Below are 144,179 nucleotides of genomic sequence, written 5' to 3'. Positions count from 1 at the left end.
TACACATTTATATAAATTTTTTTAGTTAAACCCAAATCTTAATGCCTTATACCATTTTTAGGCTCTTATTAAAATAAAAAAGATAACACTAAATCCCACAACAAAACGATTTGAAAATGAAGAAATCTTATTCCCTTTTTCTATTGGGTTTCCTTTCCGTTAACCAATATAATAGTCATTTTATTTAAAACGTAAACTATATTATTTTAAAAGATAATTTTTGTTTAAAAAAATCGTAAAAATGCTCTAAAAGTAATGAAAAACAAACTTTACGTTTACACAACAAATACAATATTATACCAGCAGAGGAAACGATGATAGTGTTGTAGAAGAAAATGAATTTAATATTATGGCGAAAAAAAGATTATTTAACTTTTTAAACATTATCATTTTATTAATTAATGTGTTTTACATTAAATTAATTTGTAAGATAGAACCAAAAAATAATTCTTTTTATTTTCACAGTTAGAGTCCACAAAAAGAAATTTAAATAATCCAATACCTTCTCAATCCATCAATTTTTGCCGGCTAAAAAATCGGCTAAACCAAGTTTTATCCGAAAACTATCACTTTGGCTTTGGGGTGATAGCAGCTCAAATTTGGAAATAACTAATATAATTTAAAACTCCTCAAGGTTAATGGATTTTCTCCGGCAGGCGCCTAGAGATTGAGCCTAATCAAAAGCCAATACCCAACTATAAAGGCAAATGAAGGCAATTCTTATTGTAATTTGTCACTGATTGCATTTTCCAAATCTAAAACTTTTTCAAGACCTTTTCAGAAATTCCTTTGTTATTTATGATACTTATTTTATCCAAATACGTCTGATATTTGTTGTAGACATGTAAATTTTTGTTATAATGTTTTCAAGAGAAAGGAGATTAATTTTTATAATATTCATATTATGATTGTACTTTATTTTAATTTAAAGGTGAATTGGATGTTAAAATGAATGATTATAAAATTTGAATAATTGTTGGATAAAAAAAAAGGATATAAAAGATTGTTATACAAAATTATTATTAACTTTTTATTTTCCGCTTATAATTTTCCGAATTATTAACTTTTTCTTATATTTTTTTACTTTCTTTTTTAATTTTTCTCTTATAATTTTTTACTTTTATTTGATAATTAGTATTTATAGTTTATGTGAATAAAACTTTAAAATCTTGAAATGTTTAAATTTTGTTTTTAATTATACTAATTTGTTTCTTCCTTTTATTTTAGATTTTCTCAACTACAACAATACTAATTCTGAAAAATATGAAACCATTAAATAGTTTTTAATTAGTGCATTTTATTGCCTTAATTTATTTGATAAATGCTTTAAAGGGGGAAAAATTATTAGTAAAATAAGAAAAAAAAATCAAAATTGGCATCAGGCCAGAACGGAAAAAGTTTTAAGTATCTGGTGTGCGTTAATATTTAATGCCACTTGATTCTTCAATCAATTTTGACAACCACAAAAAGATATTCGTTATAAGCCAAATAAAAACTATGATATACACCTTAAGCGTGTAGTCAGCCAAACTTCTGTCAACTCTTAAACTTATATCAATAATTAGTGCTAATTTACTACTATTTAGCGTTTCAACCTGTTTGTTAGATAATGAAAAATATTATTTTCAAAATAAGAAGAAATTGTCAAGTTGGCATCATGGCGGAACGAAAATGATAGCAGCGCAGAATATCTGGGTCTGCCAATATGTGATGCCTGATTAGTATACTTGCAAATTTATTAATTAGTTTTCCAGTCAAATAGAAACGAGTTATATGCGAAATAAAAAGCATCAACCTTAGGCTGAGTCTTTAAATATCGAATTTTAAATTTCGATTCAAAAATTAATTATGTTTAAATAAAATAAGGCTCCTTTTCCCCGATTCAAAATATTCTCAAGTCTTATTAGATCTTTATAGATATTATTTTTTCTTTTCGGTTTATTTAACAGATATAGAAATAAAATGATTAAAATCTCATTGAATCGAGTTGTATTTTAAAAAATTTGAAATGAATCTGATTCCCATATTAAGAGGCAGTCCTAAGCATGAAATTTGCCAAACTTTAGAAAGCACTTATTTTAAAGCTTAGATTATTATAATATAACCCTGGTTTCCCCCATAAATATTTGGGAAATTTGCTTCATTATTTTTTTATAGCCCATCAATATTATATAAATAATATAAACTCCGGTCTCTACTCTTTATAATATCTAATCTTTTGAATATAATCTCTCGATGAATAGACTCTTGAGTATGGGTATTTTGTATTTTAAGGGCTTGTAAAATAATATTACTGATTGTTTTGTGACAGGATTGACCTCTGCGAAAATATTTACAGTGGAGCGGATTAGCCTTTGTTTCGGTAATTTAGTTTGAGTCAAAACAGATTATGTTACTGCTGCTTAGACGGGGAGTGGTATAAATTTTAAATTGGTTGAGAGATAAAACATTAAGTTAAAGCTAAAAATGGCTTCAATCCGTTTTGGCTTTGAAATGAATTTAGTTAAGTTGATGAGTTATGAGGGCAGCAGTAATATTTAGAGGGTTTTTATGGGTGAAATTCCTTCAAAAAGATGTACAAATTTTTAAAGAGTTCGAAAAAGTTACATTTAAAAAAAAAGGTGTATAATTAAATTTTTTTATATTAAACTTGATTTAGATTCCTTGTTTGGGTTCCCTGGATTGACAGTGTGTTAAACTGGAATATACCAGTGAAGGTTTTTGAATGTATTTTACAAATAAACAACTTATTACTGGAAATGTACAAACCAACCGGTTTTTAAATTATTCACTTCATTATTTAAATTGCTTTTTAGATTATTTGCAAAGAAGTTGATGATACCTATTTGAAGCCACAGGCTCAACGCATACAATTGAAAACAGGATAATTATAGGGCAATTTGTTTGGAGTCTCCAAACCTTATTAAAAATCCTAAATTCTGGCAAAAATACAGAATATATCATCCGAAAGCGTGTTCAGTACCAAATTCATGCCTTTTTATGGGAAGGAAGATGGTCAGGACAGATTGAGAATAGGGGAAGGAACTTTAATTTAGTCTGAGAAAGGAATTTGGTATGGATTAGCTACAAACAAATATCTCCAAGTTTATAAGGAAAACAATTTTAAAAAATATCATTAAAAAAGCATTGCAATTTATGCATTTTAAATTTATCGCCACCTTTATGTGCTAATATAGAAATATAAGAAAATAGTTTGAAACTATATGCATGAAATTGAAATATTACAGGATTTATCAATAAAAGGGGAAGCAAATAATATACTCGAATTAAATAATTAATGCAAAAAGATTGATCCATAACCTTTAATTTTTATGTTCATAATTTACTTATTCATAACTTAAACCAATTTAAATGGAATAATATATTCTCAACATTTTAATAAAAATGTATTAACTTAAAAATAATATATTCAATATAAACAAATTTTAAAAAATTGCATAAATAGGTCATATCAAAGATGGGAAAATATTTGTTTCAACTTAACCAAACTGATTTTAATTATTTGATAATTTATATGGTGTACAGTTCAGAAATAAATGACATTCGACCACATTAGCCATTATAAGGGAGTGGGGGTATTAAAATTTTTGAATTTATATTTCAGATTTTAATCCGTTTCCTTATCATATAAAGTGGAAATCCTTTCCCATCCATAGTCCAGAGATTCTTACACCCCCTAAGCCAATGAACATTTACCCCTACCCCCTTGCCCTCTCTTATTCCTACTCCTTCTTACTCCTACCCACTCCCACCTAAATTAAAATACTAGCAACACAATGAGGTAATTTATACAAAATTTCAAAATAAGCAAAAAAATGAAATTCAAAACAAAATTAACAAAAATGGCAATCCAAATTAGCAAAAAAAAATAATTAAAATGCAAATATAAACTATCCACTACCCTCCCTCCAATTTTTTTATCAAATGGCAATGCATTTTTATTTCAATGGCGATCTTACATCATATACCCCTTTCCCCTGGTAAAAGTACCTGCCTCCTTCTCAGATACAAAATGTTAAATATTTACTCTATAATCAGTGATATATTATTTACGTGGAATTTATTTGAATTAAAAATTGATTCCTCTTTTCTATATTATTTGGGAGGCTAACTGTTTTTATAATTTTTAAGATTACTCAATCTCAATAAAAAAATAATTCTGATACTATAATAAATAACATGCATTATAAATAGGGAGACCGGGGTAAAATTTTCATCATAAAATTTTTAAACAAAACAGAACAAATATATATTTTATATAGATAAATCCCTTATCTATAAAAAAATATAGTACAACTTTCTACCTATAATACCAAGAGCTATTAATTATGTGTAGTACGCCATTTTCGCTATTTCACCATATTCTCAGAGTAAAATGGCTAAGTCAAAAAGTGATTAAATCGAACCTTATTTTATTGTTTTATTGAACAAAATATTTCAATTTTGACATCCATTCCTCTCTTAAAAATTAATTAATCAATAAATATGGGAATGTAAAATTTTTACCAAAAATAGCCCATTTTGAGTGTTCTTGTTTCCATTTTAGGCATAGCCGTACATTTCATTTGCGTCTTTTAAAATTTTATTCTAAATAACACAAACTATCGTTTCTTTTTGCTCAAAAATAGCTTTTTATATGGTGTAGAAGTTAATATTTAAAATTATCTTTTAGAGATTTAATCAGATGGAATATTTTAACAATTTTACCTATAACTACTTTACCCCAAGTGTTATATATATATTAAGTTATTGCATGACTTCTAGTTTAGTTATAAACTTTCGATAAATTTTATTTTATAGCTATGACTTTAAGGAAATATTTGCAGATTTTTAAATTATTAGGCTTATGCTAAAAGCAAAATAAACTATAGGGTAGTTATTATAATTTTTTGGTAAAAAACGGTTTTTTGGTATAATATGTCAAACAGGAAATTTTTTCAAAAGATGAACATAGGAAAGAAATCAGATATAAAAATATATCTTCACAATTTAATTTAAGGTCTTTATACTCATAGGTAGTTAAAAATATATTCATGTTAACATTGTTACCTAGTTGATCGCTTTACCCCGGTCTCCCCTATAATTATTATTAGAGGTGGGTGCTGGCCGTGAAATTACGCGTGAAATGATGGGTCACGGTCTGAATGTGAATAAATTTTAAATTAATAGGAGTGACTAGGCATGACGGGCTTTCCCAAAATCCGTGCCAGGCGTGATTGGGTGTAATAAATTTCCCGTGAATCATTAAAATTTTAATTTTTAAACTGTTTTTTATGAATATAAATTTACAATTTTATTATTATTTTCTAATTTAATTTAATTCTTAAACGGAATAATTTTTGAAAACAAAATCATTACATTTTATAAATAACATTTTTCCCCGTCTTATAAAATTTCAAAGCCTCTCAACTCTTCGTTCAGCAATAGAAATCTGTAATAAATTTAATTTAAATATGTTTTATTTTCATTTATACTTACTATATACTGATCATTTGTACTCAAATTATAATCAATCAAAATTAAACATCTTAATAACTTATTGTTTAAATTTTCTCATATTTACCTATAAATCTAAAAGATAATTGATGCATTTACCTTACATGTACTGTTTAAAATGTAATGAATATAAGTTCATTCAAAAATATGAAAGGATACCATGTTCATGTCATATACTAAATATAATGCTTTATATTTTTGATAATTACTTACTTGATAATAGCTTTAAGTATAAATGGTGTAAAAAAGATAATGCAATATTTAAGAATTCTGTGCAACAAACATCATGCTAAGCCATTCAATTGAGCAAGATATAATAACGAGATGGAACTCTGTATATACAACAAAGTTTCTTAAAATCGTATGAGGAAATACAAGCATACCAGCTTAACAAACAAGAATTAAATAGATTAGCACCATTGATGTAAATATCATACACACCATAGATATTTTTTTACTATTCAAAGAATGTTCAGGTAATGAGCAGACTCTCATCCCACTATAAATAAAATTTATTTATGAAAACATAAATTAATAAAATTTTAACAACCTAATTAGAATCCTAAGTAACAGAACAATATCTCTTTTAAAGGAAAAATTTATTATGCAGCCACTACATATGGTAGCTTAATTCTAAATTCAAATTTATTTCAAAAGTCTTAAGTATTTAACGGACAATGAAAAGGCAGATATATATATATATATAAAACTTTAAAAATGCTAAATGATTTAGAAATCAACAATATGCATAAGACAATGCCAACGATCTTGAACTTTTCTAATTTAGCCTGCACATATAAAAAATCTCATATTTTAAATGAAACATTTAGAGAATTTCTAGATTATTCTGATGAGGCGACAACATCTATAAATTGCGAGGATAAACTTAAAAGATTCATCGTTCATAAATTAAATAACAATGAGAATATTTTGAAGTCTTTTTTGGGAAAATTTGCTAATAAAGTTTATTAGCTCCAGCAAATTCAGTTTCCAATAAAAGATGATTATTTAGCTGATCGCTTATAAGAGGTAAGATGGACATAATTAAAATAAAAATATATGGATATTCTTCTTTTTTTAAATAAAAATTTTGATTGTTATTATTAAAGAAATAAAAAATTATGATAGATTAAATTCAAAAAAGCGTAAAATTAGCAATAAAGTTTTGAGAAATTTAGAAAAAAAATTAAACAGTAAATTTTTCAGGCATGACTGTCGTGAACAAAATATTGTTTTTCGTGAGTAGGCGGGTAGGATTGTTTTTAGCAGCAAGCGTAAAAGGGCATAAATTTTTTTGGCAATCGTGAGCAGCCGTGAATAAAAAATTAGGCCCCGGCATATCTCTAATTATAATCTTAAAGATATGTGAATTATATTATTATAAAAAAATATATAAATTATAATAAAATTTATGAACAAGAAAACAATCATGAATGGATGATAAAGATATCAGAGACCTACAGGCCCAGAGCCTAGTATATAATTATATAATTTTTAGAGGCCTGAAACCAGTATCTCAGCAAGTATCTAATAAAAAATTATTACTTGTGATTCTCCAATTTTATTTTTGAAAATCGGATCAATATTCATGCAGTATATGCGGCAATCATTTTCCCCAATAAGGCCATTTCCAAGACTTTTTTCAAAGGAAATTTTCTAGGCATGCTTCCAGCCAATTTATTATTTATTTCCAAACAAGTGATAAAAATTTGTAGAATTATTTTTTTGCATAACAAAATATATTTAAAAAACTCTCCTGCAATTTCTCATAGATGCCATTTATTCGTCAATAAAAAAAACAAATGAGTTTAATTTTATTAACGATTATTTAGGGGCAAATTTATATTTTGAAAAAAACTAAATTACCAAATTATTTTTTTGGGTAGAATAAATAAAAAATTAGCTGAAAACATGACTAAAAAATCGTTTTGAAAAAACGTTCTGTCCAGAAATGACCTGAAACATATAAAAACTCTTACATCCGTTACAATTGGACAGGTATAAGCTCATTCTTTGTTAAAATTTAAAAAAAAATTATTATAGTTTTTCAAATGATAGATAATATAATAGATGAATATATTTTTATATTTATGACTTGTACTAGTAGTTATTGACGTAATAAGCTTATTTCACCTCATTCTATAAGTTGTTATAAATATTATTCTATTTTACAAGTGGATGTTTTCAAATAGAAAAAATTGTTAGAATTTGATAGTTTACATTCAGGCCAGTAGCCGGATGTTAGGTGGAGGAGGAGGGAGCTGTTTATTTATTTGGAGACTAATTTTTTGAAGGGGAAAGGGCTTATTTCTTTCCAGCCACTAGAAACATATTTGGAGGCCATGTTTGGGCGGTCAAAAATTTTCTTAGGGTAGCCCAGTTCCTGCCCCATCGCTTAGAGGTTATTCATAACTCTCAAAATAATAGTTAGTCACGCACACTTTTGGTGCTAAATTTAATTTAATATTTATTTTTTTAAAAATTAGATCCCAAAAGGACATATGGCAAAAAATGAGATACTAATCTAAGACTAATATATATTTTTAGTCATAAATACAAAAAATTATGTTTAATTTTAAAAAGAGTAACAAAATTATTTCTATTTTAACAAAGAAATTTATCATTTTAAAAAAAATTTTGCAATATAATTCAAAAAGTTCACCTAAGATAATGCACTTAATAAATAAAGTTTTCTATCTTAAATTATATCTAATTTTATTTATTATAAAATACTTTGTTTTAAACTTAAAAAAAGTTAAAAAATTAATCATGCGAATTGAATGTTCCCCATGGAAAAAAAGTTATTTGAGGTGACATTATATTAAATAAAGATATATAGTTAAGGTTACTTAATTATTCGTATTATTTTAATGTTTATAAATAAAATGAAATCCATCCATCAGTTATTATAGCTTTAAATAATTCATCAAACGATAATATACATATTTTTTAAATTTATATTAATCGCCTAATATGCGATAAAAAAAATTGATTTTTAAACTATACGTGTCATAAATATATTAAATACTATGATAAAATTAAAACAAATCAATTATTATTTGATTTTATTTGAAAATAATATAAACAATATAATTAACAGGTATAACCTGAAAATAATCTTAAAACCATGTTAGAGGAACAAATACATTGCCAAAGTTCCAATGATAAAGTTAACCAAAGGTTATCAAATGAGAATATAGAAAATGGTTCCAAAATTATCAACAAAGAAGAAAATAAAATTTTGTTCAATGATACTTTAAGGACTTTAACGAATGGCAAAATTGATAAATCTCATTTAGACGTTAATTATCAAAATGGATTGAAAAATGGGTATAATGATGTAGGTAAGTTTGAAATCAGATTTGATGAAAACAATAGTTCTTTATTAGATCAGAACCTGGTTTTTCATAAACATGGACAAAAGCGATCAGGAATAAATTCATTGTGGAGGAATGAAAATAATTTCGGAAATACTAAGCTACATGCTAATTTAAATAATGGAGATCCTCATATAAATTACACCTCAAAATATGAGACCGAAAATGCAGAAAATAATAGTTCATTCGAGACGATTTCTTTAAAAGAAACTTATAGAAACCGATTAGAAAATGGTAATATCGATTGGATATTCGAAGATGAAGATAAATGTAAATTGACTATCGATAAGGAAGAAGTGACATCTTGCCCATCTAATTCTGTAAGTATAGATCACGAATTCTCTAATTCCAACAATAATGATGATATTAGGTTGATTGATATTGGACGAAATGTAAAACATGAAAATTTTAAAAATAATAATATAAAGTACGATATGGATCTGAAGAGCAAAATTAAAAATGAGGAAATGGTTAATAATCAAAGTAAACAAGCAATTATCCATAATTATAGCATTGATAATATGAACTCATCCATATTAATTGATGATCAAACTATCACCACCAAAACTAAAAATAATCCTATTAATATAGAGCCTAACACCATGACGGATAATAACTCTTCGCTTTTTACAAATCATAAAATGAGCCATAAAAGACATGAAGTAAGGGATAAAATGTACGGCGTCTATTTTAAACAGCCTAATAAAATTAAAAACAATGTGTTAATTAACATGGATAATCATAACGAAATCGAGGGAGAAAATTATCAAAAAATATTACACCAAGCTCGGTTTAAGGAACTTGAATATCCTCAAGAAAATTATTTTTCAAATACTCTGCAATGTCAGCGTCATGATCTCGATTCTAGATATTATCCAAATAGAAATCATAGACACAGAAATTCTTACTTGCCAGAATTAGATCGTTATCAAAGAAATAATATACATACACCATTTCAATCTGCCAGCTCAAAAAATTGCTATAACCCGGCTCTTTATATTCCTAATATTTATAAAAATGCACATTACCCCAGTTATTTTGAAGATAGATTCAACTCAGTAGCTGAGAGAGATTCTCATCCGATTGATGATATGAAATATAATTGCAATATAACCAATCATTTTTCAAATTATTTGAGAGACGGTTATTATACTGAAAAAATAAATCGTCCTAAATTTATGGATTCAGCACCTAAATACGTTTGGAACAAAGTGCCAATCTATTATGATGATATTTATCAAGAAGATAAAATTAAATGCGGCTACCAAGATGCAGTCAAAAATATAAAAATAAATCATCATAAAAATGCGTCATCAAAAGAGGTTTTTTACAACCAGCCGGAATATGTGTGTGCCAGGAGTCAAAGTAGTGAGCAAAAGGAGTTTGATTGTATAAAGAATTTAAATAAAACTAATGATGTTAGTGAGAAAGACAGTGATAATATTCCAATCGCAATAAAATCAATATATAAAGAAAATGAAAATATAGAGCCAGATTATCCTAAATTTACTACGCAATTTAATGAAATATCGTCAACATCAATCATTGAAAATAGTTCAACTAGAATTTTTATCGATATACAAAATTCAAAAAATCAAGAAATTCATTCTTGCATTAGTAATTTCAATGGGACCCTCCACCCCCAACACTTATCAAAAACGATCCCTCATTTATTAAACGACGAAATTTATTATCAGGGACAAAGAATATATAATAATGAATTTTATAATTTGAGGCATTCCCAAATCTACGATCGAAGTAATAAATGGGCTTTAGTACCATACGATGATCGTGGGATCGCTACCTCCTACAATATTTTGGATCCGATAAGATCTTATTATCCATACATATCCTCACATATGACCCTAATAAATGTACCAATTGTAACGCGAGGATGCAATTGTGAAAACATATACAGGGAACAGATCTGTCGCCATTTTATTGGTCATATACAAATCCCAGCACAGTTAGTTATAGGGAAATTAGGATGTATAAAGAATGTTCGACAAAATCAACTTTATGAATACTATTATTATCCCAATGATGATGACAATAATATGGTCAGGGTACCGAATAAATTTATATCCATTGGCAAACATAAACGTAACCAGTATAAAGGCTTGAAAAATAGATGTTCTCTCAGATTGCATGAATCAGTTATCATGCCCAACGATACCTCAGTTAATAATAATACTAAATTTCTGCAATCAAATGGTGATTCTGAATTTATGAGGATGAAAGTCCCATATGAAATAAATAACCAGCAGTCAAGCCCCACTAATACTCTTCCTAAAAGCAACTCTCTATTCTTAGATTTTCAAGAACCAATTGCCAAATCTATAAGTCACTACTCGGGACATTATCCGCTACCATTAATTCCATCCACTCAAAAATATGAATCTTACTCCCCTCAGTTTATAAGCTTAGATTCTATATATGCTAATGATGATTACTATGATAAATGTCCAAAATCGCATAAAAATTCTGTTTTAAAAAACAAAAAGGGATTCAAAAGTGGGATTAATTGTCACTCTTGGTGCAGCGGGTTGTTTATATCGCTTTGGATTGTTATAGCTATCATGACAATTGGTGCTATACTAGCAGGCTTGTTGGTTGCTCTCTATTAATAATTATTGGGTTTGATGTGAGCTTGAGAAGAAATTCAAAATAATTAAATTAAAATAATATGTGTTTTATAAGTTAATTAATGGTACGAATATTTTAGGAATTATAAGACTATATTTTATTTAGAATATTTAAAAATGGAAGGAATTTAATTTTTTTGAATATAAACTAATTTAACATTTTGTTTGTATATTTTTATTTTACTTTTGAAAACGAATCGTTTAATAAAATGATTTGGAAAACAAAATATATATATTTTACATCCAAACAAAAGTTCTAATAAAACATGGAGCACATATACTATATGAAGTATAATATGTAATAAGTCCAACTAGACAAATTATGAAAATTCATTTGATGATATAATTGTACATGGCAAAACCATTATCAATACACTTATTCATCAACATATTGTTAAACAAACAATTTAAAAAACTGTATTTCGATTTTAGTCTTAAGATAATATTTTAGGTTTTTAAGAGTTGTTAATTTTTCCTAAATCTTTATCGGAAGGCAAGACCGTTGGGTATGGTGTGACAAAAAGATTGGTATTTAAATTGAAACAAAAATTAGTCAAAATTTTTAGTGATGGTTTGTTGTAAGCATATCACGATATAAAAGACCGCGCCATTTATAGAGTATGTCTATTTGAAAAATTCCACCTTAAACGTTATACTAGCACACCATATCTCACGAAACCTTGGTTTAGAAATTCAAAATAATAATCTTAAATATTTATTAAGTTTTATCAGGGATTGAATCAGCTTCGTATAGGTTTCGAATTAAATATAAATGACAAATTAACATAATTTATGATAAATAATTTAAATGATTCTCTAATAATGGCAGAAATCTTCCAAAATATTTTAAATTTGTAGTCATCATTTTTTTTGGTTAAAATAAAAACGTATCTCTCATTAAGTTATCAGTTTGATTGCTCTTATCTCTGAGTCTAATATTACATTCATTACAACAAAAAGAAATGAATTCAATAAGGATATGCATTGTATTATTTTTTTAAAAAATGTCATTTAAACTTACATACATTTTGATAATTTTCCAAATGGGCAATCATATTCAAACATATCCATAACATTCTAATTCTGGATAAAATATAACAAAACACAGAAAGAATAAAGTGTTCTAAATTTTAAATATATCAATAGAAAGGCTTAAAAGCTTTGAAAAAAATGCATTATTTATATGTTTTAACTTTGTAATCTAAAACTAATTAATAAATATATTAAAAATGCATCGGAGTTCTTTAAAAAAGGAAAAACTAAGGTAAACTAATTTTATATTTTACTAAATAAATTCCAGCGTCCTAGAACTCGCTGAAAAAAATTTAAGGACCTCATTTTGATAAATAATTCTTAGTATCGTTGTTCAATGGAATAGTAAATCTAATAATCTTAAGTTAAATTGGTAACTTTCGCATTAGGTAAAATTTTCATTATGGTAATACTTTTATATTAATATCTAAAAGAAAATTTGCTTTCATTTCTTTTAAATTGATAAAACCTCTTCATTAATTTCCTAATTCTATAATAAAAAATCTAACTTTCTCTATTTAAAAAAGTGCGTGTAAAAATCTTAAAAATCTACGAATAAATTTTATAATCAAATTTTTACGAAAAATATTTGTTACAAATTATATTTTTAAAAAAATAATAAAAAACGGGATGCTTCCAAGTGACACTATGATCGTATGCAATCGGGATTGACCTTTTCTAATTTTAATTGCAAAAGCGTATTTAGTATTAGTATTTATTTTAATAAACAATTGCCTTATCTTAGCGTTTGAGGGTAAAAAATCAATTATTATATTTGTTTTCAATTTCGCGTATAATCCATCATTTGTATCACACTTTCTAAAGATGCCACACGTCTTTTGATTAGTTTTTAATTTGCAGCTACTAAATTATAAGAGTTTCTTATCCACAGAGGTACATAGATTCTCATAGAGTGTTGTTAAACTGCTAAATTTAGTCGACTAAAACATGACTCAAGTCGAGTTTTTTGTCGAAAAATTGACTCCACCCCGAGGGACCGAATTATTCTACCTGAACTAGTCGATTAATTTGGTCAACCAATTTAATCGACCACTTATATGAGTCATACTTTTATCATCACTTTGGTTTTTAAGAATATAAGGGATTCTGTAAAAAAAAAATTGTAAGATTTTTATTTTTTATACCCAAAATAAAAATTTGAAGGATAGCAGTGGCGTAGCCAAGATGTTATCATTGGGAGGGGGGGTTTCAAATTGGGGGGGGGGGGACTTCGCCCCCCAAACCTCACATTTTTTTGAACACTTAATTGCTTATATTTTTGGATTTGTTAAAATTGTTTTATATTTTCATATAACAAAATTTTAGGGTATTTTATTATACATTCCTTTATTTAATCATGTATATATTTTTATTAATTAAAATATTTTCAAAATGTTGATATTTTATATAATACAGATTTTAATATTAAAAATTATAATGTATAAAGACTCTATTTAAAAAAAAGTAATTTTTTACAATTATATAAAATATGTGTAATTCTTTGTAAATAATGGTATTTAAAAAAATATGATGATATTATCTTATAAATAATAATTGTTTTACAAAAAAAAATTGATTATATATTAAAACCAGAGTTGTTAAAATAAAAATGTAGTATCTGTATCTGTATCTAGATAGATTTTTTAGAAAGGTATCTGTATCTGTATCTAGAATTTTTTAGAGGTATCTGTATCTGTTTTTAGATACTTTTTAAGATACATTTTATATACCCCTTTTTTTATTATAAATAAAAATATTTGACTGTAAAATTTATTTTATTTCATATGAGCTTATGAAATAAATAAATATATATATATATTATATATTAATATTTATTAATACTATAATAAAGAATTATATATACATAAAATATTAAAACTTATATATAAAAAATATATATAAATATTCATTAATTTAAATATTATGTGAGAGTTTATCAGTAAACCATACAAATTTTAATATTACAATATGGAAATGGTAAATTAATAAATTAAAAATATTTAATAATTCTAGGTTTATTGTGACCTTATTTGAAGATGATAATATTATAGCAACCATGCTCCACCCTTTTTTTAAACTTGATTGGACATGATTGCAAATGGAAGAAAAGCTTAATAAAAGAAAACAATTGATACAAAGATTAGCTGGTGAATTATCAAAGTCATCAACTGACTGCAAGCAAATAACCTGCCAAAAAAAAAAATTTAATTTCAAATTTTTTTCAGTACCCTACAGCATATATAATTTCTAATAATGATTTAAATTTTGATAATCAACAAATTTTAAATAATTTTTTCAAAAATGAATGTAGAGATTTTAGCATTTTTAAAGAATACCCTGATATAAAATTGTTATTTATTAAATATAACACTACAATTCCTTCAAGCGCCCCTGTGGAAAGACTATTTAGTGTTGCTAAAAATGTCTTTAAAGATAAACGAGGATACCTAAATGATCAAAATTTTGAAAATATTTTATTACTGAAATCTAATAATTATTTATAATTATTTAATCATATATTTTCATATATTATATTAAAATCATTATTTTAGTTATATTCTGATAAATGTTATATCGCGTCAATAAATTTTTTAGCTCATTTGAATTTTCACAATATAATATTAATTTAGGTTTATGCAAACCTATAAGAGCATAATAAAAAATGTATCCGTATCTTGATAACTTTTTAGACGCTGTATCTGTATCTAGATAACTTTTGAGACTATGTATCTGTATCTGTATCTAGATCCATTTAAAAAGTATCTTTTAACAACTCTGATTAAAACTAATAAAATTTTATTGCTATTTTTTGATTTGAATTTAAAAAGAGAGATCTACTTTTCTCTAAGATTTTGCTAATTCATCTAGAATCAAATTTTTATCTAAAATAATCTCCTTATAAATATTCAATAGGGCTAATCCATTTAAACCTTTTTCACCGGTTGTGTTTCTTAAATAGGTTTTTAACCTTTTTAAAGTTGAAAAAGACATTTCATTAGTGCAGGTACTAATTGGCAAGGTAGCTAAAATAATTAATAAAGTTTTGATATTATGCAGGGAATCTAAAATGCAATTACACATGGAAAGGGCCTGCAGAGCATTTTTTGGTCTCAAAGAATACCCTATTCTGTCAAGATTTTTATACCAAAATTCGACATCACAAAGTAACTTATCATATGAACCTACTAAATCATCAGCATAAAATTCTGAGATTTTTTTTAATATCCTCTCGTGTTTCAAGTGTAATCAACAGTTTAGACTCAACCGGCAAAAGAAAATAAAAGCTTTTTAAAATATAATTATGACTAATAAATCTTTCTTTTAATTGAAATAAAAATGTATCAATAAGGGGAATAAAAATGTTTATTTTGTAAAAATCCTCAATCGTAGATGCATCAATATTTGATCGATTGGATTGTCTAGAGACTACTCTAGGTTTAAAAATTTCAATTCCAAACATATTAGCAATCTCCTTTACTTTTTCATATATTTCATGAAATTTTTCATCCACATTCTTTCTGATATTTGTTAATATTTCAACAATATCCTTTGCTCTATTCATAATCTCCCTTAAATCCAAATCAATTTTTTGTAGCATTTTGCTAAAATCATATGTATAATTAAGTAAAAAATAAACACATTGAATTGAAATTGGCTTAATAATAGCCTGCAAAAGATTCGGCATCTGCTGAATCTTTTTCCTTGCTTGATATATAAAATTCTAGTGCTGCAAAGACAGCATCATATAGTTCAATAAAGAGTTTCACCGACTCTTGTCTTTCGATGAATCTGGTCGGACAAAATCTTTTTAGTTTTTTTTTTGATTTTTTGAGTCAATATCATGATACGTTTGAATAAATAACTCCCTTTTTTGGGTGGTGTGAAATAGCTGCAAACCAAAAATAAATATAAAAATAATCAAATGTGTATATCTATTATTATTTATAATAAATTTAAAACATAAAAATCAAGCGTTTGTTATGAATTTATTAAATTAAAATTAAAAATTAAAAAAAATATTTTTCATGGGGGGGGGGGGGGGTATTTGAACCCCCCCTATGCCTATGCCACTGAAGGATAAGTAATTTTGTTTAGATATTTCGTTTATTTTATTATTTTTATTTCTTGTACCTTTAAACTCTTTGCTCTATCTTGATTTTTAATAATTTTCATATTTTTCTAATCTAATAACTTTTTTAATATTGTTTATCAAATGGATTAAGGTTTAAACTAAAATGTAATGCCTAAGCTTTAGAATCAGTACTTTAAAAAGTTATGCAAGCCTCATGATCAGATTGGGAAAGAAAGTTCAAGGAGCCTAAATTTTACTTGCACATTTTTATATTGTTTATTGAGTCTTATATTGTATACAAATTCCCTTTATTTTTATTTATAATTTTTACATATACATAAATAATATAATGTTAAATATTATATAATATAAAAGAAAATACTAATTTAATATATATTCTCTCTTGCCTTAGCTTAATTTCCACTTTAATAATAATAATTTACAGAAATTATCAAGAATTTCACTTATTTCAATTTTCTCTACTAATCCACGTTCAACTGCCATCATTAAAAAGACTCCTACCTAAATTATTCTGGCCAATATTGGCGAGTAGTCTGTTTTTAATGATTTAGTTTACCGATTTTGTTCACAACTCATTTATGTAAAAGATAGTATAAGAAAATATTCTTATTCAATATATAAGTTGATTTATGCAGATGTATGCTTGCTTGCACTTTGTCTGCATTTAGCTAGCGATTTCCACTACAAATTTCCAAATCCTTGAATTTATTTTTTCTCTACGCTCTGTTACTGATATGTCATAAATATTATGAAAAATAAAATCAATTGCCACAAATTGTGTAAAATGAAATTAGTTTTTTTCGTAGTTTCTCATTATCTACTTTCACTAACAAAACAGAGCCTTTTCAATTATTCCTTCTTTGCTATCAACAACCATCTATTGATAAAAATATTAGGCATCCGTTATAGGATGTTGATTTTTTTAAAATCTTTCTATAAAACTGGTTACAATATCCTATCAATAATATTATTGAATACCTCAATTCGGTGATTTGAAGGGCATTCTTTGGACATACATCCTCAAGTTTTTTACGGCTCATTCTATAGAATAGTATTTCCAGTTCTATAAAAAAATAAGCCAAGTTTTTATTGACAATAATTGTCATATTGATAGCTTTCATATTATTAAAAGGAAATCTCTGGAACTTACAGAAGATTTACCATTTTCAACAGTTTTTCCCATGATTAGGCTAAATATCTTGTTTGTAAGCATTTATTTTTTCATAGAACCCATTTATTTCTAAAAGATTTAAGCCAATATTTAAATTAGCATATTTTATTTAATATAGCTTCAGATTTTAAAGTTGTTTTTGATTCAAAAAAATTGTTCCAATATATGTAATGTAAGATATTTATATTAGTTGGTATTAGGGCATTCTTGACATTAATCAAAAATGCCTTCTCACGCGCCCACTATACCGTTTTACTAATTTTTTGAATTTTTTAGTTTTTTTAACCTTTAACCTGGTAATACTTTCTTGTCTATATCTCGTTACTTTAATAATTCATTCTATAAAAAAGTGGCAAGACTGATAAGTGTGATTCTTCGCCTCAGGATTATTCCATGCATCACAAACGCATAAATTGAGAATAACACTGGCTTAATTTGAGCCTGCAAACAAACATTCACTTCGCATATTTGCTGCTCCGTCAAAGATTCTCCAATTATATTCTTTCTAAAAAGAACAAATAATATCTATAATAAGAATAAATCATCATTCAAAAATATTTCGAATCGGGGAAATAGAAACTATGTATATAAACGTAAATGATTTTTGAATCGCAATTCAAAATCGATATTTAAGACTCAGCCTAAAGCGTGCCTGTTTATTGACTTGAAAAAGTGATGAATGTAAGTACTTAGTCATTACATATAGGTTCACTCAGATATTCAGGGCTTCTATAATTTCTCTTTTAACATGATGATCTTGGCAATAAAAATTTCCACAATAATGCGTTTCTTTAGACTATCTACCAAACGGGTTGAATAAACAAAATCTACTAAATACGCACCAATTGATAATATAAATTTCAGAGTTAATGCTTCCATTTGGTTGACTTCACTCATAAGGCCATCTCAAGGCAGAACATTTTTTCAAAGCGGTTTCTGAGGCATGTTTAAAGCATTTTTCAAACAAAGGATAATGATTTGTATTTTTTGTAATATAATATTTTTAAAAAACCTTATGGACCTCGGGTCTGCCAAATGCCTTAATCGTTAATAAAAAATACATGATTTTAATTTTGATAAACAATTAAATGGCGCCTAAACCGAAATACCAGCAAATTATTTTCTAATTATATTATATATATATAAATTACTTCCGTAAATTATTATTCTTTGTTTGCTGGAAGCATGCCTCAAAAATTGAAAAAACCTTTTATCTGCAAATAGACTAAGGCGCGATATCATTTTTATATGACTTGTGATTCGGTTACTTTATTTGTGAATGACAAAATTGATTAGAATTAATAGGTATAATAATAACGCAAACAAGATTTACAACTTCTATATTCTCCTTTTTGACAAGATCCTAATTTATTAATTTCCTAATTTTGAGAATTTTTTTATTATTTTATCAAATATTTTTTTTTACCTTAAACATTTACCAAACAAAATAAAACATAAAATACATTAATAGGTTTAGTATAATTCTTCGAATTGGTGTTTGCAAATACTTGGGCCATTTTACGCTAAACATCATAGTTTTTATTTTTTTTATAACTATTTCTTTTTTATGGTTCATATATGATTAAGGAATTTTTTCCCATTCTACTATTGTACCAATTTTGAAGAAATCTTATTTTATAAATACTTTTTTCATAATGTCAAATAAACGTAAATAATATACGGTCGGCTTAATTTAGTTACTTAATTGTTTTTAGTATAGGCTAAAATGTTTATGAACGAGGACCCCCTTATTTTTGTTTATTTTAAAAATTTGGTAACCTTTTTATTTTTAGTATTTTATTCTCATTATTTGGTTTTTTGTTTATTGTTTTTTTCGTTTTTAAAAAATATTTTTTCTTTTTTTTTTCTTTTTTCTTTTTTTAAAAAAATATTTTCTTTTGCTTTTTTGAGCGACCTGCAGAGGTACCAATATTCATATTCGCTCCAGTACGTATTTTTTTTAAAAAAAGGCACGGCAAAAAACTACCTAGACCTCGAGATTTGGTTAAAATAGGGTAAAACCTTATTGCCATCTATATGTAAAATTTTGAAGTTTCGATATTTTTTTAAACTAAAATTTAGATTTAGCCGTTTTTAAAAATCGGTTAATCAAGGTTTTTGACAACACTTATTTTCTAATAAAGCATTTTTAAACAAATAAGTAAATATAAAAATAATAAATAACAAAACTACCCTCTACCCCTCTAAGGACAAAGGGGGTTTAATCCTCTTAAAAAATTACACACACACACCCCCCCCCCCTCCCCCTGAGAATTTTACTGAAGGATATCTTGTATCTTTCCCGCGATTGCCTTGAGATTTTTACTGACGTGCATATTATTCCCACTCTGAATCGTGGACCCGGTATATTATTTAGTAAACGTTAGATAAATTTGATCTGTTACCAGATAACAGATTATCGTCTCTATATCATTAACATTTGAGACGTTTTATTCTTGTTCCTTTTAAAAATTTTAATTCCGGGCCTGTCATATTTACCGGTATAGGGTTGCTTTTACTCCGCTTCGGCAATCTGCTTAAATTTATGTTGAGATTTAAATAACTAATTTACTAATTGGTTTTTAAATGCATAATTAAGAGTATTAGATTTCAAATATTGAAATTAAATTAAATTTTTTTAATTCGCTATAGGTCTCACATTACCAAAACATTATCAGATATTAACCAAGACTACAATAATTATTTAAAATTGACCGCAAAATTAGCTTCTAATCTAAAAGGATCTAACAGTAATCCAGATGCTTATAAGTTACAAGATGCAATTAGAGAAATAAGCAACTATATAGAACGTTTAAATGAATTGAAACAAACCTATGTCAAATACTTGAAGAAACCCAAAGAAATGAGTCCTGCATATCAATTCAGAAATGATTTAAAAATGGGATTAAATGTTGAAAATCTTGATAATTTAATAAGAAATATGGAAAAAATTATGTTATCTTAATTAAATAAAATCTTGATAATGATATATGATATTCCAATAATTTTTAACTGATTAATTAGTATAATTTAATTTTTTTCTAAATATGACTTGGCCCGGCCCTTTTTGTAGAAATATTACTTATTTTCCCCGACACATTTGTAATTTTTAAAGCCCGATCCGGATTTTAAAATGCTCCGGACCTGGCGGGGTTACAGGTCGGGCTAGATTTAATAGCCTAGTTTGATGGCATGCCTGGATTTCTGGAATCAATATCATAAAAAAAATCTTCTTGATGAATTTTCGAACCCTGCATATAACCTATTTTTTCAAGTCCAGCCTGTCCTTCCTTCCTACCCCTCGATTATTATTTTCTATTTATAAGATCCAAATTTTATTTATATTTTTATTTTCATAATAGGCCCGAACCCGATAAGATCCGGAAAAAATTTATAGTGACATATTGGACATAAAAGGTATGATTTTTTAAGAAAGTGGAAATAGTAAAGGATTTGAGTGTTTTGTGAAAAATAAATATGTAAAATTAAATGAAACAAAATTTTGACGAGGTCCTAGTCCGGTCAAAATAAATATTTTACAGCAAGATTATCCCAACCGCATTTCAGAGAATGTGTTAGACAGCTCCATGCAAGGCTCTAATTTTCCGATAATGATAAAAAATTACTTGATATTTGCAAATAAGAGTAAGGTAATATTAAAAATTTAAGAAATTTGGGAGAATGAACCCGATTTCATATTTCTTTATAAATTTTATAATACCGTTTCAAAAGACAAAGGGTTAAATATTGATTAATCATTTAAACGAGACAATGAAAAAAACTAAGAATAATTACGACTTCAATTAATAATTGGTTTTTAAACTGAAAAATAAAAGCCAAGTTATTAATTGGCTAAAATTTAAACTTCCATAAAAATTCGAAAAATCTTATCAGCACTGATATGGTAGTTAAATAAATAGAAAAAAAATGACAATCGAATTAAAATTTATTTAAAATACTATTAAATATTTCCATAATTTTTTTTCTTAATTAAATAGGTAATTAATATTCACAGAACAGGAAACAATCATTCTCTTTCTTTACAATAATAATTACAAATCCAACCAATATATTTCTTATAATCAATATTATAGAGATCTCGATTATTCTTGACAAAACTATTACTTTGATCGAGAAAATAGTGCCGTTAAAAAAAGTAACTAAGTTATTTTTTGGGTCATTCTGAAAAAATAATAAGGTCTTACGTTTATATTATGTATTTTTAGAGTAAGTTGAGATTTATTTCTTAGTATGAAAAAAAATTACCTATTTTATTTTTTCATTTTATAATATATAAATGTATATAATATACTTTTATTTAATTATTCGAGGAATATATGTCAAAATATTTATAATTTCATCATAAAAAAAAATTAAAAGAAACCATTTAGGGTTATAAATTAAAAACAAAAACTATTAAATCATAAATGAATTTTCAATTTCAAATACTCGCGTAATTTAAAAAATATTATATTAATAAAAAAACATTAAAACATATATAAAAAAAAATATATATATAAATAATTCCACTATAATAGTATAAATATCCGAAATAAATAAAGAAAGAATAAAGTAAGAAGCAAGAAGAGAATTAAAAGTAAAAAAGAGTATAGAATAGCTTTTTGGAAAGAAAACTGCCATTGAAGCTAATGTGATTCGCTATAAAGATGGCTTTGGCCATTTATTGGAGGGAAAACTGCTTTTGAGGTTCTTCTGTGAGTTTACAGATTTGTAAGCCTAGAATATTAAAGAATGTTAAGGCAAGTTTACTAAAGGTGGTCAATATGATAGGTATGAAAAAATATTAGTTCAAAATTTATTTTAAGATTTCATACTGTTCTTTGTGGTCCTGGATGTTAAAGGCATGGTTGAAGGGGGTGAGGGGGTAATTATATGAATAGCTCCTACTGCAACTGGGTTCTCTTCCATGCAATTTGAGTGATCCCATCATGACGTTACTGATTTGGAAAGACCGGAAGTTCTAGTTTACGGTATTTGAGCTGATTTAAAAGCTCGTTAAATGATGGAGTTAGGTTGTGTATGCCTGATAAATCGGCTATTGCATGAACGACGATGTAAATTATGTTTTCCCAACATATCTACGGATGAGTTATAACCTGAGCACGTATTGGGATGGGTAGTCGGGCAGTTAAGGCGAATACCGATGGATTGGTAAGTTCGTTATTGGAAAGAGTAATTGTAGAAGGCTATGAGAAACTCATGTCTAGTACTATTGAACAGGAAGAGAATAGAGTGCATTCAGAAATTGCTAGCTAGATAAGAGAGTTTTAACGCAGCGGGCTGCTACAAGCTAATCTTAATCCTTCTGTCTATGTGTTGTGAAAATCAACATTGATTCGGGTTTTCAACAAATTTATGGGCTTCAATAAAGGAAGAGTATTTTTTAGAGGCATGAGCATTGGTTATTTGCTTTGATAGGCTGCTCGATATAAAAAATATTAATGCAAGGTCGAATGGAAATCTGATGCCCAATCCACCAAATTTGGTTGTGTGGAAGGCTTGGCCCAATCAGTTTCGTTAAATTAACTATTTTTCAGTTAGATCATTTATTTCGTCTTCGTATATCTTTAGTGGAAGAGGGTATTTGAAAATCGGAGTGCATAGAGAATCCTAGAAATAAAATCTTTTAGCAAGAAAAATGATTTTAAATGATAAAAGAAGAGTGAAGATGCCTTCCAATTTGAGAATGATTTCAAGGGTGGAGTGAAGGATTATATCACCTTATGTCTTTTAAAGGGGATCCCAGGTATGTTAGTTTATCCATGAATTTAAAGTCAATAATTTAGGTTTGCGCGGATTGAGCGAGAGTCCCATGAAAGTTATCATTTCGCGAATTATGTTAATTGCTTTGTCGGTTACAAACTTGGGACTGATCAAAATTCCATTATCAATGTACCAGGTGTGAAGCGTTATGATACATGATAAATCAATAGATTTGTTATTAATTCAGAGACTAAAGAGTAAGGATCCGAAGAGAGTACATTAGACACAAAAAAGATAATTTTATTTTACGAAGGCAGATATTGACTATATTATATATTTTGTTCATTATATATTTTAGAACATTAAAATATTTATGACACTTGCGCTTAAAAGTGAAGTTTTTTATTAAATTATAGGGTGGTCATAAAACATATTTTAAAAAAATCGGTATTAAATCTTAATGAATGTTTTAACAGCTTCAATTTAAATTCATTTAAATAAACTTATGGGTACTTTAAAAAAATATTCTAATTTTTATTTGAGTAGGTGTCTATTTGCCTCTATTTTTCATGCTAATGACAATGAGCCAAGATAATGATAATGGAAGTTATTTGTTATTTTAATAATCTGTCCTATATTTTTGTTTATTATAAAATATGAGTATAAAATTTATTCAATTTGATAATGATTTCTGAATAAATTATAATTTTTCTAAAAAATTTGGAAGGAAGACAAATATATTTTTTTATTTCGTTTTTTTATCTTTTTATATCTACTACAAAATAAATATAAAATTGATTAATAAATATAAATAATCTAAAAATAACAAATTTTATAAAGAATAATTGCGTAAAATAATCAAAAAAGTATTCATCACCACAATTGAATGACTTTACAATTTAATATAAAAATAAACGACCCACACAACAATGAGATTGTGGAATTTATAAGGTACTGTTTAATACGTTTCTATAGAACCTAAATAAATGATTCTGAGACCCCCGGGATAGTACCATATTATGCAGGCATCTACTTCCCCTAAGAGGGTGACCCATATTAAAACTATTTCCATTTTAATAGGTACCATGAGCAATATTACTGCCTGGGCAAACGAGCAAATCTAGTTCATAAAAACCGTATCATCGTCCAATTATTGATCTACCTCTACAAAGAATATTAATAGATATTTGTTTATATTTCATTATTTATATATTTTTCTTCACCAAGGATTATCATATTTGGGCTTCTCTCCAATCATAATCAGATTCTCTAAAAGTTAAGCCAAATGATATATTAAATAGTATCGAGCTTACAAAAATATTTTGTATAAAACACTAATTTATTTTAGAAAAATTATTATAGATTTAAAGTATTTAAACCTTTATTTTGTAGAATAGGATGCAAAATATTATCTAAAATGCCATTTTTAACATATTTAAAGTTAGGATCAATTCGAGCGTTTGCATGTTAATTTAATTATTATATCTTTTTTATCAGTGGCATCACTAGAGGGGGGAAATCAGGGGCTCGAGCCCCCTGAAAAATTTGAATAGCCCCCTGAAGCAAAAAATTTTTTTTAATGGTTCCTTAATATCCCCTTGAACTAAAAATAAATTTTTTTGATTGCCCCCTGAATGATTTCTATTATAATTCCCTTAAGTAATATATAGATTTAATTTTATTATTTAGAAATTAATAAGACTATTTAAATTTTTATTAAATTAATACTATTTTAATTATTAGATTAGATTAATACATATAAATTATATTTTTACTATGTCAGCTTGAAATCAAATTCTGTATTAAAAAATATAACATCAATAACTCGCTAAATATTAATTTAGCTTTAACAGTTGAAGTTTATTTGACTTTTATTATTTAAATTATTATATAACCCTAATTAAATAAATATAATCATATATTATTTCAAAATTAACAAATTTAATATTGTAATTATCCGAGTTCAAAATGACTAATCAACTGTATATTTATTTTAAAATTTAGTTATCATAACTATTCCTAAAAGTATTTTAAAGATCCAAATAAGTATAAGAGATTACTTTATAAAAAGTAAATAAATAGAGATATAGTTTATAATCCTCTATTATATACAGTTGGTTATAAAATATTAGATAAAATGCCACATTTATAGACGTATTTGACAACTATATAATATATTACAGTTAATATTATAATAAATTTTACAAATAAATGGTTTTGATAATAAATATAGTTACAATTTGCATTCAAGATTTAATGCCATCTATTTAAATATGAACAATTTTAAAAATTAAACATTTTATTATTCATCCTGCAATAGATGTAATAAATTTGATATCTTTTCTTCTCTTTTTTTGCGTGTTTTTAGGAAAGCTATTTTTTCTTTTTCGAAAAACAGTTTTGAGTTAAATTTTTAATACAAGTATATTTTTGATATTATTACAAACTACTATTATTTTAAGATATAATATACCAAGGTGGTGCGACAATATATAAAATCTTAATTGTTTCATCATATCATTCTGGTCCTTATTATAGTTAGAAAAGATTTCATTTCTAATAGTGTTGTTAAACGGCTTGTATTGAGCCAATATTTAAAAAAGGCTAACTCAATATTTCATCTAGAATAATATTCGCAAGACCTGAAGATTTTGTTTGTAGAAGGAACAAAGGTTTATACATCTATTAGCGAAATCTCGGGGCTTAGGCAATATTTTTTCTGGCTAAAATATTGAGTTAACCGTTTTAAAAAATCGGCTCAAAACGAGCCGTTTAACAACACTAATATCTAATATGGCATCGCCGTGTAAATAACTCAGGCTTCAATATATTTGCATAATTATTTCCTCCAAAGATTTTTAGTGTTTTTATTTTATCAATTTATCCAACATAAAAAATTTTGATATTAGTTTACATCGTGAGTGTCATGGCTATTACTGCATATTAACCAGCATCTGTTATTTGTGTTGCTATGTAATTTAATATTATTACTACAACGGCTGAGAGCATATGATTGCATATTTTAGATAAACAATAATGGCCAACTGTGTAGTCGTTTATATATCATTAAAAATGGAAGATAACCTTTTAGAAATTTAATATCTCACAATAAATCAGGGGCGTCGCTAGCCTTTACAATCTCAGGGGGCTAAACTAAAAAAAAATTTATGATTGAGTGGGGGGCGCCGGGTTTTATATTAATATATTATACTTTTTTAAAATTAGTTAACTCTGAACAATTATTCTGATTTTCATATTTTGTCATTTATTATATTATGCATACAAAGTAAACTGGCATATAAAAAACCACATAATGCAATAATATAATTCTTAGCAACTTACATTGACAAAATGTTATCAAACTAGTATAACTCTATATTACCATTTTAGACAATGTTTTATACAATAAACTAATAAGGAAACATTTTATTACCTTTACCAAATCAACAATTTTTGAAGAAAAGAGTATAAACGACCAATCCAAATCATAAAACTATATGGTGGTTAGAGCTTCCTAGATGACATGATGGAAGCTAGATTAGTAATCGAGAAAATTATAGTGAGATATTAAATTTCTAAAAGATTATCTTCCATTTTAAATGATATATAAACGCTACACAGTTGACCACTATTGTTTATCTAAAATATGCAATCATATTCTCTCAGCCGTTGTTGTAATAATCTTAAGTTACATAGTAACACAAATAATATACACTGGTTAATTTGCAGTAATAGCCATGACACTCACGATGTATTATATCAGAATTTATTATGTTGGATAAATTGATAAAATAAAAACACTAAAAATTTTGAAAGAAATAATTATGCAAATATATTGCAGCCTGGAGTTATTTACACACAGCAATGCCCAGGCGCGTACGCAGGAATTTGGTCTGGGGGGGGGGGGGGGATAATAAATTTTTTTAAGAAATATTATTGTTTTTTAAAAATATCAAGCATAAATTTATTAGGACTAATAACTATTTCTAATACACAATTTAAATTAATGTGAATTATAAAAAAATTATATGTAAAGAATCACTTAAATGACCCAAAATAGAAATTTGAATTTTTTGAACCTTTACACAAAAAGTTTCTTAGGAATAATTGCATTTTGTATGTTATAAATTTACAATGTAAAATCCAATCTTCGTTGTGATTGAGCTAATTTTTCAATTATCTCATCCTTGCTTGTCGTCAAATGCCTATGAATATTCAAAAGATCCAAATCTTTCAATCTACTTTCAGATGTTGTACTTCTTGGTATGTTTTTCCGAGATCTGCAGGCCCGGCCCCCAGGCCGGACATTATTTTAATTTTTTTAAATATACCCGGGCCGGGCAGGGCCCGAATTTTTTTTAAAAAACACCCAAGCCGGGTCTGATTTTTTTAAAAAAAAACACCCAATCCGGGCTGTATTAAAACAGCCTATATTTGAAATCGTTATTATTAGCTATAAAAATCAAAAATAAATATAATTTATTTTAAAAAAATCCGGGCCGGGCCTAAAATTTTTTTAAAAAAGCCGAATCGGGCCTAAATATTTTTTTTTAAAAAGCCGGGCCGGGCCTGAAATTTTTTTAAAAAAACCTAGGCCAGGCCGTAAAAAATCTTTAAAAAAAATCCGGGCCGTGCTCTGCAAATGGTACTTCTCCAGGCCTCTGTTATTCTTCCTAAAAAAGATAATGTTCTCTCATTAGTTTACTAATGGGAAGAGTTTATGCCCTTTTAATACATTGGGAATTTAATCTAAAATGTGTTTAAAATAATGCAGAGCACCCACAACATTTTTTGGGACTATATTAACCATAGTTAATCTTATAAACATAGTTATTCAGCTAGTAAGGCATCATAAGATACTTTAACATATACATAATAAAAATCTAACAAATATTTTTTTTTCTATCACCATGAAAAAGGTTGGGAAGGCTTTTGTGGAAGTTATTTGCAGATTAGTAAGTGCTGCATGATGAATTAAAAATTCATTTATTTGGGTTATAAATGTATCTGATTTAAGATATACTCTTCTACTGATCCTATATTAATGTTTTAACGATGAGCTTGCCTTGCTACAAGTCGAGGGAGACAAATATTAAACACGTATAGCTCTGCTTTTGACTCAACAATAAAATATAAAATATGAAATTCTTCATCAATATTAGCCCTAATTTCCTTGAGTTCTGATAAAATGCTCTCCGCTATTCTCATTTTAATCAAGTATGTCATGTTTTTGAAAAGTAATACTTAAAATAATTGTATAATTATTAAATAATACATTCTAATGAGAAATAAAATTTGGAATAAGCATTGTATCCAATAATTTTCTTGCTTCTGAGGAAATATTTCTTTCAGGCCATTGTGATATTTCAGTAATAGCAAATAATTGGCTCTTCTAACTCCTTAAGCTGTTACTGCTTGATGGCAGAGACTCTATCTAGTTGGACTTGCAATTTCTTTTTCCCTGTTGGGCAAGAAGTTTCAGAAATAATTATTATTTGACTAGAAATTTGAAAATGGTAGATAAATATTAGGCCACTAAAAATTTGAAAATAATAAGTAAATATTACGCCGGAAAACTTAAAATCGAATTTAATTGATAAAATAGCTTAGTAGATAAATGCGATAAAAAATGTAATTAAATATATATTTAATATGACGAATAAATATTAACAAATATAAATTAATATAAACAATAATATTTTTGAAAAATATATCCGGCATCTGCATTTTTTGGCTTTGGGGGGGAGGGGGGTTTGTCCCCCTGCCCCCTCCCGCTGCGTAATGACAATGCCATATTAGAAATGAAACATTTTCTAACTATAAAATAAGGACCAGAAAGATATGATGAAACAATTAAGATTTTATATATTATCGATATTATATCTTAAAATAATAGTATTTTGTAATAATATCAAAAATATACTTGTATTAAAAATTTAATTCATAACTGTTTTTCAAAAAAGAAAAAAATAGAAAAGAGAAGAAATGATATAAAATTTATTACATCTATTGCAGGATAAATAATTAAATGTCTAATTTTTAAAATTATTCATAACTAAATAGATGGCGTTAAATACTTGAATGCATATTGCTACTATATTCAAAACCATTTATTAGTAAAATTTATTATAATATTAACTGTAATATATTAAATAGTTGTCAAATACGTCTATAAAAGTGACATTTTATCTAATATTTTATAACCAACTGTATATAATAGAGGATTATAAACTATATCTCTATTTATTTACTTTTTATAAAGTAAGCTCTTATACTTATTTGGATCTTTAAAATATTTTTAGGAATAGTTATGATAATTAAATTTTAAAATAAATATACAGTTGATTAGTCATTTTGAACTCGGATAATTACAATATTAAATTTGTTAATTTTGAAATAATATATGATTATATTTAGGGTTATATAATAATTTATATAATAGTCAAATAAACTTCAACTGTTAAAGCTAAATTAATATTTAGCGAGTTATTGATATTATATTTTTTAATATAGAATTTGATTGCAAGCTGACATAGTAAAAATATAATTTATATGTATTTATCTAATCTAATAATTAAAATAGTATTCATTTAATAAAAATTTAAATAGTCTTATTAATTTCTAAATCTATATATTACTTAATGGAATTATAAAAGAATCATTCAGGGAGCTATCAAAAAATTTTTTTTTTAGTTCAAGGGGATATTAAGGAGCCATTAAAAAAAAAATTTTTGCTTCAAGGGGTTCTTCAAATTTTTCAGGGGGCTCGAGCCCCTGCGCCCCCCTTCTGCCTTAGCGACGCCACTGATATATATTTACGATTAATATAATAGGTGTTGTTTAACTTCCTAATGTATTATGTACACACCCATCCATTAACGTGTAATTATATATCGCCATTTGTAATTAAGTTGCACCTTATGGTTAAATTATACTGAATAAAATGTCAATGAAAACTGATACTTATTGTGAATGAATTATAAAAATAAATAAATGTAAATAATGGTTCTACCTTCGTTAAAGTGGCGACGATGAGGATTCTAATATTCTAATTAAAAAAAGTAAGAAAATAGTTATTAATTTTATAAATTATGCCTCAGTCCAAAAATACTAGTATAATTGATAAGTTAGAAAAATATCAAATTAATGGGTCTATACAACGTTGGTTCCAATTTTGGGACACAACATTAAGACTAAAGAACTGGACACCGACCGATCAAGAAAATAAGGACCTGTTCATGGTGAGTTTTGGCGCTGAGAGCATTGACATTCTCGAACAATATTTATTTCCTGAAACCATTCTAACGACTAAATTTGATAAGATAAGGAGTGTCTCGCTACATATTTTTGAGAAGAATAAAACCATTTTCGGTAGTAGATTAGACTTCATAAGATTAATTAGGAAGGAGATGATAACGAGATTAAAGAAGTGGTTTGCTACCTTTGGGGTACCTAAAAGCATTATAAAGGATAATGGACCTCAATTTATTTCAATAGAATTTAAGGGATTTTGTGAAGAAAACAACATTTGCCATATTCGCTCAACGCCGTACCACCCAAAGAAAAATGGGCAGGCGGAACGAACCATTCGAACCTTAAAAGGGAAATATTATGCCAGTCAAGAATCAATTAATGACCCGCAAGAGGCGATGACTCAAACGGTAGCAGCATATAGGCTGGAAGAACATAGTTCGACGGGTAGGTCACCAGCGAAGATTATGTTCTGTCGTCAAATAAGAACTAATCTAGACTGGGCAAGACCAGAGGTAGGAAAGGAGATTGATAAAGCCAATGATAAACAAAATCAAGAACGTGATACACATTCCAATTTTAGGGAATTTGACGTTGGTCAGCATGTGTGTGTAAGGAATGAAACCACTAAGGGTTGGAGAGAAGGGGTGATTCAGGATAGAAAGGGATTATATTCCTACGTAGTCAAAACCCCAGATCGTGTAATACAAAAACATGCTGACCAGCTAAGGGACCGTTTGATATCAGATACGACTGAGTGCGTGATCGCTGACAGCTATCAGAGAGAGTGTGAGACCCCAAGGCGAAAGCAGACACATAAGCTCCCGAAACGAATGATTGAAGAGATATCGACATCTCTCAATTAACGTAGAGGGAAATGTAGTAAAGATGTAATCTATTGTAATATTTTATCATATTATATATTATATTTGCCAGTTAGATATGATTATATATATATATTTGTTGTTTAACTTCCTAATATATTATGTACACACCCATCCATTAACGTATAATTATATATCGCCATTTGTAATTAAGTTGCACCTTATGGTTAAATTATACTGAATAAAATGTCAATGAAAACTGATACTTATTGTAAATGAATTATAGAAATAAATAAATGTAAATAATGGTTCTACCTTCGTTAAAGTTTTTAAAAACCATTATCAATTGAGGCATATGTATGAATTAATTAATCTTTTTTATCACTTGTAATTCTTTAGACGCAAATTTTTTTATATCAGCAATCGAAAATATTTTATACTGTAATAAATAGATCTTGTATTAAAAAATATTATTTTTAGAAATGTCTTGTGTTGTTTTAATTATTTATATGCAGTTTATTTTGTATGCATAATATAATAAATGACAAAAGTTAACAAATTTTAAAAAAGTAAAATATATTAATATAAAACCCGGCCGAAGGCCCGCAAATTGGGGAGTATGGGGGGGGGTGAAGACCCTCATAATTTTTTTTTAGTTTAGCCCCCTGAGATTGTAAAGGCTAGCGACGCTCCTGCTAACTATAGATGTCATTTTATAACTAATCACATGTAGTAACATTTAAAAATAATATATAGGAACATAAAATCGCAAGCTGCCTTGCCCGGATTTAAAATTTGTAAAATTTTAAGCCTCTGGAAGGGCTTGCAGCTATGTTTTAGATAATTTAAAAATAAAACACTACTATAATTTAAAATTATAAAAAAAATAAGTAAAAATATTTCTCTAGATCTCCAGTTAGCGATTTTCCCTAGAATTAAAAAATAGATTGTCACCTGCCCGAAATAAACTAATATGGAGCTGATTAGAGGGATTATATAATGTTGCTTAGGAAATAATATTTATCTCGTTTAGTGTTTTAAACCTATGAAAGCCAATTTTCATGGGATTTGATCTGGAAAATATGTCTATAAAGGCGGTAGAGACTCATACAATAGGTAACCTTTTATTTAAAATGGATAAGGGTTATTCCATGTGATATCTGCCAACAAATGTGTTAAATGCCCTAGGAAATTTTATGAATAATAAAAAATCTAAAAATTATTTTATCTGTAAGATTTTTATTGATGTTTGTTATTTTATTTATTGTATTTCGCAATTTAAAATAAATCACATAAAAGTATTGAGTGAAGTCCTAATAATAAAGTTAAATGGCAATAAAGGGTACTTGTATCATTTTATTTTATTATGGTCATTTCAATTTATATTATATATTAATGGGAATTTTTAAAATTTTAATATATATAATTGAATATTAAAAATAAATTTTTATTAAAATAGAAAAAAAGATTTAAGATATTCGATTTCTAATTCATAAAAATAAAACGAAACATTTTGCTTATAGCTGGCAGAAATACTTGGAAATCTATTTGACAAATCTCGATGCTTACAAAATATTATTTTAGCTAAGATCTTAATCGAGCCGTTTTGAAAAATTTACCCAAATTGAGTCTTTTAACAAGACTATGGTAAGGCAACTTTAATAAAATAATCTTATTTTTATCTTGTAGTTGTTTTTAAAATGGGTGAAAAATGTTGATTTTTACATATTTTATAATACTATGGTCTATTGCTACTAAAATTTAAATATGCAATATTTTATTTGCTCGTTCCTTTAAAAGCAAATCAGGTCCATTAGACGCAGACCTAATGCATTCGATAATTAAATATTTCGATTTTTTTAATAAATTCACTTGATATTAATATTCTCCCTTATGCATATTGGTCCCTTTTTCAATTATAGAAAATAGGATCAGAGATTACTGTAATAAAATTTGTAATACATTCCACTCTTATATTTTCTGCCCATCATTAATAAGGGTCAAATTTCTATTTTTATCTTAGCCTTCATGACTATATTTTAATTCTTTTATATTTACTGTTTAACAAATTTTTACTGAGTAAATATCTTGTGAGAATTTTAAATGCTGTTTTTAAAGATTGAAATAATTTCTTCCAAATGGCATTATGGAAAATGGAAAATTTAACTTAAAAATGGCTGTTGGGATTATCAATATATTTCATAATCATTCAGAAATTTAAATCATTATTAGTTGGATTAAAATTAGAAGATAAAGTTGACCTACCATATCCTATATCCCTTTAATCTTTAATCCTACTCCTTATCTTATTTCAGTAAATATTAAAAAAATATCTTTCCCAAGTATATTACTAGAGTTGAGCTATTATAATATTATCGAAGATGAACGTACATATAAAAAATAATGATGATTATAAACAAAGAGGAAAAATATTTTTTTTAAATATGATAAAAATCCTTATTATCTGATTAAAAGCTTTAAATAAAAATTGGGGAAACTTAGGGGGGTGTTGAACTATATTACATCCTTAGAAGAGATTAGTGGAAACTTATATACAAAAAAGTCTGAGTCTCTAATAGCAAATGAAAACCCAGCTGAATCTAGAAGAATAAAAAATTCTAATTAGTAGAGATATTTATAGAAAAATCTAATCTTAAAGTAAGCAGAAAGAAATTTAAAAAAATATCCTTTATTTAATATTAAACAAATAAATTTATTAGTTTGTGAAGATAAATAAATTTTATAAAGGCGGTATATAAAAGAATAATTATTTATTATACATATTGTAAATGTAAATATATATAAATTGATTTCTATTAGTGAATTTAAATATTAACTTGAAAGATAAATATTAAAGATAAATGACTGCAAAGATGATTCTCAAATGAGCTTTTTCATTCATTCATTACCACGCCAGAAATTGCACGAAGTGCAATTTCATCACCCACCAGGAGTTGAAGCGTGCATAATGTATTTTCACTAGTATATAGATCCCATACATGATGTCTACCCGTTTTATTATAGTGGACGGTACCACTATGTAGCCAGTTAGCAAAGTGAAGAAGGAAGAAGTACAATAATGGTGATGTATTAGTTCCGTTACCGGCAGAATAGTGTTAAGGAAAAAAAAATAATGTCATATAATAATGTACCTGCATCCTTAAGTGGTATTTAGTGAGGCAACAAAAAATAATAACCCTTATATCTTGGTAAGTATTGAGAGTTTATGTTAGGTTTGCATGAAGAGTCTCTTCCTTGTTTGTTGTTCGGTGTGCCAAATATCGTATGTCCTGTAGATCTTGTATGTGCTGTGCCAATGATATTTGGGTTCGTCCGAGTTATTGCGTTATTATTATAACCAGTGTACCTTCTCATTGTCCATTATACAACTAATAGTCTCGTAATTGTTATCGTTATCGTCGCCGATATCGTGTGTCCAGAAAAGAAAGGTCGTGGGTTAATAAAGGAAGTTAAGTTATGTTGTTGTTGTTCAGGTTATTATCATTATCAGACATTACATAATTCTATTTATTGCAAGAAAGTAAAGGAGAAGAACGGTTTCAATATTAATTTAGGCCATATTTTAACATGTATTGTAAATGTTCTTTTAGGTGTTTCTTGTTTTTGCTGAGTGCCATGAAATCTGCAAACGAGAGGTTAATCAGGTCCATATCTTTCAAACATTTCGCCAACCAATAGTATTTAGGAGTTTTCTACCTACCGTCAGGGCACCATTTCAAGGACGAGAATATCATATTGAGTGTCTTAAGCTATGGCCTAGTAATTATAGTCTCCTCAAGGGTATGAGACGATTGATTGGTAGGATGTCGCGTATTTGATGTGTTGTATGGGTAATACGTTTTGGTGATTCTTTTTTTGAGTCCTGCCAAGTCTCCAGGCCGTAGGTAAAAATGGGTACAATTAGGGACTTGAAGAGTCTTATTTTTAAATTAGTTGATATTTGGTTGGATGACCATAATTTCGACAGTTAAAATATTTTGATTTCCTATTTAATAATATTTTTAATGCCTGACTTGGAACGTCTGTCTTTAATGTTATTTTTTTCTTTCATTTATGGAATGAAAATTTCTCGCCTGATATTTCGGTTTTTCACAAATGTAAAACTTTTTGATTATAAATTTTTACAACATCAACGCTTAGTTTTTAATCGAACAATAATATCTACACAAATTCAATTCACAGCCGAGTAATTATATTTTTTATTTTGAAGAAATAATTTTAAACAGATTAACAATACACTTTATTTTGCCTAATGGAAACAAAGTTTCAGGCAAGGCAAAAGAAGGTGATACTCTATTAGATGTTGTCTTAAATAATAATCTGGATTTTGATGGATTTGGTTTTTATTTAATTATCATAAGACTTATTTTAACTTAATAAGGTGCTTGCGAAGGAACCCTATCTTGCTCAACATGTCATCTTATATTTACACAAAAGGATTTTAATAATCTGCCACAAAAATCGACACCAGAAGAACTAGACATGTTAGATTTAGCTTATGAATTAACAGAAACGTATTTTCATTCTGATACATTGTTTTTGAAATTAATTTTTAAATATACAAATAACTTATATCATTTTGTGTAATCCATAATTTTTAACATTATATATTTGGTCATGACAATAATTAAGACTTAGGAATGATATAGTTTTTATATTATTAAAATCATTTTATTTGTTTTTTAAATGTGTTTTCAAGCTCAAGATTGGGTTGCCAGATAAACTTAACCAAAGAAATGGATGGATTAATTGTGCAATTGCCTAAATCAGTTTTAGATAATCGATTATCTTAAATAGATATTGCATAGCTAGTAAAATATTGGTTAAATGTGATTTTTAAAATTATTATATTAAATATATGCTTTAATTATATATAAAAATTATATTATACTTCTTTGTTATTTCCAAGAAAATTAATTTTTTATAGCAAATTTATTCTAAGATAGTTATATTTTATTTTTTAAATTGATATCCTATTGATACCATTATGTGATACTTATAATACATTTGATTTATATATTACCAGCTTTATATTATATTTTTTTTATTAAGACAAAAATATTAGCTAAAATAAATGATACCGTTAAAAGATCTCAATGGCCTTAGAGAAAATTTAACTCTATTTCAAATCTTTTATTTAAAAGAAAATGCTTAAAAAATAAAAATTCTTTTTCTATAAATTATTCATTTATACACTCGATAGATGTACAAAATTTTTTTCTTTATTTTTAAATATACAGGTATAAAAAAAATGATGATGAAAATTGACATCATTAAGCATAGTTTAATACAAAAATCTTTTATGGAAATCTCTAAAAACAATTTCTATATTGGTTAAAACATAAATATATATTACATTTTACACATTTTGTTCTGTAGTATCCATTTACATACATTTTCCCTCATTTCGCAGGCATCCAGCCAATGACCAATGTTGTCATATCAGATATAGGCATCATTATAGAAGAACTTTTTTTAATTATCATTTCATTCAAGGTTTACCGATTTTCTTTTACAAAATTTCCCTGCTGATAACAATGCATTAACAATATGTTTTAAATTGAATAAGTTACATAAATTTATTCTTTTTTTAATGTTTGCCGCCTATACATATGATATAAATTCACCACACACATATCAATGAAATGAAAAATGATTCTAAAAGTGAACCTTTTTCCTTTAATATCTACTCGATAACACTCAACTAGCATATCATGTAAATCTACTCCCCACATACTTTCATTAGATATTTTTAATATTTAGTAATTTCAAACTTTCTTATTTAGATTTTAAATCTTTTTACTTTTTTATTGAATTTCCCCTTTATTATTTTAATGAATTTCCTTTTTATTTCCAAAAGAAAGATACAAGATTTTCTATAATCAATTTAAAAAATTATCATTATGTAAATCATGATAAACAAAAATAATAAAAAAAATCTAATTTTCACAAAATTTAATAAATTAGAACAATAAATTTTACAAAAAGAAAAAAAAATTAATAATAATTTCCCTTTTTGGGGGTTTTTATATTTTTTAAAATAAATATAAATTTATTAATAACCAAATAAAAATATATTATTTACGATAATTATGATTCAATAAAATAAATATAAATTTATTAATAACCAAATAAAAATATATTATTTACGATAATTATGACTCAATAAAATAATATTATTTTTACAATGATGCCTCAATTAAATAATATTCATTTTTACAATGATGACTCAATAAAATTATATTAATTTTTACAACAATGCCTCAATAAAATTATATTATTAATTTTTATAACGATGACTCAATAAAATAATATTAATAACCTTTATGATTTAAAAAAAAATAAATACACATAACAAACCACCACTAATTGAAAACCAAACGTCTCACTTTAACATCACCCCCGGTATAATTATTGTCCTATAGCCCAGACTGTCTGACCCACCACATATTCACATTTATTATCCTCCGAATCCACTTCTTAAGTTGTCGCTAGTGGCGTAGCTAGGAATTTTCCTTAGAGGGGGTCCATACATATAAAAGTTGGGGGCTTCGCCCCCCAGACCCCTTTTAACGGGCCTTCGGCCCTTTTGCCCGGCCTTCGGTCGGGTTTATCTTACAAATCATAATCATATCTTCGATAATATATAATAAATATATTTTTTAAATGCATCAATAATATGTTATTATAATTTAGTAGATTATTCTTAATGACTTTATAATAATACTATTCAGAATAATTTCAATAGTAATATAATATCCTTCCACAAACATCAAAACCAGAAAAATATAATTCATATAAAATCACTTTTAGGTCTTTTGAACGTATAATCTAAAAAAATTTTTGCTCTGGGAGGGGTCCAAACCCGAAAACCACCCCCGTAGCTACGCCACTGGTTGTCGCTTATCTCAAGAAACTGAATATGAGTTCTACGGACCAAGAATTTATTCACCTGGGACAATTCTTCCCCCTGTCGGTGATTATTATAATAGGCCACTGCTATCCAAATCTCCCCACCGCCATATTTTGACTTTCTCATCCAACTCTTAATAACCGCTTCCATTCTTTCCGCTTGACCGTTCGAGCTTGGGTGGTACGGAGGGGCTAATATATGTCTCATCCCAGTTTCAGCACATTTTCGCTACTCCAAATATGGTTCACAGGTTTTTCAACGTTTAACCACTACTTGTGCCGTTAATCCTCTCACTTCCTCATACTCTACCCACTTCGAATAAGCGTCCACCACGAGTATATATATTTTATTCTTAAAATCAAAGAAGTCGAAATGTACATCTCCCATGGTTGCGTAATTTTAGGCCATCACTTTTCTTATCCTTACGAGGCATGCTGTCCAATGCATTACACATTTCACAACTTTTACAAATATTTTCTTTGTCTTTATTCATGCCGGGCCACCACACATACTCACGCCCCCATTGTTTCATTCGTTCAATACCTTGATGCCCAGCATGGATCATAGATAACATCAGGGATTCGAACCCGGGTTTTTGGAGAAAAAATCTGAACCCAAACCGAACCTGAACCCTCTTTATAAAATTTTCAAAGCCCCGATCCGAACCCAGGAATTTTACTTGAACCTGAGTTTAACCGGGCTCAATGTATTGTTTATTTAAATCATGTATTAAGATAATTGTAAATACAAATAGTAATAATTTAATTGAAATTTTATAATATTTACAAATTTCTAATTAAGTTAAGTGTTAAAAATTTTTAAACAACTTAATTCATTTACGCCATTTTAAAATTTTTTAAATTTATTTTCAAAGATTTCTATTGGAGTGTTAATAAATTTTAAACAATTAAATTCATTTACGCCATTTATTTTTAATTTTCAACTAATTCTCAAAGATTATTAATTAGAAGAAAATAAAAGTGAACAAGTCAAAGTAAAAATTATATTTCCCTGAACCGAACCCACCTATTTTTTTTAACTATATTTATTTTTAAATTTTATTATACCTATTTCTAAAAATATTTTCAAGGTCTAAATAAGTATAAGAGATTTCTTTATAAAAAGTAAGTAGACATATAGTTTATAATCCTCTAATATATATAATTGATTATAAAATATTAGCTAAAATGTCACTTCAGACGTATTTGACGGTTATATAATATATTACAGTTAATATTTTAATAAATTTTACTAATAAATACTTCTGATAATAAATATAAGTAACAATTTGCATTCATTATTTAAAAATATTATTAAAAATGAAACATCTTATTATTCATCCCAGAATAGATGTAATAATAGATATCTTCTCTTTTTTTGCCGATTATGCTTTCGCGATAATACATTCCTGATTATACATTTGCGCTAATGCATTTGCCATAATACAGTCGCAATAATTCATTCGCTATAATATTTTCGCGATAATGCTTTCACGGTATGCGATAATGCATTCGCGATCATTCACTATAATATCGCGATAACACTTTCGCGGTATTACATTCGCGCTAATACATTCTCTATAATATTTTTGCTGTATTATATTTGCAATAATGCATTCGTGATAATGCATTCACGATAATACGCTTCGCGGAATTGGCATGTTACCATAACAATTTGCATTTAATTCTTTAACGCCATCTATTTAATTTTAATAAATAAATATTATTAAAAATTACATCTTATTATTCATCCCACAATGGATGTAATCCTTTTCCTTCTCTTTTTATATGTTTTTAGGAAAGCTATCTTTTTTTTTGAAAAGCAGTTTTGAGTTAAATTTATAATACCAGTATATTTTTTATTAGTGATCTGCATCGGGCCTAATTTTTCAAGCCCGCCCCGAACCCGAGATTTTTTTAAAAAAAATTTACCAGCCCGGCTAGTTATTTAAATATAAAAATTAATTTTTATAATTATCAAAATAAAAGACATATGTTATATGTCGTTTAGTTTCAATAAATAAAATCAAATATTTTTATTTTACATAAAAAATACAATATAAAATTGATAAATTAAGATATATTTAAAAATTTTCAAAGTTCGACCCGACCAGAATTTTTTTAAAAAATATTAGGCCCGGCCCGAACCCGATTATTTTAAATAGAATTAGGCCCGAGCCCGGCCCGAATGGGCTTCGGGTCTGTTACGGGCCGGACCTAACTTTGCAGATCTCTATTTTTGATATTATTACAAACTACGATTATTTTAAATATAATATACCAATTAGAGGTGGTGCGACAATATTATAAACAATTTTAATTGCTTTCATCATATCACTCTGGTTCTTATTTTATAATTACAAAATGTTTCATTTCTAATATGGCAGCCTTGCCATGTAAATAACTCAAGGCTTCAATATATTTGCATAATTTCTTCTAATAGTTTTCTTGTTTTATCAATTTATCTAACACAATGAATTCTAATATAAGTTAAGGGTGTCATGGCTATGAATGCAAATTAACCAGCATCTATTTGTGTGGCCACGTAATTTAAGATTATTACGATAGCTGCTGAGAGCATATTTTAGATAAGCAATAATGGTCAACTGTGAAGTCGTTTATATATCATTAAAAATGAAAGATATTCTTTTTTTCTCGATTACTTATCTAGCTTCCATCATGTCATCTAAGAGGAAGCTCTAGCCATCATATAGTTTTATGATTTTGATTGGTCGTTTATATTCTCTTCTTCAAGAATTGTTAATTTGGTTAGGCCTATAAATTATCCTTAATGATCCATTCTATATAGCATTGTGTAAAATGGTAACAGAGATTATATTAGTTTCATGATTAGAGTTGCCAGGTCAAAATTTTCAAATTGAGGGAGAAATTTGGTATTATGCGGGAGAAATATGAAAATTGCGGTAGAAATATAAAAATTGCTAAAAATTTTTCTTTATAAATACAAAGACGGTAACTTGTGACTTGGTATGGGGGTAAAATAACATCTTGATTTAATAAAATAATTAATTTATAAAAAAAACCAACGATCTTTTTTAAATATAAAAGAATGTAAACAAGATAAAATTTTATTTAAAAAAACGATTTTAATTTTACAATTAAAAATATATTTTATGCGAATGTCCCGCAAAACAACCGCAATTGGAAATCTATCATGTGTGTGTATAACATTATAGGGATTTAATTATCACGTTTAAATACATAATAAGGTACTCCAAAAATAAGAAATAATACAGATGCAACTACAGTTGCGTCAATTGTAAACACTTATCTTGTAGTACAACATTCACAGAGATACTTATCAACACGATGTTAGTAGAATATTTTTCCCATAATATTTAATCAATGTTTTAGGACCTAAATCCAGGAGGTCAATTCTTGACGATTTGAAAAATGAGAATACATATGTAATTCTAACAGATGTATCTAATAAGGAATATTTCCCTTGATCCTCCGCTATTTCAACAAAATTAAGGTCGTTTCAATATAACTATTAAATTTTTTCCCCTTAAATAGTGAAAAATCCTAAGATATAGCTAACCATATAATGGTAAATATAGCAGATTCGAGATTATCAATAAATTGCATGTCAGCTTTCTGATCTGATAATGCCTCAATGAATTTGGTAAAAACAGAGTGTATTTACAGAATTGAGTCAGCACAATTTTGGTCGCGATATGTTCCTAATACCCGCCATCGATCGAATTGTAAAATTTTATAAACCTTTAAAAAAATATTTCTTAAATAAAGATTATAAAAGCTGTCCTAACATTTTGTAAATTATTTTCAATAATGAATGGCAGAGGTATATTTAGGAATGATTCCACATGTAGGAAATCTACTACATGCTGTTAATGTGTAATTGCAATCAGAAGAATCTTAACAAAGATTCACAAAATTATGCTGCAGACGTGTTCATCTTTACAGTTAAAAATTAACAATAAATTTTATGGCGCCATTGCTAAACTTAATTATATTTTATTTGAAATTTAAATAATAGAACTAAATGTTTACCGTCGTTATTGAGATATTTATAAAATTCCTGGCATGATATATTACATATTTGCTCGGCCTCTAATGTTATTAAAGCAATCCGATTTCTCTCCTTTTTCCAGGCAATCCTCATCAGGCTAAAAATGCGCTCGGATGAGGCATTAGAATGAGGTAAGGATAAGACATACTCGCATATTTTTTCCAAGCATGGGGATTTATCGTTATTACGAAAAAATTCTACCCATTTATCCTTTGTTTTTAAACCATCTAACTAAGTATTTTGGCGAATCATAAAAAATAGAGAGAATTACAATCTCCTCAACCAAGAAATCAATGTCTTTCGGTATTTTTAATATATTTATTAGATTATAAAAACCATCAATTAATGGTTTCTGTTCCAAGGTCATAATATTTATACATTTGTAATATTAAAATCAAATTTTGAATGTAAATATTCTAAAATTGTCTTAATAAAAATATCAGCTTCATTTAAAAATGTATTAACTAGAGTATTATTTGAACATTTTAATATAATATTTTTAGCAATAGCGCCATAAAATTTATTATCAGTTTTTAACTGTAGAGATGAACAGAGCTGTACCATGATTTTGTGAATCTTTTTTAATAAAGAATATTCTGATTGCAACTGAATATTAACTGCATGAAGTAGATTTCCTACATGTGAAACGAATCCCAAATATGCTTCTGCCATTTCATACTCGAAAAATTTTCAGCATTTAAAATATTTATTTAAGAAGTATTTTTTTATAGTTTGTAAAATTTTAAAATTCTATCGATGGCAGGTATTAATGACAACCACCTGATAGGTATAGATAAATTTCGGAGCTTAGAGATGTCATCCCGGTCACCGACAGGCTTGGACAGCCGGGCCAACTCTTTTAATTCATTAACTCTTTTAGTTGATGAACTAAATTCGTTAAAACATTTCATCACAATTATTTCGACATCAACAGATAGTAGGGAAGACCAGGGCTAGTCGGCGCAAGGGGCTTGTCGGTTCAAAGTATTTTATTTTAAAACCAGTAAAGATTAAAATTTAGTTCTAAAATAGAAATCTATAATATCCATAATTGGGGATGAGAATAATTTATAATATTTAGCTATTTAAATTTTTATCCGTTATGACATGTTTTTGACGTAAAAATTATAATATTTTCACTTAATATTATTAGGTTGTATTAAAAAATTAAAAGTTAAACATGATGAACATTATATGAAAGTTAAATATATATTTTAATATCTGGGAAAGTTTCAGATTGATATATAATGCTTAAATATATGTTAAGATCAAATTAGTAATATTACCACCATGGAGGTTAGTATAATCGTGGCTAGTCGGCGCAATCAGTCAATTTTTATTATATTATTATGGTACCCAAATATATATGCAAAATTCAAAATAGTAAAATTTTTACTAAAAAAAGATTATGAAGAAACTATATGGTAATTATGGCTCATAAATCATAATCTTACCCCAAATATTTGATCATTAGTGCATGTTTTAAATGTTTTTAAAGTAAAAATGTAGAAAAGGGTTTTTAATTTTGAGGCAATTCTTTTTTTGACACTCTCATTACAAAAATTCTTAATTCTTAATTATTTTTTATTATTTATAATTAATTTAAGATCAAATTATTAATATAAAAATTTTAGGGATTTAGTTTGATAGAGGTGAACTATGTTCCACCCAACCACTCGCTTATTTATTTCCACCTTACTACTCAAGGGCTAAATAATATCATTTATTTAATTTTAATATAGTTGTGGTCTCATCCCTAAAATAAAAGGTTGAAGAGTTGTGACCAAAGCGAAGCTTCCTTATCCTAAATGCTGTCCCAGATTAGTATGTTCAAAATAAATAAGAGAATCTATGAAAATTATCGAAATTTAAATTTTGAATTACATTATCAAAATTTAAATGTTGAATTACATTATCTTATGTTTATAATTTATTGGTCGTGTAAAATAAATAATAACTTGTAATGTTTCAAGCCCTGACCAAATAAAATTTTAATTTGATGCCAGAATTTATAGTAATATAATATAGTGCGCAATTTGAAGCCTTAAAATTTACAATTTATAAATCAGTAATACAATTATGTTCCACATCTTTCAAAAAATCAGGCCTAATTTAAATTTTTTGAATTCCGGCCCATCGAAAGTAAAAAAATTGTGGGCTATATTTTTTTATCATCTTCTACTAGACCCTGCATCATTGTTTTTTTAAGTAATCTGATCCGAGATTTTTTTTTAATTTGCTTGTCTGATCGATCTTACTTTTTTTCGCAGGTGTGGGTCTGAGTTTGATTAGGAAAAAAATTAAGGTAGTTATAAAATATTTTTGAATTATTTATTATAATAAATAAATAATATATTTAAAACATAAGATTTCTAAAAAATTAGAAAAACAAAGCAATTCTAATTCATACCACCTGAGTGCGTGAATAATATTTATCCAATTCGAATATGGGTCTCCTAGATGTGCATTTGTAGACATGCGATTTGATTTTATTTTTGTATTTTTATTTGCTATTAGATATTAAGTTTAATTTGCTTTACAATATATTTTACAGCGCTGGGCTGGAATTGGTTTGCCCGAACTGGTTATTCAATTTTTGCAATATCTTGAACGGGTTGTTAATTACATTTTAAATATATAAATCGGACCTCTTCGCAAATTTTCATAAAATATAAATCTGATATGCGCCAGTTTAAGTAAATATGCAACAAAACATATTATTTTGATTATGACACTAGCTCAGGTCTAGAATGTCTATAGTTATTCAAATTTTGGGGCTCGAGCCACTGACTCCCCCTAGGTAGTGTTTGCAAAGGTCCGGTCCGGTCTTATCAGACTTATCGGTCCTAGGGACGGTCCCGTCCAACAACACAGTCCCACGGTCCTGTTCGGTCCGACTGAAGACCGATTTAAGAATATAAAAGTTTACTATAAATTGCTTTATAGTTAATGTGTATGTACATGAACATATAAAATATGATTATTTAATGCCTAACACTTTATAATATCTAATTCATCGTTTACTTTTTATATTCTTCCGTTTCATTAAATTCAATATTCATAGTTTACTTTTTATAAAAGTATATAAAAATATTTATTTATTTATTGATAATTATTATTTAAGGAAATATCCCTGAGGGAGAGAATAGCCAGGGATAGGCTCATGGGAACTGGGTCATCAGAGGAGATAGCTCAGATAGAGGATATAACTGAAATTCAATGTTATTTATCTGATATTTTATGTCCTGTTAATTCCAATATACTAGATTTGTGGGAAGGGAATCAATATCGATTTCCAGTTCTATCAAAAATAGCAATGGACTATCTCCCCCAGCAGGCTACATCAGTAACATGTGAAAGGATATTTTCTAAAGCTAATGATAAAATAACTAAAAAACGCAATAGAATGAATCCAAAGATGGTTCAATCTATGATGGCACTTGAATCATGGATAAAAAATGGAATCATTTTTGATTTTTTAGAAAATAATTAAATTATTTATATACAATTTATTTTATAACCAAATATTAATATCAAAAAAATTAATTAAATATGTAAATCATATTAATATTGATATAATTTATATTAAATAAATTTGTATTTTAATATTCTTTTGATTAGGCCTTTGTGTATAATATAATGATATAATTGAAATATTAATAGGGAGTTTAATTATTCATTTTTAATAAATTTAAATGCAGAATAAAACTTTTGTAGCTTTATAGAAATTTTTTTTTAGATGGGACCGGACCGCCTGGACCGGACCGACGGTCCCACGGTCCGGTCTCATTTGACTTATCGGTCCGGTCCCATTTTAGAAAAGAAAGACCGGACTGGACCGTTGCAAACACTACCCCTAGGGATGCTATTATATAAATTAGAGAACCTTTTCAACTTAAGAATGTTGAAAACCATTTATGAGATAGTACATCTGAATTTCTGCTTAATGGGTTATCCTTCATAGATATAAGTTACTATGACCAATAAAATTCTTGATGAATCAGCAAACTACCAAATAAAATTGAAATAACATTATAATTGCAGAATTTATTAAATTTTTTATATAATTTTATATTTAATGAATTTTGTTAATAGCATACTTTTTTAAAATTATTTTCTAATCTATATTATGTATGTGCACTGCTAGTAGTATAATCAATAAGAAAAATTATTGAATATATTGCTTGAGGATTTTCTACATGAAGGCATGGCCTTTTTTAAAGAATAGCACAAATTCAAATTTTAGAAATAGTAGTATAATCAATAAAAATAATTATTGAATTGATTGTTTGAAGATTTTCATGAAGACAGACTAGTTTTAAAGAATAGCACAAAATCGGATGTTTGTATGTATTTTATATATTACCATTTTGTAATTATTTACTTGTGAAGGATATTTGTCGTGTTAATCAATGCTCAACAGATTCCAAAAATTAAATTATATGAATGATTATTTCTTATATTCTAAATTATATAAATAATTATTTTAAATTATTCAACCCAAGCGGGTCTACCGTATACATTTATAAATTCAAGATGCCATAAAAGAAATTATGGGTGAAAAAATTAGCACACAATTTTTAAATTATTTGCCCATTAAAGAGCAATCTTACAAAAAAAGGGCTTATTTTATATAAATATTATTATATTTGTGGTGTAATCATTTTATTTTTATAATTTTATTCCTTTCGTTTTTAGCAAAAACAAAATGGTGGAAATTTATATGATATCATATTATAAGGAAAAAGGTATATAATTTATTTATAAATTATTATTATATTATATGGTCCAAACATATCAAAATAAAACAAAACCTATTACAGATAATATCAGTGACTAAGCGTCAAGTTTAGTATTAGGGAATAAATTATATACATTTTTATATTTATTAGTCAAACCATATAAAAAAATTATGATTTATTAATAATCGGAATTTATCTTTGTTTATGAATCTAATTTCGATTGATATTTTGCACATCATATCTAATATGTTTTCAAATCAATTTTTACAAAATGTTCTTAGTAAATGAATTAGCGACTGCAAATGAGCCGTTGATCTTCATGCCATGTAACTGCCTTCGAAAAGTTATTCATATCTGAAAATTCTTTAACGTTCCAAACATATTTTTCTTTTGAAAATAATAGGCATCCCATATAGAGAAATTAGAAAATTCACATCCAATGAGCTACTGATATTTTTTATATTTATCGATCGAAAAATTATGAATACAGATTTGATTTATTTTTTCAAGTTTTGTTAAATTGGTTCTGGTCTTCCTCTTTAATTAATCTCTTCATTTTCTTGACCGAAGTGTATTTTTTAATAAATTTTCAACAATACAATTGCAATTATTAGAAGAAAATATTTTAAAAAATTTTTATACTTTTATTTATTAAAAAATAAGCATTTTATTATTTGCTTCCCCATTCCTTAAAAAGATAAGAAAATTTACAAGGGAAGCAATGCTTCTCTTGCTTCTAAGTTTGTATAGAATTCAATATATATTCGTTTTAACATTTGTGTTAATATTATTTTGATTATCGAATGCATGTATATAATTAATTATATTAAAATACATTAAGTCAGGGACATTAACTTCATGAAGGTGAATCCCCCCCCCTCCCTACCGATTATAGCAAATTTTCTTTCAGACATGTGACATGTAAATGTCTTAAAATACCCTAATCTGATATGTGACGGTTAACATCTATATTTTCTTTTGTATAATACATTGCACACGGTATTATTTATTTTATATAATTTTAAAATTTTATCAGCAAGAGATTAAAAATCATTATGTAAATAAATTTGCTTTAAGTAACATTATCAATAATTTGTATCTTAAGTAAAGTTTTTATTTCACGATATTTATATAATTTTTACTTTATAATTTGATTGTCAATTTTATTTATCAATTAAAGTAAAAAGAATCCCTTTTTGCAGGGTTGAGTTATTCAAAAATATAACAGATTTCAAGAGATAAGATAGGATTTAATTATTTTTATGAAAATCTATTTTTTAAAAGATACATTGTCACTTTATAAGTCATTATCAATATTGATATTATTACAAATAATAACATGCTATAGTTATTTTTTCCAAAATCAAAATAAGGCATGAGATAGCTACCCTTTTTTAAAAAAATATCTAAAATATTGCAGTCTCAATTATATTTTTGTTATAATTGAGTAGGTATTTCTCAAAATTTTTATCTATAGGAACATTTTTATCCCTCAAAACATTCTTCATAAAAATAGTGTTTTGGCAGAAGATTGCATGGGATAGAGATATTATATTATATGAAAAGGGTTTTAAAAGAGAAAACTCTTTAAGCATAGTAAGGTCTGATGATATCTAAATATTAAATATATTATCAATATTATTTATATGAAGATCTAAGTTAGAAATATTAAAAATTTTCTTATTTTTTTTTAATGCTCTTTGTTTTGCTTCCCTTAATAAAATAATATAAATTTTAAATCTTATTCATGATTACAAATAAGATGAAATGTTGATTTTTAGTTTTAAATAAATGCGAAAGAAGTTATAATGAATTATATTCATCTTAAAGAGTCAAATGATTTCCATTTAAATACACAATATAAACAATAAATGAATGTAATATAGTAATTAAATAGTGCATAATTTAGCTATAATTACTTTTTTAAAAAAGTGGCACTATTAATTACATATTTTATTGTTACTTAAAAATGTATGTGATGCTCTATTTTAGCAGTAGAGGCCATTATTGGTATTTTTGGATGCTTTCAGTTTTAACTGGTACTAGTGGCCAGTATTAAAAAATAATCATTTTAAATTAAAAATATTATTTGCCTAAATTAAGCTTCAGATTTATAAAAAAAAAGATCTACAAATTTCTAAACTGGTAAGAAAGAAAAAAGATTTGTTATTTTTTTTTCTATATCTTTTTTTACTTTTATAAATTTCATAAATTATTAATAAAAATTATAATATTTTCTTTTATACTAATAAATAGAACATTTGAAAATTTATTTTTGGTATTGTTATTAGCAAAGGGGATTTTGGTGCATCTCGATATTTTTTTATATAAATTAATTGATTAAATTAATATTTATCTTATGTTTTATTATTTCAGGCCAGATTTGAAATGCTCTTCAAATAAAAATATATTCTAAGTTTTTTTTTATCTGAAAACATTTTAAAAAATCTTTAAGAAGAATTTTTGATCAAATTTTACCTAATTTTTTTTAATATAAGTTGTGATTTTTATGTATTCTAAATCTTTAATGCTGAAATCTTGCTTAAAATTTTGGAAAAAGATTTTCAAACTGCCAAACTTATAGGACAAAAATTTTCTTAGAAAAAAAAATATGTTCTCAAATAATTTGCCAAAACACATACAACCAGCTTTAAAAATTGTTTATAAAATATTGATTATTGATTTGAACCATTAATATAATCACTCACAAAAAACTTAATTCTTCCTAGTTTGTTATAATAAATTACCACATATCTATCATTATAAATATGATGATTCCATGACAAATCAACATGAGCTTCTACCTGACCCCCTCAGATTTTTCTAAAATTTTTACTAGTTTGCATATATTATAACTAAGAGAAAAAAAATTCTATCCTTTAACTCTGAACAGCAGCTGAGATAGCCTCTAAAGGCCAAAAAGGGGCATTTTGGACAAAATTCACCCTCATCAATTTTAGATATCTTTGAATATAATGTTGATTATTGTTAAAAAAATTTAGATGTCAAAAACCTGGAAATAGGAAACCAGAAATGATTAAAATTAAATCGCCATTTTTTTTCTCTAAATTTTTTTTAAATATACCTATAGGATTAATTAATAAATATGCAAAATTTTATGTTGGGTCTAGCACTTAGTCAAATGCAAAAATTCTTAATAAATATTTGATAAATCATTAATAATATATTTAAACCAAAAGCATTATATATTTAATTATTTTAAAGAGGGAAGGGGGGGGGGATGTAATATTTACTTTGTTCCTAAAATTCTCAATTTTTTCTTTTTTTTTAAACAATAGGTTATAATCATTCAATTTAGATGAACATGTTTTAAATCATGGATGTGAACCCGGACCCTGAACCCTCGTGTCGTATTTTGGCTGAACCCGAACCCGGACCCTTTTTAAAAGTGGAGGGTCCAAGGGTTCTAGGTGTCATAAAATCAAATTTTATTGACTTTTTTTGTGGAATCATTTATTTTATCTTCGCGTTTTTCTTTCAATTTTCTTCCGGGATTTCCATTTTATTTAGAGATTGATATCATAAATTATTTTCCTGTGTAATAATATTTTATTATGTAAATTTATTAATATGCTATGTTATAGAAATGTTGATTATTTTGAAAGTGAATTATTTTGTAGTACAGGTAATAATATTTTAATTTAAATGATAATGCACAACACGTTGGTGTATGATGCTAGAACGATTATTAAGTTTGAAAGATTTCTGTAAGGATTTTATTATAGGAGCATGTGAGTAATTTTGTCGGAAGATGATTGGTGCCAAATAAAGAACCTTACTAGTGTATTAGTTTCTTTAAAAATAACAATATTAAAATTACAATCAAAACAATTATGTTTATTTGATTTTAAAGAATATGGATTAGATGTTAATTAGATTTAGAAAAATTTACAGTCCTTTTTATACGAAATATTAAAAAACATAAAAATTCGAGAGCAACAATATTTGCAAAATAGTGTTTATACGCTTCTATATATTAAGACCCTCGATATCAAGTTTTATTTAGTATTGAGCAACAACAAATGGCTAAAGACTATCTTAAGGATTTATGGCATACGCAAAACTCCATTATTTACAATATATTCGAGGCTACGACAATACCTACCAGTTGTAGTGATAATAGTAATAATGATAACAACATTGATGATCTTGAAATTTTACTTTAGAAAGAGAAAAAAAAATCAAATTATCATCAGATAAAGGAGGATCAAAAAATGTCTATTACATATTTAATAGTAAAGTTCTTAGAAGTTAGTAGAATAAATAAGGATATAAATATTTTAAAATTCTGGGAAGAAAATTCTTCAATATATCCAGAATTATATATCTTATCTAGATTCTTCATGGCTGTGCCGGCTACACAAATACAATAATTATATAAAGATAACTATCTATTTTATAAGGGTAGAACGTGAATTTTCATCTTTGAAATCTATATTCTACTTTACGTGGAAATCTCAAGGACGATATTTTAGAAGATATTATGATTGTGCGAGAATAAAATATACAAAATATAAATTATTTCATTTTTAAATTTTTCATTTGTAAATTATGAATAAGTATATATTGAAGTATAATAATTAATGAATTTTAAAAAAAAATCTTATTTTGAGTCATTATTTTTATGTTCCCTGAACCCGAACCCTGGACCCGGTCCTTTCAAATTTTATTCCTAAACCCGGACCTGGATTCATTTTTTTTGTCGAAGGGTTCACATCCCTGTTTTAAATATAATAACAATGTAATATCATAAACAATTAAAAAATAATTTGAAGCTACACATTAAATTGAAAAAAATCAGATATTGACGGTTTTACTAAATTTTTGGACCCTAAAAATAAGAAAATTTTTCTACGACTGAATTCATGGCAACAGCGTCCACATAGCAGAAAATTTGATGTAGACAAACCCCCTTGTAAAATGCACCCCTATCCTCCTAAAATAATTCCGCAATCTATGACCGAGATATTCACCAAACCACGATGCTATAGTGATACTAATAAAAAGAATCTTATAATAAGCTACTATTAATCTCACAACAAAATTTTATTTACATCCTTTCAGGCCTATTTAGGCTAGAAAAACAATTAAATCTCTAATTCTTTCTAATAATCAATAAGCAATTGAAAAGCTGTTTGGGCCATTCCATGGGATTGATCATTGAATGAGAAGAAAATATATTGAAATCTTGGATGTTTGCTAATTATTAAATAAAGAATAGTTAAAATTTGTTAACCTATCGAAAATCTTATTTTTAATAATATTGTCAAAATTTTAAATGATTTATTATATTCTTACTGAAATTAATCATATGTTAACCTCTATACTTCATGTGAAATTTTAATATATTATGGTAAAATAATTAATAAGATGGCTTAAAATTAGTGCTGTGAAGTAACGTCAAAAGTAACGCCGTTACTAACGACGTTACTTTTTTGATGAAAAGGAACGCCATTTGTTACCTTCATCTAAAGGTAATGAGTAACGGTAACGCGTTTCTATTTTTGAGTAACGGTAACGCAAAACGTTACTTTACTCGTTATTTGATATTTTTTCTTAAAAAATATCAATAAAAAGTAAAACATATTTTATTGTATTATAAAATTACTTTTATTTATTTTTTAATTCTTAATATTAATAATTTAAGCCGAGTTTTAATTCATATCAACCACTTCCAACTTTTTTTTCTAAATTCTCGTTGTTAAATTATCAGTCGAAATTAATATTCAATCAAAATTCAGAGTAAATATAATGATATTATTAATTAATTTATATTTTATTTTAAAAGAATATTAGGTCCATAGGACTTACTTCTTCAGATGAAGAAGATTTAACCCTTCCCTGGCCCCAATTTGATAAAGAAAGAACAGGCTTGATTCCTTTATTCAACACACACACTAGAATATTTTCAGATAATGATAAAAAAATTTTTGATGAGGAAATGAATGAAGATCTCTGTGAAGATGATCTTTCAAGCTTTTTTCAAAATAAAAATATTTCCTTAAATATTTTTAATAAATTCCCCGAATTGAAATGTTGTTTATTAAATATAACACCACTCTCCCATCCTCTGTGCCAGTACTAAGCGCTCATGTTTATCTGATCAAAATTTTGAAAATCAATTGTTAAAAATAAATAAAAAATTGTTACATAAAGATGTTATCTTATAATATATTATTTTTGTATAATTTTATTCATATTATAATTATTTATGAAAATTTTATTATAAAAAGATCTTATCTTATATGTTCTTTTTGTATAGTTTTATTTTATTATATATTGTCCGAAATAAATAAATATTTTTTTGCATTATATATAACATTTAATTTTTTTAAGTAACGAGTAGCCCGTTACTTTTTTGAGAAGTCGGTAACGCGTGTTCCTTTTGTAAAACGAGTAACGGTAACGCGTTCCATTTTTCAGATATAACGAGTAACGGTAACGCGTTTCTTTTTTGTAGTAACGTTTACAGCACTACTTAAAATTTAAAACGAAAAAAATTCATAGTTTTTTATTAATTGTTAATATACAGATCAATAGTATCAATTATTGAATTTTAAAAGAATATAAATCAAGTTAAAAACTACCCCCCCCCCCCCCCCCCCCCCCCGACCCCCAAAAAAATAAAAATAAAATAATTCCTACTCTCTCAAAAAAAATATCTGCCCCAAAAAATCTATACCTACAGCTCAAAATGCCAATACATTTTGGAAACATTTGTCTCCTACCTACCCCGGCCATGTAGACACTTCATGGCTCATAGCAGGAAAATTGGTCAAGGAAAAAGGTGTTTTATCCAATCTAAATATATGAAGGCTGGGAGTGTTTTTAATAGTGTTTTTCGAGACTCATTATTTTTCGCACAAAGGCCCTATATCTCGGGGACCAGGTGTGCATGCTAGCTAAAATAAAAGGCTTTCTCTTTTTTTTAACCTATCATAATAATTCCAGAAATATGTCATAATTTTAAAAGAGGTTGGCTGAATCATGATCAATTTGACATGGAATTTCCCACATTGACAAAACCAATTAATGCTATTTAAAAAAATATGCACTATCTCTTTCGTAAGATTGTTACATTTTCTAAAAAAAATAGCATGCTACAACTATCGCTACTTTTTAGATATATATAAATTTATAATAAAATATTGAGGCCTTATATGTAACTGTAATATATTGCTAGACTTGGCAAAAATCCTAATTTTTTAAAATTTAAATTGCCATTTAGAACAAATAATGCTAATATCTCAACTAAGGTCATAACTATATCCTTTTGTTTAAAGGGGCACTTCGTAGTGGGGGGCGGCACATTTTTTATAAACGCTAACATAATTAGGTTCATTATTTTTAAAATAGGATTCGTTAATATGTAGCTTAGAATTTAATAAATCAAATAAAAAGTTTAAAATATTGTTTTAAATCATTTATTTTTTAAAAATCGGGCAGATTTTAAATCTACCAACCATAATATATTCTGATTTATTATATATAGTTAATTATATAAAATTTTAAATATAAATAATATTACGAAATAAAATGTTTTGAGAAACTCGGAACTAGTGCATTTTTTTTAACATTCCGTTCAACTTCTTTAAAATAAAAAATGGTCCATTCCATTCCATAACATTTTCATTAATATTAATAATCTCGCGTTCTGGAGATCATAACTTTCTCAATATTCCATATCTATCATTAGTAATGTTTTCCAAAATCTAGCTTTCCCATTTTTCTAAATCTGACATATTCCAAACCCCGATTTTAATTAATCGATTTTGTATTTGCTTTTGAAAGGACTCAAAGTTTTCACTTAGCCAATAATTTTTCTCTATAGACATTAGAGTAATGCCCAACCCGGTTAGGTAACGTCTGATGGGCCCGGCTGGGCAAAAAGTAGAGATGCCCTACACGTTAATAGAGAATAGAAAAGAATTTATTCTAAAGCCTAATTTTGTTAAAAAATATTTTTTATTTTGAAATGACGTGCTATTATGATTATTTATTCATAAAAACGATTTCCCTTTCCTAAATTTCATGTTTATTGCTTTAATAACAAAATCATGAAACCGAGATCCTCATCATTATTGTTTATTTTTCTATATGATATACTCCTGGATTTTAAAAACCAGACCGGGCAACCATAATAAAAAAATTGGAAATCGGACCGGGTACAAATTTGGATGCCGGGCAAAAATTAAATCCTAACCGGGTCGGGCCTGAAAATTTTGCTTTGCAGACCTCTAATTAGCATCCCGATGAACTAATAAACCTCTCGACATGATGTATATATTTTTTCTTATAGATAATAATATTTTAGATGCATATATTCGCGTTACTGCTCAACTATAGATGCTCCAATATAATGTCTGATTAGTACTTTTATTAATTCATCAATCAGTTTTTCTAGTTCAATGGATAATTCATTTTTAAGCGAAGTAAAAAAAACCATAGCGGCAAGCCTTAGGCTGATTCTTATATATCATATTTTAAATTGCCATTCTAAAATCAATTACGCCTTAATACATTAGTTTCATTTTTCTCGATTTAAGATATTATTGAATCTTATGTTTCTACAATATTTATAGATATTATTGGTCCTTTTATGTTTAATAGATATAAAAGTAAGATAATTAAAATGGAATTACGATTTATATTTTCAGCAATCTTAAGCATAAAGTTTTTGCCATATTTTGAAAGCACTAATTCTAGGAAAAACAAAAATATGAATGGATTGAAAGGATCAACTACATCAGCCTTAGTAAAATTCGAAATTTAAATTGTGCTCTTGTATTTCTCCAAGAGATATATTTTTGATTATAAGTTTTATTTATACAAATTTTTATTGTTTATTATTTTTGCCTTTTTTAATTTTTTTTATATAAATTTTATGTTATTATAATAAACAGGATCTAATTTTGACGGAAAATAAAACTTGGCTTTCTAAATAATATCTATTACATTATTATTGTTTTTATTTTTTATATCATTATCCTATGTAATTGTTTTAAAAGAATTGAGAATCATCTGAATCAAATCATAAGGGTTTAGTAAAGTTAAAAATACTCTATAGATTATTAAAAGTTTCAATAATATAATTAAGTTTTCATTGTATTTGCTTAAATTTTTTTGATTTGCTAAATTTTTTTTTTACCGAAACCCTATATAAATTTGTTTAACATCAACGAACATAATTTATTTAAAGCTTCGTGTTATAACAATCAAGTAATTAGACGTGTTATCTATTTTTATTTTAATTTAAATTATTTTATTTATTACAACTTAACGATAATGACGTAATAACAACTTTTAGTTATGGCCTTCGCCTTGAATAAAAAATAGTTTACTTTGTTTAAAAATACGAATTTGTCCGATTTCGACGTAAATTGATTTCTTTATTTTTTTTAAAGTATTATATCCTGCTGATATAATTTGGCAAAAAAATTTTATTAACTAATTTAATTATTAAGCTTATTAAATTTAAAAGATATTTGTTTAAAATAATATATTTGTTGGTAAAATTTTTGAAACTTGAAACGCTACTCCCAAATAATTTTTAAATTTTATATTCTCACTATTATTTATATTCTAAATCTGCAGTTATATCATCACCGTGATATGCTAGCTACCCGAATCAATAGAGATCAACTCGTTTCATTGACACAATCAGTTATGATGAATGATATTGACCCTGAATCATTAACAAAAGATAACCAAAAATCCCAGGAATCACTTATTTCTATATATGATTTGGATCATCTTCCCAGTAAACGCCAAATATGGGAAGAATCTGAACACCAAAATATCTCTACTTTTCAAAAATCTCCAAAGAATAATTTTTATAACGATGCTTTACATATCCTTAAAAATACATCTCCAAATCCCCAGTCTAGCGATTTTTATAACCAATTAACGGAATCACTTAAAACTGGATATGATAAATCGAAGTCCGAATTAAGGCACATCATAATTGACGGAAGTAACGTCGCTATGAAGTAAATCATTTTATAAATTATTGCATAGATAAGGTAAGAAAAGAAATAAATTAAGCAAAAAATATTTTTGCATCAAATAATATTTTTTAACCTATATTTATTACTTATTATACACATAATAGTCACGGCAACAAAAGAGTATTCTCATGTAAAGGTATCGAGATATGCGTAAATTGGTTTACTTGCAGGGGTCATAAAGACGTTACTGTATTTGTTCCTCAGTGGAGGACAGAAGTTTCTAAAGATGAGACCTCGATACGAAGTTTTTTTTTACTGAACTTATATTTAAAATACTAGGTTAATTATAATTTTATAGTATATTTTATTTATAAATAAGCTTAAAGGCCTACGCTCAGAGGCGGATTGGTCATAAGACCAAGTGGGCATTTTGCCTACGAGGCCGCGAGAAAATGTCGATTTTTGAGGCTGATCAGAAAAAAGAGGGCAATATTATATTTTTTTATCATATAAGTTATGACTTTTCATATTCATATATTTTTAAGATTTGTTTTACTATATCTCTTTTTTATAGATCATACTATTATAAGTTTTTTTTATCATTTAAAATAAAACAATCCGTATACGTTTAAATAAAATTTTGATAATTTACATTTTTAATTCCTTATTAAAATAGAATTTAATTGGCTTTAAAATAATAAATGAGAAGAACGACAGATTTGCAATAATATCCATGTAGCAGGACATATATTTGATTGAGATATTATGTAACAATGTATCCTACAAAGGATCAAACCACCATGGAAATTTTGAAAATTTAAATCATGTGAATAGGATGATAAGAATTATGTTAAAAATGATAAAAATATAGAGACTACTTAAGAAGGTTATTTTTAAGAGGAAACCTAGAAAAGAACTGAAACATTCCGATAAATCAAAATTCAAGGGAAGAGGTTCTCTAATAACTGTTGTCAAAGGCAACCGTTTATAAAATAATTAATGCTATGCAGGTAAAATTAGATTTAAGTTTTTAAAAAAGGAAATAAGTAACTAATGAACAAATATATAGTAAACAAGACATCGCTCATTAGATGAATCAAATAAATGAATGGACGCTCCATCCTTGCAAATAATTTATCTGTCCAAAGTAAGCCGTCAATGCGCCAAAAAATAGGAGAAACAAAATAGTGGGCACATGGAGCCTTAAAGTTATATGGCGAAGTCTCGATTAAATGGGCTATAGATAATTAATAATAAATCGTTTGAGGCGAGAACCTCATTGAGAATTGCAAATTCAAAAAAAATTTTGAGAAAATTTGAAATAATTGAGCAGTTCTTGTTATAATCTCAGACTAAAAAAGTTATTTTATCAGTTTGAAAAATGATTGAGGGTGCCAATCATTCAAAATATAGTTATAAATATAACTACAATTTTGAATGAAAAGGATTAAAATATAGCATCTACAAATAAAAAGAAATATTAAGAAGTAAAAAGTCGAAAAAGGAGGTTGTATAGAGATGAAACGTCCTAAGATCCGATGGACATCTATAACTGTTGAAGTATTTCGTTCTATAATTGATCAAATTGTTTGACAGAAAGATTTTCTGCGAATAAAGAGCTTATAAAGAATTTGCAATATGGGTATCGAAGCATATAAATAAAATAAATATCAAAGGTGTATTTAAAACCTTGAAGAAAATATAAATGTATCCAGTGACAAATTACGATCTTTATTTGCCCGTATTTATAAAAATTAAATAGTCAGGTTAAATGAAAATACTGACGATATAATTTATGAGATTGAGATGTCTAAATGAAATAATACAAGATAATAATAACCTTATATGTTTGAGACTCTTTTACCCTATAATATGCACCCCAGGATTGTAAAAATAATATTTATTCTAGGAGTTATATAAGGATATTTTAAGTTTCATATATTTTATTAAGTCTAGTGATTAAAATATTGGTAATTTCTTACAAATTCAAATATAAATTAATGATAAAATATGTTACCATCAATATGTTTTTCCAGAAATTGTTATTTTTTCAACTTTAAATCTATAAAATTATTAAGGAGAAATTGAGGCAATCCTATATCTTCACAATTTATCATTTGAAATCAATATGCAGAATTAATATTCAATAATCGAATAAATATGTATTCGCTGCAATTTTATTTTAGCCTTCCTCGGCTCCCTTATTTTCATTGGCAAATTTAATAGATACAAACAAGAGACTAAAATTATTTTTTATTTAAAAATTAGTCCATTGCCGAATGCTTAAAATGATAATCCTTGATTGTTATTAATAAATTAGACAATAAGACATTAATTAACTAGTTTACATCAATAATTTAATATACAGCCTTTTTTGGACTTTACAAAGGATCAATAAAATTCATTAGGCATTTTCCCATTTATCATTTATTTTTTTAAATGTAACGAAAAGCTTTTTGTAACCGTTAAATCTTCTAAATAAAGGTATCGTTAAGTTTTTCAAATTACGTGACCAACCCTAGATCAGCGTCAAAGAGTCTCACAGACATATAAAGCATTGATTACACGTTTGTTATTGCACACTTGGTAGGATTATTATTATCTTATGTTATTTCATTTAGTTAGATTCCTCACTCATAATTATATCGTCAATATTTTTATTTAACCTATTTAATTTTTGTAAATATACATCTAAATTTTCTTCTAGGTCATTTTAAATATTAGAGATAAGTCCGATTTGCGGACGTCTCATTATTATACAACCTCTTTGTTTGAGATTTTATTTTTTTAAATTTCTCTTTATTTATAGATGCTATATAACTGTTTTTAATTAGCAATCTTTTCATGAATTGGGGAAAAAAAAATTTTAATATTTTTTTTTGATGCTTAGAACCCTTGAATCCTCCAATTTAAAAAATGATCCGAGTTTGGGTTAAGCAAAATACGAGGGTGTTCACATTCCTGGTTATCGTCTCATAATTTTTTTTTTTCTTTTAGGACATTTCCAAACGTTTTTTCAAGGCGATTTTTGAGGCATGTTTTCAGCTAATATTTTATTTATTTTCAAACGAAGGATAATATTGTCGAATTAATTTTTTTATATAATATAATATTTTTAAAAACGTAACCTCCGGATTTCAGACGCCATTTAATCTTTATTAAAGTGAAATTCATGGTCAGGACAGGACACCCTCTAATCCAAAGATGTTTACACATATGTATAATGTAAAAAATATTTAATTATATAGGTTAATTATTAAATTTGTCAAAATATATTTTATAATTATAAATATTATATTTTCCTTGTTAATATATATTTTTTAAACATTCCTCCTTATAATAATTTATTCTTATATTTTGTACTTCTCTCGCATGGGGTTATCTTCAACTGATAAATCTGAGTATAAATCAAGCTTTAAATAAATCACAAATATTTCAATATTCGATAATTTAAATCTGGAATGAATTGAGAGCAACTATATTCAAAAATCGAGGACTATTTTAAATATCAATCATGGACAGAAATGTCCAGGTCAAAAAGACTGGACAAAATCCAAATTTTCAAAAAAAATTAATTTTAATGGTTTCTCCTTAATTATCAATTATTGACTTGTTATTAATATAGATTCAATATTTTCAATATTTTAACTAATTTAGCCTTTAATTTAAAACTAATTATTTAACATTAATAAAAGGCAAAAATAACTAATTTCTGTACTTTTAATCCCCATTATCTCAAGTAATATAATTGCTAATGAGCTAAAATTTCTTTTTTGATATAACTATAACATATAATGTGCCTACAGATTTTTTTTTATCGAAATTGAAAGGGGTAAGCCGATAATCTCGATTTTCTTGCTTTTTTGACTTGGAATGACATTATACTGTTTTTAAATTGGCTTGAAATTTATCAAAAAATTATATCTTATACGTAGTATTATATAAAAAAAATTAGATCAGGAGATATTGTATCGATTAGAAAATGAGAAAAAATTAGTCTTCACTCCATCCCGAAAAGTGTTAGTCTTTGACGATGTGAATTCTGAATCAAACTTCTCGGAAGATATGCCAGAGCCAGATGATTGCAAAAAGTCGAATACTAAGCCCAAATACAAAAGAATCATTTGTTACGATGATAGGTACATTTTTGCTATAAATAATAAATTAATAATATAAAGGTATGAAAGAGTTGTGCAATACGGCGTTTTGTATCTTGTACTCTATCTTTTCACATTTTTGATGAGATACTTATATCTGTAGATACTATGTTTCAAGAATTTTTTTTCATTTCCTTGATATAAGATACAGATACTTTTTTATTTTTAAAATTTATTATTTGACTTTTAATATTTTTTTTCCGTCTATTCTTCAGTAATTTTATTGTTTTACTTTCCTTTTTGTTTAAAATTTTTTTTTTATGTTTATGTTTCTTTTTTTAAAATTACATTTATATAAATGATATAATAAGATTATTTTATTATAGTCGTCAAAATATCATGTTTTTGTTAGTGTTTTAGATAATTTAACAAAATTTTGGATATGGATATCATTTATTTTAAATTATCTTTCTACTTGTTGAAATATTTAACATATATATATGCATGGTATTTTTTTATGTATTTCTGTTAGTTGGTATATACTACATCTACAAAAATATGAATCGAATATTTGCATTATTCTTTTCGAATCGAATAATTATGGGTCATTCTACGTAAAATCAATCACGGTTCGGTTGACACATGTGAAAATTCGTATATAAACTAAGATTCTAATCTATACTTGGGAATAATTTTGCCCTCCTAGCTTTTATACCTTTGGAGATATCTACTAAAGTCAAAGCATGTAAAACTAAAATTGCCTTTTTTGCGAGTGTATGTATATATTAATTTAATGATTGATTAAAAATACCCAATAAATCTAGTATCAAAATAAAGAATATACTTTTTTTTAGAAAATTAAATTAAAAAATTATTTTTATAAATATCTACACATCTTATTTCCAGAATAAAATTTAAAATATCATAAAGAAAATTGGGTAAACCCGATTTTATAAAACTTTAGATAAACATTACTATCACCATTCTATATGTGTATAAAAAAAATTAGATGGGCTCTAAATGATTTGTTTACCAAAATCGATGAAAACTAATAAAAAATGAAAAAATATATTTATACTATATATGGCGTTTAATTTTGATTAGCATAATATTCTAATAATGTCTTTATTTGATTATTTTTATATATCTATAACGTTCCTATCCAACAGAAGAGCTACTTTTATACTATGTATATTTTTCATTTTAATAGTTTTTATCGAATTTGCTTATGAAATCGTATAGGCACCACTAAAATATTTTTCTACTCAGATGGAATGGTAATAGTAATGTTTATCGGTTTTACCCATTTTTAATTCTTAAGATTTTAAATTTTATTCTGGGAATAAAAGGTCTAAAATTTTTGAATAATTACTTTTACTTTCTAATGATAAAACATATTCTTTATTTTGATATTAGATTGTTATATACTATGATAGCCCGTCAAGAATGACGGGGAATTAGAATTTTCTCCTTATGGATAAATAATAAATTTTACCATCAAATGACGATGGATGAATCAGAATAGTCAAATGAGAGGAATAGATTATCCATATTCATTCTTCCAAGATTTCTATAAATTTTTAGAGAAAAGGACAAATATATTATGGAAAATATGGAATAAAAAAAAATGATTTGTTAGTTATGATATTTATCAATTCTTTTAACAAATTTTCCACATTCAGATGCAATGGTTTTTGCTCTCTAACTTCTTATTCTACATTCATCTCAAAGAATCATTTAAATGCTTTTAAAATCTTCCTAGATACTCCTTTAAAAAAAGACCTGCCATCATAGATTCGAATCAATTATGGGGGCAAACCTGATTATCTCATAAACACTGTGATGGTATCCACCTCATTGCGATGAGCTATTTAGAAGATTATTAGCAAAAATAATTGCCATGGGGTCAAGACCCAGGGTTTTAATTTATTAAGTTTATATATCATTTAGGATTTGGTGTTAAAGGAGAAGGCAAAATAGCTTCACATGCCATTTGTATTATATCCAAAGATCCCCCTCCTAACCTGGCTATTATCAAAGTAGACTTTAAAAATGCTTTCAATAGTAAATTTCGTGAACATTTCATAAATTGTTTTTATACCAAATTTCCTGTTTATTCAAAATAGCTCCTTTATTCAGCCCACATGTCATATATTCTGACGAAAGGATTCAGAAGGGGGCACACGTTTTACCTTAATTCATTATCAAAATACGGTAAATTTCTGATTCACACCTCATATATGCTTATTCCTGATTTATTCATCATTAAAATACGGTAAATTTCTGATTCACTCTCATATAGGCTTATTTCTGATTTATCCAACATCAAATTAAGGAGAATACTAATTCATTGTCATTCTTGTGGGACATCAGCTAGTAATCATATAAATACAAATATTTATTAGATTGTAAGAATGGATCTTTCCTGAAGGTTTTTTTATTAACAATGGAAGCCACAAAGCACTCCTCATATGGATCCATTCTTCAAGATGATCTTTATTATAAGAAATATATATTTTGATATAGGTACAGGGGTTATGCCTTATTTTAATTTTTTAAATATACCCGGGGTGGGCCTAAAAATTTTAAAGATACCCAGGTCGGGCTGTATATTTTACATAGCCATTATTATCTATAAAAATTGAAAAAAAATCCAGACCGGGCCATGGCAAAAATTATTTTAAAACAAAATTCAGGGCGGGCTGTGCAAATGGTACCTACAGGTCTGATATATCTTTTACCTTTAATATAAATATATAATCGAAACATATAAATTTTTATTATATTAATTACATAAAATCTGTAAACTGTATTTTTGTGCTCAATAAAAATATATTCCTAAATGAATTTTTATACATTCATTTGCAATTTAAAACCTAAAAAAATTATTCTTGCTAGATTAAAGTTTTTTTTACCTAACTTAAATCCGCCTATTCTATGGATAAACTGAAAAATATTGGGTTGGTGATTGGGAGGGTTAAAAAATATCTTTAAAACAATGGGTAGGTGAATTTGAAATATATTTCAGGCAAACAACTGACTTCTATTTATTATTAGATATTATTTTGTATTTCATAATTTATAAGTTTAAGTAAAAAACATTAAAATAATACATAAAGAGCCAAATCAACCAATGTAGTAATTTTTAAACATTGGATAGGTAAGTTAAACAAAATTATTATATAAATGAGCAGGCAGGTGCATCACAACTTGCCCATTAAAGATCTCTAGTTAGGATGACATCGAAACAGCAGATCATAATGGATTTTACCTCTACCAAAGAATCCATTTATAAGTGATATGCGTCTGCCACTTTTAATTTCCCATGCATTTACCACCAGAGGTCTGCAAATGACAACATTTTCAGGCCCAATGGGAATTTAGTTAATGCCCATCCCAATGGACGGAACCACCAAGTTGGATTAAGAAAATAAAAAACCAAGTTGGATTAAGAAAAAAAAATGATGTTTGCTGGATTCGAACCCAAGGCCATCAGATTTGTAAGCGACGCGCTTGCCGATTAGACCACAGGCGTTTTTCAAAATTCATGATTTTTTAAATATATATTATAAATTATGACACTATGAGTGTGACACGGCTTTTATAAATATTATAGATATTTGTGTAAATCAATCATTAATTTAATAATTAAAGGCACTTGCAAAAAAGGCATTTTTTTTAATACTTTGACCTTAAATATTTTCAAAAGTATAAAAGCTAGCAGGCTAAAATTTTGCCCAATTATAGATTACAAGAACCTTAGGGGCCATTCCACATCAAATCGATCACGATTCGGCCGACCCCTTTTAAAATTGTTAAAAATTTCTGGAATAATTTAGATAGTTAAGAAAATGAGAAAGCCGTTTATTTTAGCTCGCTAGCACATTTGGTTCCCGAGATATAAGGACTCAAAGGTGCAAAAAAGAGCCACTTTGGAATCTGTAAAATTTTTTAAAATGCTTATATCTCAAAAACTATTTATAGTAAGATAATATAGAATATATCAAATTGTAGGTAAAAAAAATCTCTAAAGAGCTATCAAAAAACAATAAATATTGGCGCCAATTTTAGCCTTTAACCTCCGGTTTATATTTTGCTTTACCAGTGTTTTTAAGCAAAAAAAGGAGTTTGTTTTCGAATATTTTTTTTTGCTTTTTATTTAGACACCTTTGCTAAATATATATACGATAACAAAACCTTGGCAACGCTATCGACTCTAAAAATTGATGAAAAATAGATGGCGCTTTATGAAATTACAGATTATGGTTAACATTTTGCTGCTAACTTATCAATAACCGGATATTTTCACCTTTTATACTAAAATATTTTGAATTTCTATTAAATATACTAATTAAACTGAGGAGCAGAGTGGGCAAATGCCCATTAGACACTTACTAATGTAACAAATTTCCAATAATAAATATCTTTCATATAATTTTTTAATTTTTAAGATATCTAGAATTTCATCGAATTTTTCATCTGATGAAGATAATGATTTAATTTTAGTCGTTAAAACTTTTTTTTACTCTAGATATTTTTTTCTTCGAATATTTCTTTTCCCATAAGCGTTTTCTTTTAATGAGAGATTCCCCATTTGATTGTAGGGATATATTAATATTATCAATAGCCTCTTGATTAATTATATGAGGGGGAGAATCAATATCTACATTGTCATTTGAAGTTTAAGGAATGTTTGCTAATTTTTGTCGGCATGAAAAGCATATTAATATATCTAAATTGAATGGTAAATTTTTTTGGGTCATCCAGGGTAGAATCTTTCTTAGATTCTCGCGATAATAAGCATGTCTCTGTAGATTAAATGGGTTGCAACATTTTAATATTTGGTACGCCCATCTGTGATATAGAATAAAATTTTAATTGATCTGCACATAGAATATATGTTTTTGCACTCTCCAAATCCATAATGTTATTGGTGGACAGACGATAAAATAATAAGTGCAGACGGGTTGAATTATTTAAAATTAATGAACGGACAAGTTAAAAATATTACGCAGAAAGAGAGATCGTTTTAAACAGTTTATTTTGAAAAATCGATAATATGCCTAATAAAATATTCGTTTTTACTGCAGCTGTTGTACATTATCGAGCTAATAAGTCATTCGCTATAGTAGCAAAGTAGAGGTCTAAAAAATGTAAAACATTTTAAGGATGGTGGGGGGGGGAGGCAGAATTGGAAAATTTTATCACATTTCTTATAAACGTATCAATATTTTCATTTTCCTTAAGAATAATATTTTCCAACCATTAGCGCCATCTACCTTTTTCTTCAATTTTTGGTAAAAATGTAAATTTCAGAAAAGTCGATGGCGTCGCCAAGGTTTTGACATAGTATATATATTTATAAAAAGTGTCTAAATAAAAAGCAAAAAAAAATTTTCGAAAACAAACTACCTTTTTTGCTTAAAAAATACAGGTGAAGCAAGAGAGGTAAACCGGAAGTTAAAGACTCAAATTGGCGCCAATTTTTATTGTTTTATGATAGTCCTTTAGATATTTTTTTTATTTACAATATGATATATTATACATTTTTTTACTATAAATAGTTTTTGAGATATAAGCATTTTAAGAATTTTACAGATTCCAAAATGGCTCTTTTTTGCACTTTTGAACCCCTATATCTCGGGAACCAGGTGTGCTAGCGAGCTAAAATAAACGAATTTCTCATTTATATACCTATCTAAATAATTCCAGAAATTTTTAACAATTTTAAATGGGGTCGGCTGAAAATGTGCCTTTTTCGATCGATTTGACATGGAATGGCCCTTAGTTTATATACGAATGTTCATCTAAATTAAAAGGGTTCGACCGTGTGTCGTGTTTTTTTGGTAGGTGTGCCATGGAATGAGAATAATAAAACCTTTCGATTTGATTTATCAATATTAGATTCGAAAATTAATTCTTCAAAAAAATTTTCAAATATGAAAAAATGATTATTAAAATTTAAAAAAGTGATTTATAGATGTGAGTAAAAAAAAGAGTTCCTTAAGGAACATGTTAATACTTGAGAATAATTTTCAATATTTACAAATTTTTTGGAAAATACGAATTATTTGTTCCTTATTTGTATTCGATTTGAATTTTCTAATCAATAATTTTGTTATTCGTGTTCGTAAAATACGAATCGACCCAACGAATAATTCGTTTAGATATAGTCCATAAATCTCTCCATTTCTACCCTTATTGGGTAACAGAATATTTTTACAGTTGGTTAGGAAAACGATAATACTGATTTTTATGAACCAAGAGGTTATATTGACCTCCTCATCGACTTTATGACTCTTATTTCGTAAAAGAAATTTGTATCTAAGAAAGAAAGAAAGAAAAGCTATCTATATCTAGTTTCTTATTTCTAAGACTTACTCAACTCTCAAGATGGTATCATAAATTAGTTAGGAAACAAACTTTTCTTTTTCTTCAAAAATTGTGTAAAATAAAATTATTTAAGCAAAATAGAAATACTAAAAATTAAAATTATAGGAAATTATATAACTCTAATAAAATTAAAATTAATATTTAAGATTGAAATGCTCTCATTTTTATTCACGACTACAAATACAATAGATACATTATCAAGTTTGCCCTTGAAATGGACGGCATAATAGTCTCCAATGATAACTATAGAGATCTAGCTATGGAATCGCCATGTTTTGCAAGGGTCATCGAAAAAAGGCTCCTCATGTACACCTTCATCAATGACAAGTATATTCTTTAATTAAATTAAATGGAATAAGCGATTGAAAGTAGTAACATTAATACAATCGTTTTGTACAGAATTTTTTATTGAAATATGTTTTATTAAAATTTGTTGCAATGAAATAGATATTTTCTTTAATTCAAATATGTTAAGATTTATGCCTCCGGATGATCCATTGGGTAGAAATGGACCCAACATAGATGACTTTTTGTGCAATCTTACATCAACCCCATTGTCTCCTAATTTACAACAAAGTCAAGAAAAAAAAGATATAGTTTTACCTGTTTGCCCATATGGTAATTAATCAATTCACGAGGTCCTCACATTAGGAAATTTGTTTAAATAAATTTCGCTTAATTTCAAAAAATCAGAATTATATTTTTTTGGCACTATTGGATGGCACGCATGTTAAAAATAAATCTATGAAATATACATTTTTAATTAATCTCTATTTATTTTCAGTATTGTGACAAATAGTGTTGCTAAACGACCCGATTTATATCGATTTTTAAACACGGCCCGAATAAGATTTTAGCTAAAATAATATTATGTAAGCCTGGAGATTTTGCTCATAGGTGTCAGAAAAGTTTGGACCTCTATTTGTTATATCTTGAGGCTTACATTATATTATTTTGGCTAAAATCTTAATCGATTCATTTTTAAAGTTTAAACCGGTAAAAAATATCTTCTAATATGAAATTTTAACAAAATTTAAATAACAGCATTAATTTAAAACTAAAAATATAATCATTTCTTGATTATTATAAAAAAATGAAGGTCCCAAATGTACTTACGGTAGCAAATGTAAATTCGATCATCCAGAGAAAAAAAGCAAATCTCGTAAACAGGTTACCGAAAAGCAAGCCGTTCAAGCTATGAAAGAAATGGAAAAATTTTTACTAAAAGAAAAAATAGGTTTTCTTAAATATACTCATATCATGAATCCAAGGCCGTTATTTCAGACTTTTTAGAAATTGCTTATTGCAAGACCAAATTTGAGGATTAAATAGATTTAATAGCCAATCGATAACTGGCCATGTTTTAATGGAATTTTGTTTATGATGCATAATTTACAACTTATATATTATTTTTTATAGGCAAAAAAGCTCTCTGCAGGACTTTCTCGCTTCAAACTTCACCAGCCTTATTTAATAATGACCAGTGTAACAAGCAAAACCTATGTTTTAACCAAACAACTAACAACCATTTAAAAGTTACTTCCCATCAGCAAACACTTTCTTTGGTTGACTCCAAAAAAGGTCCTTCATTCGAGCACTTCAAATTTAGACACAACAATAGTCTAAAGCAAACGGGAAATAAAATAATGAACGAATACCCCGATAAATTCGCCGTCTCACCAAGCTCTTCTATTGATAACAAAGTGAAACTTCAATCCAAATACAGTTTACCCAATTACAATCAAAACGTTATTCAAAGCGATAAATTAATTTTTAATTCACCATTCAACACAATTTATAACACATATCTACACGGAACCAATAAGAGATATTTAGGCAAAACTGCAAGCGATCCCTTTTCCAGCTTAAATCGCCAACTCAAACCTAATACTGATTTGTTTTCACAGTATGGTGACTCTCCTTCTCACACCAATATCAGTTACAAATTTCCTTACAACGTTTCTCTACATCCGCCTAGTACTATATTCTACCAATCCAATACCCCAGTCTTGCCACCCTCACCATACGATACTTGTTTATCCCATGCACCCGATGATTTTTCAGCACTCTCACAACATTTATCGTCCCTTAATATCTCGACTTCTTCACATTTTTTTCCGCAAACAATGAAAGTCACTGCTCATCAAACATTTCAACCCCTTTGCTCTAACGCAAATTACGATTTAGTTTCTCTCCAATCCGCCCAAAATGCTTTTGGTGGTGATAATCCTGAACCCTTATTAAAATCTCTTACCCAGTTAATAAATTTATTTTTAATTAGATTTAATCAATATCATGATAAGATAACTGACTAATGATAATTTGGAAACAACTAAAAGGTCTTAGATATTTTGTAATTGTTTAATTTATCTTATAATATAAAATTTTCTCTACAAAAATTTTAATTTAAAACAGAAATGACAAATCCCCAATATCTTCCTTACCACTGAATATATTGGGTTTTTTACACAGCTACGAAAATCAATGTGACCTAAATTTCCAAAAAACGAGTAACTACTTATAAGAATTGTTTATTAAAAATATTACTTTTTCCGAAATTTTTGCACAATATATTTTATTACTTTTTCCGAAATTTTTGCACAATATATTTTATTACTTATTGAAGGTCAACGATCTTTGCAGTCTCGGTATTCAATCTGATCTTGGAAATTATAACTGATCAGGTTTTTGCATTGACCCGAACTATTTTTTCTTACTCGTATTTAAAAGATTAATTAAAAAAAATTTTAAAAAAAGAGGATTTTAACATTATCCATAAAAGTATTAATTATTTTCTTCTCACAAAATCGAATTGATTATTATAACATTGTTCGTTCTAACCCAATATTATATTATTTGTAGTCCTGGAAATAATGTATTCTTCGATTATTTGAATTAAATTACAGATGTTTAGCTAATTTTGAACCGAAAAATTTAATATTTATTGATAAAAAGTTTAAGCATTTCGATTTTTTAAAAAATGTTATTTTGCATTCATATTTGAATGAATGAATTCAATATTTGTTATGAGGTCTATTTGTTTCCTAACCATAATCACTCCAATAAAAATGGAATATCATAAGCGAAGATAATTTCTCCTGAAAAATTGGGAGTTATATAAAAAATTATTAGGGAATATTTTTCCGGGGAATTATTCCGTGATTCGTACCTAACCACTAAACTAGTATGAAATGAATCGTTAATATTGTTTCATTTTTTAAAGAACTATAATTTTGCCTATATTCAATTTAATATTCAATATCAACCCTAACCCTTATATTTAGAGCTGTGCCGATATTAAATATAGAATCGGCATCGATATTTAGCGTTTTCAAAAAATATCGGTTTGGACCGATGTCTTTTTAACCTATCCGATATTTTTTTAATTGTTTTTGATTATTTTATGATTTAAATTTAATCGTATAATTTTTTTTTATTTTATAAATAACATGAAAGTTACACCATTTTTTATTTAATTATCTGCAACAAGTGTTGTTAAACGGCACTATTAATTTTAAAAACGTTTAACTCAAGATTTGGTCAAACTAACTCAAGCTTATTGATTTTGCCCACAGATGGCAGAAAGGTTAAACTTCTATTGGCTAAATTTCGAGGTTTAGGTAATAATATTTTGGAAAAAAATCATGATTTAGCCCTTTTTAAAAATCGGCCAGGAGCTGTTTAACAACACTACATTCACCGATAAACATTGCAAATATTTAAATATGATTAACTTTTGGAGAATAAAAATAAAATTCATTCATGATAGTTGGTTTTTTTAAATAGAAAATATTGATATTTTTATGACATTGATAAGCAGCCATATGGCTGCTCCTACCTCTATCTAGCTGAATTAGCTGTCACAATAAATTATCTGATTATGATTATAAATAAAATCAAACCGACCAATTAGCAGTCATAGCATGGCTGTTATAAATTTTTTTATAAATATCGGATCACGGTTTATTCGGGTCTTTGAATTAAATCCGACTGTTATTAATTAGAAAAGTGGCCTTCACTAATTACATGGCCACGGTCGAGATATAACATCCAGACCGTAATCCCAAAAGCCCTTGAATCTATATTTTTACCTAATTTTCATTCATTTACATTGGTTGATTTTAGGCTTATTAAAATCCTACATATTAACGATAATGTCCTATTTCTCCTTTTTTGTCTAAAATGAATTTTAAAAAATCAAATTATCAAAGTTATTGTTGAATATTTAATTGTATTAACTTAAAAATGAAATACATTGTTTCTTCCTATAAGCTTTTAAAATTGGGCAGCAATTGGCAACTGGCCTAAAAAGCAATATGGCACCTAACCATAGGCGGGCTCGGTCCTAACCCATTTTGCAGGTCTCTAAAGCTTATTTTCACAATACAAGAAACCATTTTATTTCTATGTGAACGATAACATAAAATTATTTTTATTTATGGCTAGATCTGCTTAATCAATCCCACACCAGTCCTACCTCAAATTACAATAATTCCAAGGTAACCGATCATTACATTAATTTAGAAGCTAATAATGGACCCACAACGAACAATAATTACGATGGCCTGAACAGGATCTTTAATAATAATTTCGAAGCAATCGATAAAAAGCATGAGTTGTATTATCACCTATCTTCACTATTTCCCGAACATCAAGTTCGATATGTCATGAAGCTTTACCCTGAGCTTACTGATGCTAAAATTTTGTGTTCCATTTTGTTAAAGATGTGAAGCAATGATTTCGACAGTATTTACTTCTAAAAAAAAATTATTTCCTATATAATATTAAGTAAAAATATTATAAAATATTTGTAAAGGGATACGCAAAATTCTGAATCTTAAATCAGTTAGATTTCAAGATTCTATATACAAAAATATATCTAGTCTATAATTTAAAATGTATAAAATTTATTTTCATGAGAAGTAATCTTTATTTGTTTGTATAAAAATTCGACTACTATTATTTATATTATTACAAAATAAAAAATGTATAATTTATTTGCTAATAATATTTTGAAATTTTATATACAACCAAATCATCCATATTATGCATTAGTATATCAAATTTTTATTAAAAATATGAAAATAAAACTGTTATAATAAAAAATAAGTAGAAAAAATCCGTTTGTTCGTGCATATAAATTTATTTATATGAATATGACAGATATATTTAAAAACTAATATTCATATTTATTTGTTAGTTGAACTTGTATCTCTAGATTTATAGAAATACCCTCTACTTTTTAATTCTCTGATAATTCCATTAGGTAATTTTCCTGATACCGAGACAGCATAACATCCTTTTGTAAATTTATCTTAAAAAATATAGAAATTTAATTTAGCTGTTTTAAATATACATAAATATGATTTAAAGATTTTATTGATTTAAAAAAATAGTAATGATACATTGAGCCTAATTTTCCAAACCCGACCGACCCGAATTTTTTAAATGATTTGTTCCAACGCGTCATGAACAAAAAAATGGTTATCCCACCAGCCACCAGATTTAAAAGAATTTCGCCCAAGATAAATTTTTTAAGTTTAATAATTTCCCCCTATTATTTTTTAAAATTTGCAGAACTTTCCCGCATGTCTAAGTTTCCTAATAATATTTATGTTCTATTTAAATTTATATTAAAAACATAGAATTAGGATTAATTAATAAAATAAATGACTTTGAACTGCGCATTTAACAAATGTTTATATATATAATGTTAAAAATAGATTAAGTGTTAGACAATTCATTATGGAGATGCCGGATATATTATTGTTTATATTAATTTATATTTGTTAATATTTATTCGTATCTCATATTAAATATATATTTAATTACATTTATTATCACACTAAGTTATTTTATCAATTAATTTCGATTTCAAGTTTTCCGGCGTAATATTTACTTATAATTTTCAAATTTTTGGTGGCGTAATATTTATCTACCATTTTCAAATTTCTAGTTAAATAATAATTATTTCTGAAACTTCTTGTCCAACAGGGAAAAAGAAATTGCAACGTTGTCCAACAAGATAGTCTGCCATCAAGCAGTAACAGCTTTTAAGGAGTTAGAAGAGCCAATTATTTGCTATTACTGAAATATCACAATGGCCTGAAAGAAATATTTTCTCAGAAGCAAGAAAATTATTGGATTCAATGCTTATTCCAAATTTTATTTCTCATTAGAATGTATTATTTAATTATACAACTATTTTAAGTATTACTTTTCAAAAACGTGACATTGACTTGATTAAGAAGATGAGAATAGCGGAGAGCATTTTATCAGAACTCAAGGAAATTAGGGCTAATGTTGATGAAGAATTTCATATTTTATTGTTGAGTCAAAAGCAGAGCTATACGTGTTCAATATTTGTCTCCCTCGACTTGTAGTAAGGCAAGCTCATAGTTTAAACATTAATATAGGATCAGTAGAAGAGTATATCTTAAATACAGACACATTTATAACCCAAATAAATGAATTTTTAATTCATCATGCAGCACTTACTATTCTGCAAATATTACTTCCATAAAAGCCTTCCCAACCTTTTTCAGATGGTGATAGAAAAAAATATTTGTTAGATTTTTATTATGAAGATGTTAAAGTATCTTATGATGCCTTACTAGCTGAATAACTATGTTTATAAGATTAACTATGGTTGATTTAGTCCCAAAAAATGCTATGGATGCTCTGCATTATTTCAAACACATTTTAAATTAAATTCCTAATGTATTAAAAGGGTTTATAAACTCTTCCCATTAGTAAAGTAATGAGAGAACATTCTCTTTTTTAAGAATAACAGAGGCCTGCAGAAATACCATTTGCAGGGCATGGCCCGGATTTTTTTTAAAGATTTTTTACGGCCCGGCCTGGGGTTTTTTTAAAAAAATTTCAGGCCCGGCCTTTTTTTAAAATAAATTATATTTATTTTTGATTTTTATAGCTAATATAATAATAACAATTTCATTCCATGTCAAATCAATCACTTTTCGGCCGACCCCTTTCGATTTCGATGAAAAATCGTAGGCTGGTTATATATGTTCCCATTAGATTATAAACAAAATTTTAGCGGATTGGCAACTATATTAGCGGAGATATTCGGGGTTAAAGGTCTAAAAAACGTCTTTTTTTGCTTTTTACTGATGTTAAATAACTAGTTTTTAATTTTAAACTAAATATGATCAAATATTGAATATAATATCAATAGCTAAGTTAATAATTGATGATTATGGCGAAAACATCAAAATTAATTTTTGATAAAATATGGGTCATCTTATTGTCAGTTGAAAACTTGAAATTAATATTTCGAAATGTATATAATCTCCGATTTTTAATTTTTTTAAGAAACATTATCCGTTCACTATTTTTTTAATAATTTCTTCAACAATTAGCATGGCTGGATATTTATTTTAAAAAATATTGCGATTTTTATACTTTAAAAAAAATAGATGGCGCTATATATAATAGTTTTAATATGTTAAAATTCATTTTTTTTATTGATTAAAAATATTTTAATGTATATATCATATTAAATCGATTACAATGTCCATTATATATATTTATTTGTAATTCAGATCATAAATTTTTAAAATCTTCACAAATTTAGCCTAATTAAGATAGTTTATAAATTAATTAAATCTTACTTCATCTAAAGGAATACAAAGCCTGGCTAGCTTGTGAGATTTCTTCAGGAGATAATATATATGTTTGACTGGTGGGAGTAGAAGGATTGACCAGCGAGAGAATATGAGATTTAGGCAACACAAAAATATCATCTTTCAGAGGAAATTTAAATGAGGCTGAAGGTCCACAAGGCTGTAAAAATCGGATTTTTACTTCTTCATTTATATCATTTTTATCGATTATATATCCTAACCACCATTTATCATCATATACACATGTTATATATCCATTAATATTTTAAAAATTAATTTTCTCATTTAAAAACGAAACTTGTTTTATATTATATTTTTTGGAATTATAATATATTTTGGTTTTTAGTCTATTTTGATCAATCGGAATAACCCCGTGATTTTTTTGCGTCCCATGTAAAATCAGTGCATTAAATCTTTTACGAAGGGCTAATTCCTCTTCGATATATTCTTGATTGGATACATATTCAAATTGAATTACATTAATATTTTCTTTAGCATAATTATATAATTCTAATGAAGTTAGGATTTGATTTTTATTTGGCCTTTGAAGACTAGCTCTGGCAACTAATCTTTTGACAGTTACTCCGATACCGTCACTTGCATTTTTGCCGTGAGCAGTGGCAAAGAAATGCCATTCGGCAGGAATATTAAAATCGTATTTATGAAGGCATATGTTCAGAAAAATTTTGCGATTCTTGTATTGAGACGCGGCTTCATCTGAAAAATATATTATTTTTTCTGGTTTACAATTAAATTTGGATAAAATAACAAAATTTATATTTTTTAATTCTTCTCCAGATTTATATGCTACAAATGGATGTATAGTGGCCTGCACGTTGTTCCAATGAAATCCCTCAACTTCATCTTGTAAAATGAAGGAATAATTCTCAGAATAATCTAGAATTGTTAAAAATTCCCCATCTTTTAAATTTTTCTACATTTGTCATTAATTTTATATTCTGATGAATGGCGCAGACACAAACAGTGTGTGTGCCACTAGCTCCAACTAAAATACAGTTTTTTGGTCTAAGTTCGGCAAATTTAGAGAATCCAATTAATATATTTGGGTATTCTTCCTTAAACATTTTGAATATTTATTTAAGCTTATTTAATATAAGTCTTTGGACTGATTCTTTCTCGCCTTTAACAGATACACAATCTTTTATTCCAGGCACGAGTCGGCTTATTTCATCAGAACTATAATTTTGTTTATTTTTATTGCTTAAAAATTTTTTCAAAATCTTCGAAATTTTCTTTATCTTTGGTTATTTTAATAATTTAAGATAATGACAATTTCATAACATTCTTGATCTTGATGGGTATGACTTAGTCTGGGGGGGGGGGTGGAGGTTTGGGGGTAAGCCTGGTAATTAATGTGATTTTCGATTTTTCCCTTAATAATCTTCCTGCACTCCTTTAATTCTGCTTTTTTGTTAGTGTGCTAGTCGGATTTTTTAATTATTTTTAATTTACATTGAAATATTAAAAAAAATTATTAAATTTTTTTATTCTGCGAATATCTCAGGGGAATAAGGTTTACAAAGTTATATAATAGAATTTTATGATATATTATACATTAAAATATTTTTAATCAATAAGAAAAATTAATTTTAACATATTATAACTATTATATATAACGCCATCTATTTTTTTTAAAGTATAAAAATCGCAATATTTTTTTAAATAAATATCCAGCCATGCTAATTGTTGAAGAAATTATTAAAAAAATAGTAAACGGATAATATTTCTTTAAAAAATTAAAAATCGGAGATCATATACATTTCTAAATATTAATTTCAAGTTTTCAACTGACCATAAGATGACCCATATTTTATCAAAAATTAATTTTGATGTTTTAGCCATAATTATCAATTATTAACTTAGCTATTGATATTAGATTCAATATTTGATCATATTTAGTTTTAAATTAAAAACTAATTATTTGACATCAGTAAAAAGCAAAAAAGACGTTTTTTGGACCTTTAACCCCGATTATCTTCGCTAATATAGTTGCTAATGCGCTAAAATTTTGTTTATAATCTAATGGGAACATATATAACCAGTCTACAACTTTTTATCGAAATTGAAAGGGGTCGGCCGAAAATCTTGATTTTTTTGCTCATTTGACATGGCTGTTTTAAAAAATACAGCCGGGATTGGGTGTTTTTTTAAAAAATGCTATGGATGCTCTGCATTATTTCAAACACATTTTAGATTATATTCCCAATGTATTAAAATGGTTATATATATGTTAGCAACTCTTCCCATTAGTAAACTAATGAGAGAACATTCTCTTTTTTAAGAAGAATAACAGAGCCCTGCATAGGTACTATTTAAAAAGCACGCTACGGATTTTTTTTTCTAAAATTTTTTACGGCCAAGCCCGGGTTTTTTTTATAAAAATTTTCAGGTCCGGCCCGGCTTTTTGAATTCAGGCAAGGCCCGAATTTTTCTAAAATATATTATATTTATTTTTGATTTTTATAGCTAATAATGGCGATTTCAAATATATAGCCAGACCCAGATATTTTTTTTAGAAAAATTTTCAGGCCCAGCCTGGGTGCTATTTTTTAAAAAAAATCGGGCCCGGCCCGGGTATATATAAAAAAATTAAAATACGGTCCGGCCCGGGGGCCGGGCCTGCAAGTCTCTGAAAAACAGTTTTTCAATGCAGCCATTTATATCCGTTTAATATTTTTTAATTCACATTTATTTTATAGTTTTTTTATATGCCGGTTTATATATATAATTTTTTTATAATTCACATTAATTTAAAATTGTGTATTAGAAAAGTTATTAGTCCTAATAAATTTATGCTCAATGATATTTCTTAAAAAAATTTATTATCCCCCCCCCCCCCCAGACCAAATTCCTACGTATGCGCCTGATGACTGGCTAAATATATATATTTTTAAATATTACACAAAGTTGAAATTAGAGCAAAAAAAATTAAGCGGCCCTTTAAAACCCCCAATTTACCTAAACCTCTAAGAAAAGGAAATCCAAATTAGGATAAAATCATTGAACAAATATCAAAATTAATTATGTCAGTCACCCATTTGTGTGGGCCAAAATAAGGCTTCATATTAAAGTTTAAATTCTAATCAATATATTTATATCAAAAACCTGCAAGCAAAATGATATGATTTTAATAATTCAGGTCTGGCTTAAGAAATTAAAAATCTAGGTCAGTAAAAAAATTTTAAATCTGGGCTGGCGCTGGGCTGTTTTAAAATAAATAAATTATATCAATTAATAAGTTGGAAAATTATATAATGAAGCATTTAATATTCATTAACTGCTCATTTTCAATTTCCCATAAAAACAATTGCAAAATAATAAAATTTAAAAATTCCAAGCCAGGCTAATAAATGATAAAAAAATAAACATCAGGGGAGGGCTAAAAATTTCTTAACAAATCCTAGACCAAGCTTTAATATAAATTTTTTTTAAAAATTCAAGCTAGGCCTAAAATTTTGGCCTCTTAGGTCTCTGATTTATATACCAAACCATTCACCTTAATAGTTTATACAATAAATATTTACATATTTTTATATTTAAAGCAATTTTAAATTTAAACCTATTCGTTGCCATTTAGCTACCCAGCTATCTTCTGGTGAGGTTAATGCAATTATTCTAGATTGTTGTGTAATATTTGTTATTTATATTAATGTATATTAAATTTTAATTTTATATAATTACCAATGCTGTTAAAATAGTATTGAAAGTTGCATACTACAGTAGTAGCACCGGGCTACATATTTTGCATTACTTTTATAGCCAATAGTGCTACTACTCTTCTACGAATAGCTAAAATTAGATACTTTTAAAAAAAATTCAAATAATATTTTTAAATGATAAATATAATTTTTTTTTTATAATTTGAATAAATAAAATAATATATAAATTAAATTTGTGCAAATAAACCCTCCTTCATTCTTTCATTTATTGACAACGTCAAATAAAAAGGATAGAGAGAATACAATAATAAAAGATATCCTAAAACATATTTTAATATTTCTAACAAAGATAATCATATAATCTATATGGTTGGGAAATATTCCAAATACTTGATACTTTTGTATCTATATATTTCGAAAAAATATCTTGTATCTGTATCGTATATACTTTTTTAAAATGACAATCTGTATCTAGCTATTTAATATCCAAAAATAGATACCTTTAATTTTTCATTACTTTATAAGTCAAATATTTATTTAAATCTGAATAAACTATTAAACATTTTAAAATTTCCTACTAATAATTATTAAAACCCTAATGCTTCAATACAACACCAGGTCTATAAGATAATTCTGAGGAATAAACTAAAGCAAAAAGCAAGCAATATAACCCTTAGCAATAGTTTTTGATTAGCCGCAGGACCTAATTAGTTATGGGGATTTGGTCCGAATTTTAATTTTTATAAAAAGAAGTATACATTATTACTCAAATATTTTAACCTCAATTTTGGAATAAACATGGATATCCTCCATACTGTGCAGCCATTTTTAAGGAAAAAATGGAATATCTGATTAAACTAGTTATAACAAGATGAAACTATGTGAAATTAATATAATTTTATTAAAGAGAATGGCCATAAATTTGATGATACTTGTGATTCAAATTACAGAGATTTTAAGATAATGACAAGTAGTGTTGTTAAACAGTTCATTTTTAGCCAATTTTTCAAAACGGCTAACTCAATATTTTAGCCAGAAATATATTGCTTAAGGCTCGAGATTTTGATAAAATATGTATAATCCTTTGTTCCTACTATGTGCAGAATATTCAGGCTTGAGTAATATTTTTCTGGATGAAATATCGAGTTAGTCGCTTTTAAAAATTGGCTCAAAACGAGCCGTTTAACAACACTAATGACAAGTCGTTCATTGATGAATATCGCATGCTTATATATGATTTTATAGGTTATCAGCTCTTTTGATTTTGGGAAATCTCACTCCCATGATAACTATATAATAAAAATGGCTTTAAATAATTACATTTTGTAAGCCAGTTATTAATGCAATTCTGCAAGACAAGGAATTTATATTTTGATAATAATTTATTTCAATTAAATATATATTACACCAATATTTAAATCAGATTGGTAGATGTCAGAAAAGGAAGGAAGCTTGAACTATTTTCTGTTTGAGAAAAGATCTTGATAAAGAAAAAGCAGACTTGATTCGTTTAAAAAACAATACACGTACAGATTATTTTCTAATAAAGATAAAAAAAATTGGATGATGATCTGATTAAGATTCTTTTGACAATGAACTAGCCTTTTTACAAAATAAAGATTATTCTTTAATTTTTATTAAATTCCCCCAATTAAAATTTTCATATATAATACATTTATTTTTAAAAAATAGATTTTTGAAAATGGATACTCAGATATTTGCAAAATATTAAAATATTCACTGAAGGGGGGGGGGGCATTATTTGAACATGTGTTTAGCACAATGAAATCTGTGTTGAGCACTAAGCTGTTTATCTGATTAAAATTTTAAAAAACAATAGTTAAAAATAAATAAAAAATTATTAATCATATCTTAATATATTATTTTTGTATTAAAAAGATATCTTATATATTATTTTTTGCATAATTTTATTTATATATTATATACATAGGGAAAAAAAATTGTTTTGTAAGTAAGAGCTACCCATTATTTGAATAGCTGGTAGCATTTATTTTATTCAGAAGTTACTGAATAACGGTAATGCATTCCTATATAACAAGTAACATGTTTCTTTTGAAGTAGCATTTACAGCATTAATAATGATTATTTAACTTATTTTTTGAGTTACAATAGACATTTTTAAGTAAAAATATATTCTTTGCCAAAAAATTCTGAGAGATATCTTCTCTTAAAAGCTAATACAAAATTGATTAATACATAATTTGAAAATCATAATATTTTGTATGGAATTGATATTTATACTTAAAAAGATTTTATTTATAAATATTAAAATATATACATAATTTGTACTGCAATATTTTATTAATTAGCTCTCAAAGTAAAAAATTTAGGCTTTTTTTAAAGTAGCTATTTATGCATTAATACTATTTAAAAAAACAGTATTTTCATTGCACTATTTTTTGGAAAAGTAGTGAAGCAACTATTTTGAAGAAAGTGGTTGTAGTTATAGTGTTCTACTCTTTAAATAACAGCATTGTTAATTATATGATCCATTTTGATTATTTTGTAAACTTTAAAATATTTAACATATAGTTAGATTTTAAAAATTTAATAAGCGATTTGGCTATTAATCTAAATTAGTATCATAAATTATTACCCATCAAAATTGGCACTGGTATAATCATAAACAGAATCCCTATTATTTTTAATATGCAAAATGTCCTCACAATTCTCACAACCATCCATTTCAAATTGATCAACAGTCTAAAACCAAAACAATGATTTTATAATTTATATATATCTATAACTTTAACAAGAGAGCATAAAAGACATGCTCTCAAATGTCGTAATTCTTTAGGCAAAGTTTCTAAAGACATATGTGATGAATGTTTACAATTAAATACCCAGAAATTTTGACTTGATGTGTGTGCTAAACCATGACTAATGAGCAAATTTTTATACTAGGCAAATTATTTTATAACCTATTTCAATAACATACAGTAATTTATTGCTTAAAACTTTGGTGCGACTCTATTTTTTTTATATTAAAATCAATAAATATTTTTTTAATTGTAGTTTGAATATAAATATTCTATTTCGAATAATAACACAAATTTATTATTACAAATAGCGCTGAGTAAACGGCTTAATCGAGACGGTTTAAAAAAATGAATTCATTAACCGGTTATGTTAATTATGAAAAGGAAAAACATTATATCGCTTTTAATAAGTTTCATTTGTCAAAAATGTGAATTTTTTTTAACAACACAATGTCTCTTGATGTTTAAAATTTTATAAAACCAAATTAAAACATTTATTTAAAATGGTAAGATTATGCAATACGAATTAGAGCAAACAATGGGGCTTTTCTATATCTTGTAATCATCTATTTTCTATAGGCATAAATATGATTATTAACTCTAAAATAAGAAACAATTATGAAGACGTTACAGGCAATTCATTGTATCATTAGGAAATTTTTTAGCATTTTTTATTATTTATTTTTTTAATTTATATAAAAAAACTATGGTTTCTTTTTGCGATACTTTTTAATTTTATTAAAAAATAATTTTAGTTAGATGATAAAATAATAAATTATTTGCATATTATTTTAAAAAATCGCCAAATAAAAAATTATACTAAATTGCCTAGTGTTAATTTGCTTGGTCGTAAAATTTACAACCTAATTTGGTGCTTGGATCTTCTCTGAGCACAGATCTATAGCTCAGACCTGAAGAAAACTCTATTTATTTGAAGTTGTTTTTTCTTGAATTTAGGCCAGTATCTATTTTCAATATAAATATCAATCGATAGCTAATCAAGATTACTATTCAATAGGACTAGCGTTCCCTCTCGATAGGCAAATCTAGTAATGGGGAGGGGGCGAGGTCAGGAATATTTTAATCAAAACAAAATATATGGGTATCAAATAAAACATATATTAATTTATCAAATAAAATATGTTTTAATTATATCCTGACTGTAATCATAATTATTATTATAAGTAGGATCTAGGTCTTGGGGGATCAGGAATATTTTTAACAAAACAAAATATTGTTAAAGAAACAAAAATATAGTTAACATATACATATGAAAATATTTAAACAAAATTAAAAATCGTATAATCTGATGATAGATATTTTATTATAATTTATATTTTAAAAAAACATAAAATTTAAGATAAAAATTAGTTTAGAATATATATATATATGTATGTATATTAAAAAGGCAAAGAAAATAATATGTTAATAATTCGATATATACAAATTAAAATTTATAATATTACCCAATTCGGATAATCATATTTTAGGAATAAATCTTGCAAGGTAGATAGCACATAGGATCATAAATCCTAGATTAAATTAGTATTTTAAACAGATATAAATATACTATTAATTTCATTGAGATAAATAACATTATTATGACATAACAAAATACTTAGTTGCTAAACGGTACGAATTTAGGAGATTTTTAAAAACGAATAACTCACGATTTTAGCCAAATAAATATTCCGCGTACCTGGAATCAGCAGAAATCTCAAATTAGCTGTTTAAAATAGGCTAGGCCATTTAATTAGTACTGTTAAGAATCCAATGACATATATGTCATTGTAAAAACCCCGATTTCGGTCAATTTCGTCCCGATTCGATTTTATCCAAAATAATATTATGTAAGGCTCATTTCGCAAATAACTGCTCAAAATTTTCTGCAATCTGTGAGCAAAATCTTCAGGCTTACATTGCCTTTAAAAATGAACCAGAATCAGGATTAACAACACTTCTTTCACGAATATTAAATTTAACTAATAATAAATTAAATACAAATAGCCTATTAGCAAAAATATTTTAATTTATGGATATTTTTCATTTATTAAATCTATTTCTAAATAAGTATCCTTATATCTCTATTCCTACCTCTCTAATTAATGTTTGTTTATTAAAAATATGATTACATATACTGGTATACCTGACCAATTATTGCCATATTTCATCACGAAGTAACATTATATCTATCCTCCGGGAGAAAGAGATATGCATTGTTAGCGTTGAGCGAGCCATCTTATTCCTTAGTTTAGTTATAATATTACTGGGAAGATAATTTTTCCGATACTCACAACGTTGTCCATTTGCATAAAAAGTCCTTTGTCATCATATCATTGCAAAAGTAGGAATACTATCCGCATTTCCTCTCCACCAATCTTATATATTCGCTAACCCGTGCGCGAGTATCTCATCTACGCATGTCATTAATTTTATATCATCATTATTAACATTTGATGCTCCTTCCTTACAGAGATAAAATATCAAAGATTATATAAATCCTATCAAAATTGATGCATTTCATTGATTATTCAATAAATATACCTTTTTCAATCTTTGCAATATTGAAATGGTTTAAAATTTGAGGGATTGTTAATTATTATCAGATTTAAATGTATCAAATAATTCTGACATGTATTATATTAAGTTTTGTTTCAAAATATCAAAGCTGCAACGTCTTCCTTTAAATTAATAATTAAGGTATTATTCATCCTAGGATCAAGTTAAGACCCAGAATAGTTAAATGGTGTGTTTAAAAAATTGCTATATTGCTCGTATTATTTTATTTGGATGATGCTTCTTTTATGGAACAATCTGAATGAGCCACAGTCTGATTTTTCAAATTTTATAATATATCATTAAAAAATAATAAGGTCATCCCGATTGTAAAAGGGTGATAAGAATTCCTCCAACTCTATAAAGTGCGCGCAATCATCAGGAGTGGGCGTAATATCTTCTCCAATGACCCTGTTTGCTGATTTGATAAAAGGCATTATAAATAAATATTATGAAAAAAGAATAAGCTATTTGCTGTTCCATCTCTTTTTTAAAAACAAGAAGTATTTTTGTTACCCCATTTTGCATAAATTTGGATGAGTTATGTATACAAACTATTTTTTCCAATTTTTCCTCAAAATATGTAAGGCCTTACGATTAATTTAATAATATGTGCCATGTAACGATGCCCATATAAATTGTCGAATAATTTGTTGAATAATAATCTTTCAGCAGTTCTACTACCTTGACCTCATTAGACCCGTTGCAATGTGTCATAGCTAAAAGTCTAACCTTTAGTTTAAAATCATCTAAGGACGATAAAATCAGCTTACAAATTTCTTCTCCTGTGTGTTGATGAGGGAAGGATATTATATCCAAAGCATGATCAATAGATGCCCAATTTTTATTTATGCAATAAAATGTCATAGCACACAATGATGTACTATTATTGGTCGTCCATATATCCATAGTAATCGAAAACCTATTAGTTAGATTTTCTAATTTTACGATGTCATTTTATTATACATATCCTAGATTTTTGATATCGTCTGTCTACACCTAAGCTTGATATTTTTATTTGTATAATTAATATCTTGTTAATTAATAAAACAGCCAAATTTCCGATGGGGGAAGAAAATTTCCACATTCCCAAGCCTTGGTTGCGCGATTGCAGAAGCATAAAATTAAGGGTGGATTTTTATTAATTTAAAATTAAAAGAATTATGACAGCAATATTTAACGACCTATCATATTTCTCAGGGAGAATTTATTCTCAAACCCCCTAGCATACGCTCATATATTTTAGGTAAAAAAAAATAACCATTAGTGTTTCGTATAATAAATTAGGGCTTTCAAGAATCCTTGGTTAATAAGGTATCCATATCCTTAGATTATATTCTTGATAGTAAGAAAATGAACACATCTTATTTATGTTGTGTTTTTTATAAATCTATACTCATTTATAAGATGAACCTGTTTTGTTATTTATTGTATTTTGTTTATATTTAATTAATTATAATTTGATTAAAAAAAGAAAGGGAGAGTGATTTTTTTATGGCAAAATTGTATTCATGATGTCATTATTCGCTATTAGAAATTGACTTGAAATAAAAAAGAAATACATGAAATAATTTCGATTTTAAATTAAGTATACGCTAAATATTGATTTTAATTAAAAACACCTTTATGAAAATGTTACCACAAAAGAGGGATCGACTTTTTTGGGATGATGTGAAAATATTGCAATGTTATTACCACTATATTATCACTGTTATGAAATTCAAATTATTTGCTATAGTAATAAATACAATATTCATCTAATTACGATATTAAGTAGACTGAATTTGACAAAATTTTGTAATAAGATATATTTATTTTATTGGTAAATCATGATTATGTATATACAAATTTAATAATTTAGAATAATAATTATATTTATTGACAATATTTAAGGAAATCGCTCTTATAAAATCTAGAAGGCTTCGCACCCCATTACGGTATTCCTCGCAAAATTTCTTTAACCGAATCTGGGTATTATAATTTTGCGATTTTTTTCTGTGTCCAACTACCTATGTGCCATCGTTCAAGTTTAGTTTCATCGGTCACCTCACATTTCATTTTTTTGTTCAATACCCAGATTGATGGGTGATTATACCCAACCAGAACAATGATTCCAACCTTCGCATTGATTATTTGTGCGTTCTTCGGATAGATAGCTCTGATTCATGTTCCAAGTTTCTGGATGAAATTGAGGCTCTATTCGACGTGTATGGTTGAGAATGGCTTCTTGTGACCTCCCTTGATACTCGATTGATATAATTTTTATCCAAATAATCAAGAATATTTTTATCATTGCTCGGAGTAACCCTCAGGAATGTCATTGCATTGCCCATATCACATAAAGGAACAAATACTAAGCCGTCCATCATGCCACAAAAGAAGCCTAGGAGTTTCGTCGGTCCTATTGGCTTTCTAGATTTGTTTCTGATTTTTTCTCTAGGTGCTTTGACACAAATGGTAAAAGCATTATCTAATTACGATGTGATCCCCTAATTGAAAAAAATAAATATAAATAATTAAATATATTAATAATTATACCAATGATAATTTTAACCGCGCTCATAGCAGACTTTTCGAAATCCATGTGTATATATAATGTATCAAGAAATAAATCCCTTTCCTGACATTTAGACATTATTATTTTGAATATTTTTTCTAAGTATTTTTCGTTTTTTTTTGGAGTACACAATAAGCAGTGGTGATAATAATAGTGTTTATTGATACTCTAATGACATATAATTGTAGAAAATATTTTATCGAAGTGATGGAGCTTCAGTTAAGATTAGATTGGTAGGGGGTTCGACTTGCTGTGATCTCGTAAGTGGTATTTTAAGTTATTATAAATAAAGTACTCGTAAAAACTTTACTTCAAAAAGAATTAATTACATATAAAAATTTTATAAGCCAAAAAAAATATATTAAAATTACAATTTATTCTTGAAAATAATTATTTTAAACAAAAAACAAAATATATCTTTAAGCATAAAAATTTGTCCCTTTTATAGGGAAAATAAAACGCGCAATTATAAATTAAAATAAAATTGGCCCAAAGTGAAAAAAAGAACGTTTTTGCAAAAAGGAGTTGTGTTAGTTTTATCTTACATAATTAGGGATAAAAGCATAAAACCTACCCCCCTCCCATACTTTTCGAAACTTTAATTATACCTCTGGAAAGGCGATCTCCCGGACCTAAAACCCCTATGTAAAAGAAAACACAAAAACCATATGGTACTTAACTCAAAACAAAAAAAAATTTATTATTTAGTTTTTATGTATTTAAGACAAAACAAAAGAAGGGTAAAAAAAAGAAAAATTTTATTTAATTTTTATGTATTGAAGACAAAACAAAAGAAGGGTAAAAAGGAAAACTATTTTTAATTGAAGTTTGTAATAGGAGACATGGCAATTTCAATCCATATACCATGCTGTCGTATTTGCTATTAAATTTAAGGATTCATCCGTTGTAAACAAGAATACGTTCTTCAGAGTCTGCAGCTTCTTCATGTTAGAAATAGATTTCATTACTAGTTTCAATATTTGATGGATAATATGAGCTGTTTCAAGTATCGGGTTGTGATTTTCCAGTGTTGATGATAATATTGCTCAGTATTTAAAATGAATACTTTGAACAGAGCCATATTATCTTGTTTGAGCATTTTTTATGGATGGTATATGAGTAACCTTCAAATACGACTTCCTGGATGAAAATTAGATCCATTAATTTTTTTTATAAAATATAAATTTTATGTCTTAAATATTATATTTGCAAATTATCAAATTTAAATACAAAAAATTTTATTGTCTTTATATACCGTATAAATACAAATTATTAATGTTTAATTTCATAAATACCGGGAATTATAGCGTTATTTGAACTGATAAACAATTTTTATTATTTTGATTAAAAATACATTTTAAACCTTAATGTTTATAATATATCTTAATAGCTGTTCATGATTTAGTACTTGCTGAAAATTATATTTTTTAACAAATTATTCATTTCAATTTTCTAAATACCAGGAATTTTAGCGTTTTCAATTCTAATAATCAATTTTAATTCAGTTGATTTATATAAATTTTAATCCTTAATGATAAATAATAAGATAATATATCTTAATAGCTATCAATGATTGTGGCACTCGCTTATAAAATTATTTATCAATATAATATATTGCCATGGGCACTCGCTTATAAATTTTTATCAATATAAATTATTGCTAGGTTATACTAAAATATAAGACTGTATAAAAACAATCATCCACCTAAAAGAAATATAAATTCAAATTTGTAAAAAAAAATCCAAATAAAAATTTGCAAAAAAGTAAAAATCAAAACCACATCTACCTTGCTTTACCCAAACCCAACCTCCATATATTAATATGATAAAGCATCCCTAATAATTCCCCACCACTCTTAGATTTTTGATTTGAAGAAAATCTCATAGAAGAAATCTTATGTTATATGTGAGTATTTCAAAAAGTGTTATTTATAAGCGTCAAATTTGATAAAAAAATACTATTTAATTTGAAATTTTAAAGGTTTTATTTTTGGGGGTTAAGGGTTTTTCCATGGGGTATTTCCCGGGGTTATTTTCCATGATTTTTTTCAGGGGTTTTTCCTATTACCGCTCCATTTATCAATTATTACACATCTGCTTACTTCCTTCATTATACTATGCAATAAAATTGCATCTGGCGATACTCCGCCATTTATTCCCCTAATTTTATTTGGTGCTTAACTTATTGCCCTCATTTAACTTAATAAAGGCGTAAAATCAATTGCCATAGGCACAGTCTTTCAAAGACTCACCGCCAAATTTATTTTGACTCGGCTTTCAAGTATTACTTCTATTTTTCTTGCACTCACGCAACTAGGTATTGGTATAAAAGTGGTTACGAAGCAGTAGCTCATGCTGCTCATTTCTCCAAAACAATCCCTCGAAGGCACATCTAAATAAAATCGACGACTGCCTTGCAATTATCTCCACAAGAAACATTGTCTCACCCAGTATAAAAAAGTTTCCAAACTATGTAAATTACATAATCATTTGTTACTAATTCCCTTCTTCAATATGAGGACTAAAATATCTAAACTGCTGAAGGTATTCAGTAAGGGGACCCTCTAGGCCAACTTTCATTTTGTTTAGGTCTTAATATTGCATCACTGAAAAAATTAAAAGCTCAATCTTCATATATGGTAAATCGATGGCGCAATAATTAGTTGTTCAGATAGATAAGGCTTGCAGTATAATAAAAAAAATGTAGGAGTCTCTATTGGTCTGTGATCAAATAATTTTTTTATTAAATCCTAACTACCATCCCTTCCTACTACCAAGGCGTATTTCCTAATATAATTTTTTTTTACAATTCTTCAAGCCTTAATATCCCCGCTGACTTCAAATCCGGAGAACTCAAAACTTCCTAGTTAAAAATAATAATGGGGGAAATTGCTAATCTTGGGTTTAATGGCATGGCTACAAGCCGCAATACCCACTTGCAATAGAGGAATCGGAATTCGGTTTTCAATTGTGTTATCGATTGACAGATTTATCTACAATCAAACAAGCAGATACTGTTGAATATCTACCAACTTGCAGTCGACCATTCCTTTTGCTCCTTTGAACATTGGTTCAGGTCATTAATTTTAAGATGCATTCCTTCTAAAAACCTTGGCGTTCTATTCAATGACCAGGAATTTAGTTTTGCTACTATTCGTTTAAACCAATGACATATATAATACCTAGACTGACGATTCATTCATTTAAAGTGTACATCAATGCAAATCAGCTGGAGACGCCAACTTGGTTAAACTTCATTATTAAAATTTTAAACCAGAGTCTAATTTTTCCTATATCTGATGCAAACTTTATTAAAGAATTACCGGATCATCGAGATAATAAGGAAGCAAGTTATCAATTTAATAGTAGTTTTTAACATGAGAATAATTACTATATGTGTTACCAAAATGGCGGGTCCAGCTGATTTGCTTTTAACCACGCTTAAAAATGCATTTTAATGAATGAATCATCAGTCTAGGTATTATATATGTCATTGGTTTAAACATAAACTCGATCATCTCACATAAATGCTAGATGGTAAACTGACTGATTTGGATTTGGACAGACATTGCCTTCAATGCCCTAGAGGTAGCGGGAAAGCTTCCCTACACACCCTATGCAATTTCCTTATGGGCAGACAAATTTCGGTCAAAACAGAGGACCCAAATAAAAATTTTATATTAATCAAAGACTAATCCAGGTCATTAAATCAAATTTCGATTGCCTGAATCTGTTTCATTTATACTTGTAATTTTATTTTATCATTGTTTGGTCATTAAATTTAATTCCAAATGTCTTATTAACTCATTCTCCTGTTGATTTTGCTTCGTTTAAATTTCAAATCTTATTTTATCGTTATTTTATATTTGTCTTTTATTCTATTTATGTTAGGAAAAATATAATTTATTTAATATTTTTATAAATTAGTTTTTTTTAAATTTTAAAGTTAATAATATAAAAATAACGACTATAATTAAAAATCTCTATAGAATAACCAAAGTTATTTTTATAAAAATGTAACAGCCAAAGGACTACAATAAGTGGAACTAAAGATCTCCAATAAAAATTACGAGGTAAAAACATAACTAATAGTGCCGCCCCCTCAATCCTGGCTACGCCTATGCATCAAGTACTGATAATTTAATGATGTTTATCAATTTTATTCTATATATTATATCATAATTTCCACTTCCTAAACTATTGATTTTTCAAAAATTAAATTTTATAAAAAAAAGCAAAGTAATATTCTATTGATGTTGTTACATTGGTCGGCCCAAGGAAACATCCAATCTTGGCGATTTTAAATGCCTCCTATTTTTTACGTATATAACTGAATTCTTTTGCAAAAATTATATTGATATTCATAATATAAAAGCTTTTTCAAAAATAGAAAGATTGAATTGCAATAAATTAAAGTTAGTTAATATGAAATGCACGTCATATTAATTTTACGAATTATCATAAATATAATATTACGATTTCATATTAATAATTTTAATTTTTGTTAATGCTTTCACTAAACTATATATATTTGTTAAAACACTTTTTTTTATATTCATAAGCATGCCTCTCTAATATTATTGAGTTTCATTTAGTTATTCTTAAGGAGAAATGTCTACAAATGAAAAATGGTATGGGTCTGACGAAAAGAGTAAACGTACTCTAATAGAATTCTTAGATTACGTTTGGCGCAAAGAATGTAAGCCTGGATCGGATTTAATTGTTTATATTGGAGTGGATGGAACCAAATTTGAGTGTCATAAACTCGTGCTTGCATGCCATTCTAAATATTTTGAATCTATGTTAGGTATGACTGAAGCAGGAAGCGACGCTAAAAAAAACACAACAGACTTACATTCAAAAAATGATTTGTCTGAGAGTTTTTGGCAAGAACAAGGTACTTACAAGCAAGAAATTATTTTAGGCCCTCATACCTCTGTAACCGGGGATATCTTCAAAAAGGTTCTAAGGTTTATGTACACATTAGAAATAGAAATAGTTCCTGATGAATGCCACAAATTTTGGGCAGTCGGAGAAGCCCTGGGGATGCCTCACTTGCAGAAACTTTGCCTTGAAAAAGATCCACAGGCTGAAGAGCGTGGTAAGAAACATTTAAGTGGGGCCATACCAGAGGATCACAAAGTGTTTGCAATTACCAAAGTTGCAACCCCGCCTCCACCACCTCCTCCTCCCAAGGCACTTACACCTCCCCCACCTCCACCCCCTCCCCCTCCCCCACCAACTGCCATTACGGCTCCCAAAGAAGCCACCCCTCTTCCTCCACCTCCTCCACCCCCTGAACCTGCAGCTGTCCCAGAACCCACAGTTAAACCAGAACCAGCTATAGCTGAGGATGCTCCACCGCCTCCACCTGAACCAGAAACAGCGCTGGAACCGTCAGCTGATGAGCCTTCAGTGGATGAAGAAGTTAAAGATGAAAAAGCGGCTAAAGGTAAAAAAGCACCTGCAAAAGGTGAAAAAACACCTGCTAAAGGCGGAAAACCTCCTGCTAAAGGTGGTGATAAAACTCCTGTCAAAAAGGAATCCGCGGAAGATAAAGCACCCTCCAAGGCGGCTGCAAAGGAAAAAAAAGAAGGCGGTGCGAAACCTGGCGCTAAAGCAGCCAAGAAAGATGACAAAGCTGCTGATGGTGGTAAAGAGAAAAAAGAAGGTGCCAAGGCTAAAAAGAAGAAATAAACAGAGCCTTCTTTAAAATCGTAATTTTTCGATTATTGATTATTACACTTATATTTACAATTTTGGTTTAATAATTGTTTCGCTCTTTATCATAAATTTTAATAAAGTATAAATTGTGTTCTGTATCTAACAATAAGTCTTAAAGTTTGCGATGGGGGCACGCTATTACTCTAAAAAAAATAGTGGTAGGTAGACTAAAATGGGCAAAAAGACAAATCTAGAATTTGAGGCAAATTTTTTACTCACTATTTTAATAGTTTATACCGAAACATTTCATATAAAATATATAATATTTATATTATATAAAATAGCTATTAAGAAAGTTATATAAAAATAGAAATATATTACAAAATAATATAAATATTTTGCATAAATTTTTTTAGAATGCTTTCCATAATTATAGAAAAATAATTATATTATATTATATAATGCATAAATCGGAAGGAAGAAAATAAGGTGAAAAAAAATTACAATTATCGTCATACCGAATCTTTTCAATATTTTTAATAATATTAACCGCATGTTTCCTTAATTAGTTATGGCTTGCAAACCGATGATTTCCACTCTTTAATATATGGCGAAGATTTATACTGACTGCGAGGAGACCTATTTATGTTTTTCATTATTATTCTGGAAATATGTTTTATCATAATAAGACTTCAAGCAAATCCGTCATAACTTTCATTATTATCAATATACTAGTCGTAAACCAATTCGTTCAATTTGCTCTTCCCAGGCGCGTAACCAATGGGGGGGGGGAAGGGGGAAATTTCCCCTCCCATCGCAAATTTGACTGTTTTCTTAAATATCATTTTAAGCTAATAAAAATTTTACCCTCCACCCCCTCCCCTCCCCTAATCAAAATTTTACAAATATTTGAATAACAATTTTCCAACATAAAACTTATTTTTTATAAATATATTTTATTAAAATTTCCTTTCCTTGTGAGTACATTAACATTATTCAAAAATATTAATAAAATGGAAAAATTTTAAGTCAAAGAGATTGAAATCAAATGGTAATTTAGTTTATTATTATATATAATTATTTTATTAAATTCAAAATTATTAGTAAGTTAGAATTAATAAGTATTTTTAATATTAGTTATTAATAAATATCTATAATTTTTTAAATATTTTATTTTTACTTAGATTTTGTAGAACAGAAGAAATAGAAATACAAAAGTTAAATAAGGTTGAGCATGAAAAAAAGTAATGTGTCGTCAGAAGCGATATCATTATTGAATTCAATTGATCAATCAGAGTTTATCATTGCTGCTAGTTGCATCAATAAATTATTTTCCTATAGCTCACTACTTTGTAGAAATTTATAAAAACCAAATTTAGATTTGGTTCAGGTTATTGATTTGGCGGAAAATATATATGAACAGGTAGATACAATAAGAATGAATGTAGATGAATATTTTCATAATATTTATATAGACGTTGAATCGAAGGCTAAATTTTATGATATAACACTAATTAAACCTTGTCTAGCACCTGGGCAATTATTGAGATGTAAAATAAATATTGGCTCAACTGAAGAATATTATAAAATATTCACTTTCATTCCATTCTTAGATACATTTGCAATCTTCAAGTTTTAATACCCAAAGATCCATCTTGGTTTTCTAATGCCACTATTGGTAAAATTAAATATTTAGCAAAATTTTATTCCTATGATATTGATACTGAAATAAATTTAATCAGTGAATTCGAATTGTGGTATAAATATTTACTACATTTAGCTATTTTACCTGAGATTGCTATTGATGCGCTCAATCGGTGTAGAGATACCTTGGCTCAAATTCCTAATATTTTGAAGTTGTTTTATATTCTACCATGTTTGCCTATTATAACAGGTACGAATGTTAGGACTTTCCAACTTAAGAAGGTTGAAAACATATTTATGAAGTACTACTTCCGAATCGGCTAAATGGGTTAGCTCTGTTAAATATCCACAGAGATTTGGTTCCAACGACAAACAAAATTCTTGATGAATTGGCAACATTCCCACGAAAATTAAAAATCACATTATAATTATAGTATTTAATAAAAAATTTTGTATAATACTGTATTTGATAAGAAGTTTAAAAAAACTTGTTTATTAAATTATTTTCTAGTCAATATTTTATAGTTTTGTTAAACGCCTCGTTTTGAGCCGATTTTTAAAAACGGCTAACTCAGTTATTTATCCAGAAAAATATTATGCAAGCCTGAAAATTTTGCTCATAGAAGAAGCAAAGGTCTAGATATATAGTATCGAAATTTCGAGGCTTAGTTAATATTTTTCTGGCGAAAATATTGAGTTAGCCGTTTTTAAAAATCGGCTCAAAACGAGCCGTTTAACAACATTAATATTTTATACACACTACTATTAGTATTTTCAATAAAAAAATTATATTATACTTATATTATATGTTTAAGCTGAGGCTAGTTTTTAAAGCAAATGTTATAAAAAAATGACATTAAAATTTATTTCAACTTTACATTTAAAAAATTTTATTAAATATAATATACCTAACTAAAAATAATAAAAAATAAGCTTGTAATATCCAATAGCACGAATTAGTAAATAATAGTTACAAATATAAATATAATTATTATTAAATTATGAATAATTTAATGGAATAGCCAAAACATAAGACCCGGCCGAAGGCCGGGAAAGCTGGCCGAAGGCCAGATAAGAGGGGTTTGGGGGCGAAGCCCCCAAAAATTTCACCCATAAGAAAATCCTGGATACGCCACTGGCTCTTCCCCAAAACGAATGTGAGGATCTGCAAGCTAGTTATATTTTTCTAAATATTCCATATCAGGTAAATAAGATAGCCAAAACTGTATAATTTAATATATTACCTTTGATTACTACCATAAGAATTAACATCCATTAACCTATTGAATAATATTCATTAAGGCAGTAATGAATTTATCGTTGATACCAAAGTGCCTTGTTTTACTTTAGCTTCTTGAAATATTTTCATATATTCTTCTTTAGAAATCGTCCACTGAGAATTAGATTATTCCATTTCCACTTAATTTAATTTTACAGAAGAGCAATTTTAAAAAATAAGTTACCATTGTTTTCATTATGATGGTTAACTTGGCTATAATTTAATTGATAAGTATCTGAGTTTTATGAAAATAAAATACTATAATTATAAAAAATTGTTTGCGTTAGTTATTCCAAACTGACTTGGCAGTGAGAAGGCCTCTAGACCCCATAGTATATCAAATCAAGTACCTTTCCAATCTTCTGCACTGAGCCCATTTAGACTATTTGATTTAACGTATTTTGATGTTAGACTGGCTATATAAATTATAGTTTTGTGTCAATTGAGACTTTAAAGTGATTAACGCCTGTAATACTTTTTATTATATCGGACACAGCTAATTCGAAACGGTGATTTAAACAAAGTTAGAGTATGATCGTTGAAGGTAGTGCACGAAGGCGCTTTGCTACACCCAATCTCTTCCCAGTCATGACACTGGCGCCATCGTTAACAAAAGAAATTCAATTTTTTGCAAAAACATTTCAGAAAACTGCGTATTTAAGAAGAGCTAGTATAAGGTATGAACTATCTTCTCTGCTTTCGATTCTAGTTCAAATAAGTCTAGAAATTTAAAAATGGGATCATCATAAGAAGACAACTGCCCATTTTACGTAAATTCAAAACGGGTTTATTTGACAAGTAGTAGATTCATCTAAGGATAGTAATTTTCGATTGTAAATGTATATTATTTACAATTTTATTTTCATTTACTTGGCAGTAAATTATTAACAAGGCAGAATATCTATAATGTTAAATATATCCTATATCTGAACCGATATACCCTGTAAATCTATTAACGATTCAAGATCCACACATGGACAATTTGATTTTACAGAAAGTATACAGTATTCAATAGTATCTTGGTTTAAAACCATTATGCATAATCATTTTTAATGCATGCTCTAGTTATAAAAATAATTAGTAATATTTTTCATTTTTATTTAAACAAGTACACGGCTAGACAAAACTAATACATTAATATTCCTCCATTTCTATTGGATATTCTTTTTTAAGAGCCAATTAAAATATGGAAGGGTTCATTTTTGAATTAAAAATAAACTATTATACATGAATATACTACCTTGTTTACAAAATTTATAATGTTTATTTCTTGATAAAAATTATTATAATATGATAAAATACCAATTAAAATTTTTTAGAAGAGGTCCGCCATGCCTCCTACTTTTTTGAAAATTTCTGACGTAACCACCCTAAATTTTTGCAAAATTAGTGGGGGCACATCCCTCCCTTATAACGATATCAAAATATTGACTAGAATTTATTTATATAATTCTCCATGTGACTAAAATAAAAATTTTATATAACAATTCACTAATTACTTTATTAAATTTAGTAACACATAATATTCTTCAAATTAAAAATGATATAAAACAGACAATAAAAACATTAATTTTTAATACGGAACCATCGTAAAAATGTGACTCTTATCTTTGGGCTGCTTAAACAATATATATAAAAATTTAAGACACAATTGCATATTTCAAGAGTATTACTAGTTAAATTAAATTTAGCATGAGCCATTCTCCATTGCTTCCCATATAATGAATTCATGATTATTGAAACAGAACCAGGAGTTATACAAATGATAGTAAATATTAGGACCCCAAACATAACTATAGTTACAGATTTTTCGTCACTCATATTAGCGGAATCTTTGGAACTGGGTCGTAAATTTATGATTAGTTTGTATGACAGGATTATTCTGATTTTTAAAATAATTATTAAGCATAGCGGGAGATACGTCAAAAGTAATATTTTTATAATCTGATATGCTTTATATGAATTTGAATGCTTTTTTAAACAGAAACCATAGCAAATATTTTCGGTTCCATTAGTATCATTAAATTTGATTGGAATATTTTGAGATGATGGATAATAATTTGAAATTTGAACTGAGGTGTTAAAAAAAAGTTTATCAGTAATTCTTGGGTCCTTAGAGTTGATGCAAATAACTCTTATCATTTCATATTTGAAAGCAAAGGGTAACATCAGACAAAAGCAAAGAAAATATATTGTGTATAAGGCTAAGAGTGTATTACCCTTAGTGCACCAAGCTTTATATCTTAAAACATGACATATTAATATAAAGCGGTCAAATGTCAATAACACTATTATCCATAGGCTAATCTTCATGAAGTAATTAATACCTAGAAATATTAACTTGACCGATAGCCACATGGCAACTTTTGATTGAATCCAGCCCCATCCAAAATATTTCCCAATTACGCGTATTGAGTTGAGTAATAGGAAAAAGGAAACCAAAAAGTCTGCAAATGATAAATGTTTGAGGTAATGGTAAGCCGATACTTTTGATTTTCTCACGATAGGTTTAAGCATGTACAATGCGACTGAATTTATGAATATTCCATTGAATGCTAAAATTGTATAGATATACACATTAAAAAGGTAATCAAATTTAGAACGAATTTCGGAGACCAAAATTTCATCATTATCCTCTGAAGTCATAATGAATTTGGATATTTTATAAAATAAATGCTTTTAAATAATGTTTTTTTTATATGATCAGTGATTTTAAAATTTTCGTTAAAAAATTTAATTACATGTATAATAATAAACATTTTTTTAAAAAATAGGGCGACATTTGTTTGAAAAAATAAATTATTTTCAAGGATATCGGTTAATCAATTATACGGTATTAGAATTAATTACTTTTTAATATGATATTTTAGTGTTAAAGAGAAGAGCGAGAATATATAGCAATTTATGTTTTTTTTAAACTTTTTCATCGATAACGGCTAAAAATTATTTGTATTCAAAAGCATTAAATGACAATATCTAGCCATATTTTAATTGAAATCAAAGGTATTTATACCCATAATGGTTTTTATTAAGAAATACCAGTTATTATGGAGGTCGATATTTGGGACAATCAACCTATATTTGCTGTGGAATGGCGATATACCTGATATTGATTGGCAGTATCATATATCTAAATATATAAATGTTATATCATACATAGATAACAAAGTTAATCTTTATTTAGATATATTTTTAGTGGATCTTGATAAAATTTTATCTTAAGTTTTTTATTATAATATTAAAGATATTTAATCATATTTTTAATTAAATTTATTAAAATTCTCTGAGTTTATATCTTTATGTTGTGTTCATCACAACAAATGGCCATACATGACATAACTTAAACCAGTGGCCTCTACAACAGGGGCGAGGGGGTTCGAAGCAACTGCTTCTTAAAATTTGAAATGTGGTACTTTTTATTTAAAAAATTTTTTTTTTAATTTTAAATTTTATTTCATTTTGTTTTACCACACCCATCCATATAACAAAAAGATTTATTGTCTTATAAAATTATTTTTCCAATTTGAAAATTTGCCCAAAAATATTAACCAAAAAAAAATACAAATACTTAATTAATAATTGCACATGGCATAATGTAGGAGATTATAAGTGGACAGACCATTATAAAAAAAGACATGGTGAGCATAATTTTAACGATATAAGAAACAATTTGAAATAGTAGTAAAGACATTAATAAACTAATGGCAGATTCGGAACCTGTTCACAAATTCTATATTCAAAAAAATGAAGAAAGAAGAATGGAAAAAACAAAAGAATTATAATCCAATTTATACTCTAATATATTGTTGTATAATAATATTCTCATTAAAACATAAAAAAATTAAAAAAGTGATAGAATTTAACAGGTGTTTTTAATTATAGTTGATGAAACATATGATGTTTCGAAATCAGAAGCGATATCTTTGCTACCAAGATATATTGAAAATGGTAACACGACTGATCATGATACTAAAAAAATATATAATATGAAATTTAGTTCCATGAATCTATCGAATTCTAAGCTGGGTAAAGTTATGATGATACTTACATGAATGGAAAGATTAAAGGAATAGGAATACAGGCTTTGATTAAAGCTGAGATATCAAAGGCAATTTTTGTTTTCATCGATTAAATCTAATAATTGTACAATTACGCTAATTGATAAAAGAAGATAGAGAAATGTTTTAGGGATCTTAGACGTGATTCACGTGTATTTCAATGGTGTTAAAGAAATATGCAGTACTCAAAGCATGTCAGAGTTATGTACTGACAAAATCGCGACGATTTTTACGCATCAAGAGCATTCGGTAATATTATCTTATTTGTTTAGATTTAATATGTTTATTTTATGTTTATAGAAGCTGGCTATCATCATATATAGCTATTGTAAAAAATTTTCTACTTTATAATTCCTTGAGGACAGCTTTGAAAAATTTAAAGGATTCTGAAGATTGTATTACTTCTACCATGGCTAGTGCTATTGTTTTTATAATAGAATAATTTTATTTTATTTTATCACTTTGTGTTTTGGATGAAATATTGTTGTTAACAAACTTGACTTGCACAAAATTGCAAGCCATTTATAAGGATATAGGATTTGTAATAAATCAAATTCAATTGGCAAAAGAATTGCCTGATTAATTTGAGAGAATTGCCTGATTAATTTGAGAAGTATAATTTAAATTATTGTCTTGTATTATTATAACCCAATAGATAATAACACTTAATTTGTGAATGTTTTTTCAAAGGCACAAGATTTTATGAAGGAAAAAAATCTACCTTTTGATTTTGAAAGTTCTAGATTTCAAATATTACAATTCAAAAAGGAGAGTTATATATTTAATATAATATTTTATTTTAGTTATAAAATCAGTTTATGCCGCACTTGATTTGATCGTTATGAAGTTTATGAAAGATTCACTGACGAATCGATGGAATTTTTATATCTAACATCATTTTTTACACCAAAGGGAATGGCGGAAAAGACATTCGTTAAGGATGGGTAAGCAGAAAATAATTCCCCGGAAAAAAAATCCCGGAAAAAAATTCCCGGAAATTAATTCCCCGGAAAAAAAATCCCCGAAAATTAATTCCCCGGAAAAAAATACCCAGGAAAATAATTCCCCGGAAAAAAAATACCCGGAAAATAATTCCCCGGAAAAAAATTCCCCAGAAAATAATTCCCAGGTAAATAATTATCCGGAAAAAAAATCCCCGGAATAAAATTCCCCTGGAAAATAATTCCCCGGAAAAAATTTCCCCACTATACATTGAATTGCTAATGCATTGCTAAACTGCATTGCTAAAAAGCAATCAATCATAATTAATTATAAATCAATCAAAAATTTATTACGCATATTTTTTTAATGATAATTTTTCAAACTTTTTTTAAAATATATTTAAATCATTTTTTTATTATAAATGAAGAATACTGATTAAATGATATAGTATATAATTTTATTTTTATTTAATATTATTAGTAAGAAATTTATTTTTCTAGCTTATTAAAACAAATATACATTTTATTTAATTTTAAAATTAACAAATATATATCCGTAAGAGGGCGTTATATGTTTGAATATGTATCATTTTAGGAAACCGGAATGATGATTGGATAGCACTTTTTTTATATTTGGGTATATATATACATATGAAAAACCTAAAAATTAAAATTTTTTTTTAGGTTTCTTTGATGTTTAATGAGTAGGTTTAGAATAGTAAAACAATGGAAATTTTTTAAAGTAAATATTGCTGGCGTTATTTATCAAAATCTCTTCATTTTTGTTTTATACGTGTATATTTACGTGCTAAGCATTATTCTAAAAAATATTTTGAAAATAATTTGATTTAACCGATTGCCGAGTTCAAAACCGACCACTTATTAAGATAAATTGAAAAATGTTGATTTTTGTTTTATGTATCTATAAATACGTATAAAACATAATTCCAAAAAATATTTTAAAAATATCGTGATTTGACCCGAAAACCGACCGAATGACCAAATACTGCATTGCTGGCGTTATCCATGGAAAAATCTTCATTTTTGTATTATACGCGTATATATATACGTGCTAAGCATTATCCTAAAAAATATTTTGAAAATAATTTGATTTGACTGATTGCCGAGCTCAAAACCCCACTTACTAAATATTCGATTGATAAAATTTACTAGTAATATGATTCGAAAAATGTTCATTTTTTGTTTTATATATCTATAATTACGAATAAAACATATACGAGTCGGTTATCCGCCAAACCACGATATTTTTAAAATATTTTTTGGGATTATGTTTTATATGTATTTATAGATATATAAAACAAAAATGAACAATTTTCAAATTATATTACTAGTAAATTTGAATCTAGGAAAATAATTCCCCGGAAAAAAAATCCCGTGACCCGGATCTGCTCTGCAGTATTTAATTAAATAGAAATGTTTTTTAAAGTCAAATTTCTTCGAGGATTTGAGATTTTAAATAATAAAACGAAAGTTAAATAAATCTAGTTCACCTTTACACACTTTCATCAACTTTTAGGTATTTATTGAAAAATTATTTTTACACAAATTTTAATCATTTTTTTAGAAATATGATAAAAGGCTTTTCACAGTTTACTGACTCTTAAATAGCGCCCCTTTTTGTTTTTACAAGGATAAGCTATTAAATAATATAATTTTATAAATTTTGTGGCTAAATAGGAAATTAGCAATTCAATCTGATACCCTCTATTTGATAAAAATTATTTTACTGAAGTATTTACCTACTTTAAGAATTTAACTGACTGAATACAGAATCACTATAAAACTTGCAAAATTATATTTTTACTGCCCAATTTTAATTAAATACTGCCAAAAGTAATGAAAAATGCTGACCACTTTAATCAAAATACATCCAGAGGTGATTATCAGCAGTGAGTATTATATTTTTCTAATCTAACAATTATTATTTTGTTAATGAATTTTTTTCAAAAGTTACAGAAAAGAAATATTTATAATTTTATTAAATGATATATAGAATAATAAATTATATTATTCAAAAGAAACAATTCTAGAACGTATATGTTCTCCAATTGAAGAGAGAAAATTGGGCAAGTCCCTTCTCTCTTCTAAATAATCAATGCATAAATTTTTTAAAATAGTTTGTTTCGTTGCATAAATACGATTTTTTTGGGGAGTGTATGTCCCAATATTCCATTGGCCGATTTTTCCCATATCAACCGCTATTTCCATCCTTATTTTTTCGAGTAGTTCCCATATCTTCGGTTTTTTGTTGCCTACAATATGCTTAAATCGGTTATTCCATCCTTCACATACATTGTTTGTTCGATTTTCCCCAGCAATCGTAACATTGAACACATTCCATGTTTCTGGTGGGAACAATGGCTCTACTTGCCTTTGAGAGTTTTTCCCATGTCTCAATTCTCCATTCACATAATTTTTATCAAAATAAAACAATAATTCTTTGTTTTCATCCGATACAATGGTTTTTAAATACTCCATACCTCGTTTGACATCGTGTATAGGTAAGAATGCTAATCCATCGATCATAGCTGCAAATAAGCATAACATTGGATCAGTTTGATATGATGATTCTAACCCCAATTCCTGAATCTTTCTATGAGTTGATTGAGTAAGATGATAAAAACATCCTTGGATGTTGATATCTCTACCTAAAAGCTGAAAAAATATAGATTAAAATTATTGTATAGGTTTTATTTAATATTTATGTCTTTATCAATTTTTATTAATTACACTGTGTGACAAGAAAAATGGGAGAAAAAATAAATAAAAACAAGTTTTGGTGCAGAATTTGACATTGAGTTCGAATTCGTTTTCTAAGTTTTCCCTTCACGTCAAGTTTTAAAAATATTATCGTATAAAGGCAACTTTTCGAAATCTCAAAAATGGTAATACGGATATATTTTAAAAAGTATCAAATGAAAATCCCTGAAAATTGGTGATAGTGTTAGATTTATATTTCCTTATAAATTTATTAATTTTTATAATTTTTTATCGATTGCTTTTTGAGAAAAATGGTAAAGAATTTCGTTTTGGGGGGTCTTAAGTTTTCAATTTAAATTCCCGGCAAGAATCGTATAAATATGTTGGCGGACTACTGCTGGAGTATCTTTTTTGAAAATAAATCATCAACTTCATATTTGCGGAAATATATTTAGATTTACCATTAAATGTTTTTAAATTCGATAAATTTTATGTTATTGTTTAATTTGTTTTAAATTCAATAAATTTATTGTATATTACAAGTTAAATCCTATATAATAATGAAGGAGGGGGTGAGACAACGGACCGATAAAAGGTTTATTAAAAGTAAAATATGAGATAGGTTAGCTTAGCATAATATATTTATTTAAATATGAGAAATGTAACTATTTCATTTAAAATAAATTGTTTGGGAATCGTACCTTGTGCAGTGTAGCGAAGAGAACGAAAGCTACAATAAATATATTAAATGTAAGCTATATTAAAAAAGAATCTAGAAAAATAATTCCCCGGAAAAAAAATCTCCGTTTTTAAGAAAATTAAAATTACAAAATTAGGAGAAAAAATTCCCTATAAATAAATCAACGAAATAATAATTCTCAAATAAAATATTTAAAAATTTTGATAAAATTAATTCTGAAGAATTATTAGGATTATGTTTTATACGTATTTATAGATATATAAAACGAAAATCAACATTTTTCAAATTATATTTTTAATAAATTTGGTCAATCGAATATTTAGTGAGTGGTCGGTTTTGAGCTCGGCAATCGGTCAAATCAAATTATTTTCAAAATATTTTTTAGAATAATGCTTAGCACGTAAATATACACGTATAAAACAAAAATGAAGAGATTTTGATAAATAACGCCAGCAATATTTACTTTAAAAAATTTCCATTGTTTTACTATTCTAAACCTACTCATTAAACATCAAAGAAACCTAAAAAAAAATTTTAATTTTTAGGTTTTTCATATGTATCTATATACCCAAATATAAAAAAAGTGCTATCCAATCATCATTCCGGTTTCCTAAAATGATACATATTCAAACATATAACGCCCTCTTACGGATATATATTTGTTAATTTTTAAAATTGAATAAAATGTATATTTGTTTTAATAAGCTAAAAATAAATTTCTTATTAATAATATTAAATAAAAATAAAATTATATACCATATCATTTAATCAGTATTCTTCATTTATAATAAAAAAATGATTTAAATATATTTTAAAAAAAGTTTAAAAAATTATCATTAAAAAATTATACGTAATAAATTTTTGATTGATTTATAATTGATAATGATTGATTGCCTTTTAGCAATGCAGTTTAGCAATGCATTAGCAATTCAATGTATAGTGGGGAAATTTTTTCCGGGGAATTATTTTCCAGGGGAATTTTATTCCGGGGATTTTTTTTCCGGAGAATTATTTACCTGGGAATTATTTTCTGGGGAATTTTTTTCCGGGAAATTATTTTCCTGGGGATTTTTTCCGGGGAATTAATTTCCGGGGATTTATTTTCCGGGAATTTTTTTCCGGGATTTTTTTTCCGGGGAATTATTTTCCGGGATTCTTAAGGATGCCATTTAAATTCAAGTCAAGTTTTAAAAGATATCTAAGTTTCGAAATATTTATATTATGGCTAAAACGATGGTTGCAATTATTACACATGACCTGGAGGTTGAAGAATCTTGTCAGATTCTGAGAATTGTAAATTTATTTTAAATCATTATTTAGCTTCTTCTTCTGATGATGATGATTCTGAGACTAATGATTCAGACTGGAAAAATTGTTCGTTTATTTTACCTTATCGTTTTAAAAATTTTCTACTTTTACTAATTTATCAATTTTACATAAATATTTATTAACCATTGCTACTAGCTCATGTACTGTCAAAAGGGTGTCACAAATAATTAACTGTTTTCTGAGGCGGGGTGGGGTACTTTTAAGGGGGTATTTTTCTTCCATCGCACAGAATGTGTAGGGGCCACTGACTTTAACATTTTTGTGTTTATCACAAATAGTAACTTAAATTAAAAAACACTTTTTATTGCTTTTGTCATTCGACCAAATGTATTTTTGTTATGAAAATATTATCTACAGCGCACATAATCGATATAAAAAAGTTATAGAAGGACGGGATTGTTTGAGGATAAGGATCTTTTTCACTTTGCATTTTTTAACTTTAATTATTTTATTTTATATGTAGATTTAATCTTTTTGTAATGCTACGGATTAAATTTGGTTATGTTTACTATTGAATAGTAACTTGCTATTGATTACTATTTAAAATAAAGAACAAAAACCTATTATATTGACGTGGGTCTTCATATGTGTTATTTTTATTTTGATTCTCAATCTCACCTTTTTAATAGGTTCTTATCATGACCAAAAGACCCAAAGACCCGAGATCTCTATTCCGTCCTTGAATCCTCTCCTGCTCTGAGCCCTTCTCTTTTTATTCCTGAGCTGATCGGCGCACCTAATCTTGTAACGACCATAGTCCCTTCCCCGTCTCGTAAGATTCTCAATCCTATAAATAACTCCAAGTGTAACACTTTACAATTAATTAAAATAAACAGGTCACATTTTATTTCACAATGGATCACCAGAAAATCCCAGAAACTAAAGATTTAATATTTGATTTTCTTAAATATCCCATAGAGGATATGAATAAGAAAACAGATTTGGAAACCTGTTAAACTTTGAATAACTTAAAAATGAGTGTTAGGATTTTACTATTTTTAGGTTATCTTAATATAAAAAAGTTATTTATAAAATATAGCCAGACGTGAGTCCAACAAAAAGTTTTGAGGATTGTTACCCCTCTCTTATATAAATTTTATTGGAATAAAAGCATATATAGTGAAGACCACTGTTCGGTTATGGTTGGAAATGATTTTTAAAGACTGAATTGTTCGCAAAACTAAAAACCAAATTGAAAAATTTTATAACTTAGCTAATTTACAAATAATTAACAGGGCTTTGAACCCTAGTTCTAATAAAGGGTTCGGGTTCAGTAAAAAATCTCGGGGCCAAGTTCTGGTTTGGAGTCCAGAAAAATTAAACAAATAGAAACATCGATATTTTAAAATTAATTATACTTTTGATATTTAGGTTACCGTCTAAAATATACAAAAAAAATAACTATTTTCCTTATTTGATAAAGCCTTTTCCTTTTCCCGTAGAATTTTCCCTCTTTTGATTGACCTTTTCCTTATTTGTAGACTCTTTCCCTTTTTTGATTGGATCTTTTTAATATGTTTTTAATATTTTTCCTTTATTTGATCGATCATTTTTCTTTTTTGATCGACTTTTATCTTTTTTTTATCGGACCTTATCCTTTTTGGTTGACAATTTTCTTTTTTTGAATGACCCTGTATTATTATTTATTAAATATTACTATTAAAATTTGGATTTAATTTTTATTTAAAAAAAATAAAATAATATTAAATTTACTTTTTTAGACACATAGTAAATTAGGTGTTTTTATCATCTTTTCTCTAAAAAGTAAGCTAAAATAAAAGATATAATAGAGCTCGTCATTTGAGTAAGATGCTTAGAAAAAACTATCCATATCAAGTTCGTACAGAGTGGGGGAGGGGGAGGGGAATCCTCAATCTCCCACCTATCTCTTAGCAAAAATTTTTGAAAAAATATAAAAAGTTATGAATTACAAAGTGCTCTATTTCAATAATTTAATTTTAAATTTTAGCAAAAAGTGAAAATTAATTTAAAAATTTTTTCGAGAGGACTTGGATTTTCATCCCTCATTTTAATGGCAATTGCTTGTTTCCTTTCTTCACTGATATCCTTTAACGACTCTATTTCCTCGCTTATTAAGTTGAACTATCCCTTTTTAACTTCGGCCAAACAATCTTGGCTTACTCTAGTTCTCCAAGGATCTGAGCACCCGATGTCAAGTCATTTAAAGAGCTTTCTAGTTATAATGCTTCAATGTACATTTGAAAAACTTTGTATGTGTCCCAATCTAACTAACCTTCAACTACTCAGAAAAGCAAAAAAAAACCTGGCCATGAATGTCTAGATGCGATTCCGAGTGGTATAGAGGAAATGTTACTCACAAACGATGAGTTTCTAATTGCCATTGGCCATAGGCTAGGGTGTTTTATCCCATCTATTGACATCTGTGCTACCTGCAATAAGCAAGTTGATCCATTTTCTAGACATTGTTTCTCTTGCCTAAAAGTCAGTGGCCGTTTTTTGCGACATGACAATCTGAATAGGTTGATTGGCAAATCTTTGATTTAGGCCGGTTTCCCCAAAATATTGGAGCCCTGGTTTCCTAAATGCGGATGGTAAGCATCCCGATGACATGTCTTTAACATCTTGGCTTGGTGGCAAAAGACTTATCTGGGATGTCTCATGTGTTACCTCCAGGCTAAAGCTAAACCCCATGGAACTCCAAGAAATAAAATTAAGAAAAAATATTTTTCCCTTCTAAATTCTTTTATTTTTATTCCTCTAATTTTTTTAGTGTTTTGGGAAACCCTGGTCCCCAATCCTTAAAATTTTTCGATCAATTGGGTAGAGAAATTTCAATAAGGATAGGGGTCAAAAACGAGTCCCTACTCCTCAAACAAAAAACAATTTGAAACCCTAAAAGGGAACTACGAGTGTTTCCTTGAAACACTCCCTTTTCCCTCTTAGAATTCTTTGTTTACATTCATAAATTTTTCAGTATATTTTTATATCAATTTCTTTATTAAAATATAAATTAAAACGTTTATATATATATTTTTTTTTGAATAAATTATTTTTTATTAATATCTTATCCCGTAAAATTTAAAATATATTTTTTTAATATTTTTTTTAAACCTTACACTGATGGATATAAGAAAATTTAACAACCAAAAATATTTCTCTTTAATTTATCTCCACTAATAACAATGAATAGGCAAAATTTCTGGATTGTATAAGATATCTTAAGAGACAGAGATTTCTGAATAGAATTATTTCTAAGACTTGTGCTACAAGAAGTAAAAATGTATGCCCGACAAGATGGAGTCTTAGACATCATGCTGCTGCAGAAATTTTGTATTTAGAAGAGCTCTTTTTGAGTGCCCTCTGAGAAATATCAGAATAGCTTGAACCAGATAATTTATCTGAAGCCGATTCATTACTAATTCAATAAGATAGCTGTCGTATTTGTAAATACGCGAACATTTTATATTTTTTACGGGAAATGCCAATCAACCGATTAAAATAAGGTTGATTGGAAATTAAATTAGATGTAATAAGATATATTATTTATTCATTATTATTATTTTTTTTGTGTTTAAAAAAATAGATTTTTCTTATATGTGTAAAATTAATGATTTTTGTATTTTAAAAAATTACGAATAAAGGAATTCTTTAGTATTTCTGAGTTTAGTAATTCTGCATATTTGTTGACAGTTTTTTTAGTTTCGAGAGTTTATTTAAGTTGTTTCTGTTTTTTCTTTTAGTTGGTGTTTAGGATTTTTTTAGTGTATAAGTTTAGATTTCGAGTAAAGTTTTAAGTTTTTTTTTTAGTAATAAAAAAAGTTACCTTAAATATAATAAAAATGCCCTTTACTCTCAATTATATAACTTAACAACCCAAAATAATTCTTTCTAATAATATTAAATAAATACCATTGACCATTAACAACGATCCATATTTAACATAATTATCTTTATTTCCAATAAAACCACAATAATCTAACATAAAATATGTAGAAAAATATAACATAATATAATTATCCAATTCTTCATTTCTCAAAGGTCCACAGATGACATCCAAAGGTCCACAGCTGACATCAAATCCAATATCTCCCAATCTCCCACCACGGGTTTTTCCGAACAATGAAAAAAACCCCGTGATCCTTATCTCCTCTTCTTCCCCCAAGGAAAACTTAATTCCCCTGTCAGAAAATAACTGACATTTGATGTATTATATTAAATTTATTTCTTCTTTTTTTCAACAGTTACAACACGCCCACCCTTCACAAGCCCAGCGTCCCTCTCTTTGTGGTGTTGTTGTATCGAATCACCTCTTTGAATTGTATCGAATCACCTCTTTGAATTATATCAAATCCCCCCTTTTAATTGTATCGAATCACCTTTTTGAATTGTATCAAGACGCCTTGAAGACGTTCAGGGAATTTATCAAATCGTCTTCCCTTATGATGATTTATAATATAATATCGCCGATACCTTTCAATATATAATCGCGAAAACACATATTATCAATAATGACCTGTACATTGGGGTATCTGCATTTATAATCTATGCAACATTAATATGGACAATGTAATATCAGCAAAACATAATAATTCATTCATTTTAAGATATTTGGGAAATATGAGCTATAATACACATTATTTGGATATGATTCATGGTAATTAAGAAATAATGATATCACATATAATAATGTAATGTGAACATATTGTCTGTGTGTGAAATGCAATTTCAACACATGTAATTTTCATTCTATCATGTGAAAAAAAAAACAAAGCTACATCTTTATAAATATTTCCTAAAATGAATATAAAAATCCATCTTTAGGTATTAAAAATAATTGCGAAACTTGGCCGAACAAAGATTAAAAATAAAATTACAATACATACGTATATAAATACATTTAATATTATATATGAAGGAACAAATATATAATATGTAGAAAATACAATATTTTCCATCTAGGAATTACTCAGTATCCTAAGAAAAATATACCATTTCTACCTAACTCTGTCATCACAATTAGCACAAATTCACAAAAATGTAGAATGCAAAGTAACAAAAATTGATAATATAATGGGCTATATGGTATATATGTAAAGAATTTTTAATATACCTTCACAATATAAAATACTTTGAGTCTTTTCTTTAAAAATATGTTCATAATTAAATAGTAAAATGTGATGTGTTATAAAATTATTAAAAAGATTTAAAAAAATGTATTATGCAGCATAAATTTACAAAAAAAAAAACTTTCCCCAGTATGCAAACTAAACAATATTCTCACTTCAAGGCATACCCATCAACACGGGCTGACCTTATCTGTAAAAATATTTTCCCTTCACATCATTGCATACCACACAAATAATATAATAATTGCAAATAAAACTTCTTATAAAAATTTATAATTTAAAAAAAAAATATATATATTAAATATAAAGATTTCATAATTTGGAAAAAAAAATATTATACACCATCTAATGTATCATACAAATTCCTATCCAATTTATATATACACTAAATGCAGACACTAAATCAAAATAACTATCCACATCTAACATTATAGATATTATTCTGACTTCATCATACTTCAATTCCTTCAAATTCTCATTCATAATTAAATATATCATATGTTACCTATGCAATATATTAACCTTAATTAATAATAAATTATCCCATACATATTCATCCCTTTACAAACCCAAAATGCATAATTAAATAATACACACTTTATTACAAAAGTCTATATCCATATATATTTTCATAAATTTCACATATTTAAATATTTAACAATCCTTTCTGTCCTGCTGTTCATGAGGTCTTTCAGCTTCCTATGACGGAATACCTATAACACCATTCAATGAGTTTTAAGGCATACCAAATAATGATCAAGATTATATGTACCATATACATCTAGACATAAGATAATATACCAAATATTACTGTCTTAAATTCCTGATCTTATTTCCATATTTCTGCCTAATACTCATTACATACTTTCTATCTTACACCTTTTAAGTTAAATATAAAAGTATAGAAATCCTTAAACTCATGTATCTGTATAGTTTGTAGTACATTGCATTGTCAAAATTTCTCTTATGTAATATGTATACAACAAAAATTTTGTTTTACTTTAAAACCGAATCAACCCACTCTTTCGATCTTGGTCAGCTGGCAACAATAAAAAAAGTTACCTTAAATATAATAAAAATGCCCTTTACTCTCAATTATATAACTTAACAACCCAAAATAATTCTTTCTAATAATATTAAATAAATACCCACTAAAAAAAAAACTTAAAACTTTACTCGAAATCTAAACTTATACACTAAAAAAATCCTAAACACCAACTAAAAGAAAAAAACAGAAACAACTTAAATAAACTCTCGAAACTAAAAAAACTGTCAACAACTATGCAGAATTACTAAACTCAGAAATACTAAAGAATTCCTTTATTCGTAATTTTTTTTTTCACATATTTAAATATTTAACAATCCTTTCTGTCCTGCTGTTCATGAGGTCTTTCAGCTTCCTATGACGGAATACCTATAACACCATTCAATGAGTTTTAAGGCATACCAAATAATGATCAAAATTAGATGTACCATATACATCTAGACATAAGATAATATACCAAATATTACTGTCTTAAATTCCTGATCTTATTTCCATATTTCTGCCTAATACTCATTACCTACGTTTAAAAAAATAGATTTTTCTTATATGTGTAAAATTAATGATTTTTGTATTTTAAAAAATTACGAATAAAGGAATTCTTTAGTATTTCTGAGTTTAGTAATTCTGCATATTTGTTGACAGTTTTTTTAGTTTCGAGAGTTTATTTAAGTTGTTTCTGTTTTTTCTCTTAGTTGGTGTTTAGGATTTTTTTAGTGTATAAGTTTAGATTTCGAGTAACCCCCCCTTTTCTCTTGTTTATAATTTAATGGTCTGTGTATGTGTGGAATACCGTAAAAGGAAATAGGAAAAGTTTAAAACGTGTTTGTGTTTTGGAACGCAATTATGGATCGATTTTGTTTTTGTGTATGAAGTGAATTTTTTTTTAAAAAAAAAGAAAATTAAATAACAAAAGTGTTTAGTTAATTTAAATTTTTTTTTTGTAAAAGATTTTTTTTTAATTATAAAATTATTTTTTTTTCCCAATTAAATTTCCCGAAATATTAAATTATACTTCTTTTATTAAATTGAAGTTTTTGTTGTTATAAAGTCAATTTTTTTTTAACAAGAAATCATTACTACCATTTTCTGTAAATTAAAATAAAGAGAAGGTCAACGCATATTCTTGAACCAGTAAATTATATTTTTTTTTTTATTAAATTGAAGTTTTTGTTGTTATAAAGTTTTTTTTTTTAAGTCATTACTACTAATTTCTGAAAATCAAAATAAAGAAAAGGTCCACGTATAGCCTTGAACCAGTTATCCACAAATATTTTATCACTTTCGAGAAATGGAAACAATATCCCGTTTAGTAGACCTGGGAGATTTTTATCTCCAGGTCACCTTAATCAAGAAGCACGATGGTATGACCCTGGGAGAAGGACGCCGGAAGGAAAATCAACCACCGACGTATGGGAGTAGACGGAAGAAATGTTATAATTGTCAGGGAGAGGGTCATCTCAGACATCAATGCACGCAACTACCCAGGGATCGTGTACCTATGGGGCTGTTATCGGAAAATCCGTGGGTAGAACCATATGAAGAAAAAAAAATGATATATAACGAGATGAGTGTAGAGCAGCCGACAACTTCTGTTCTTATGGGACCGGCCATACCTGCGGATAGGTGTCCTCAGAAAAGATCAAGTTATAATGATGGACTGCCACAATTAGGGAATTCTCGCGGACATCGAGAAGTGGATATGTTGCAGAGAGCTATGGTTACAATAGCTACTGAGGTTCTACCGACGACTAGCGCAGGGGATTTTTGGAGCAGTCCCATGTCGGCTTAGGGTGAGGAATATTCATTGAACATGAGGGTGAGCATGAACATTTTTTTATACATGTGGAAAAAGATTTTTTCTTGTTTATCGACATGAAAGTTTTTTTTGTTTATCGACATGCCCTGATCCCATAAAGGGGTGGCATGTCGTATTTGTAAATACGCGAACATTTTATATTTTTTACGGGAAATGCCAATCAACCGATTAAAATAAGGTTGATTGGAAATTAAATTAGATGTAATAAGATATATTATTTATTCATTATTATTATTTTTTTTGTGTTTAAAAAAATAGATTTTTCTTATATGTGTAAAATTAATGATTTTTGTATTTTAAAAAAAATTACGAATAAAGGAATTCTTTAGTATTTCTGAGTTTAGTAATTCTGCATAGTTGTTGACAGTTTTTTTAGTTTCGAGAGTTTATTTAAGTTGTTTCTGTTTTTTCTTTTAGTTGGTGTTTAGGATTTTTTTAGTGTATAAGTTTAGATTTCGAGTAAAGTTTTATGTTTCCTAGGAGTTATTCGGTTTAGAAGGTAAAACAAAAAATTTTTAATTATATAATTTTTTTAAGAATTTTTGACTGCGCATTTGTACTACCATTATACGATTCTAATAGAGAAGTTTTTATTTTAGTGTTGTATTAATATTTTCTACAAATATTTAAATTTTTGTAATTGATTATTAGTATTAATTAAAAAAAATTTATGAGCAAATGGTTTATTTTTTTAGGCCTAGTGGGGAGTATAGTTTTGGGGATAAGGTTCTCTTTTATAAGGATTTGGGTTATAAAGTTATGTATAAGAACTTTAATGAATTGGATTTAGGTAAACAGTTGATTACTGTGGGAATATTATTAATGATGTATTTATTGATTATTATATTGAAATTGTTGGTAAAAAGGGGTACTGCGGTACTGGCAGGCATGTATTGCAGTTGGAAGAAGGACACTGCGGTGTCAGATGTTTATAAAAAGAAAATGGAGGAAACGTATTTTAATTTAATATCGGATATTTATGGGAAGAAAATAGCAGACTTGGAAAGTAATCTAAAAGATGTTTTAGAGGAAATCAAGGCTGGAAATGTTGGGGAGAGGTCAGATAGGATCCTCCTGGAAATGAAAGAAATGAAAGAAGCCATCAATGCGTTGATGAAGGAGAGCAAAGGTCCGGTTAAGAGCCAGGTGGGTGATAGAAATATGAATAAGAAATTTAATGATTACGATGAAAATAAAAGATTTGTTGAAATGATCATTTGCCATCGTTGCGGATGGCGAGGACATAAAAGGGATACCTGCGTAGTCCCAGAGCAAAGGTTTAAAGATGGATTTCCGTTAAAGAGATCTGATATAGGAAATGCCAATGTAAAAATGGTTAGTTTAAATGGGGTCCGATTATGTTTTAAGTGTAAAAGGCCGGGACATGTAGCTGTGGACTGCATGGAAGTATCACGAAATTCGTGTTGACTATATGATTGCAAGGTGAATCATATAGGAGTCGGGGCTCCGAGAGTTCGGAAAAATTTGTATAATAAAACAAATATTATTAGTCGAAATGAGGGAAATGATAGAATTAAAATAAGAAATAATTCTCGTAATTTCTCTGAGAGGGAGGTTAGTCGATTTAGGTGGGAACAATATCCGAGGAATATTGTTCGTTATCCTTTTAGAAGGGATGTTAAGAATTTTATTTGGGAAAGATGTCCCACGAATCTTGTTAAAAGAAATGTAATTGTCAGTAATAAAAATTTAAATTCCGAGTTGAATTTAAGAGGCAATGAGAATGCCAATGAAATTATTATTTTAGATAAAATAAACGCTGATTCTCCGATTAAAACATATGATATTTTAATGACGGAGAGATTAGATGGACCATGTTTGTGTCCGAGGGTTAGTTTGAAAATTGACCATAGGAATATAGAGATGTTATTTGACACCGGGGCTAGTATTTCCCTAATGTCGCAGGAGAATTTTTATAAGTATTGGCCTGGGGGTAAACTGGAAAAAGAGGCTATGTGTGTCAGGCAATTTGATGGGTCGGAAGTCGCTGTGTTGGGAAAGGCCAAATTGGGGGTTAATCTTAATGATACTATATTTTTCCTTGATTTATGGGTAGTAAAGGAAAATGTTGAGACTGTTATGGGGTGGGATTGGATTACCAAGCTTGGTCCTCCCAATAATTATTGGAATATTTTTGATACTAGTGATAATGTAATAATGGATGTTGGAGAGAGTGAAATTTTGGATAATATTGATAATAAAATTTGTGAAATTTCGGAGGAGATAATGGAGAAATCGAGTAAGTTGGATCATAATGATGAGGGAAATGAGAAGCAAATTGTGGCCGGGGGAAAAGAGGATTGGAATAAGGTTAATCAAGCTATTCCTATTTTAGTAAGGCAGTATGGCATTATTTTTGATGAAAAATTAGGTTGTTTAAATGATTATCAAGTTGATGTTCAACTGAGGGAGGGTTTTTCACCGATCTTTTTGGCTTGTCGGCGAGTTCCTTTCGAATGGAGGAAGGAGATCGATGAGGAATTAGATAGATGGGTGAAGGACGGCATTATTATTCCTGTGGGATATAGCGATTGGGCAACTCCGTTAGTGCCAGTTAAAAAGGCAAATGGTAAATTAAGACTTTGTGCGGATTTCAGGGTCACGGTCAATCGATGGGTGGTGGAGGTTAAATATCCATTGCCTAGGATTGAAGAGATTTTGGCTCAGTTGAAGGGTGCGAAATATTTTTCCAAGGTGGATTTTTCGTCGGCGTATTTGCAGTTACCTTTGAGAAAGGAGATCCGTAAATTATTGACGATAACGACTCCAAAGGGGTTGTTTGCGTTTTGTAGATTACCATTCGGGTTGAGTGTATCTGCTCCCATTTTTCAACGGACCATGGCGTCAGTTTTCCAAGGATTGGAAGGAGTATTTTATTATATGGATGATGTATTAATTACGGGAGTGACGGCGGAGCAGCATAATCAACGTTTGGAGGAAGTGTTTAGGAGAATTCGTGATAAAGGCTTGAGAGCTAGTAAGGAGAAAAGTGTTCTGGGGGTAATGGAGGTTGAATATTTGGGTCATCGGATTAATGGAATTGAAGTGAAACCTTTGGATAAAAATTTGAAGAATATATCGAACATGAAACGGCCTGACACTAAGGCTGAGTTGCAGTCTTTTTTGGGTATGGTCAATTATTACCATAGGTTCGTGGAAGATTTTGCAAAGGTGGCGGCGCCGTTATATGATTTATTGAAAAAAGGAATTCATTATGAGTGGAAGGATGTACAGCAGATTGCTTTTGAAATTTTAAAGGAAAAAATTGGAAAAGAGCCAATTTTGGTGTGTTTTGATAATGACTTGGAAATTGTTTTGGCGGTGGATGCCTCAAATAAAGGAGTTGGTGGTGCGTTATTACAGGTAATAGAGGGCTTGGAGAGACCCGTATTGTTTTTCTCGCGTGTTTTTCGTGAGGTGGAAACCAGGTATTCTGTGATTGAACAGGAGGCCCTGGCTGTGATTTTCGGGTTGACGAAATGTCGTGAATATTTGATTGGTAAAAAATTTGTAATTTTTACTGATCACAAACCGTTAATTCACTTATTTCGGAAAAACAATCGGGAGTTAATGATGTCTCCACGGTTACAACGTTGGTTGTTGTTGGTGGGCAGCTTTAATGTGGAGATCCGATATCGTTGCGGTAAAGAGAATTGTTTGCCTGATAGTTTGTCCCGATTAGGATTAAGTGAAGAAAATGATGAAGGGAACAAGGATAAGGTTCGAAACAGTGAAAAAGCCCTGGTTTGTTCGCTTTCGCATATGCTCAAAGGGGGTCCTACCAATTGGGAGGATCTTAAGTTGAGTACATTGAGAGATAGAGAAATGACTAGGATAAAGTTATGTGTAATGGGGAAAAAGACTTGGGAGGAGGATTGTAAAGTTTTTAAAAAGGTGAAGGAGGAATTGTCTGTGATAGATGATTGTTTAATGAGGGGTAATCGGGCTGTAATTCCGTTCAAATTAAGGGGTAAAATTTTAAATTTGTTACATGCTGGACATCAAGGTCAAGGGAAGATGAAATCGTGGGCCCGTGAATATGTTTGGTGGCCGGGTATGGGAAAAGATATTGAAAATATCACAAGGACATGTGAACCGTGTAATTCGTGTGCGGCGATGCCACGAAAGGAGGTGGGTCAGATATGGCCTAGGTCGAGAAAACCGTGGGAGCGCTTACATGTTGATTTTTTCGATTTAGACAAAAGGTCGTATTTTTTAGTAGTGGATTCGTATTCAAAATGGATAGAGTACGAGGAGGTACATGGATATACCACGAAAATTGTGGTAAGGAAATTGAGGGCATTAATGGCCAGGTTTGGATTGCCGGATACCATTGTATCTGATGGAGGACCTGCCTTTGTTAGCGAAAATTTCAAGCAGTTTTGTAAAGAGTCTAGGATTCGACACATTTTGACCCCGCCATATCATCCCAGCTCAAATGGTCAGGCTGAGAGGATGGTAGCAATTGTTAAGAATTGGATAAGAAAGGCCGGCAATCAGGGGAATGGGGTGTATTTGGCCCAGTTGTATTACCTCAATTCTAGGAATAAGGAAGGAGTGACACCTGCGGAATTGTTTTTGGGTCGGAGGACTAGGGTTCCCCTAGATTTTCTAAGGGCAGAGAGTCATGAGAAGGGAGTTTTGGAGGACCGAAAGATTAGGTTTGAAGTTGGAGAAAAAGTATGGACTCGTTTGTTTGACGGGAAGGGCAAGAAATGGGCCAGGGGCATTGTTGGGGTAAACAAAGGTTCAAAGTTAAATTTGATTCAATTAGAAATGGGCGGCACAGTGATGCGCCACAATGATCATATACGACCGCGGAAGTAAATCTGAGGTACCTCGTATGATAATATAAATATGAAAATATATGTATAAATAAAATGAAGGTGCATCCCGAAGGATTAGACTCGTTTCCGAGCAAATATTTAATGTGTAAATGAAGGTTTGGGGAACATATTGTATGTGGGAATGGGAAGTTAAAGGATCAAATAGGAGAGGGGCTCATCTTAAAGTGGTAAATATATATATTTATGCAAAGTTAAAGCATGAAGGAGTAAAATGTACGTGAACGGTCGGTAACCTTTTTTTTGTTTAAGTTTATGTATCATTATATGATGGTATTAGAATTTATTGATAGATGTTGTGTAAAAAAGTGAAATTGAATAAGGAGGTTATCTCGGTAATATTACGAGAAATTGAAGTATATGTATGTATATGTAATGTAAGTTAAACTAGTTTAATGTTCCGGCTGTCGGTAATAAACAAGGGAAAAGATTGAAATTGTGGTAATATATGTATTGTAAATGAGTAAAAGTGTAAAAAAAGAAAAGGAATAGAAAAGTTGTAATTCATTTTGGGAATACATTTTTGTTCATAGCCTTATAGGATAAATCATGGTTGTTGAACATGGGTATTGGTACTGGGAAAATATTTTTTTTTTAAAGTAAAAAAAGATGTAATTAATTGAAAGTTTTTGTTTGAGTTTTTTTTTTCCTTTCCCCCCCTTTTCTCTTGTTTATAATTTAATGGTCTGTGTATGTGTGGAATACCGTAAAAGGAAATAGGAAAAGTTTAAAACGTGTGTGTGTTTTGGAACGCAATTATGGATCGATTTTGTTTTTGTGTATGAAGTGAATTTTTTTTAAAAAAAAAGAAAATTAAATAACAAAAGTGTTTAGTTAATTTAAATTTTTTTTTTGTAAAAGATTTTTTTTTAATTATAAAATTATTTTTTTTTCCAATTAAATTTCCCGAAATATTAAATTATACTTCTTTTATTAAATTGAAGTTTTTGTTGTTATAAAGTCAATTTTTTTTTAACAAGAAATCATTACTACCATTTTCTGTAAATTAAAATAAAGAGAAGGTCAACGCATATTCTTGAACCAGTAAATTATATTTTTTTTTATTAAATTGAAGTTTTTGTTGTTATAAAGTTTTTTTTTTAAGTCATTACTACTAATTTCTGAAAATCAAAATAAAGAAAAGGTCCACGTATAGCCTTGAACCAGTTATCCACAAATATTTTATCACTTTCGAGAAATGGAAACAATATCCCGTTTAGTAGACCTGGGAGATTTTTATCTCCAGGTCACCTTAATCAAGAAGCACGATGGTATGACCCTGGGAGAAGGACGCCGGAAGGAAAATCAACCACCGACGTATGGGAGTAGACGGAAGAAATGTTATAATTGTCAGGGAGAGGGTCATCTCAGACATCAATGCACGCAACTACCCAGGGATCGTGTACCTATGGGGCTGTTATCGGAAAATCCGCGGGTAGAACCATATGAAGGAAAAAAAATGATATATAACGAGATGAGTGTAGAGCAGCCGACAACTTCTGTTCTTATGGGACCGGCCATACCTGCGGATAGGTGTCCTCAGAAAAGATCAAGTTATAATGATGGACTGCCACAATTAGGGAATTCTCGCGGACATCGAGAAGTGGATATGTTGCAGAGAGCTATGGCTACAATAGCTACTGAGGTTCTACCGACGACTAGCGCAGGGGATTTTTGGAGCAGTCCCATGTCGGCTTAGGGTGAGGAATATTCATTGAACATGAAGGTGAGCATGAACATTTTTTTATACATGTGGAAAAAGATTTTTTTTTGTTTATCGACATGAAAGTTTTTTTTGTTTATCGACATGCCCTGATCCCATAAAGGGGTGGCATGTCGTATTTGTAAATACGCGAACATTTTATATTTTTTACGGGAAATGCCAATCAACCGATTAAAATAAGGTTGATTGGAAATTAAATTAGATGTAATAAGATATATTATTTATTCATTATTATTATTTTTTTTGTGTTTAAAAAAATAGATTTTTCTTATATGTGTAAAATTAATGATTTTTGTATTTTAAAAAATTACGAATAAAGGAATTCTTTAGTATTTCTGAGTTTAGTAATTCTGCATATTTGTTGACAGTTTTTTTAGTTTCGAGAGTTTATTTAAGTTGTTTCTGTTTTTTCTCTTAGTTGGTGTTTAGGATTTTTTTAGTGTATAAGTTTAGATTTCGAGTAAAGTTTTAAGTTTTTTTTTTTAATAGCCAATTTATTTTTGCATTAGTAAATTATTTAATTACGCATTATGCGATATTTTTCAAAAAAATGATATGGTATGCGCTGAGATTAGGGAGAATCGCCAAAATTTTTATATTATAACTTAGAAAACCAAGAGAAAATATTGACCAAGAAGAGATTTATGTGATTGTTGCGGAGAAAGTTAAATTATGTTGAGATTTGCGAGCCTCGAGTTGCTTCTAGACAAACAAATAGCGTAGACTCAAATGAGGCTCACTATAAAATAACCGTTTAATTCCACTTTTAGATACAATTTTGACTTAAATAATAATCAATTTGTGATCCATTAAATGGCTCTAGCTAATTTATAAATAGCATTAACGAGGAAATATTAAATTTTGATGAAGAAAAAATCATATATTTGACTCAATTTCATTCAGAGGATAAAAATATATCTGAAGGCAAATAAATAGAATTTAATTATTGGTATGAAAGATTAATTTAGTAATAAACCTCCTAAAACGCAATAGAAGTACTTTAAAATATATTTTGGAGTTTTTTTAATTATATAAATATTTTAGTAAGAATACAAGCACAAATGAAAGGTCATTTTCTTCATCACGGAGGATAAAAAACTAACTCAGAAGTACGCATCAGAAAATCGTTTGAATAGACTAACTATGCTTAATATACATTGAGATTTTAATTCCCTATGCAAAACAAATTATTGAAAAGTTATGCAATGGCAAAGATTAATTTTCAATTATGAACTAGATTTTGATAAACTTTTTATATCATTATTTAATGTGTAATTCTATATTTTAGTGTGATTTACATACCGGGTTATATATCTATTTTTAACAATATTAAATTCGCTTTTAAATATTTTGTATTTTCCAATATTTAATTATTTGTGATCGAAATTTTCATCTTTTAAAATATGCTTGATTATGAAAATTTTATAAGATTAGTTGTAATAAAGTTTTAATATTCCAAAAATAATCATTTCAATTTTAAAAAATCCCCCCTACCTCCCTTCCACCGCGTAGAAAATTCCTTAAACGATTACAATATATGATTTTTTAATCCCAAGCGCCAAGGTTGAGCTATTGTTTAGTATGAATTTGGAAATAGAAATCAAAGGCTGTCCCACAATCATAGCGCTGTCGTTTTCAATTTTTTAAATATAATATAAAAGAAATGATGTATTTTTATTTAGTACAACGTCTCAAAAGTAACGTAGTTACTAGAGGCGTTACCTTTTTTGAAAAAATAGAACGACTTTCGTTACAAGAGGTAACGAGTCAGGCAACGAGTTTCTTTTTTGAGTAACAGTAACGCAAAACGTTACTCACTATAAATTTTTTCTTAAAAAATATGGAAAAAGCATATTTTGTGTATTATAAAATTTTTTTTATTTATTTTTAAAATTTTATAAATAATTTAAGCAGATTTTTAAGTTAGATCAACCACCAAATTCATACATTTTTATTTTAAATTTTCTTTGTTAAATTTATAGTCAAGATTGTTAATCTAATTATTATTGAATCAATCAAGATATGTTAATTTAATTCTCTAATATCATAATTTATTTATAAAGAATATTATGTCAATTGTACATATTTCTCCAGATGAAGATATTTAACCTGCCCTGATCCCAATATGAAACATTTTTTACACCAATAAAAATATTAAGAGCACATAGTCTACGTAAAATTGTGCCCCAACTCAATTATTTCCTTAATGTGTAAAAAACATGGGCAGTCTCGAAATTGTGCAGCCATTTTGGAAAAAATAGAAAGATATCTTATTTTAAACCGGTTATAACAAGATGATACTCTTTTTATAACTCCGTGAAATTAATAAACTTATGAAGGAGAATAACCAATTTGACGAGTGATAAATCCGAATTGCAGAAATTTTCAGATAATGACAAGTCGTTCATTTATATGTTGTACGGTTACGGCTCTTTCGATTTTACATTTGGGAATTCTCATTCTCATGATAACTATTACAATATTAAAATTTAAAAAATTGCTTTAAGTAATTTTTTTGTAAGCCACTTATTAATGTATTCCTGCAAGGATAAAAGGTATACAGTTGAAATATTGTTTACAATTTATATTTTGTTTAAATTTATTTTCAATAGATTCGAACACATATATAAAGATGAATATAAAACTATCAGCAATAATTTACCTGCTACTTATATTAGATTAGCTCTGGGTAAAATTATAGGTCCTTATTTCCAGTTTGAGAAAATATCTTGATAAAGAAAAAGCAGACTTTAATTCCATTAAAAATAACATACATTCCAGATTATTTTCTGATAAATATAAAAAAATGTTTGATGGGAATCTGAATGAAGATTCTTTTGAGGATGATCTATTAAGCTTTTTTCAAAATAAGTATTATTCTTTAATTTCTAATAAATTCCAATTAAAATTTTTATTTATGATATGATAATACAACCCTCTTATCCTCTGCGCCATTTGAACGTGTGTTTACCACGAAAAGATGTGTTGAGCTTGAGCACTCTCTTGTTTAACTGATCAAAATTTTGAAAATCATTTATGGTTAAAAATAAATAGAAAATTATTATAAAAATATCTTATCTTATAATATATTATTTTTGTACAATTTTATTTATATTATATATAGGAAATATTTGTATATAATATTTATTTTTTCAAGTAACGAGTAATGCTTTACTTTCTGAATAGCCAGAACGGGCGTTCCTTTTTTTTGACGTAATGAATAACGCGTTTCTTTTTTGAAGTAACGTTTACAGCATTATCGATTTTAAGACATAAAGGGAAATGGTCTAGATATCAATATAAAAGAATTATAAAAATACAAATTTTCCCTAATCATATTTTCCATGGTGGGACTTCAGCCCCAATCCCCCCTTTGCCTAAGCAAAAAATTTTCTTAAAATATAAAATTTTATCTAATCATATTTCCTACCCCCCCAGCCCCCCACCCTCTTGTCTACCCCATTGATTATAAATAGCAAAAAGGAAAGGAAATTAAATTAAATTTAAAAAATATGAATGAAATATAAAGTGTAAATAATCAAAGTATATTAAATACATCCGAAAATTTTCGATAAAAGATCGTAAAATAAGCCTGCTTAGACACATTTTATTTACTAAATTACAAACATTTTTTATTTTAAAAAATATAATAAAAACAGCTGATTATTACATTATTTTTTTAAAATAAAATATTTAAGCATGCCCTAGATCATAAGGTGGGAATTCTTTTTTCTTCCAAATAAAAGAGTATTTTAATGGATTATTTAAGCTTAAAATATTTTTCTATAGATTGATGAATGCAGATTTTTTACTTATTATATAGTTTTTGTAATTAATGTAAAGATTCCCTAATATTTAATTATATAACTAAACATAATATTCTTAAAAAATGATTGGGTATAGTAAGAATATATGTATCTTTATGACAAGCGGAAAAGAATAATAGAGTTAAACGTATAATTTTAAAAAATTTAAGGTAAATAAATAAAAATAAATAAATAATAAAAACAAAAATAATATTTATACTCGCATTCGAAATTATATAAGGGAAGTTCGTAAAATTTCTTGAAAAATTAATATCAAAATATAAATATAATCTATTTCTTTTTGAAGAAAAAGCTTGATGGATTGGATTGTGATTCTTTTTAAAGTAAAATAAAAATTTATATAATTTATATTCTCACTTTACTACTTTATTTAATTATATTTAAAATTTTAAAAAGCAAAATATTTAAATTTAACTAAGGCCTAAACCTGATTTATAAGATCAGTGACGTGACCCATCCCCACAGTGGCGTATCCAGGATTTTCTTATAGGGGGGAAAAAAAATTTTGGGGGCTTCGCCCCCAAACCCCTTTTATCTGACCTTCGGCCAGCTTTCACCCGGCCTTCGGCCGGGTCTTATTTAGCTATTCTATTCTATTAAATTATTTATAATTTAATAATAATTATATTTCTATTTTTAACTATTATTTACTAATTTGTGCTTATGGATAGGATATTACAAGCCTCTTTTTTATTATTTCAAGTTAGGTATATTATATTTAATAAAGTTTTTTAAATGTAAAGTTGAAATAAAGTGTAATGTCATTTTTTTTATAAAATTTGCTTTAAAAACTAGCCTCAGCTTAAATTCTCATACAATATAAGTAGAATATAATTTTTTTATTGAAAATACTAATAGTAGTGTGTTTAAAATATTGACTAGAAAATAATTAAATTAACAAGTTTTTTTAACTTCTTATCAAATACAAGATTTTTAATTATTTCATTTGTCGTTGGAACCAAATCTCTGTGTATATTTAACAGAGCTAACCCATTTAGCCGAGATTCAGTACTTCGTAAATATGTTTTCAACCTTCTCAAGTTGGAAATCCTTTCATTCGTACATGTTGTAATAGGCAAACATGCAAGAATATAAAACAACTTCGAAATATTAGAAAATTAAGCCAAGGTTTCTTTACACCGATTGAGCGCATAGCATGCTCAGGTAAAATAGCTAAACGTATAAATATTTATACCACAATTCGAATTCACTGATTAAATTTATTTCAGTATCAATCTCTAGGAATAAAATTTTTCTAAATATTTAATTTTACCAATAGTGCCATTAGAAAATGAAGAAGGATCTTTGGGTAGTAAAACTTGAAGATTGCTAAAGACTTGTTTTTTATCTAAAACCCCTTTTATTTGCGATAAAAAAGTATCTAAGAATGGGATGAAAATGGATATTTTATAATATTCTTCAGTTGAGCCAATATTTATTTTCATCTCAATAATGGCCTAGGTGCTAGACGAGGTTTAATTAGTGTTATATCATAAAATTTAGCCTTCGATTCAACGTCTAGATAAATATTATGAAAATATTTATCTACATTCATTCTTATTGTATCTACCTGTTCATGTATATTTTCCGCCAAATCAATAATCTGAACCAAATTTAAATTTGGTTTTTGTAAATTTCTACAAAGTAGTGAGCTAAAAATAATTTATTGATGCAACTAGCAGCAATGATAAACTCTGATTGATCAATTGAATTCAATAATGATATCGCTGCTGACGACACATTACTTTTTTTCATGCTCAGCCTTATTTATAAATTATCGTTTGATTTCAATCTCTTTGACTAAATATTTTTCCATTTTATTAATTTTGAATAATATGTTGGAAAATTGATATTCAAATATTTGTAAAATTTTGATTGGTGGGAGGGGGGGGGGGGTGGGGGTAAAATTTTTATTAGCTTAAAATGATATTTATGAAAATAGTCACATTTGCGATGGGGGGGGGAATTTCCCCCTTTCCCCCCCATTGGTTACGCGCCTGCATCCCCATACTATCCATTTCCCTTTTGTCCAGACTACACCCTGGTTCCTGGCAGGGGCGGACTAAGAGAAAAGACCGTATAGAACGAAAGTTCGAGAGGTCCCTAAATTTTTTTTATAAATTTATTCTCGATTAGAGCTTTTTTTACTTGTACATTTTAATTTCTCTTATAGAGTTTTAAAGCGTTTAGTGATCTTCATTGCCTATTTCAAGCTCGGCCCAAATTTTTTTTATTTGTTCCAAAAAACCCGACCCTAAATAAAAATTATTTGTCGGCCTGGCCCAGCCAGAATATATTTAAATATAGAAAAATTTAATATTTTTTAATTGTAAAAAAAAGGTTCCACAATGACAAATATCGACGCCTTGTTTCTTGCGAATTTTAAAATATAACTTCAAAAAACTGAGTGATATATTTAAAAATTTAGCCCGATTTTTTAAGAAAATATTAAGCCTGATTTAGCCAAACCCTTTTAGGGCAGGATACGGGCGAGGATATGCAGTTCTCTATTATAATTTTAAAAAATTAAATATAATTTTAGGAGCGTATAAAACCTCTTTTAAGAGTTTAAATGATTAAAGTTTTGAAAATTTTACAATTTTTTGGTCTTATTTTTCTATAAACTTATCTCATGTTTATTGATAAAGTATATAAGTTTTCGAATTAAATTTATTTGATCATACTTTTTATGAAAAAATTATTATTAATAAAATTTCTCGCTTTAGCTTAATAAATAGTCAAGAATTTTATTAAGTCAATTGCTCTACTAATTAACGTCCAGCTGGGCTTAACAAAATTTATACTAGGATGGTGGTGGGGTGGGGGTTACGAAATATTTTGCCCTACCTTTGGTCGGTCCCTATAAAAATTTATTATATATTTTTTATTTCTCCTTAATTATTTTTATTTCACTTTTTTAAATATCTTTATATAATCTCCATTTAAGTTGGCTGAAAAATTGGGCTCACTAATTTTAAAATCTTTGTAAATATTTCGTGATTTGTTAATGTTTATATGAGTGCTATAACTAGACCTGTGATGACAATTTAGATGAGCGGCGTGCTAGGCGGCGCTGCATTTATAATTTTTAAAATGCTGCTTAATTATATTTATACTTTATTAACATTTTGATTATCAGGTGAGGCAGATTGCATTGCACCAACAGATCAATTAATATGAGAACCTTAGCGTTATATTTCCCTACCAGCTGTCACAGCATATTAATTATGCTAGAAAGTACGTAGTGTAAACAATATAAATAATGTTATAAATAAAATTGGAGAACAATCCTTAAAACCTTATAATAACGAATGGATATAATTGACGAACTTTACACATTATTAAATTTATTCAGAGAGTCGGTGGAATTCTTTACTCCCAAATAAGATCAACAAAAAATTTAGTTATTATTTCGCAGTGAAATAGAAACACATATGTAAATCAATAAATCTGATTGCTCAGATATCATTTGCATAAAAGAAAATATGCAAAAAAGCGTTACCATAGGTTTCTAATTACCGAACTTTAAGTTATTTATTTTATATTATATTTTTAATAATAAAATTATTTTTAAACATTAGATATTAGCGATACTAATTGATCCGAGATTTAAAAATCTTAAAATTGTTTCAGAATATTTAAATCCGAATTCTACAACATCATTGCAATTTTTAATTAAACATTTAAAACTTTTAACATTATAGAAATGCACAGAGTGAGATTCAAGTTGAAGATAACATCCAGTTCATATATAGCTAAAATAGCTTTTAAACATTCCCTACCAAGCAACAATTATAACATTAGCGATCTAGAACAATAATGCCATCTTTTGCTCAGTCAATATAGTATATCAGAAGAGGATGAATTAAAATTGTGGAAAAAAGCGACTGGAACTACATAGGCTTGCTAATTTAGCTAAGAAGGTTCTTTATATACCTGCAACCAGTACATCCAGGGAAAAATATTTTCCACAGCTGGATTAATACTCAATGCAAGACTTCTTTATGTCACGAATCTTGATATAATACTATTTATTCATGACAGTTGTATTATTACTAAATCTGATTTCTAATTTATTATAATTCTTACGTTATATTTTGCTTGCATTCCAATTTAAATTTGTTTTAATAAAAATCAAAATGCAATTTCTTACTCTTTTTCTGAGAATGTGAAAATACATAAATTTAAATAGGAGTAAGACAGGAAATTGTTTAATAAATGAATTAAACTATATTAACAATGTTTTAATACTAAGAGCGTCCAAATAAATTTAAAAAAATGTAATCCATTGTTGAATTATAAATTAAATTCAATAAAAAAATTTTAAAATAAATAGCGCGCGAACGCCGATGAAAAAATTAAAGACCGCCGCCTTCAATTGAGGCTTGGGAGTACAGGTCTAGTATAACCAGTTTAGTAGCGAATATAAAATTAAATTATTCGTAAAAAATTTTTGGCTAACCTTAGGATTAAAATGGGATTGAATCAGCTACTTATGAAAGGCTTATATTAGTTGGAATTGGAACTAATTTGCTGTCAAAAAATCTCATTTCTTATAAAGAAGAAACAATAAGAAAAACTCCTTGCCTTAAATGCTGCATATTTAGCTAAAGTAATAGTAAACAAGCAAATGTAATGACAAATTAGCATATTTCGCATAAAAGTGCCAAAAGTCTAAACTTGTTATTAAACGAGCACATTTAGCAAATGTAATAAGTAGTAAATGTAATGGCAGTTTATCAATTTCTCCTAAAAGTGCGAAAAAACCAAACTTGATATAAAATGGTAATATTTAGCAAATTTAATGAAAAATGTTAAAATGTAATAGCAATTAGCACATTTCCTAAAGACCAAGTTACATATAAAACGGGGCAGTATAAATAAATTAATATATAACCAACTGTTTCGCCCTAAAACCCTAAATATTTATGGAGTAAATAACCATATAATTCTTATATTTACTATTAAATATGCTTATTTACTGTTAAACCCATTTTCTATTAAATTTAGTCTTCGTACTTTTAGGTGAAACGGTTATACAACAATTTGCTATTTATATTTATTAAATTACAAAAATATGCTAATTTAATATAAAGCATATTTGTTCATTTGCTATTACATTTGGTCTTTTTCCCACTACTAGTGCTAATTTTCTTGCTCATTTACCATTAAAGTTTCCCATTAAATATCAAATTTATCCATAAACGCTTTTCAGCACTTTTAGGCAAAATACCATAGGCGAAGCGCGCATCTTAACCCTAGGAACATAAGAGCGTTTGAATGCCTGATGTGTTAAACGATAGAAAGGCCAAAAATTGAGCGTTTTTAGATAAATTCCTAAAATTTTAATATTTTAAACGTTTGCACATGAAAAAATTTATCGCCTGTCTACTAATTGTTATTAATTCCAAATAATTTTAATTTAAAGTAGGGGTGTACCGATACCACTTTTTGGAGGCCGATCCGATATTAGATTGATATCGGCCGATTACCGATCCCATATCATATCTAATTTTGTATTCTGCAAATATACCAATGGTTTTAATTTTTAATATACTTTTCATTAGTATAACATCTATAATTTAACTATACCATTACTTATGTCATTTAAATATATTATAAAGATCAGTTATCGTTTATATTCAGTTCAATTGCAATTCTAAAAGTATATAAAATATTTTTATTGTTAAATCACTTTTATAAATAAGTAATAACATTAATTATATACATTTTTTTTTCTCTTTAGCTTTCACCTTTTCTGGTGGTAAGCTCCTTCAACATTTCTCTTCACTTTGTGTTATTCGTACAATCTTTTTTATCTAATTTATACTTCTTTAACTTTATGGCCCCATTAAAGTTTTGGCTAGTGTTGTTAAACGGCTCGTTTTGAGCCGATTTTTAAAAAAGCCTAACTCAATATTTCATCTAGATTACGCAAGCCTGAAGATTTTGTTTGTACCAGGGTTGGCAAGTCGGTCAATTGACCAGTCAAATTCAGTCAATTGACCGGAGGAGTATTTGACACGGTCAAATACTCTAAAAAATTTAAAGGAAAAATAATTAAAGATATGTTTAAAAAAAGGAAAAACGATATAAATACATGTGATCACATTGTTTGCTTATTTTTTGGGCCCACAATATCAAGTGGAGAATCTCACTATTAGTGAATTTAATGTAGTATGTGATATAATTCAACAATTAGCTATTTTACAAGATAGTGATGACCAAAATATTTTAAGTGAAATAATTAATTTTCAGAAGCAAAAACAGCATGTTTATAGCAAATTATGTGAAAAGTAGTAATTTTCTGAAACAATCAATTCCGACCTCAAGTCAATAGATTAAACTTTCCTACCATGCCCATTAAGAGATTAATAATTCCTAGTTCTACTTCTTCTTTAGAAAGAAATAGGTCGATTGGGTCAATATTTTTATGAAAATAGAAATCGATTGAAGATCTAAGGCATCAGAAAAATTGATTAAATAAAGAAAATGATAATATTGAATATGAATCAGAACAAGAATCTTCTACGGATAGCTAAACGTTAGTCATTTAATGACAATGAATTTAAAAAAATTAATATTATAGATTCATTTTACTATTATTTTCAAAATAAAGTTAATATTAACTTAAAAAAACATATATTTGAATTTGACCATATTTGACCGGTCAAATATCGGTCAATTGACCGAAACATATTTGACCGGTCAAATACACAACCCTGAGAGGAACCAAGGTTTGGACATCTATTAGCGAAATCTCGAGGATTTTTAAAAATCGGCTCAAAACGAGCCGTTTAACAACACTAGTTTTGGCCTTCCTCTTTTACGTTTGCCCATCACTTCCAAACTCAACCTTATTTCCTATGTAGTTCATAGGCCTTCTCATTGTGTGCCCATACCACCTAAGTCTGTTTACCATTAACTTAGTCTTAATGGGCACTACCTTTAAACTACTTAGTATTCTTGTACTGCGCACTTTATTCTTTCTTGTTACCCCAGCAATCATCCTCAGCATTCTCATCTCCATAGTTTGTAGACTTCTCTCATCTGATTCCTTGGTTGGCCATGTTTCCGAACTATATAAAATAAATTTTTCCCTTTAATTCGTGTGGGATTCTTTTGTCAAATAGCACTCCAGATAAAGATCTCCACTTTAACCACCCTTGATTAATTTTACTCTTTATCTCTTTTTCTATTGTGTCGTTTGTTTGTATAGTGAAGCCCAAATATTTGCAGCTTTCAGTTGCCGATATCTGCCATTCATTTATATCAATACTCTCTGTTTCATCTCCTATCACCATATACTCCGTATTTTCTCTATTTACTTTTAGTCCATGCTTTTCTAGGATATTTATCCAACTCACTAATCTTTCTTTCATTTCATCCTTGGATTCGGCAAGTATCACAATATCATCTGCAAATATCATATTCCACGGGACTGGTTGAGGTATAGACTGTGCTAATACATCTATTACTGTAATGAAGAGAAGTGGACTGAGAGCTGATCCTTGATGAACTTCTTCAGCTATTGTGAAGCCTGCTGAAGTACCTGTTGTGCTACGGACCATTGTTGTATGGCCCATATACATATCCTGTATTATTCTTATAAATTTTCGGGAATCTTTTTGTGGCGTAGCGCCCACCAGATAAGTTTTCTTGGGATTCTATCGAAGGCATTTTCTAGATCAAGAAAACCATGTGTAGCTTTTTGTTCTTTTCCCTGTATTTTTCACTCATTTGCCTAATTGCGTGAATAGCATCAGTTGTTGATCTTCCAGGCATAAAGATCTATATACATAATAAGTATTAAACAAATTTATTATGAAATTTGAAATAAATATTTAAAATAATATTTAACATTAATATTATATCGAAGATTTCTTTTTAGAATTACCAAAATTCAATTTATCAGAGGTCCGGCGATGGTAACTGTCAATATCACCAGCTTCACTAAAAACAGAATCTGAAGAGATTATCGCCCACTTTTATAAACAGAATGCGCAAAAAAATAACAATGCAAAATTTTTATTTATTAAATAAATAAACATAAAAATGAATTTCGATTTGATTTATAAAAATAAATGATTTTAGATATAACCAATGACATATATAATACCTAGACTGACGATTCATTTATTAAAATGCATTTTTAAGCGTCGTTAAAAGCAAATCAGCTGGACCCGCCATTTTGGTAACACATATAGTAATTATTCTCATGTTAAAAAAAAGTACTTTTAAATTGATAACTTTCTTCCTTATTATCTCGATGATCCGGTAATTCTTTAATAAAGTTTGCATCAGATATAGGAATAAATTAGGCTCTCGTTTAAAATTTTAATAATGATTAGTGTAACAAAGATGGCGTCTCCAGCTGATTTGCATTGATGTACACTTTTAATGAATGAATCGTCAGTCTAGGTATTATATATGTCATTGGATATAACCTTTTTTTAAAATATTTTAACATTTTATTTTTGTTTAAAACGCCATTTTATATTGGATCGGAAAATTTTATAATTTTGGCCGATGACCGATATTTTAAAATGAGTGAAATATCGGCTTGATCCGATCCGATAAAATATATCGGTACATCCCAATATAATAAATTTTATTAAATGTGTAATTTCTCTATAGTCTCTGGTATTTTCTTAGCTTTTAGTGTTAGCAAAATATTGAATCAATATAAAGACAGAAATGTTTATTAAGACTTTTTAATATAAATTAACAATATTAAAAATAATTTTTATATAAGTTTATTATGCCAAAAAAAAATAATTCTAGAATTAACAAAATATAAAATCATTTATAACATTAAAATTTAGCTAGATCATTTATATCAACTGTTGTTAAGTTGCTTTGCTAGCACATCCAGCGGCATAATTTATGCACTCTCTAGTTTACAAAGGAATAAGATGCTACTGTCATATCATGTTCCATGGATTCTACTTTAACGCAATAACATTCAGCATTACCAATCTTTGTTCATTGGTTAGATAAATCAGGCCAAGAATAGTCATAAACTTCTCAGTATAGAATTCATTAAAATGATGATTTTTTTCAAAAAAATCCAAACATGATTTATATTGGGATTTCAATCAATTTGATCTAATAATACAAACCCTGCAATAGATTGTTGTAAGCTTCAGTATGGAGATTATAACTAAGCAACAGGTCATACAGACAAATTAATTAATTTTTGCATTTATTACATTGAGACTCATTATTCGATTCCAATTCTATATTTTTTGGGGGTATTTGCAGAATTTTTTTTCATATATCCTAACAAACGAAATTAATTCTTGTCTGAGAATATAAACTAATTCGTCTATTATGTCTAGAAATTCTTTGATACATTCATTATTGATATGCCAAAATTTATTTGGGTGAAAATATAGCATATCTCCAATGAAACTCTTATTTTTAGAAAATCTCTATATAATTGATTTTTGGTTAATTATAGGCAAAAATATCCCAATCTATAAAGATCCTTAGGATTATTAAGTCTCCCATCATTACATTTATCTTTATATAGTAATTAAATTCCATGATAATATATTCAGCTAACATTTGATCAATGAATATTTCATGTAAGTTTAATGCCATACTCTTATATTTAATTTGAAATAAAATCCAAATTGGAGATCGCATTGGATCATTCAATGAAAATCGATCAAAAATCGGTCATTTTCGTATACCTCTTTCAAATCAATTTCTTTTTTTGATTCGCGGTAACGCAAAACGTTACTCGGGAAATACACATTTTATTGTATTATAAAATTACTTTTATTTATTTTTAAATTTTATAAATAATTTAAGCCGAGTTTTTAATTCACATCAACCACCGAATTCCTTCATTTTTATTTAAATTTTCAGTCAAGACTACTAATCTAATTAATTTAAATTAATCAATATATGTAAATTTAAATTCATATTAATATTATAATTTATTTTATTAAGAATATTATATCGATTGTGTATTTTCTTCTAGTAAAGCCTTCCTTGGCTTTAATATGAAACATTTTTTACACAAATGAAGAAAACTAAGGGTACAAAATTTAGATAAGTGTAAATTGTGTCTTAACTTAAATATTTTAACCTCAATTGTGGAATAAACGAGCATCCTCCAAATTATGAAAACTTATTGATCTTTATTTAATTATTTAAAACCTTTCTTCACTAACTACATACTTATATCTAGTGTTTTTTTAAGCTCAATTAAAACACGTGCTACCATCTTCTTAATCGCTTCTTATTCAGCTTATTGAATTCCTATATTGTTGGTTATATGTCCAAAATATTTTAATTTTTTTAAAAAAAACATTTCATATTAATATATGTCACACCTATATTTGCAACTCTTTTGAAATTTTATTTAAGATAACTATTAAGGAGAGTGGCCACAAGACGAATCTAGTAATAAATCCAAATTAGAAATTTTAAGATAATGAAAAGTTGTTCATAGAAGAATATTTTATGGCTATATATATATAAATTTATAGGTTATGGAACCTGTTCCTTCGGCTTTTTCGATTTTAGAGAGAGAAGAAAAAATGCACTTGAGAAATCTCACTCCCACAATAACTATTATATTATTTTAAAAATGGCTTTAAATAATTTCATTTTGTAAGCCACTTATTAATGCAATTCTGCAAGGCAAAGATAAAAGGTATGCAGTTTAAGTATTGTCAATTAAATAAATATTATCAGCAATAATTCACTCGCTATTTGAATCAGATTGACCCTCGTAAAACTATATGTCAGCGAAGGAAGGAAGCTACTTATTTCCTGTTTGAGAAAAGATCTTGACAAAGAAAAGGCAAACTTTATTCCTTTAAAAAACGACACATACAGATTATTTTTTAACAAAAAAATGTTCCAAAATGCAATGTATGCTTGCTAATGTTTTAAACGAACACGCTCTTGAATAGAATAGTTTTTTCATTTTTTTTTTAAATTTTCTTATTAAGTTGAAATTTAAAAGAAAAATTATAATTTTTTTGAATTCATAATAATCTGATTTTTTAAAAAATATTTCTTTTTTTACTCAGCATATTTTCCTCTCTGACTAGACTAGTGTTTATTTCATTAATGTAATTTCGTCGATCAAGAATTGGAGAGCTCCACCCGGCATATTTAAGAATGTTGACCTAAGGGTAGATTTTAATTGTCAATAAATAAAAAATAAATTTTTGGCGAAGTCAGAGCACTGTCAATTTTGCGATATTTTCATAATTTTTCTTATATATTGCATGATATTATCACGTTATAATCAATCACCTGTGTTATGCACATTTTTTAAATTTTATAAAATAAAATTGGGAAAAAATCAATTAAATATTGGCATCGCTTTTTATTCAGTTTCAGTTAAATTATTATTTCTATAAATAAGTCTAATGAAGATTTTTTTGACGATGAACTAAGCTTTTTTTAAAATAAAGATTACTCTTATATTTTTAATAAATTTCCCCAATTAAAAATTTTATTTATCCAATATAATACAGCCCTCTCATCCTCTACACCAGTTGAACGTGCGTTTAACACAGCGAAAACTGCTTAGCACTAAGCACTCCTGTTTATCTGATCAAAATTTTAAAAATCATATCTTATTTTATAAAAAAAATTTTGTATTTTATAAATATTAGATATCTTATTATATATTATATTTCGCATAATTTTATTTATATTATATATAGGGGAAAAAAATTTTTAAGTAACGAGTAACATTACTATTTTGTATAGCCAGTAAGTTCTTTTTTCACAAGGTAACGAGTAACAGTAACGCGTTAACATAATGAGTAACGTGTTTTTTTGAAGTATCTAGGGTACATCTTCACTGAAATATTTTAATATGTAACAATTTATATTTTTGCCCATTTACGTCAAAAAATTGTAAAAAAAACTTTAAAAATAATGATTATGACAATTGTCGTTTTTATATGGTACATCCTAATTGAAATTATAATTTAACATGTTAAAAATACATATTTTTGCCCATTAGCGTAAATCTAATATGTTTAAAAATACCGATTATGATAATTGCCATATTTCCAAGGAACATCTTCATTGATTTAACATCTTTATAATATAAATGATATTTTTACCCTTTTGAATCAAAAAATTTCAAAAATCTTAAAAAATAACGAATATGAGAATTGTCACATTAAATTATTTTCCTTAAAAAGATCATATAAAATAACATAAATAAGTTGAATATAAATATTTTAAAAAAAATTATTTAGAAAATCCACCTCTTTTAATATACTTAATTAAGAACGAGATAATTTTACAAAAATGATAAAAAAAACTATAAAAGATTTCACTTAAAAATTATTTATAATAAATTTCACAAAAGAATTCCTCAAAAAAGATATATTTACAAAGAAGATTAAAAAATTTTTTTCAAAATATGTTCAAAAATCTTTTTGAACTTCAAGAAATATGTTTTACTTAAAATCTTGGGCGTGCAAATCACTAATAAATTATAACAAAAATACTATTACAATAGTAGCATATCATTTGTTATTAAAGACATCAAATAATAAATAATATGTTGTTTTCCTTTAAATAAAGGCATTCGCAATATATTTATTGTTTCGCGGTAATGACTTCGCGCAAACATATTCGCGGTGAAAAATTCGCTGTAAAGTGTTTGCGTAAAATGTTTCGCTAAAATGTATTCGTTCTAATAAATTCGTGGTTAAGGTTTCGGGGAAATAAATTTGCGACAATGACTTTGCGAAATTGTCTTTGCTATAAATTTTTCGCGGAGATAAATTCGCAGAATTGGTTTCGCGATTTTACCTTCGCTATAAAAACTTTTCGCGATAAACGACATTCACAAAAAAGAGTTTCGCGATAAATGTTTCGCTGAATTGACCTGATACGAAGGCCACTTCACTTTTCAAAATTTTAGCATTCAATATGTTTCTAATAGAACTCTCAACGTTCTTATTTCCATATCTAATTATTTTTTATTACAATATTTGATAATCAATTTTTTTAATTTAAAAAAAAAATCAATTCTCTAATGGAATAACCATTTTATAATTTGATTCATACTTAGAATCAACAAATATGCTTTGATTATTCTATTTTGCTCCATCCCACAACTCTTGAAAACTCGTGTCAGCGGCTTATTTTTATTCAACGACGCTTCAAAATGCATTTTATTGAATAAATCGTCAGTCTAGGTTAGCCTATAAAAATACTAATCGAATCATTGGATTCGTATTTAATTCGAAACTAAAAAAAAGTAGTAATTATATTTAAAAATTTGTATTTTTTATTTTAAAAAAGGAATTCTTTGGTATCCAATGTTTGGATTCGAATTTCATGAGCCAAAATTTTCAAAAAAGCGGTTCACTTGTAGATGTGGCAATGGGATAAAAATGAAGTTATGTTTGTCAAAAATTTAAATTTAAAATTACAAAAAAACTGATTATTTTGTAAAAATTATTTTTCTGGGATAAAATCTGAATGGATTTAATTGAGTGGTAAAAATTGAAGCAAAATCACGTAATATAGAAAAGGTTAACAAGCTGATATATAAAATCAACTTAAATATTATAGAATTATTTCCCTTTATACGTTTTTAATCAAAATGCTTGAAGTGAAGTAGAAAATAAACAAAAGGCTCCTAATTCTTCCGCTAGGAACATCTTAAATAGGAAAGGTTTTTCCAAGAAAATATGTTTATTTATATTTCAGAATGTTTATAAAATAGTTTTATGAATAAATATTATTCAACGAATAATATATTTTTCGAACCGAATAAAGGATATTTCATTTTAGATATAGTTTAGGTAAGTATCATATGCAATTGGTTAAACCATGCTATATCATTGATGAAATATTTTTTATTAACTGTATAGAGAATAATTTAAATTTTTATTCGAAATATCTTCAACAAATATCTTAAAATTGGTTAAGTCATTCAATTTGTTTTTATTGTAATGCAGGAGTGGTGTCTGGATTAGAGACTACCGGAACTGCGAAATTTTTTAAAAAAAATTATAACGTGCCGGGCAATTCGTACATAAAAATCAGGCAAGTCCTCGCAAATCTCTGATTTATCGTAAAATATTTTGATATATTATTTTGAACTGCAAAACACAATTGATTTATAAAACGGTTGTTGTAAAAATAGATGGCCATCATAGAGGAGAGATATAAGAACTTTAATGGATATTGGGAAAAATTAGATTTAGATATTTAAAATGTACATAAAGAAATGTCGGGTCGGGCAGCTTATGCAAAAATTCTTAACGAAGTTTTGCAGATCTCTATTTGAATAGATTGACTCGAAAATATATTTATCAAGTGACTATCACTATTTAAAAAATAAAATATTTAAATTTGTATACAAATAAATAAGAAAATTATATGAATGAAGGCATAATATATTTTATATAGAAGAATAAGCAGTTTTATTTTATAAACATTACAATAATTTGGTTTTTATCAAAGATGTTACAATTTAAAAGAGAAGCAAATATTTTATATTTCGTATTTGCACATTTTATCTGTTTGTTAGGTAGGGTACCTACACTAAATATGAATGTTTGTATGAAACCTTTATTAGTTAATAATTGCATGTTTATATTGACGATTCTTGGCTTACTTTTCAGCGTTAGATGAAAATAATAAATTCCTTTATAATATCTTTACGAAAAAATTATTTTCGTTTTGTATTTTGTATTATAAAATAATTATATAATGCACTCTATATGATTTTTTTCACCTGCCTTGTCAACTAATTTCTTTTTTTTTAAAATTAACTTATATTCAACACGACATAATATTAATCTTTTATGATGTTTCTCATCTCAAATTTAAAGATATAAGTTTTTTTTTATAAAATTAATGGCTAAAGATGTTTAATTTTAAAATTTACAGATATATTTGATTCCTAGGTTGGACAGTAATTAATTACGTATACAATTTTTTTTGTAAATATAACTAATTAATTCCATTTAAAAAAAAGAAGTTAGTAATTATAATTAATTATTATATTTTTCAGACATGTTATGGATTAGAGTTATAATTCAAAATTGCATCTAATGATGAAAAATCTTTCCATTTGAGCCTAAATTTTATTCAGAAAATTATTACGCAAGCCTGAAGATTTTGCTCATAGATGGTACAAAGGTTTGGGCATCTATTAGAGAAATCTCGAGGTGTAGGTAATATTTTTCTGGCTAAAATATTAAGTTAGCCGTTTTTAAAAATGGGCTCAAATGGAACGATTTGCATCTAATTCTTTTTCTTATTTAATTAATTTTTATGAAAAACGCTTGATAATTGCAATATTTCATTCATATCTTTGGAGAAGGATAATGAGTGAATCTTAATCTTTAACTTTTATCTTGAACTCTGACGATAACTTCGATAATTGCTATTGCTATTCAAATATAATTTTATATTCAGTAGAAGATAAATCTAAATTGTCAATATTCAATCCAAATTTTATTTAAAATAACTCATAAAAATGATTAAACTACAAGCGCCGCTACTTGCGCCTGCGATCAAATCGTAGAGCTACAATAAACCACTAATAATTTCCTAAAACATGTGAGGTATATCGAGATTTCGTTAATATATGTCTTCTATGTACCATCTATGATCAAAGGCTTCAGGCTAGAGTATTATTAGATTAAATATTGATTTATCAAATTGAAAAGCTTGTTTCGGAATGCAGGCAAATTGAAAATATTATCAAATTTTTTATATATAATTTTGCTGCCATGAAAATAGCAAATTACTTTTCCGTTCTGCCAATTCGCTGCAAAGCTCATGCCGTTGGGTGTAACCTTAATTAGCTCTTAATTTTATCTAAATTGGACTTACTTATATAAAATTGATGCTACTATAGATAGACAATTATAATATGAAATATTTATTTTGAACGAAGAGTTCTATTTTTAATAATATATTTAGAATGTCTTTTATATTTCATCCATAAATTTTTCTCCTTCTCTATTACATTATTGGACGAGTATGGTATTAAGGCGAATGTCAAACTAAAAAAATAATTTATACTTCAAATTTCGATGACTAAAGAAAATAGTATTGACTACTGATACCTCATTTCGAGGAATAAATAAGATGGTCGAGCGAACAATATCAATTAGTATGTTATTATTCAAATTTGATTTTAAAGAAATCATCAACGAATATTATTAATTTCAGAGACACAACAAAATAATTTATTAAGAGCCTCAGTTTTATAAATGACCTGATAAAATTATTGCAAGAATAGAAAGTTGTCAAACGTAATAATTGAAATAACGCATATTCGAAATAAAAAGGACCGACATATAAAAATAAAAAATTGGAATGAAAACGAAAAATAAAATGTAAAATTGAAATAAAAACTAAATATAAGAAGGAAAAATAAAATAAAAAGTAATATAAGTTAGATAAAATCGAAATAAAAGAAAATAAAAACGAAATTAGAGAACTTTATATCTAAAATATGAAAAATAATTCCGACGTAATATTCGGCGAAAAATAGATAAATATTTTCTCCATACTTTTACTACATTTGTATAGTAGAGAAGGGAGAAATATTTATTGTATGAAATATAAAATATATCACAAAAAACATTACAAAATATATTCTAATTATATTGCCAAAAATATAACTTCGTTCTATCTTCAGTAAAACTTGTCTAATTTGGGTTCCTAATAATTTTGAACCCCCTTGAAATTCCTATCAACTACTATTATAAAGTAAAAAGTCTTGATAAATTAGGCAACTTTCTTAGTTGGGTAAAAATCTTAGTTTCAACGCTGCTCAAAGAGGACAGGGTAAACTGTACATATTATAATTGAATCCCGGAAAAAACAGAAAAAGAACCCCCGAAATGTTTTTCATATTTATAAAATTTACTTAGGACCTAATAATAAAGGCATATTTTTATTTGCAATATAATGGATACACTCATCTTTATAAGGTATAGACAAATTATTATTTTAGAAAAAAAATATAATTTATTAATAAACTAAAATTTTTTATGTCCTAATTCATTATTTAAAGATTACCCATATACCCTACATAAAAAAGACTTAAACAAGATAAAATTCTGAAAGTGGTACTGGGAATACCCCAGTAAAATACCATGTATTTCTTATTTTCGTAAAAATTGTTTTCTATAGTAATAAATAAAATATCCATCCACAATTACGATATTAAATAGACTAAATTTTATAATAAGATATATTTATTTTATTGGTAAATCATCATTATGTATATACAAATTTAATTTAGAATAATAATTAAATAGGGGCATCGAATATAGAGAGAAATCGCTGTTATTGGAAGACTTCGCACCCCATCACGATATTCCTTGCAAAGTTTCTATAACCGAATCTTTGTATTATAACTGCGATTTTGTTTTCGGTGTCCAACTACCTAACGCCAATATCATTTTTAAAACAATAACCAGATTGATGGGTGTGTCATCGTCGGTGGCAGGGAATTTGTCCAGCTCGTTCTTAGAACATTTTTCTGCTACACAAAAATTTTCAGAAAATATTTTTGAGCTTATTTCCAACCAAATTAGAAAAACGATGAGTCCATCCTTCTCATTGATTATTCGTGCATTCTCGTCGGGTAGAATGCTCTGCTTCATATTCCTAGTTTCCGGCGGAAATCGAGACTCAATTCGACGTGTCTGGGACTAAGAATTGCTTCTTGTGACCTCCCTTAATTTATATCGAAGTAATCAAGATTAATCTTACCATGGAGTAACCGATCTCAGGAATGTCATTGCATTGTCCATATCACATAAGGGAACAAATGCCAGTCCTCCATTATGCCATAAAAACACCACTAGATGTTGGTCTATTTGGTGATATTGTTTTTGCAAGCTCAAGCTCATTTACCTTATTCTTGAATCATAACATCTTGATCATTTTCATTCTTCCACCAAATTAACTATATTTATATTTTCTTATTAGTTATTTCCAGACATGAATAAATTGTTTTTTTAACTGATAGTGGTTTGAACAACAATTATTTCTCCCATTACATTCTAATTTTCAAAAAATTTATCAAAAAAATATATAAAATATTCAGAAACCAAAAATAAAAAAAATAAAATTTATTTTTGGGGGAAGGGGAAAGTTTTTTTGAGGCAGTTTAAAATTTGGGGGAAAATAGGCTTAGAATCGGGCCTGCGCTCTACCCCCCTCAGCTTCTTACATTATCCACCTCTATGAATCCCGGTGGATTTAATAAGGTATAGACAAATTAGTATTTTAGAAAAAATATTATAAAAATATATTTTAATAATTAATTATATACATAATAATGATTTATCAATAAAATAAACAGATCTTATTGCAAATTTTGTCAAATTTAGTCTACTTAATATAGTAATTAAGGATAGATATTGTATTTATTACTATAGCAAAAATTTTTACGAAAATAAGTAATACATGGGTTATTTTACTGGGATATTTTTTCCCCAGTACCAATTTGAACATCAGCATTTTTTCTTGTTTAAGCACTGCGATTTTGTTTTCGGTGTCCAACTACCTACACGCCATCGTTCAAGTTTGGTTTCATCGGCAGCCACCTCGCATTTCATTTTTTTAATCAATACCCAGATTGATGGGTGTTTATTCCCAACCAGATTAGAAAAACGATGATTCGAACCTTCGCATTGATTATTTATGAGTTATTCATTGGATAGAGTGCTCTGATTCAAGTTTCTGGAGGAAATCGAGGCACAATTTGACCTGTCTGGGATTGAGAATTGCTTCTTGTGACCTCCCTTGATACTCGATTGATGTAATTTTTATCGAAATATTCAAGAATATCTTTACCATTGCTTGGAGTAACCGATCTAAGGAATGCCATTGCATCGCCCATATCACATCATGCCACAAAAGAAGCTTAGGGCTTCATCGGTTCTTTACTGGCTTTCCAGACCTAGCTTTTGAATTTTTCTATGGGTACTTTGACACAAATGGTAAAAGCATCCTCTGATTATGATGTGATCCCCTAATTGGAAAAATAAATATAAATAATTTAACATATTAATAATCATACCAATGACAGTTTTAACCGCGCTCATAGCAGACTTTTCGAAATCCATGTATATATATAATGGATCAGGAAATAAATCCCGTTCTTGACATTTAGACATTATTACTTCGAATATTTTTTCATAAGTATTTTGTGTTTTTTTTGAGTTTAATAGCTGTTACTGTTAGTTAATGATTGTGGCATTCGCTTATAAAATTATTTATCAATATTAATGATTGCTAGGTTATACTAAAAAAATTAAGTGAAAATTGAGAAGAAAAAAATTGAGAAAAGGTCAGAAAAAATAAAGATTAACAATGACTTAAAGCAAAAATGGGAAGAAAATAATAAACTGAGAAAAAAATTTAAGAAAAATTGACAAGAAAAATTTTAAAAAATAACAATTTTATTTTTTTTCCGGGGTTTTTTTTTCCTATTACCCCACCTCTATATATTATTATAATAAAGCATCCCTAATAATTTCCCACCACACTTTGATTTTTGATTTGAAGAAGATCTCATGGAAGAAATGTTATATGTGAGAATTTCAAAAAGTATTATTTATAAGCGTCATATTTGATTTTAAAAAAATGCTATTTTTATTTGAAATTTATAAGGAGAGTTTTTATTTTCGGAGGTTTTTTTTCCATGGAGTTTTATTTGCGGGTTTTGTTCTTTTTACCATTATAATTGTCAGTATACTACATTACCTTCCAATTAAATAAATTAATTTATGTTTAAGCAAATTTTAATATTCAGTTCATTCTATATATAAATTTCCAACAAATTCCACTTTAATAAAAATGAATTAAAAAGACTATGGAATACGACCGATATTTGATATTCGTGTTATCTAATAAAAGTGACGACACGCTTTTGAAAAGATTTAAACTGATGAAAGTTTTAGGACATTAATATAATGTAATAACCTAACGAACAATGTGTCATACTAAATAAAACATTTTTGACATGTTTTGTTATTTTTTAATTCCATGTAATTCAATTCGATGGTTTATTACATAAATCGTATATACATAGTAATGACATTAAAGTGAAAGACGGTATTTTTAAAAACTACCTTACAATTAGCATTTAATAACTTGTTTTTTGACAAAAATTTTATTTTTAAATAGTTTAAAAATGTTAATATGATAATATCATTTTATTGTAAATAACAAGTGTTTTAAAATATCATATCAATCACAGTATACTAACAGACTAACGATTCATTTGTTAAAAGTGTACACAAATTGATTGAAGACAGCTGTAATTGATATCATTAGCTATAGTAGACACAATTGAAAGGTATTTCGTCTATATTCCTTTCAATGCTGGTCATCAATGTATGTACACTTTTTTAATAAATAAATTGTCAGTTTCTAA

At 27.4% G+C, this 144,179-nt stretch overlaps 4 protein-coding genes and 3 long non-coding RNA genes across 7 annotated transcripts; 4 read left to right on the top strand and 3 right to left on the bottom strand.

The window, feature by feature from the left end:
- The first annotated feature begins 35,685 nt into the window (after window positions 1-35,685).
- On the top strand, window positions 35,686-36,721 carry LOC135923990 (adrenodoxin-like protein 2, mitochondrial). Its single transcript, XM_065459033.1, has 4 exons — window positions 35,686-35,841; window positions 35,882-35,994; window positions 36,037-36,169; window positions 36,355-36,721. The coding sequence occupies exons 1-4, from the start codon at window positions 35,687-35,689 to the stop codon at window positions 36,446-36,448; spliced, it is 495 nt and encodes a 164-aa protein (XP_065315105.1). The 5' UTR covers window position 35,686; the 3' UTR covers window positions 36,449-36,721.
- Window positions 36,722-36,866: 145 nt separating this feature from the next.
- On the bottom strand, window positions 36,867-37,593 carry LOC135925243 (uncharacterized). The gene is made up of 3 exons (XR_010571590.1): window positions 37,459-37,593; window positions 37,012-37,183; window positions 36,867-36,967 (listed from the first exon to the last, which is right to left on the bottom strand). It is a non-coding gene; the product is annotated as an uncharacterized LOC135925243 (long non-coding RNA).
- Window positions 37,594-56,538: 18,945 nt separating this feature from the next.
- LOC135925241 (uncharacterized) lies at window positions 56,539-72,775 on the top strand. The gene is made up of 10 exons (XM_065460468.1): window positions 56,539-56,603; window positions 56,979-57,373; window positions 57,496-57,635; window positions 61,287-61,470; window positions 68,011-68,148; window positions 68,297-68,439; window positions 68,921-69,058; window positions 69,241-70,078; window positions 70,237-70,331; window positions 72,268-72,775. The coding sequence occupies exons 2-10, from the start codon at window positions 56,997-56,999 to the stop codon at window positions 72,549-72,551; spliced, it is 2,337 nt and encodes a 778-aa protein (XP_065316540.1). The 5' UTR covers window positions 56,539-56,603; window positions 56,979-56,996; the 3' UTR covers window positions 72,552-72,775.
- A 64-nt stretch (window positions 72,776-72,839) lies between these two features.
- On the bottom strand, window positions 72,840-82,025 carry LOC135925242 (transcription elongation factor SPT4-A-like). Its single transcript, XM_065460469.1, has 4 exons — window positions 81,916-82,025; window positions 81,765-81,871; window positions 79,048-79,103; window positions 72,840-73,135 (listed from the first exon to the last, which is right to left on the bottom strand). The coding sequence occupies exons 1-4, from the start codon at window positions 81,982-81,984 to the stop codon at window positions 73,011-73,013; spliced, it is 357 nt and encodes a 118-aa protein (XP_065316541.1). The 5' UTR covers window positions 81,985-82,025; the 3' UTR covers window positions 72,840-73,010.
- A 7,353-nt stretch (window positions 82,026-89,378) lies between these two features.
- Window positions 89,379-136,893, top strand: LOC135925188 (uncharacterized). The gene is made up of 4 exons (XR_010571569.1): window positions 89,379-89,500; window positions 89,859-90,116; window positions 91,064-91,169; window positions 136,827-136,893. It is a non-coding gene; the product is annotated as an uncharacterized LOC135925188 (long non-coding RNA).
- Window positions 91,618-92,737, top strand: LOC135925410 (actin nucleation-promoting factor WASL-like). The gene has a single exon (XM_065460713.1). It carries the CDS (start codon window positions 91,652-91,654, stop codon window positions 92,735-92,737), a length of 1,086 nt encoding a protein of 361 aa, XP_065316785.1. The 5' UTR covers window positions 91,618-91,651.
- Window positions 111,067-111,586, bottom strand: LOC135924940 (uncharacterized). Its single transcript, XR_010571456.1, has 2 exons — window positions 111,485-111,586; window positions 111,067-111,197 (listed from the first exon to the last, which is right to left on the bottom strand). It is a non-coding gene; the product is annotated as an uncharacterized LOC135924940 (long non-coding RNA).
- Window positions 136,894-144,179: the final 7,286 nt, after the last annotated feature.

The sequence above is a fragment of the Gordionus sp. m RMFG-2023 genome, chromosome 2 (genome assembly GCF_954871325.1).
Source record: "Gordionus sp. m RMFG-2023 chromosome 2, tfGorSpeb1-WG-v2, whole genome shotgun sequence".
NCBI lineage: Eukaryota > Metazoa > Nematomorpha > Gordioida > Chordodea > Parachordodidae > Gordionus > Gordionus sp. m RMFG-2023.
This window is presented reverse-complemented; position numbering and strand designations above follow the sequence as displayed.

What these genes read in the sequence shown, in the direction of transcription:
- LOC135923990 (XM_065459033.1), top strand. Translation starts at nt 35,687, where the DNA reads ATGTTATTTTTTTCTTTCATTTATGGAATGAAAATTTCTCGCCTGATA. An exon ending in CAAATTCAATTCACAGCCGA is followed by an intron (nt 35,842 to 35,881) that starts GTAATTATATTT and finishes AATTTTAAACAG; the next exon opens with ATTAACAATACACTTTATTT. An exon ending in TCTGGATTTTGATGGATTTG is followed by an intron (nt 35,995 to 36,036) that starts GTTTTTATTTAA and finishes TAACTTAATAAG; the next exon opens with GTGCTTGCGAAGGAACCCTA.
- LOC135925241 (XM_065460468.1), top strand. Translation starts at nt 56,997, where the DNA reads ATGCTAGCTACCCGAATCAATAGAGATCAACTCGTTTCATTGACACAA. An exon ending in TTTACCTGTTTGCCCATATG is followed by an intron (nt 68,440 to 68,920) that starts GTAATTAATCAA and finishes AAAAAAATGAAG; the next exon opens with GTCCCAAATGTACTTACGGT. An exon ending in CCTAAATTTCCAAAAAACGA is followed by an intron (nt 70,332 to 72,267) that starts GTAACTACTTAT and finishes ATTTATGGCTAG; the next exon opens with ATCTGCTTAATCAATCCCAC.
- LOC135925242 (XM_065460469.1), bottom strand. Translation starts at nt 81,984, where the DNA reads ATGTCTTTAGAAACTTTGCCTAAAGAATTACGACATTTGAGAGCATGT. An exon ending in TTTTATGCTCTCTTGTTAAA is followed by an intron (nt 81,872 to 81,915) that starts GTTATAGATATA and finishes TTTTGGTTTTAG; the next exon opens with ACTGTTGATCAATTTGAAAT. An exon ending in ACCAGTGCCAATTTTGATGG is followed by an intron (nt 79,104 to 81,764) that starts GTAATAATTTAT and finishes ACAACAATCTAG; the next exon opens with AATAATTGCATTAACCTCAC.
- LOC135925410 (XM_065460713.1), top strand. Translation starts at nt 91,652, where the DNA reads ATGTCTACAAATGAAAAATGGTATGGGTCTGACGAAAAGAGTAAACGT.